Source organism: Arvicola amphibius, chromosome 9, assembly GCF_903992535.2.
Source record: "Arvicola amphibius chromosome 9, mArvAmp1.2, whole genome shotgun sequence".
NCBI classification, from domain to species: domain Eukaryota; kingdom Metazoa; phylum Chordata; class Mammalia; order Rodentia; family Cricetidae; genus Arvicola; species Arvicola amphibius.
Window position 1 is genome coordinate 118,639,800 of NC_052055.2, and position 134,404 is coordinate 118,774,203.

General features: G+C 50.0%; 1 protein-coding gene across 6 annotated transcripts; it reads right to left on the bottom strand.

Annotated features, from left to right (window-relative positions):
* Window positions 1-16,610: 16,610 nt before the first annotated feature.
* On the bottom strand, window positions 16,611-105,705 carry Pde9a (phosphodiesterase 9A). Of its 6 annotated transcripts, none has more exons than XM_038342593.1 (19): window positions 105,588-105,705; window positions 76,077-76,147; window positions 74,092-74,169; window positions 70,082-70,125; window positions 46,028-46,082; window positions 45,154-45,224; window positions 40,011-40,095; window positions 35,623-35,701; window positions 34,229-34,303; window positions 29,910-29,996; window positions 29,047-29,151; window positions 28,772-28,854; window positions 27,363-27,519; window positions 23,810-23,923; window positions 22,357-22,461; window positions 21,570-21,698; window positions 20,360-20,455; window positions 19,299-19,416; window positions 16,611-16,834 (listed from the first exon to the last, which is right to left on the bottom strand). In XM_038342593.1, the coding sequence occupies exons 1-18, from the start codon at window positions 105,654-105,656 to the stop codon at window positions 19,315-19,317; spliced, it is 1,605 nt and encodes a 534-aa protein (XP_038198521.1). In that variant the 5' UTR covers window positions 105,657-105,705; the 3' UTR covers window positions 16,611-16,834; window positions 19,299-19,314. The 6 variants fall into 6 exon arrangements, with proteins under 6 accessions (XP_038198521.1, XP_038198522.1, XP_038198526.1 ...); XM_038342594.2 differs by having other exon boundaries at window positions 16,611-16,837; XM_038342595.2 differs by lacking the exon at window positions 16,611-16,834 and adding an exon at window positions 16,845-17,080.
* Between the last annotated feature and the right edge of the window lie 28,699 nt (window positions 105,706-134,404).

Genomic DNA, 134,404 nt, shown 5'->3' on the forward strand with positions numbered 1-134,404 from the left:
GTCAGGTCAAGGAATACAGCTTTGCTGAGACAGATGTGTTCACTCAGTGCTTCTGTCATTTACCGCCTGTGGGCCAGATAGAGCCCTGCACGACAGTTCTCTCGGGACCATCAAGGCCTGTGGCTTGATACCAGGGACCTTCAGAGGGCCATGTGTCCCTAGATCCAGCTTGTATATTGCTGAGAGGCATCCTGGGTCCCTGGTGTGCCTTGTAAGCTCTGAAAGAGCCACACAGTGATGGGGAGTCCTTGTGTCAAAAATAGATGAGCTTGGGGACCTGGTGACTGTTTCCAGTTCCAGTGGTGCCTTAATGGTGGGTCTGGGTGGATATGGCCAGTGGAAGCAGCATAGTGGTGTGGGTTGGAGGAGGGCGCGCTCCACATCCTACCCAGGATGTGGCTGACTGGCAACTCTCCTGTCTACCCTTTGGCTCTGGCTTTCCTAGCCCTGGGCCAGCACTGGTTCCTGTTTTCTTAAGCGTTACTTCTGAGCCTGTAATTGGTCCCACTTGTAGGGTCCTTAATGCCTCTAGGCTGGGTACATAGCTTTTTTTCTTGGAGGCCCCTGCTGCTAGTCCACATGTCTGCACTTCTAGTTGTTCCAGAAGTTTCTTCCATAGTAGAGTCCCATATTGTATTTAAGAGGGTTTGTGTCTAAACGCCTGTTTCAGGCCAGTCTGGTCTAGGCAGTTCATGTTATTCCAGGCAGTGTTGAGTTGGTGGTTAATGTCAGCCTGGATGTCTTCCCCTCTGGCAGCAGCACCCCACTTCTCTGAGATGCCATGTCCTACCTATGAGGCTCTCCAGGAGTCTCCTGCCCACAGAGTATCTTTTGCTGATAAGACACCTTGAATAAGAATTTGTAAGGGAAAGAGATTAATTGGGCTTGCAGTTCCAGAGGGTTAGGGTCCATGTTGGTGGGGGGAGGGCATGGCAATGGGTGGCTGGGGCAGCAGCTGAGAGCTCACATCTCCATCCACAAGCAGGAGGCAGAGAGCCCACTGGGAATGGGACAAACCTTTTGAAACCTCAAAGCCTGCACCCAGTGACACATCTTCAACAAGACCACATGCCTTAATCCTCCACAAATATTGCTAGGGGGCCAAGTAGTCAAACATGAGCCTAGGGGGCCATTCTCAACGCATTACAGAGAACCTTTCATTTGTCAGAGTAGACCTGGCCTCGTACTGACCGCCCTCCCCACCCCATTAAAATTTATCTTTGTTCCTTATTTTCACTTTTGTTTCTATGTCTTGCTTTGAGAGACATTTCATGTACTCTGCCCCACCTCTTATTGACCAAATACATCTGGTGGTACTAATAGTTCTATTTTCATTATGATGGAAGGTTGTGTGGGCCACAGCCGAAGTGCATTGGAATGTATGGGCTAGAATTTAACTACTTGGATTCACGTATGTGAAGGTGCCCTCAGGAATAGGGCATTTGCCAGCTGCTGAGACCCCCACATTCCCTTGTACTTGCTGCCTACTAACACTGGTGCCCAGACTGACCTCTGCTTACCCCCTGGTACTCGGCTGCCTTTGCTGAAACCTCTGAGATAAACCACTGCTAATGGCTTGAGTGTATGAAAGTATTAATCTAGTCTATCCACAGGCACTGAATTGTAGTGATATCTTATGTTTTAACGAAGCTTCCTGAAGATCACAGTGCTGAGCTAAGCCACTAGAGTCCAGGGAGTGGTGGCACACACCTTTAATCCCAGGACTCAGACAGGCAGTGGGGATCTCTGTTAATTCAAGGCCGCCCTGAGCTAAACAAAATTGATTTTATCTAAAAGACTAGCTCACACAAATGTGATCCCAGAATTTGGGATCTTATGCCTTTAATCCCAGCACTAGAGAGGTGTCGACAGGAGTGATATGTCTGGGCAGAGAGGAATGTAAGGCAGGAGGAGACGAGCTCAATGCGGTCTGGAGTCTGGTGGAGACAGTCTGGAGAGGCAGTCTGAGGACAGGATCGTCGTGTCCCCCCCCCCCCCCCATTGGGCTGAGCATTTAGTGGCTGGCCTCTGTTTCTCTCTTGCATTAACCCTATATCTGACTCTTGAGTTTTATTAAGATCAACTAGAATTCGTGCTACATTGGATGGTTTAAATATGTTAGCTGGTAGGAAAATGCTGTGCGCCTTAAAGTTCCTGCTATTTGGTCAACAGGGAAGAGTTTATATGGCATACTGAGTTATTCATCAATGTCTGCAGGAGGTTGATCCCAGCGCTCCCAAGATCTGCAGATGCCCAAGTCCCTTGTGTTAACTGTCTGCAGTAGAACCTCCATGTGCCATCTCACCTCTCCAGCACCCTGACCTTGCTTCGATGCTCAGTGTGAGAGTTCATCCCTAGATCCTGAAGATTTTTCTCTGATTTTTTTTCTAAGAGGCTTCTGGCTCATTTCTCCTCATCCTCATTTCTCCTTTAAATCCACAGTCCACTCTGATCAGACGCTGTGTGAGCTCTGGGCATCCCATTGAATGGCTTCCGCAGCTCCTGTCTTCTTAGATTACTAGTTCTAGATTCCTCAGGCTTCACTGCCTTGCTTCTGGCCTGTAGGTGTCCTCTCTGCTGTGTCTCCCCTCGGCTCCTCCTGGGCACATCTTACCCTGGAGACAGCCCTCAACATTTGCCCTTTCTTGCAAGCACAGTGCTGAGCTCTGCCACTAGGAGGAGCTAGAGGCACGCCAGGGATGAGGATGGCTCTGGTTTCTAGGCGCTGCCTTTTCTGGGCTTCTGCGCTATGCGTTTGCCTGCTTGTAGGGACATTCAATGATACTTTTGGAATTGAACAGTACCCAGTGGGTGTCTTCCCGGTGACTTCCAGCTTCAGCAGGGGAGGGTTCCAGTGTGGGTCTTGGTTGCCAGTCCTTTCACAGCCCACTGTCCTGCGTGACACGGCCACTTCCAGCAAACAGGTTCCGCTGCATCTCAGATGTAGTGGATGCATCCAGGCCCAGCACTTCTTTGTGCCTGTCACCTGCCCTGTGATGGTGGCTACACTGAGAATACACACATTATCTTTCTACTGGGGACTGGGGACTCCTCCCTGCTGCTTTTGAGACTTTTTCTCCTTCCTTAAATCGTTTGTTTTCTGTGATTTGGTGTGTGTGTGTTCTGTTTAGGGCTTGATTTTTGCTGAGCTATTTTGTGCAGCGTGAGACATCCCCAGCTCCTCCTACCCGCTTCTACAGTCTGACTCCGGTGTGACTGGCTTGGTCTGCTGGCCCCCAGGTCGCTGCTCTCGGCTCCTCTTCAGGCTTCTGTTCTGTTCTGCTTCGGTCTGGGCAGATTTCAGATGACTCATCTTCCCTGTGGCATCTAAGTTGCTGATGCTCTAGGCCAAGGATTTTCTTTATTTCAGTTTTGGCCTAAGCCCTCCATTTCTCTGAGAATAATAATCTTCTGGTTTAAATTCATCCTTGGGCATTGGGGTGTGCATGGGCCTTGCCTGCTCTGTTGTCTGTGGCATTTCTATATGTTTCTGTGCTTGTGTGTGTACATACATGTGTGTATGTTAGAGGTATGTTATGTGCATGTCTGAGGTCAGAGACAAGTCTGTGGGAACTGGTTCTCCTTCCACTATGTGGATCTTAGTGTTTAAACTCAGGTCACCAAGCATGACAGTTAGAGGCTTTCTCCACTGAGCCCTCTATTGGCCCTGACCAGTTTATCCTGTGCTTAGGGGACACCTTTTCCTGGGACAAGAATGCTGCATGTTGGGACCAACCCCGACTGTGTCCTTGCTTACCTGAGCACCATTCTGTTCCTTCTGAGGGTGCTTTGTTCTCCTGCCCTTGTGGATTTAGCTGACCTTCTCAATCATGGGGTAGGACCAAAGTAGAAATGACTCCACTCCTGCTCAGGTATGGCTGCACTGGTCCCTTTTGAATGTCCTTCATGCCCAGAGTATGAGCACAAAGTTCTAGGGAAACCAGAGTGGCCCCCAGGCTGTTGGAAGGTGTGGGGTTGCTATCTTAGGTGCCTGGAAATTGCTCCTTCTCAAAAGTTGCTCAGGTTTTTGTGGTTGGGTTTGGTATTCAGCAATAGACCTGAGAGGATCCCAGCCTGTTTTCTTACCTCCATGTCCCTCTTCCTGCAGGTGCTCTGCCGGTCTAGAAGTTTCTAACCTCGGGGCTCCCTCCTGGGGTATTGCAGTCAGAATTGCTCCCTGGTGTACAGCCTAGAGGACGTGCTTCTGAGGGCCTGGACAAGGCTTGCACTGTTGGTTCTCCTGCAGGAATGCGAAAGGGTCATTCTAGGTCACCTTGTCCCTCCTGGCCAGCCAGGAGATCACCTGTGCTCCTGACTTGGAACTTTCACTCACCCCGGACTGTTTGCTTTGACTTCCTGGGGAACCTCTTTTGCCCTGTTGTTCATGGGGTTGATCCCTTCCCCCCAGCTCATTTGACGGTGACCTTTTAATGAGTTGCTGCCCTTCAACCAATTTTAAATGTTTTTGTTTTGAAAACTGCTAGCACTTAACCCACCAAGCCTCCCAGAGCTGCTTTTAATGCAGATATTTGCGGTCACATTGTCAGCGCTTGCTTGTGGTTCCTCACAATGGCTTTACCACTCAGGGGACCATGCTGGGAACACCTACAAAAGGATGGCGGGTGTGTGTGTGTGTGTGGGGGGGTGGTAACCTGTGAGAGCCTGGGCACATGCTTGTTTCCTGTGCAATGAAAGCCGAGTGGCTCTCAGTGACTCACTGGAAGCTTTATCAGTTTTTGAAGCAGGAAATTACAAGCCCCACATTGCTATTACAATTTTTCTGGTCCCAGTTCCACAGTGAAGAAGTAAAAGCAAAAAAGTAGCCTTGAAGGTTCCTCAGGCCCAGTGCTTGGTGGGGAGAGAGTGGTGCTGGAGGCAGGGAAGCTGGGGAGCCAGAGCAAAGCTCCAGGGGACACTGGGGATGTGCTCCCAGAGAGTCCCCGTGGGTCAGCGTGGGCAAGGACAATGGAGAAGGTTAGGATCTGTTTGCCTCTGGGATTAGCCATTCACTGGCAGCCACAGACCATGGTCATATTCATTTGCTTTCTATTGCTATGATCAAATACCGTGACCAAAGCCAGCCTGGCTGGGGCTATTTAATCTTACAGCTTGTGGTCCATCAGGAAGAAACCCAGCACAGGCACTCCTGGCAGGAACTGAGGCAGAGACCATGGAGGAGTACTGCTTACTGACTTGCTCCCTGTGACTTGCTCAGCCTGCTTTCTTATAGAACCCAGGACCACCTGCCTAGGGGTGGTACCACCCACAGTGATTAATTATTATTAATTATTAATCAAAAATGCCTACAAGCCAATCTAATGGGAGCATTTTCTCAATTGAGGTTCCCTCATCCCAGATGACTCTGGGTTTGTGTCAATTTGAGAAAAATCTCGCCAGTATAATGGTCAGGGCTCCTACCTGTGACACTTGTCCTTGCTTTGAACAGGAACAAAATTAAGAATTTGAAATGCCCCAAAATCTGAAACCACATCTCTGCATGCCATTGGGTTTGGGCACCTTCCAGAAGCCTGAGGCTGCATTTGCTGTTGACCAAAAGCCAGCATCGCAACTATATGCAAAGAGCAGAGCATTTCCTGTGGTCAGGAACATGGCATGGTTACTTCCACTCTGCAGGGGTGTAAGCCAAGGCAGCCAGACAAGGGGGCTGATTCATGGCACAACTGCCAAGGGAGGAAAGCTATTGGCAGGTGGCATGATAAGGTGTCTGACAGCCTAGAGGTCCGTGATAAAACCAACTCTGAAGTCGCTGGATAGAAGATTGAGAGAAAAAGTCAACAGCCCTGCTCTATGAGTAAGAAATAGAAGATGAGGGACTAGAGAGTTGGCTCAGTAGTTAAGAGTTCTTCATACTCGCTGGGTGGTGGTGGCACACAACTTTTGGGAGGCAGGGGCAGGCAGATCTCTGTGAGTTCAAGGCCAGCCTGGTCTACAAGAGCTAGTTCCAGGTCAGGCTCCAAATCTACAGAGAAACTCTATCTCAAAAAAAAGTTCTTCATACTTTTGCAAAGGATCTGAGTTCACTTCCCAGCACCCACATGGTGCCTCACAGCCATCTAACTCCAGTTCCAGGGGACCCAACACCTTCCTCAGACCTCAACAGATACCAGGCACACACATGCTACACATACATGCATGCAAAGCAGAAACACATACACATAAAAAATAGAAGATGAATAGTTTCTAGCACCATCTGTTCCTGTCTTTGATCCTTGCAGACTTGGAGATGTGGGTAGGGCACATGGGGAGTGTAGAAGGTGGGAATGTTCATGCAGCCTTGAATAGTGACTACTCTCGCTTCTCTCTGTATCCACACACTTCATCCTGTGTGTGTCATCCCATGTGCTAGCTGAGGGCCAATCCACCTCTGCTCCCTTCCCATCTGGGCATGTCTTCTGGCTGGGGTCTGTAACATACTTCCTCCAACAAAACCATACCTACTCAGACAAGGCCACACCTCTTAATAGTGCCACTCCTTATGAGCTTATGAGGGCCAGTTACATTCAAACTATCACATGGGGTTTCTTTGTGTAGCCCTGGCTGTCCTGGAATTCACTCTGTAGACCAGGCTGGCCTCAAATTCACAGAGATCTCGTTGCTTCTGAAAGCGTGTACCACCACCACCCAGTGAAATACAGAGTTTCTCTATGTAGCAAAGGCTGGCCTCTTGTCTCAGTCTCCTGAGAGCTGAAATTACAGGCATGAGCTACCAGGCTTATTGTTTGCTCTTTGCATTTTTTTAAACCATCAGAAAATTTCCAATAACATCCTATTCTTCCCTGAATCACTCTAGTTTCCAATATTCAGGCAAAGAGGACCACACAGAACCTTCTCTCTCTTCCTGGGTGTTTTCTACTTGCTGTCTCTCAGGAAGCCAGGCACACTTGTGTGTGTGTGTGTGTGTGTGTGTGTGTGTGTGTGTGTTTCCGGGGTTTGAACCTTGGGCCTTAGCACAGTGAGAAGTATTATGGTATGATGGTGTTGATTGTCAATTTGACAGACTCTAGAATTACCTGAGAGAGTGGCCTCTGGGTTTATCTTGTGTTCATTGATGTGAGAAGGCCCATCTCCCCCCGTCCTGCCCCCCAGGACAGGGGTTTCTCTGTGTAACCCTAGTTGCCCTGGAATTCACTCTGCAGACCAGGCTGGCTTCAAACTCACAGATCGCCTGCCTCTACCTTCCAGTGAGGGATTAAAGATGTGCACCACCACAGTGCCCGGCAGAAAGACCCATCTTTAATTGTAGGCAGTACCGTTCCATTGGCTGGGGATCCTGGACTGTATGGAATGGAGAAAATGAACAGCAGCAGCAGCAGCAGGATTCATTGCTCTCTTCTGACTGCAGGAGTAGTAAGACCAGCTGCTTGAGCTCACAGTGCCTCGACTTCCCCATAGTGATGGACTGTACCCGGAACTGTGAGCCAAAACAGACCCTTCTCCCTCAAGTGGCTTTTGTCAGAGTATCTTACTACAGCAGCAGATAAAGAAACTAAGATACTAGGCAGGTGCTCCTCAACTGAGCTGTGTCCCCAACTTTGGATGGTTTTGTTCAATCTGCGGATTACCCAAAATATACCGGCTTTAACTATAAAACACAAGTTGAGAGCTAGGTGGTAGTGGCACAAACCTTTAATCCCAGCAGTCAGGAGGTAGAGGTATGCAGATCTCTGTGAGTTCGAGGCCAGCCTGGTCTACAAGAGCTAGTTCCAGGACAGGCTTCAACGCTATAGAGAAACCTTGTCTTGGAAAAAAAAAAAAAAAAGGCTTAACGTTTAGCAGAATCTTTCTCATCTGTTCATATTGTAGCCAGTGTGCTATCTGACAAAGATTCTCTTCTTAGCCAAACTCTAGTTAGGTTCTTGAATCTTCTCCTCGACCCCATTGGTGAACTTCCTTTTAAATTACACTTGGCAAGAACTCTAAGTCAGTTTACCAAGAACTCCACACTCTCAGATCTGATCCTTAATTTATTTTCTTTTATTGTGTGTGTGTGTGTGTGTGTCTGTCTGTCTGTCCGTCCGTCCGTCCCTAGGGATGGGTGGCTGATGGCAGGATCTTCTGTAGCTGCTCTCTGATTTACTTATTTATTTTTGTAGCTGAGGCTAGCTTCAAACTCCTGATCCTTTTGCGTCCACACCCAAGTGCTGGGGTTCCAGGTGGGTGCCTCCACACTTAGCCTGATTGCTATTAATTTCTGAGGAATTCCCTGTCCCCTTTGTCCTTGGGAGGTGTCTGGTGACCCTTGCCTGTCCATCAGCAGGAAGCCTGTCAGGTCAACTAGCTAGATCTCCTTCACCGTGTCACCTTGTCCATCCTTTGCTCCAGGGCTGTAAATCCCCACTCTCTCTGCTGGGAGAGGTGAGCCAGTCTCTCCCCAACTACAAAGCTCCATGCCGGGTCCCTGCACCTGCTGAGTAGTTAAGAAGCCAGTCTGCCTTGATGAACTTTGACACCCCCTCCCCACCCTGTCATAACTTTGTCTTTCACACTGTGAGGAGGGAACGCCTGTGTGCTTGCTTGGTGTCTTTGTTTCCTGTGACTCAGCTCTCTGCTGGCTTTGAGAACGATCAGACCGTTCTCATGGCTTGTGTGGGAATGATGTTCTTTGAGGCTCTCTAAGCTCTAAGAGGAGAAAGCAGCCACTTTTGTGCATTTCACTGTAGCTCGACCCTAACGAGCTCTTTCTGTGAGCTCATCTCCTGAAGGGTCCTGGCCATCAGCGGTACAACACATCATTTGGTAAGACCTTGGCAGAAAAGAGATGGTACAGAAAACTGAGCCATCCAGGAGGGTTCATGAGTCTAGTTATGGGGGGAGGTTAGAAAACCCTATATTCCAATGCAAAGGGCACAGGCAGCTGCTTTTCGCTTTAGGTCTGAAAGGCCAAAGAGGAGCTTTACTTAGAGCAGGAGACTGTGCAGTGACCAGGCTGACCAGTGGAAGCTGTGGTCCTCAGCAAAGGTCACAGCCAAGCAAGGACGCAAGGGACCTACCTCAGTGACTACCAGCCAGCCTGGTCTACATAACACACAGACACCCACCCACCCACGGCACCAAACACACCCTTTTCCAGGGGCATGAAATATATACAAAGACAGAGTGTGTCGCCATCCATCAAACCAAGCTGAAGGCATTGAAAAAGGATCAAAATATTACCCACAGCATCAGACACACCCTTTTCCAGCACAGTGAAAGGTGTACCAAGACAGAGTGTGACAATCCATCAAACCAACCTCAATGCCTCAAAACCAGCCTTGAAGGTCCAGGCTGAAATGTTACAGTGTGGTTCTTGTCCACAGTGAAATGTAACCAAGTATCAATAGTACCAATAACCAGAAGACAACAGGAAACCCTTCAAACAATTGGGGCCAAAGTAACCTAGTTTTAAATGATCCAAGATAAGAAAGAGTCTCAAGGGAAATTTAAAGAGACAGTGAACTGAGGGAAAATGAAAATACAATGTATCAAATTCAGCCCTGGGGCACAGCTAAAGCCTGGCTGGGAAGAAGATTTACAATGCTAATGTTGGAAGGGAGACAGCAGGATCCAGTCCCTAACTAGACTTCAACCTCAATAAAAAGAGCCAAATAAACCCAAACAACTCAGAAGGAAGAAGTATAAAAGGTGAAAGTAAAAACAATGCAGAAAGTCGGGGGGGAGGGGAGGCTGGGGGAACAGAACTGGCTCTTTGAAAGATCAGTAAGCTAGCAGGAGAGGAGAACCAACTGCTAATAGTGGGAAGGGAAGAGCGAGCGTCACCAAACTCTGTGGCAGCAAGGGTGTGACCCAGGGACACTGAAAAGCATCCACACACAGAACACTGACAGCTTATGTGAGAGGGGCCAACTGTCGGAACAGCAGACACATCCACCACAAGATACACATTTACTCCATATACTACAACGAAATAGGACCGATGATTAAAACGCACTGTCAACAGAAACACGACTCTTACCTCCTAGGGAAGAGGAGATAGTTTATTCTAGAGCTAAAGGTGAATGGCTGTGGTCCAGGAACACAGACTCAGTTTACCCGAATACTACGCTCTGGCATCATATCAGTTTCATGAAGTTTTTATAGCAACGGAACAAAGAAAGTCATAAACCAAGGCACGTTTAGAACACATTAGTGGAATATCAGGTAGGCAGGTGGGTTTCTGTAAAGCAGGGAACCTCTGCCATCGCCTCAGGTGTGTTGGAGGGTGCTCTCAGCCCTTGAGTGGGTGGAAGGTAGGGGTCTGTTTGTATGTCCCAAAGAGATTTACCCAATAGTCACAAGATAGTACACCACACAGAGAGGCGGCCAATAAATAGCTATCAAGGGGCTAAGATAACCCAGGATAATTTGGCTCTGGACCTGCAACATTCCAGCTCTCCCCAAATCACAGAGTTTCCAATGACTGAATCAGGCCTGTAGAATCTTTACATGGGTGTGCCTTTTTCTGGGGCCCTCAGTCCACAGTACCCCTCCATACCCGCATTTGCCCATTCTTCAGTCTTTGCAATGAAATTTATCCCAGGCACTTGACAGGGAATCGACACCAGTTTGTGCCCTCTCTTGCAGAAAACGAAGTAAGCAGAAGTCCTTCTCAATTACTACAGGAACTAGGAGTACTCTGAGACCAAGTCAGAGAGAGACAATGAAGAGGCAACTGCGGATTAATATCACTTAACGCCCATGTAGAAATCCATAGCAAAGTACTAGCAACTTGGGGTGGAACGGGTTTATTTGGCTTACACTTCCACATCATTGTTCATTGTTCAAAGAAGTCAAGACAAGAACTCAAACTGGGAAGGAACCTAGAGCCAGGAGCTGGTGCAGGGGTCATGGAGCAGTGCTACTTATAGGCTTGTTCTACATGGCTTGGCTCAACTTCTTATAGAAGCTGGAAGCACCCGCCCAGGGTTGGCACCACCCACAGTGAGCTAGGCCCTCCCACATCAATCACTAATTAAAAAAAATGCTCTACAGCCTTGCCTACGGCCTAGCTCTTAAGGAGGCATTTTCTCGATTGAGGCTCCCTCCCCTCTGATGACTCTAGCTTGATTCAGTTTGACAAAAAAACTAGCCAGGCACATCCATACACAGAAAATAAAAACATCTTTTTAAAAAGAGGGTAAAATAGTTAAAAGATTTTTTTTTTTTGAAAAAGAAAGTAACATGGGAGGAACTGAGCTACCTAATTAAAAGAGGCATTGTTCTGCTAGAATAATTAAAGCGGTGTAATGCTGGTAGAAGGGCAGACAGGTCAGCGGAGTAGAGCCAAAAGATCCAGAGGCAGGCCCCACGGATATGTTCCACCAGCTCCTGAGAAAGGCATAAAGGCAATTCCCGGAGGAAGAGCTTGTGTTTTCTTCTCTCCCCCACTCCACACAGGGCTACTCTGTGTAGTCCTGGCTGCCCCAGAACTCTCTCTGTAGACCATGCTGGCCTCGAACTCCGAGATCTGCCTGAAGACATGCTGGGATTAAAGACATGTGCCGCCATTTGGGCTGAAAGATAGCTTTCCAAAGAGCGAGCCAGATTGACTAGACATGAGACACAAGCGGGACCTCGATGTCTGTGTACAAGCCGATTCTAAAGGGTCATAGATGAAACTCTGAAAGCGTGAGACTCTTAGGAAAAAGACAGAAGAAATTCTCAGCCTTAAGGGATAGGCAGGGAGTGTTTAGACTTGATAATGAACATAAGCTTGATGAGAGAAAATGATGAAATTGGACTTGGTCAAAAAAAAAATACTTGCTGTTTGAAAAATACCGCTTAGAAAATCAAAAGGCTGGGGCCACTCTACAGGAAGACTGGGACTGCCCAGCAACGTATGCCATACCCTGGGTTTCATCCCTGTCCTAGTCAGCTTCCTATGGCTCTGATGAAACCAGTGAAAACACCAACTTCCAGGTAACGCTCTGTCACTGAGGGAGGACAGGGCAGGAATCTGGGGGCAGGAGCTGAAGGAGAAGCCATGGAGGAGCGCTGCCTATTGGCTTGTTCCCCATGGCTTGCTCAGCCTGTTAAACAACCCAGGCCCATCTGCCCAGGTGTGGAACTGCCCACGTGAGCGGGCCCTCGCCCTTCAGTCAATCAAGAAAATGCCCCACAGACTTGCCTACAGGTTAATCTAATGAAGGTGTTTTTTGTTTGTTTCTTGTTTTTCCTCAGTTGAGGGTTGTTCTTCTCAAATGATCCTAGTTGTATTGAATTGACAAACTCCAGTCAGTGCCATCCCTAGCACCACACATGTTCACACACTGGATCATATAGTTCATTTATTTTGGCCTTGGAAGGCAGCTCCACCCAGCAGAGCACTAGTAGCACTAAGAGCTTTTTAACAACCAAGGCAGGAGAGGTGGCTCAGCAGTAAAGCACTTACCTATCATAAGCATAATAGGCCTGAGTTTGATTCCCAGACCGCACAGAGAGGCTGGGTATGGAGTCTTGTACTTTTTTTCTTTTCTTTTTTTTTTTGGTGGTGGTGGTGGGGGTTCGAGACAAGGTTGCTCTGTAGCTTTTGGAGCCTGTCCTGGAACTAGCTCTTGTAGACTAGGCTGGTCTTGAACTTACACACATGAAGAAGAAGAGGAAGAAGAGGAGGAGGAACATCAACTTAACAGAAGGTTCATACCTTCCTGGGCATTCCTCCTGGAGAATTCAAGTCATAGCCAAACACACACCTGCTGACTAATTACCCAACCAGCCCAGGTGCCCATTTTACTAGTCACCCACTAGGAACCCTAGTAGCCTGGCCCACCCTGAGGATTCTCAAGAGGCAATGGGGAGGTGTGTAGAGTTGAACTGGTCTGGAAGTTCCAACCTTCTCCTCTCATACTTAGAGATCTTCCCCCTCCCTAAAGTGTCAATGCCTATTGACCTTGGAGAATTACCATGGGAACAAGGAGGCGATCTCAGCCTTCTGGGGTTCCCATTTGCCCAGGCTTTGGGCACAGGAAATTCCACCTCTCATAGATAAGGATTCAAAGGTTGCCAGGTCCTCCCCAAAACTCCTTTGACTTGAGCCCTTAGTTAGGGTTTCTATTGTTGTGAAGAGACCATTACCACAGCAACTCTTATAAAAAAAAAGCATTAAACTGGAGTGTGCTTACAGTTCAGTGTGGTCCATTGTCGTCATGGTGGGAAGCACGGTGGCATGCAGGCAGACACAGTGCTGGAGAGGTAGCTGAGAGTTCTACCTCCGGATCCACAGACAGCAGGACGGGAGACTGAGGAGCTCTAAGGTCTGGCTTGAGCTTCTGAAACTTCAAAGCCCACCCCCTGCAGTGACACACTTCCTCCAACAAGGCCACGCCCACTCCAACAAGGCCACACCTCCAATAATGCCCCTCCCTGTGAGTCCGTGGGGGCCATATTTATTCAGACCTTCACAAGCCCTTATAGGAGCAGTTGGCCTAGAGCTCTCGTGGCCTGTGGGGGTGGCCGGAGTGGGAGGGATGAGATGGTAGGAGAATCAAGGTGAGCTAATTCCTCTGGGTTCTGTTTCTTTATTGTTTTGTAGTAATGTAGGTAATAAACCACTTTTAAAAATGTAATTAAAATATTATTATATCATCCCCCTTCCCTCCTGCCTTTCCTAGGTCTGTTTACCACCCCCCAAATATATGACATCCTCTTTGATTTTTTTTTTTTTTCGAGACAGGGTTTCTCTGTAGCTTTGGAGCCTGTCCTGGAACTAGCTCTTGTAGACCAGGCTGGTCTTGAACTCACAGAGATCCGCCTGCCTCTGCTTCCCGAGTGCTGGGATTAAAGGCGGGCACCACCACCGCCCGGCTGACATCCTCTTTGTTAATCATTATTGTTACATATACATATAAGGAATAAGCATGTAAATACGAACATCTGAGCCTGTTTAGTGTTGCCTGCATGTATATTTCTCAGTCTTGGCCCAGGGGCTCATCCCTGAGGAAGATTAATTCTTCCTTCCCCAGCAGTTGTTAATTGCTTGTAGCTCTTCATTTAGGGATGGACTCTGTGAGCTCCTCGCCCCGTCCACATTGTGTGATGTCAGTTTTTCAGGTCCCGTTTAAGCAGCCATCCTTTGGGTCCTGTTTTGTCTATCTGTCCTCTTTATCTGCCCTCCTGGAACTTTCCATCTTCCCAACAGTGCCTGTAGCTATAGGGGCACACCCTGTTTGTTCTGCAGACATCCCACAGTCCCCTCCCTCTCTCTGTGGCCTTTTAGCAGTCCTTGACAGTTAGACGTGTTTTTTATGAGGACAAATGCAGTTGGACAGAACAGCGTTGACTTCTCGCTTCTTATTTGGGAAGATGCTTTTTGCAGATGCAGCCCTGGCATGTGAGGAGGCTCAGCCAATGACTTGACGTCCTTATAAGCAGAGGGAGGTTTGGACACAGCAACATCCTGAGGGAAGACTTTGCAATGACAGTAGAGAGATTAATGTGACACTGCCACGTATTGGGGGACTCCACAGACTTCTAGGAGGCCCTTAGGAGCTAAAAGATGCTGTAAGGATCCTCTCAATGAAACTTCCCCAGGGAGCAGGCCCTGTAACGGCGGACCCCAGTCCCAAACTTCAGAAGCCTCTGAATAGAGAGAGTTCTTTACTGCTGACTTGAGTCCCCATTGCTGTGGTCATCTGTTCCCACAGTGTAGGACACAAAGAGAGAAGATGAATGCCCCGCAGTGTGAGAGGGGTCAAGTCCAGCCTTATCAGGCTCTTTGTAGAGTAGGTGGCATCTTAGTCACCTTCTGCCCTGAGGCAGAGTTTGCCCAGCTCACAGGTCTGAGCGGTACAGTGGGAGTTAGGGCGGAGCCAAGGATGCTCAGGCTCTTGGAAGCCTGCTGGTGCAGACGGTAGCCTGTCTGCGGGCAGTAGCTGGGTGATACACATTACATCCTGCCTGGCTTCTCCTCAGCTGGCACACTCTGCTCAGAACTCTGTCTCCCCTGCAAGCAGCAGCTTCATCAGATAGAGCTGTCTGTATGTCTGTCTCTAGTGCGTCCTTCCTCCTTAGCGCTGCAGGGCTGGACATCCACTGGTGACAGGGGTCCCCGCACACTAACCTGGGGCTGCAGCCAGCTCCATCTACAGGCTAGTCAGCCGCCATCAGCTGCTGCTCAGCACATCCCCCTTCTGCCTGCTCACTGGCACACCTGGTGCATTCCGGATTTTGTTGTTAAATCATTTTAAAGAGAGAGAGAGAGAGAGAAAAAAAAACCAAACAGAAAGCCTTGAATTCTCATTCCCATAAATCTTCATCAGCTATTGCACAAGGCTTTGCGTTCAGCCTTGCCTTGCTGTTTGTCTCTACTGCCTTCCCCTCCCCCGCAGACCCCGTCCCCTTGTTCCTGAAGGAAGCCCAAGCCACCTTTATTTTTACTTTGTTGGCTACCAGGTCTATAAAATGGCTGAATGCTGGACATCATTCCTCTCTTAGCTTCCCAGAGGGGTGATATGTGCACGCATGCCCATGAGCGTCCATACATGTGCACCCATGTGTATGTCTGATACCTATCTATAGGAACAGTCTCTTCTGCCCCTCAAGATTTGCACTGGGATTTTTTGCTTCTTAAGTGATTGTGTGGGTGATCAATCTCAGATATATTCATTCATTCATTCAGCTGATGTATGGGCTACATAGAAAGTTTGAGGTGAGGAAGACACACACACACACACACTCACAGAGAGAGAGAGAGAGAGAGAGAGAGAGAGAGAGAGAGAGAGAGAGAGAGAGAGAGAGAGAGAGAGAGAGAGAGAGAGAGAAAGAGAGAGAAAGAGAGAGAGAGTCACTGCCCCAAATGAATTATTCAAAATGAGGAGCAATACTCTAGAATTCACCCAGAGGAGTGGCTGCTCCGAGGAAAGCTAATCCCTAACCCAGGATGGAAAGCGCCCCACAGTGGACTACCTCCTCATAGAATGGCTCTCCGAGGGGTCCTCTGTCCCTCCAGGGGAGCAGCCCCAGTGAGATGGCCAGCAGCTTCTCTGTGTTTCTTGTAAACCGAGAATTCCGAGCCCAGTCTGGTCTTCAGAGCAAGTTCCATGTACACAAAGAAACCCTGTCTCAGAAAACCAAATCAAACCAAAAAAGAATTAAAACACTGATAGCAAATGGAGAATTCAGAATCTAGGTGCGCAAGAGGATACACAGGGTGTTGTGGGGCAGTTACCATGACACTGGGATATACACATTGCCTGTCCTCCAAAAATGAAGGACAGGGCATCTCTTCTTTGGGGACAGAGTTCCTTAAACACACTGAGGATTTGAGTGGAAAATCCCAGTTCCCTGTCCCAGTGGTCAGGAGGGCATCTGCCTCCCACATCATCACTAATGCCTGGTCCCCCAGCCCGCCTCATTCCCCAGCTCCTGTATACATCACTGATGACTTCCCTTTGCCACGCGCATGTCCTCAAGTGTTCCCCCACCCTGCTCTGTTCATAAACACAGGACACATGCACGCCCCTGCACTCGGGCACCATTCTCATGTTTAATGTGGAATTTACATGGACCCTTGGGTCATATTACTGCTCAACCACTTGAAGATACATCCCAGGGAAAACCAGAGTCCTTGGAAGCCCGAGTGCAAAACCCAAAGAAAAAGTACAGACCCATTTCTGTATAAGAATATATTATTTAAAAGACAGTTTAAAAATAAAAATTCTGTACAGCATCATGAATTCCTTTTTTTATATCAGTGAACAAAACGGTTCTTAGAAAACATGGTCTGTCGCAGGTCATCCGGGGTCGCCTGGGTGTGACCATCCTTGCGTGGAGGATTCTGTGAGGTTCCCCATCCCTGTCCACTCAGAGGCCATGGTTTGGTTGCTTTAACTAGTCCAGTCTGCTGGAAAAAGAGGAAGATGGCATGTTGTCTCTGTGGGCACTGGAGATGGCACAGTCACAGATCCCAGTGGGAAGTTGAGATGGTAACAGGATGCATGGGACCAGAAAGCAGAAAGACCTGGGCTGGGGAGTGGTGGAGCCAGAACTGCTCTCGCAGAGGATCCAAGTTCGAATCCCAGGATCCACAACCGCCTGTAACTCGAGCTCCAGTGTATCCAGCGCCCTCTTCTGTTCTCTACGGCACCTGCACTCAAGTGCACATACCCACATATATGTACATACCCACACATATATACATAATTAAAAATTTAAAACAAAACTTCTTATGTTAAAGCAGAAGTAGGGCTGGAGAGGTAATGCAGTGATTAAGAGCACCAGCTGCTCTTTCAGAGGACCCAGGTTCAATTTCCAGTATCTACATGGTGATTCATAGCTGTTTATAACTCTAGTTCCAAGTGATCTGATACCTTCTTCTGGCTGCCACAGGCACCAGATATGTTAGTGTTGAATAGACACACAAGTAGGTAAACACACACACACTCTCACACACTCACACACAGTCACACACACATTCACAATCACACATACACACTGTCACATACACTCATACACAGTCACACACACACTCACAGTCATACACACATACACTCTCACACACAGCCACACACATACACTCTCACACACAGCCACACACACTCATACAGTCACACACACACTCACACACACATATACTCTCACACACTCACAGTCACACAATACACTCTTACACACACAGTCACACACACATACACTCTCACACACATAGCCACACACACAGCCACACACAGTCACACACACACTCACGCACACAGTACACACACACACAAACACACAGTCAAAGGCGGTACTAACTGGGGAATGAAAGGGACCAAGCCTGATAGGACAAGTGGATGTGGGGAAAAGGCAGGAATGGATATGCATGAAGACACCAGGATGAAAACCATTACTTTGTATACTAATATGAAAATTTAATATATATAAAAGAATGAGGCTGGGCAGTGGTGGCTCATGCCTTTAATCCCAGCACTCAGGAGGCAGAGACAGGCGGATCTCTGTGAGGTCAAGGCCAGCCTGGTCTACAAGAGCTAGTTCCAGGTCAGGCTCCAAAGCTACAGAAAAACCCTGTCTTGAAAAACCAAAAACAAACAAACAAACAAAAGAATGAGGTTGGGGCTGCAGAGAGGGCTCACTGGCTGCTCTTAGGAACACTGGCTGCTCTTACTGAGGACATGAGTTCAGTCTCTGGTACCCACATAGAGGCTCACAACCATCTGTAGCTCCAGTTCCAGAGCATCTGACATCCTCTTCTGGCTTCCATGGACTCCAGCACACATGTGATCCACATACTCATGCAGGAAAACACACATACACACAAATAAAATAAGAGAGAGAGAGAGACAGACAGACAGAGAGAGAGAGAGAGAGAGAGAGAGAGAGAGAGAGAGAGAGAGAGAGAATGAGGTTGTCAGCCACACAACACATGTAGCCCATAATAGACAATGTCAATGCCATTTTCTTCTCAAGAATGTGACCTGGCTTCAAGGTTCACTGGATGCCTCCTTATGGAACAGCAGTTCACACAACTGCTCAAGTCCCAGCAATGACACTGTGGCCTTGGGCTTACAAACGAGAAGCCTGGGGTTCACAGAGGTGGAGACACAAAGGTTTGACTGAAGGCATGCCTTGGGCGGGCGTCTTTCGTTTCCCCTCAAACTCAGCTTCTCCAGCTCCATGCATAAACCCTCAGCTCACGTGACAGCCACTCGACAGTCACATGCTTAGAGGTTAGCCTGCACCCAAGTCTGTGCTGTAGCTTGTGCTGGCTGAGTGGCTGTGCCGAGCAAAGGGCTGTGTCAGCGGGTGTCAGAGGACACGCTTGTAGTGATGGGAGGTGGGGTAGGGTAGGGGCAAATGCTTTTTAAAAGCTCCTAGCACTCCAGATGCACTTCCCAGAATATCTCATCTCATGAGTGGTGCACATTCTAATAATTAATCCTTTCTATAACCCAAGTGTGAACCTTTCCAAATCAGAGCCCAGATTCTAATTAGGATATGCAGGATTAAGCTGCACGTATTGGAAAGCAGGCTGCGTGCCGTGATTTGACGCTGCCTCCTGTAAGTGTAACAGGCAAATGAAGGTTTGTAAGCGTCTGAGGGTTCGGGCGCTGAGGTGCAATCCCCACAGTGAGGTGAAAGGTGAAAACACCTGACTGTACTGTTTGCGGGGAGGCTGTGGGAGGCAATTAGGATAGACAAAGGCATCAGGGTGGCTATCCCATGACTGAGTTTCTGGTGCTTTATGAGAAGAGGGCAGGGAATCAAACACACACACACACACACACACACACACACACACACACACACACACACTCACGTGCACTTTGCCCTCCCCACATATAGCACTTCAGAGCCCGCGAACTTACCGTACACATTGAGACGTCAGTTTGGAGGAGAATGTCCTTCACTGTTTTTCTTATCTCTGTTCTTCTCTGTGGCGTTTTCCGTGCCCCCAGTTGTCAAGCTGTCTGTCTTCTTCTGTAACTAAGGAAGCAAGGGACAGACAGAGTCAGACCTGGAGGCTGAGGGCCAGCGCAGGCAGCCTCTCTTCTCAGGAGGTGTGGCTGCCGGAAGACACTCAGATGCCTGCCCACACATACATAGGCTTTCCAGATTTTCCAGAGACAGCCTGGGTGCTTGTGACCTGTTCACAACCCACGAAAGCATCCTGGCCAGGAATGGACCAAGCCGGCCACAGCGCACAGCCGAGGGGGCCGAGCTCCTGTTTCAGGCTCAGTGCTGTCACGTCTTTCTCAAGCCTCTTTCTCCAGGGCCAGGATGGCATCTTGGAGAGCCTGGCATTCCCATTAGGCAGTGAAACATAGGATTCCAGACTCAGATCCCCAAGAGCATCGGCTGATGGGATGGCCGTGGTGGCAGAGGTCCCTGCAGCCTTCCCAGCAGAGTCTGGACTAGGAACAACATTTGGTGTGTACAGTTTTCCTCTTAGCCTTTAGATTTACAGAGCTGACATCTTGTGACTTCCCGGCAGGGGGATCAGGACTGCTGGTCTTTGCTTTCAGTCAACCTATATGTTTTCACCATGTGTCTGTGACATAACTGGCACTGGGGGGTGTGCATGGCAGATGTGGCTGAGGGAGATGTGACCAATACCAGACCACACCTAGGCATAAAGGCAGAGGGATGGCTACAGAGCCCTCTGTTACTGGGGAGCTTGGGTGGATGGGTACAGAATAGGAAATGAGGGCCCCAGGGGCATCGGAGGTTGGATGGTGAGGGCACAGTGGCCAAGGAGAGGTTTAGGGTATAAGGAGCGAGGAAACTGTCCTGGGTACATGAATGTCCCTGGGAAGAGACTCCACTGTCCAGAACTCAGCTTCTGGACCCCTTGTCTCATTGAGCTTGGCTCTTGTGCCTGCCCTTTGTCCTGCCTGGCCGCAAGTCCCTGACTCTGAGCTGCCTTTACCTCCTTCATGGCGTCATCCAGCTGCTTCAGCTCCTCATAGTGTTCTCGAGACTCCCAGAGTGGCCGCAGCATGGTCTCCTCGACAATGGGGAAGAGCTGGGGAGCAGAGAGTCCGGGGTCAGTCCACCCTTATTAGACAGCAGAGAACACTGGAGGAGAACACTGTCAGGCCCTTGGGGTACCTGTGAGTCCCGGGGATCTCACTTCCCAGTGGCCTCAAATCAAGGCCTTCAGAGAAACCCAAGGAAATGGAGTGTAAATCCAGTTTCAAGTCCTAGAGACCCTGGCGCAGCCCCATCCGTGTCCCATTTCTGTCTCTGGCACAGATTTCCACTCCTGTCACTCCTCAGAGGACCCCAGAAAGCCTACTAACTTCTCCTGTCCCCACTCCTTTCAGTAAGACAAGGGTAGGTATGGCCTCAGAAGGTCTTAGGCAGGGGACAGATCTGACAAAATTCCTAGTGGTGGTCATAGGAATGAAAAGGATATGGGTGGGAGCTGGAGAGATGGCTCAAAGGTTAAGAGTACAGGCTGCTCTTCTAGAGGTCCTGAGTTCAATTCCCAGCAACCACATGGTGGCTCACAGCCATCTCTAGTGGGATCTAATGCCCTCTTCTGGCACAAAGTTGTAAATGCAGATAGAGCGTTCATATACATAAAATAAATTAAAAAAAAAAGGATATAGGCGGCTCTGAGATACCCAGAGAATGATGGGCAGGAGGTGGGGTGGAGCAAACAGGTTGGCAAGAGAGGAGTGTGTTTGGGACTCAGGGGGTTGGAAGTGGTGGCTTGCGTGGGAGGTGGAGGCGCAGAGTTGGAAGAAGGACTAGGACTTTGTTGTGTGGCTTCCCCAGCCCAAGAGCGCCAACTCCAGGTGCTCCTTTAAGAAGTCTGGAAGGACAGGAAAGCCAACAGCTGGTACAGCTGGCTGGGTGTTAAGGCTGGCAGAGACAGGCAGGGACAAAGTGGGCACAGAGGGCCTGGCAGTCTCACATGGAGCTTTTGAAGAGCACCAGAGGGGGTGGCACTGGACACAGCAGAAGGAATGACTGCTAGGCAACCATCACCATGACAGCGGATGAAGCTGTAAAGGGCTCATGTGTGTGCATGTGTATGCACGTGTATACATATGTATATCCCCGAAATGTGCATGCATGCATGTGTGCACACGTGTGTTCACTGCTGCCGTACCAACAGCACAATCTCTCACCTTGGTCACTGTTTCAAACATTGGGATCAGGACAAACTTGATGAACCCAATTTGGGCTGTTGCTTTGGTCACTTTGTCCCTGTCCATGAACGGGGCCACAGGAAGGCCTTCTGACTTCTCACGGTCGCTCTGCAGGGAACACAGTGACAATGGCATTAAAGGCACAAAGGCTTGTGGACTCGGGTACACAGAGCAGCCTGTTCTTAGAGGAAGGACAGGACATGCTGCCCAGCTGGGATCCTCCTGGTCACACAGAAAAGGAGTACAATGGCGAGGACACAGAGGGCCTGCGGTGAATGGCTACACACAAGCCAAGGCAAGGTGAGCACGCTGGTGTCATAGGGACCAAGTCTAGAGACAGGCTGAGTGTCTCAAGGGCATGACAGGGCAGTTTACAAGGCGCAACTTGACAGCTACTGTCTGCATTAATTTATGCCCATATCTCCCGGTAGCTATCCTATGAACCATCTTGCTTGCCCTCGCCCCTCCACAGGGCCCCCTCTCCCCTTCTTGACCCATGGCCACTTTTCTGGAGTCTGCCTCTAACAGTGGCTCTTGTGAGTGGCAATGGGTGGCAGTTTCACCACAGTGTTCCCTCTCCCCCTCCCCCGGTGGTCATTGTCTCACATCTATCACACAGCCTATGTCGTTTCTGCTGTGGACAGTACTGTGGAGGCTGCTGGGGTGTGGATGGACGTGTCAATCACCCTGGTCTGCTCTTTCCAATGCAGCCCCGCCCACGGAGCTGGAAGGAGTGTTCACGATTTGATGGCTCGGCGTCTCTTACCTGCATGAAATATTCTTCCAGCAAACAATCCACCCACGGCTCTGCCACCTCCATGGGACGGACTTCGTTAGAGATATCGCAGCATTTTATGAGAATCATCTTCAGCTGAAAGAGACGCGACATTGAGGGCCACGGCAGACACAGCACAGCCACTACTGCTGCGGGCTGACTGGATTCGCCATCACAGGTGGGGAAACAGGGCAGGACAGGGGTGGGAAGGGATGCTGGCCCTGGAAGGGTGCCTGCAGCGCTCTGCACTGGGATCCTGGCAGTCTGGATTTCTCAGCTTCCCTGAGGATGGATGGGGACCCATCACACCCACAGAGCATCCGATACTCAAGCTTTTAGGGTGTAAACTGCCAGGTTAAAAACCGAGTGTGCACTCAGGCTGGTTCTCCCATGCTGAAACCGCCTCACTCTGTAGCTCAGGCTGGCCTTTAGAACCCCAGGCTGGCCTTGAACTCCTGCTCTTCCTGCCTCCCAGCTGCTAGGATTACAGGTGTCACCATGCCTGGTTCTCAAAACAAAGTCATGGCAAGGCCAAGACAAGAAGATGCAAATTCAAGGACTGCCTAGGCTACTCTGAGTGCATGGCCTTGCTGGACAACGTAATGAGACTCTTGTCCCCAACTGCCAAGGAAAATCAAGGCTGGGGACGTGGCTGAGGGGTCTACGGTATTTGCCAATCATATATGAAGTCCATTGCCTTGATAAGTAAAAAAAAATTGTGACTGTGTGAAATATAAGAAAAATATATAGAGCCAGGTGGTGGTGGCGCACGCCTCTAATCCCAGCACTCAGGAGGCAGAGGCAGGCGGATCTCCTTGAGTTTGAGGACAGCTTGGTCTACAAGAGCTAGTTCCAGGACAGGCACCAAAGCTTCACAGAGAAACCCTGTCTCAAAAATTAAAGAGAGAGAGAGAGAGAGAGAGAGAGAGACTACAGTGCATCAGTGCATGTCTCCAAAGTGAGGCACAGAGCAATTAACTTAATCTCTGAATGCTGGGATGCTAATTGTTAATTATTTTGTTAATGTATTTTGCTCATTTTGAAGTTAATTTAATTCTGAGATAGGGTCTTACACTATAGCACAGGCTAGCTCAGAATTCATTATAGGTAGCTCAGGTGGGTCTGAAGTGGCTGCAATCCTCCTGCCTCAGCCTCCCCAGTGTTTTGAGTACAGGGATGGACCAGCATGCTGGGTTTGCATTTTGATTTTTAGAAGGGACAGACACCACGTACACTTAGGCCACCTCCTCACCTTAAGGGAGGGGGTTGTCCCTGACCCATGGAGTACTCTTCAGGGCAACCTTGTCTACTGCTGGCCCAGGAGGAGTTGGGATACTGCAATCCAATCACTCCAGCACTCCAAGGCCCAGGAGATACCTGGGTTCCTGGTTTTCCCAACTGAGCTATGGCTCAGCTTTCCAAAGACACAAGAGACACAACCTACCAGCATCAGGTGTTCCTCATTGCTGTAGTCAAAATTCTCCATTTTTTCTTTGAAAGAATCCATAATTTCAGCGTGCCTTGCCATGTCGGTGGCCAAGATCAATGTGATCATGCCCTGATGGTAAGAGGACACGGTGTCACCACATGCCAGGACACTGTGCTCTGAGCTCCTGTGTGGTCATTGCCCACATGCGTGCTCTGTCTGTCCCTGGGCCATGTCCACAGGCTACAGATCACAGCCTGACAGGGTAACAGATGGGTCGTCATGCTGACTTGTAAAACCAAGCAGATTTTAAGTCTCCTAGACTTAGTCACCTAGGTCTGTATTAGCCCTGCTCAGAGCTTGCTGGCGGATATCAGCAGCAGATCCCAAGACAATTTTCCCGTTGTCTCATCTACATGTGACTGCATATAGATTATCTAAGTCAGAACATACTTGGTAACATCCCCACTATCACGTTTATAAGTGAGGATCCAAAGGCTTTAAACTCCAGCTGAGCTATGGTTTGAACATGGCTGATGCCCTCCTAAACACAGCTTGAAATCTGGTCCCTAGACTGACTGTGGTAAGAAGCGGATCCTTAAGAAGTGTTTGGGGCCGGGCGGTGGTGGCGCACGCCTTTAATCCCAGCACTCGGGAGGCAGAGGCAGGCGGATCTCTGTGAGTTCGAGGCCAGCCTGGTCTACAAGAGCTAGTTCCAGGACAGGCTCTAAAAAAGCTGCAGAGAAACCCTGTCTCGAAAAACCAAAAAAAAAGAAAAAAGAAAAAAAAAAAAAAAAAAAAAGAAGTGTTTGGGTTCCACCCTCATGAAGAAATTCATATTCTCCCCCAACTCATCCAGCACTGGGTAAAATCCACAGGAAGTGAATTCTCGTTCTTGCTTCTTAACCTTTTGCCTCCACCCCTCACCAGAAACAGAGCAGATGTGGATGCCAAACTCTTAGACTTCTCAGCCTCAAGAACTATGAGTGATCACGAACCTCTTCCCTTTTAAAACTACCCAGCCTCTGGCATTTTATTACAGTGTCTGAAACTAGACTAAGGCAGTTAACTAAATACTGGTTTGGGAAAACCAGTTTTAGTAGTATAAAAACCATAGCATCCAAAACTATAATCCATATAACCCTCTCTTTCACTTCTCCTTCTGTCCATCATCTAGCTTTCCATGCATCTACGGTATTCTATTTGTCTATATGTTCACCCATCCTTCCATTTGTCATCCACTTACCATCTAACCATCTGCCACCGACCCACCTACCCCACCCACCCTTCCTTCCGTCCCTCATCCAACCATCTGCCACCCACTCCCCCACCCATCCACCCACTCCCCCACCCATCCATCCACCCATCCATCTTTTCATTCACCCACCCATCCACTATCTATCCAGCCATCTGCCACCCATTCATCTACCTACCCAGCCATCCATTATCCACCCACTTATCCCTCCATCCCATAAAACATTTACATAACATCTCTGCACCAGGTGTAGAGCATCACTTTTCCAAGAAAATTAAGATTCCCCAGCCTCAAAGGCCAATATGAAGCAAGCAGTAATATGAAGAATCTCAAATGTATATTTCTTGTGTGTGTGTGAGGGGATGCATCATCTTGCACTTTGAATTATGAACTTTTTTCCTGTAAAGACTGCTATTAACAGAGCACTCAGTGATCCCTCAAGATCTTCAGTGACAAACTGCTTTGTATGTGTGAGTGTGGGTGCACACACGCCATGATTAGTAAACGTGGAGGCAGGGGGACAACCTTGGTTGTTTCCACCCTGTTTGAGGTAGGGTCCCCTGGTGTTCACTGCAGTGGACACCAGATACCAGGCCAGCTGGCCTGTGAGCCTCAAGTGATTCCGCCTCCACCTCTCCTTTCCCTGTAGGTGTGCATTACAATTATAGACACTACTGTGTCTAGCTTTGATGTGGGTTCTGGGGATCTGAGCTCAGGTTGTCTGGTTTATGTGGCAAGTGCTTTACCTATGGAGCCATCTCCTTATTACTTATAAGATATTTCAAAAATTTGGATAAATGATTTTTGTTTCCAGAAGAACTCTTATTTTAGAACTCATAAACTTCTGGAATAGGACAAAATCCCTTGTTATCCCCAGGGTGGCCAGCAGGAAGAAAATCCCGTTTGCACGGGTTTATTGTCTACTCATCCAATTAGATGACTCTTGTTTCTCTTGGGGGTACCGCTTGCTGGAGAAAGTCACACACTAAGGGATGCTCCATCAGGCTCACTGGGTGGCACTGGCCTGTGTGCCCATCTCCCTTCCTAGCATGCCCTTTACCCACTTTAGAAAAGGGTTCATCATAACAGTCTATGGCACACACTTAGAGGGGGGAGCTCCGAACATGAAAGAAAGGGCAGAAGCCTACAGACAGAAGAGAGGGCTGCACCACGAATCAGTGATTCAGTATTGACTGTTGTCAAGCACTCCAGTTAGCTTTGAACTTCTTAGAGGGCAGGCGAGGAAATAATGGTTTATGGGGTGGCTGCTCTTTGAAAAAGCCATGCTTCCAAGTTCTCCAGGAAGGAGGCAGATGAACCCTGCTCCATGCATAAATTTAGCTACGTGGGGAAGGAGGTCAGTGGAGACTCAAAGAGCACGATACCCAGGGATGGCAACACATGACCCTCAGAGACCCTGGGGATTCTCCTGAATGGGAGCAGTCTGGGCGGCCTAGCTGAGCACTGCTTTGGGGATATATAGTCCCTTATAGTTCTGGGGTCTAGAAGGCCAAAATGAAGGTACCATCATGTTCTTCTTCTTCCGAAGGCATGAGAGAAGGCTTTTTCCTGCTCCTTATGGGTTCTGGTTGCTCAGGAATCCCTTGGCTTTGTCTATACCAATATCTGCCTCTATGGTCCCATGCATGGTCTTCATGTCTGTTCCTCTTGAGGCCACCTGTTATTGATTAGGGCCCAATCCACAGCAGCACTTGGAGATCTTCCTTAAGGAGGAATGATGAGACCTCCTTTTCCAAATAAGGTTCTGGGGGTCAGCTACCAGCGAGCCATCACATTTCAGATAGGAGTCACCCCGGGTCCTTCCCGGTAAATGGCACTAGTGGCTCACTCAGTTATGGTTCAGATGGGACCCTGTGCATGGGGAGGGCAGTGTATTAAGTGACTAAAAGTGCTTGTCTCAGGGCAGGGGGTGACTAGGCTCTATGTGGTGGGTGATAGTAGTTCAAGCTCCATGGCAGATACGAGCTCTACCAGGCTGCAAGCAATGCAGGTGCCTTCCAGGCCCCATACTGCCTAGGGCCAGTTACTCCTCTTTCTTTGCTCAGTTTCTTCCCTGACTGCAGGGACATAGGAATCATCTCAAAGGGAGCCTTTAGGGTTATATTAACGACAATGACATGCAGGTGACACCAGGTGTATATGGTAAAGGCCTATCTCCTTGGAGACCACTTTGGGCCCTGGAGGAAGCAGGTCAGCTGAGCTGGTTTCAGGGTTCCTGATGGGTACCTGCTGTAGCCAAGAGCCTCTGAAGAGCAGGGCTCTGCTATGACCCTACAAAGCCCTGGCCCCACACACCTGCCTGATCTGCCTGAAGCCCTCAGGTGGCACACTGGAGAAGATGTTGCACTCGGGCCTCGCCAGGATCTGGAAGGCAATGGCGCAGTGGTGGTTCTCCAGCGGTGAGATGTCGTTGTAGCGCACAGCCAGCTCCGTGCGGGCGTTGATCTGGTATCTAGGATGTGTGGAGAGAGCAGGAGGTTCAGGCACCCTGCCACTGGCATCTGCGTGCCAGGGTGTGCATGGTTCCTGCAGAAGCTGGAAGTGCCTAAGGGTGAGCGACCAGACGCTGTCTGCTCCCACCAGAAACTTGCTTCACTGAACCTCTGGCTCTCCTGTAACTAGATACCCCATGCCTTGAAGTCCAACCCGCGATCTCAGCTCTCTCCCTGCAGTGATGCCTTGAAGACATCAAGTTTCCAAAAACTCAGATTTTCGGTATATGCAAAGACAGGATTTCGGGAAAGAGGTTTGCTCTCTCACCCTACCCCATATGTAATTATGTATGTATGTATGTATGTATGTATGTATGTATGTATGTCATGCATATATAACAAGATCTCATTCTGCAGCCCAGGTGGCCTGGAAACTGGGATCTTTTTGCCTCACTCAGCCTCCAAGAGATGGGGTTATAGGAAAAGCCCCACTGTGCCATTCTAAGGGTTGGATTTTGAGGTTAATGCTAAAACGAACTCTTTGCCAGCCTGATGCTGGCAGCTGTGGTGACCAATAAATATGCAGAAAGGTAACAGAGGACTTGCTGGGACCGCCTCTGAGGAGTCCTCATGGCCACGGACGCCTGGCATCTACTCTGTCTCTGAGGAGTACACATGGCTAGACCTGGGATCCACTCTGCCCTGACAAATCGTGGCCCAAGGGACATCTGATGTCATGCGCAGCCACAAAGGTACAACAGAGAAAAACCTATGTGTCACTGAATTCAGGACCCCACTATGAAGGAGGACTCTGTCGGTTCCGTGGGGTAGCATTCTACTCGAATGGAGACAGGAGGTGCTTAGTGTCCCCAGGCCTGGGCCCATCCTCTTGGTCCCGTTACCTGCGTTCCCCAGCCCTGCCCTCACTCACTCTAGCCCTGCTCCTCTTCATGTGCCTTTGGAAGCATCCTGGAAGACAGTGGGGTGAAGTCCCACCATCCCCCACTTGGGGAGGGGGCAGGCTGCCATGCACCTTCAGAGCCTGGGGCTGATGAAAAGGGACTGTGGCTCCCTGTGTGGGTTGGTAGCCTTGGAGGTACCCTGCTGGGGGAGACCCAGGGATCTGGACAGAGTCCAAAGCTGGGAACTGCATCCTACAGGGTTAGGGGTCTAGGTTAGTAGCTCCATCTGAGAGCTGTTAGGTGAGCTGAGTTTCCCCTAAGAGAAGGGGCACTTTCCAAAGCAGAAAGGAGAAAGAAACCCCAAACGTACGTGTTGTTGTACCCTGGGTGGTCCAGATCATGGCAGATGGCTGCGGTCATCAGGACCAAGATGTCCATCTGGGAAAACTTCTCCTGGATTAGGAGAGAGTCAGGCGTCTGTCCTCCTCATGGGAGGGCAGGAGGGGTGGGGGACAGACTGGGCAGCAGTGACAGGGGCGGAGGACACAGTCCCTGCAGAGGTCATATGCCCCCTGGGCTGGAGGCAGGGAGGACCCAGGTACTCGGCAGGGTGAGGGATGGAGGGCGGGGGCTGGCAGGACCCACCTGGAGGCCACAGAGCCAGACCATGCTGTACATCATCTGCGTCACACAGAAGCAGTGCCGGAAGTTGTGGAAGGGGTTGTTCCTGTAGTTGTCGTGCACACAGAGCTGTGGGGAGGGAAGCGTCAGCTCACCGCCCCTGCTCCTGTAAAGCTCCCAGGCATCGGGTGTCCCCAAGTTCACCATCACAGGACAATGCGGCCCACCACGCTACAACCTGGGGGCAGGGAGGAAAGTATCCCCCCCCCCCCGGTGTCTGCTGAGCCAGCCACACTGGGATGGAGAGCTGGGAGTGGGGCAGGGAGCATTCCACGAGGGACTCTAGGTTCCCAGGCCTACTGGACAGTTAGCAGACTTTTAGTTCTGGATTCATGATATTTTATCCCTTAGAAAAAGATCTGCTACTAAGCACCCATGCCTACCCCTATATACATACAGCCACCAACACCATGAACAAGACAGATACATACACTCTCACAAACACACATCCACACTGCCAGGGACATACACTCCCAATCACACACATTCTCACATGCACACTCCCAGGGACACACACGCACATTTATATATTCATAGACATAACTCCACACACTACTCATATAACCGCCTTAGCCACACACCCCGACACACATGACACCCCCAACTCCACATGCCTCTGCTTTAGTGGGCTGCCTGTGGGTTTCTTCCTGATTGTCGTACTGTTTCCTCACTCCTCTGAGGGCATGGGAGGGGGACAAATGACCTGACAGAACACCCCTAGTCCAGACGCCCTCTCTGCAGAAGCCCACTGCCACCAGGAAAGGCAAAGCAGATCATTCAGGTGTGGCAGGGGAAGTGACAGGTCCGAGTGTGGGTTCATCACTTACCAGCCATCTGCGTAGTGTGATGGGGTTGATGTTGAAGTCCCTGACCAGGCCGAGGTCATGGTACATATGCTCTAAGCAGCTCAGCATCTGTGGGAACAGGGCCAGGGGTGAGAGGTCAGGGGTCAAGGGTCAGGGGGAGCAGGCAGGCCAGCTGACCTTCCTTCCCATATACTGTCCTGAACAGTGCCCATGGGGATGACGGAGAAGGGTGGGACAGGCCAGTTGTAGGATCACCCAGATGGGCGGTGACAGCCTGTAGGCCTCCTGGGAGTGAAGTGACAAGGTGTGTTCCAGTCGCTATAGCAACCTTGTGTAGGGGGACACAGCTGCAAAGGGTGACACCAAAATGATCACAACCCAAGTGGAGAATCGAGGATTCTGAGGAAGCTCAGCCGCCGTACGTGTGGGAAGGGGTGTCACTGAGGGCCACCCCTTCCTTGTTCAAGGCTAGAGGTGGGAAGGGCTTTGATGAGCTGGGCTAGAGATGCTTTCTACTGCCTTGATCTGGAGGGCGGATCTCTTGTCTGGACAAATGTTATTTCTGGAAAGTCTGTCATCTGTGGACACTTGGTGTAGGGCGAGACAGACATGGTGTTGAATTCTGCTGTCTTTTTTTCAGGTCTCTGCAAACATCTCCCAGAGTTTTGACACTAACTAAGCCAACGAGGAATAGAAAAGGAACACGTAACTAAGCCCGGATAGAGTGGCTTTGCTTCTGGGAGAAGCAGGTCTCAGGGAGACAGAGCAGAGTGAGACAGCCCTGTGGACACATGGCATGGCCCCAGCAGGGAGCACTTCCCCTAGGCCACACATCAGTGCCGGCCTGGTCCTGGGTACCAGCGTCCTAGTACCTGCACAGGGCAACAGTTGTTAGTGCTGTAGCCTGTCTGGTTTCCTTTGCATCTGGGCACCAAGTGGCAAATCTATGTGAGGGACTGAATTGTGACCCATCAATAGTATGTAGAGACGCTACCGTGACATCCCCACCAACATGATCATACTGGGGACAGGGTTTTTACAGAGGCAACCAAAATAAATATGGTCATAAGGAGGGGCCCAATTCAATTTGACCATGACTCTGTAGGGACAGATAGGACACAGACACAGGGAGAATTGAGAGAAGATGTCATCTGCGAGCTAAGGAGACAGTGCAGGAATGACCAACCCAAGACACCTTGACCGTGACCTCCGGGCTCCAGGACAATGAGACAATAACACACTGCTGTTTTTGATGCCACCCAGTCTCTGGTGGTTTGTCAGGCCGACTGTCAGAGGAAATGTGTGCACGCCACCAAGCTCTATTCTTTTTTGTTAATTAATATGTATGGTCCCTGGGAATGCGGCAGTTAAGGTGACGTTTTGGGACTATGATAATTAAATTCTGTTGGGAGCAGAGAATTCTATGGTATCACAAGTTCATTTGAGAAACAGAAAACAATCTCTCACTCGGACCTCCCAGGGGACTTAGGCTGTCATGGAGCATCCCGAGAGTATGCTGGCCATACACACATCTTCTTTGAGAAGTCAATGGCTTCGAAGATGCTGGCCCCAGAAAGTACTTCCTGCAGAGTAACAAGGGGTCTGGCCCTGGCTTGAGGACAGCTGACCCCCCAGATGCTGGCTGGTAGCTGCTGTCCATCCAGAGCTACCAGTCCTCCCACCATACGGAATGCCAGCCCTCAGGACCCTCGGGTTACAGTCCCAAACCATTGGGTTTGCCTCAGAGGCCCAGGCGGTGTTCTGAGCAGCACTGGAGGGATGAAATATTTGCTGTGGAACCACAGTTGAGAGATGCTGAGAACTGCCAGACGCCACCATCTGCTACCACTTCTGTGATGGACATGGTGGCTTCGGAGCAGGTGTGATGGTCTGTTCCCTGAGTGGTGGCCCCTGAAGACGGTGATGAGCACTGATCAAGAGGGGATGACTTCCAAGGCAACAGTGGGTGATCCTTCAGTGTGGCAGAGAAGCCACCTCACTGCCTGCAGTCTCTGATGATGCCCCCATGGTACCTGAGGCACCAGAACAACGTACAATCACATCCTGGATTAGGTCTGAGAAGGATTCTGGGTGGACCAGTGGGTAGATGTGGCATTGCCCCCACTGGAAGAGAGAGGTGAGTCGCCACAGGGCCCTGATGCTCCTTGCCATCTCAGGCTCAGGCGGCTGCCCAGGTCCTCCGTGTATGTTCAGTTACACATATATGCTGCTCACAGTTGAATCTGCCCGAGACCGAGGCTCTTGATTTGGGGTGTTTTTTCTGGCTTACTACTTGAAGGCAGCAAGAAACCTCCAGAAGCATCCTGCTAGTCTGTCTGTCTGTCTGAAGCTATGGGCAGTGGAAGATGCCACATGGCTGGGTCCAGCTGTAAGAGCCACTCACCGCGCCCTCCTGCCAGCCAGAGAGCAGCTATGAACATGGTCTACAATGTGAGGGCAGAAGCACCCTTCTATTATGGACGTGTGAGTTCTTCAGCCTTGGGGACAACCTTCGCTCCCACCACAGGGAGCACTGTGCTCGGAGGCTCCATGGAGGGGGTAGCAGCAGCAGAAAAAACAAAAACACAAACCCTCAAGTATTGGATTCTATGCAGCCACTCTCACTAGAGACATTGACTGGCTAAAGCCAACGACTGGGTATTGGGACCATCCTAGAGGGTGAGGCAGAAGCAGGGCTGGCCACCTACCGGTGGGAGGCACCACATTCTGAGCCACCTGCTGTACCTTTCTTTGTCACAGTCTTGCTCCCCAGGCTCTGGAGGCACCACACTGCTGAGTCTCTTCAAAGCCCTATCTTTGTTTCTGGCATCTGTGCTCAGGGAACTGTGACCCCAGGTCTCTGCAGACCTGGGAGGACTGCACATCTAAGACGCTGCCTGAATGTTTGATTTCTGCGTGCCGGCTTCGTACCTAGGAGCTGGAGCGCGGAACCCTTGGTAGCTGCACCTCTGGCGTTTTGTTGATGGGGTGCTCTTCAGGTGAGCTGAGCTAGGTCCTGCTTTTCTGTTTTGTTGTTGTTTGTGTATGTGTAGGGAGGTTGTATATGTGTGGGCAAGTCTGAGGGTATGTGTATGGGCATGCACACACATGAGTGTGGAGGCCAGAGGTTGATATAGTATTTTTGCTTTGTTTTGTTTTTTGAGACAGGGTTTCTCTGTGTAGTCCTGGCTGACCTGGAACTTGCTCTGTAGACCGGGCTGACCACAAACTCAGAGATTCACTTGCCTCTGTCTCTGGAGTGCTGGGATTAAAAGTGCGTGCCACCGCCACCTGGTATCTTTCCTTATTGCTATCCACCTTTTCACCTGAGGCAGGATCTATCACTTGAACACAGAGCTCACTGATTAGACCAGTCTATCTAACCAGCCTGCTTGGGGTATCTCTGCCTCCCTTGTGCTGAGATCACAGGCAGCTGCCATACCCAGGAGACATTTACACGATGCTGCAGATCCGAACCCCAGTCCTCACCGTGCACAGCAAGCTCCTTTAGGCACCGAGCATCTCCCAGCCTAATCTCTGCTTTTCTGGCCAAAGTTCCCCAGCCAAAGGCCTTCTGACGCTGGGCAGGAACATGCTGGGAGAGGTTTATTTGGGAAATATGGGGATTCTCTTGTCTAATGGCACAAAGTTCCATTTGCTACAACTGACCTTGTCAAAGGGAACAGGGAACAGTTTGGCTTATTTCCACAAGTCTGTGCTTTGGAAAACCTAAAGTCCTTAGGTTTTGGTGAGTTGCCCATGAGGAGGGACTTGTTCTTTCTCCGCATTGATATTTCTTAGCGAATGAGAAACTTTGAAGAAATATCTTCCGGTCAAAACCGACTCCTCTCTCTGCAAAACATAGCCACTATCTTGTGTTCAGCTGCCCCGGGCCTCTGCTGGTGACACTTTCCAGTAGGATGCTCTTTGGAGGCCCCTTTCTGCAGAAAACAGCTGTTCCAAGCAGCAGCTCTGCCTCCACACAGCTACATCTTCCCGTGTATCCTGAAGATAAGAGTGTGTTCAGCCTGGGCCTGGGTTCAGCTGGTTGCCCAGGGACGTTTGGCATCATCAAAAGGTCAGGGGTTGCTGGTATTCCTTTTTTAAAGCTTGGGTAAGGCCCCTTGCCTTGGGCTCTGACTTGTGTATCCCTCTGAGCCATTGGGTGTCATTTTGAATTTAAATCTAGAAATTTTAATTCAGGAGTGTTTAACTTAAAAAAAAAAAAAAGACAAGAGAAAGTACACAGGACGAATAGCCTGGGCACAGTCCCCATTCAGGATCTGCCGTCCTGAGCAGCTGTCCCCAGTGACCGGAGTACCTGGGTGTCCCTCACCTACCTCGTTGGGTTCCCAAAGCCAGACATCGAAGGTGGGCTTCCGGAGGGCTTCGATGGTCTCTGGGGAGAGCAGGTACTAGGAAGATGGGAGTGGTATGTTAGCCAGACAGTGGGGCGTCTGTCTGTGAGTGACAAAAGCCAAGCCCACGGCCGCATCAGGCTGAGCATTTTCTCTCTTCTCCACTCCCCCTCACAGATGCTGTGTACAGACTCAGGGCTGTCCTTCCTTGGAAGCTGTCACCGGACTCCCATATTCAGTGGCCTGGGCTACGAGGGGCTCCTAGGACCAGGGTCGATCAGGGGCTCCTAGGAACGGTTGAATAATAGAACTGTTCCCTGTATTTACTGTGATGGTAATCTCATGACTACGTGTGTCAGAACTCACTGTGCGAAGACTCTAAGAAAATGAGCTCCACAACTGTCAATCACATCTCAACAGTGAAAGCTACATAAAGCGAAGAGAAGGGACAATAAACCACTGGGCACATGTTCACCTCCCTGCTGAGCAGCTCTGCTGGGTTTGTCTTGGGTTGGGGGAACCACCCCCCCTCCCCCGGAATCAGCCTCGAGCTAAGCCACACCCTAGCTGATGAAGGCCTGAGGCTGAGGTTGGGTCCACTGAGCACTGAGGTGTAGGGTGAACTGTCGGCATCAAGGATGGTATTCTAGACACAGGCAGCAGGAGGGCCGCCATGGGGTTAGCCTTCTTCATTCTCTTAAGAAGGGACTGGTGTGGAGGCTGGTTCAGTTTGTTCCCAGTCTGGGCCGTGTAATCCCCAGACAGGATTGCAAAAGATATTGGCCACGTTTGTCCATCTGGAAAGGTGCTGGTCTCCTGGATTATACTCAGTGCACAGCTTGGACAGATGTGGAACAAATCACTGACTCGTGGGCTCCAGGGACCTATGGGGACAACCTGTGGGTGGTCGGCCTAACCTCAGCGTAAAAGTGAGAGCCAGGGTTTAACCGGAGTCCGCGTTATTTGGAGGCATCGAAAACAGCTGAATTCCAGGTCATAGCTACTTGACTCTGGGCTTGGCTGCTTTTAAAACTCAGGAAACTTTTGTGAAAAGCTTTCCATAAAAACTGTGTTGTTCAGGGACAGGGGAGCCAGTGGTGCAGATTTTTTTAAGAACCTTGTTAAAGTTCCTTGGTGGGATGTTTGTATGCAGATGTCTTTTATGTCGGCTGTGGGCCGGGGAGGGAGGGAGCTCTGGAATTGCTTCTCTAAACAAATGTCCAAGAGAAAAATATCCTGCCTGACAACCTCCCACCCTTCCTAAGCCCGCGATAGGGATGGGGGGGTGTTGTCACTGTGCAGAGTCATGGGTTCCTGCGTCCTGGGTCTGAGGGACACAGAGCTAGAACTGACCCTGGGCCAGAAACCCATCTCACCTTGGGGTAAGTGGGGACATCACGTCGGGGCGTCAGCTTCTTGTTATCCAAAAAACTGTATTTACAGGGACAGTTGGTCCTGGAGGGGAGAGGAAGAACTAGTTATGGCATGGTACTCTGGCCGGGAAGCCCTCAGGGCAGCAGAGCAAACGGAACACATAGCCCCAACCCCAGGATCTGTAGCCTCAGCCCCGGACCTGTAGCGCTAGTCCTGGAACACACAGACCCAACCACCAGATTTGCCATAGGAGTATCCGGCAGGGCGGCTGGGAGATGCTTGGTTCCCAGCTTGCAAATAGGGGGCACCCTGAAAGCCAGGTGATAATGTGGCCAGAGTTCGCTTTTAGTTTAGTTTATTAATTATACATGTATTTATTAATAATTTATAATGAATAAACTTACCATTTAGAAATAAATTTATTATAATCTATTAGTCTATTATTTAAGAGATATCTATAAAATCTTTTTAAAAGACATAAGTACTCTTTTTCTTTTCCTTTGCTTTTTTTTTTTTTTCTGAGACAGGATCTCATGTAGCCCAGGCTGGCCTCAAACTTGCTATGTAACCAAGGATGACCTTGGACTTCTGGGCCCCCTGCAGGCTAGGACTATAGAGGTGCCTTACCACCTCTGGTTTATGCAGCGCTGGAGATGGAAGCCAGGGCACAGGAGGCAAGCACTCCACCAGCTGAGCCACATCCTACACACAGCAGAACACCTGATCCTCAAAGACTCAGCCAGTGTGGCGGTCCACGCCTGTGACGTCAGCACCCAGGTGATGAGGCTGAAGGGTCTTGTGTGTGCAGCCAGCCTGGGCCACAGGTGGGGATCCCGACTCAGAACAAACAAGAGCCAACAAACACAGCAGAAAAACAAAAGAAACCCTCATGTCCCCGCTTGTCCATTTCTCCCCAAGCTCCACACCCTGAACATTACTCTGAGAACAGCCTGGGGTGTCCTTTCAGAAGGTTCTGAGGCACAGAAACACATGGCTAGACACCTGAGCTTTCCAGACACATGCAGTGTTGGGTTAGGAAAACGGGTGGTATTGTGGGAAAATATATGCCCTGTATGGTTACAATTTAATCTCATTTTTTTCCTAACATTACAAGCAAAGAAAATCACAAAACAGTATTTTTAAGTTTTTTTTCCTTCAAAACTAGTTGAACATACCCAAGAAAACACCAGGGAGGAAGACTTTGCAATGGATTTAAATTGAAGATAGGCCTGGATGTTGTCACTACCAGTGACCCCCCTGCCTCTCTCTGGGTTGTCTGGAGTCTTCCGTGAGCCTGCGATATTTCCAAGCCTGGAATCATAAATCTATTCCTTCTGAAACACAGCCTTTACCTCCCTCCCAACGACACACTTGCCAAGACTACCAGGTTGCCGTGATGGCCGCTGTAGCAAACACAGACGCAGTAAATCTGTGACAGAAGGAACTGACCGAATAGCCCAGTGTAGCCATGCCACCCCTGCCCTGTCCACACGCCAACCCCTCTGATTTCAGATCGGCTCCTCTCTTGGCTGCGTAGGGTGGTACAACGCTCCCTTTCTCCCTGAATCTCGTTTGTATAAACATTCACACATGTGTTCAATTCTGTGTCTTCTGCCCCCACCCCACAAGCATATGGAAGCCCTCACCAGGCACTATCTATGCTGACACTGGAATCCCGCTCCTTCCTGCTGAGGCCTTGGGGGCAGACCAGGATGCTGGGGGCCTGCTGACCCTGATTAGTCAGCCACTTCTCACTCTGGGCCCTGTTGCCACAGGAACCAGCGTCCTCCAGCTGAACAACTGGCATAGCACCTCTTCTTTTCGTCCCATTCGGAGCTCATTTTTGTCTCATTTCCTGGGCTTCCCATCCTCCCATCCCCTGGCGATCAATCAGTTCATGGTCAAGACCATTTGTCTGGGACAAAGGCAGAGATTATAGCCTCCAAACCTCAGGCACTACCCCATCTTTCTGCATGACCCCATTCTGGTCTTGCTTCCTTCTTGTTCCTTCATTGTGCTGTGCGGGAGACCACAGTTGCCGCATTCAACTTACTTCTGCCCTGAATATAGTCCAGCCATGGGAGTTCTTTCTTTGCTGGGAAACAGAGGAAACTGAAGGGGTCTAAGGAGAAGACATCCTGCCCAGGGCGCTGGCAGGCTGTGCGTTCGCCTCCTGCTGACCCCAGGCAGGTTCTGGTGGATTCAGACACGAGGCACGGTGTGTTCACAAGTGGGCTCTTTAGGCTTATGATTGTGGGGCTAGCTGTGATCCCCCCATACCCACTCCACCAACTACCATTCTTTCTGCTCCCCGAGAAAGGCAAGAATATGGCACCTGCATCCCTCAAGGGTACAACATTTCTTCACAATCCAGGTGAGGCTACACTACACAGCCTCATCCGGGGGGGATGGAGGCTTGATTTCTGGGCGTGCATCTGTGCTTAAAATGAACTCCTTCCATCAACAAGACAGAAGGGGAAGTACAAACACCACACTCCCCATTCTGCATCCAGAACACTAAAGCATTGGGTTCAGGAGAAAACTGGTACAGGGCCCTGAGCCACGACTAGGTGTGGACTGGACCACAGCCAGTGCCCCAGATCGGCTTGTGTGTGGAGGTGGAACCTGAGCATGTCGCCCCCTTGTGGACACTAAAGCATCCCACGGACCCATCTCGCTTACAAGGAATGCCCCATCACTGCCTATGGACAGTGCCACTTCTGCAGCTTGCTGGGGCACTGGAGGGCTCCGGCTTACTTCTCTGAGCTCTAAACTGTACCTGTGGGGTACAGAGGCACACTTGTCACTGAGCCAAGCCAAAGACCCACTACAGGCAGACTGCCAACACTGCTAATGGGGGCTGGCACAGAGGCCACTTGCCCCTACTTGGTCCTGGGGAGTCATGCTTCCTGGGGTGATAGCAGGCTGAGTGAGGCCTTGGGTTCAAGGTTGTCAGGTTGGTTTCCAGCCTCACCTGACTATCATCTGTCCCCATTTGACCCTGGGTTCTTCTTAGAGGGACTCTCTTGACCCCTGAAGAGCTACTTCCATAAGAACAATGGGAGTGAACTGTTCACTCAATTTCCTATGGCTGCAAAATGCAAATCAAATGGAACAAGAGCTCCCAAACTCTACACCAGCTGGCCAGTCCATGTGACACTGAGTCGATGTGGTCCCCATAGGATAGCACGGTGTACTTCTTGCTCTCCCTGAGACAACTCCATGGGACCACTGGCTTTCCACGTACCTCCTACCTGCAGCAAGAGCCACACCCACCCTCAGCAGGCAGCCTGGCTTTATTTGAATTCAGGCAGTGGTCTCCAGTGCAGCTTGGGATTCTAAGACAACCGAGATTGCTTGTTCGGGGCTAGTCCTTGCTCAGGGGGTTGCCTTATGGTCATGCACTCTGGATTTTTGTGGATAGTCCTGCTGACCAACCATCCAGCAGGTACATTTTGCTTGGATTATTGATCACTGGTCTCTGCAGACATCACCTTTGATGGGCTGTGTGATCCAAGTTCATGATAATGGGAACACTTGCTGTGCCCCTCTGCCAGAAGGGGCTCCCCATGGGAACTGGGAGACCTGGGGGTGAAAACTAGGGTTCCCTATAAACACCTTTGTCTTCTTATCGTTGTCTTTAAAAATAGATAGCAGCTGGGTGTGGGGGCATGTATCTTTAATCCCAGCACTGGGAGACAGAGGCTGGGGGATAAATCTCTGTTAGTTCAAGGCCAGCCTGGTCTACAGAGTGAGTTCCAAGACAGCCAGAGCTAAACAAACAAACAAAAACAACAGCCACAACAACAACAAACCCAAAACAAAACAACAAAAACCAGACCTCAACTTCTTCAAGTGGGAAATTTACCGCAACACAAGTCTGAAGGAGAGTGAGCTCCTTCTCATGTGTGGCCATTTTCCAGCTTGCGCCTGCCACAAAACCCCATTTTTAAGAAAACATAGGGGGCTGGGAAGATGGCTCAGCAGTTATGTGAGCACTGACTGCTCTTCCAGAGGACCTACCTGGGTTCTATTCCCAGCACCCACATGGCAACTCACGACTGCCTGTAACTCTAGTTCCAGAGGATCCGACACTTTCTTTCAGCCACCATGGGCACCAGTCACGCAAATGGTGCACAGATACACATACAGGTAAACACTCATGCACATAAAGTAAAAATAAACAAAGAGACAAAACCCTTCAAGAGAATGGGATGGAGGAGCACTGGTACAGCAGGCTTCCTCTAGCTCGTGTCAACCACGTTGGAACCAGAACGACCAAGTCACATCAGCTTTTCTGTCTGGGGACACAAAGCCATATTCCATCCCATGCTTTCCGCACGGACCCCTTTCCAGGGCCCAGTGCTGCAGGCTCCGGGCACACACTCACCTGCTGTTTCTGGCGGCCAGCTCCTCCCTCATCTTTTTAATGTCACTCTTGCATTTTTCGATCTCCACCACTTTAAGTCCTTCCACTGGTGACAAAGAGACACAAATGGGGGTCACCAGAGGTAATCACAAGGACCTAGCCAGGCTGGTAGCTGAGGGTCTCAGGACGATGCTGGCTCATGGCAAAGGCTTCCACGCCTTCCCATGCTACTGATATGTGGGGATCCCTCAGCTCCCCACCAGTCAAGAAACAAACAGGCAACGTCAAGGAAGAGCAGGGTGAGTCTCAGTCACATTCTGAGCAGGGGAGGGGGTGTCCCAGTGAACTGGAGAGTGTGCCTGCCAACAAGCTACTAGCTAAGATGTTCCCTCGGAAATGCAGGGAATGCCTGGAAATGCTGCCGAAAGCTGGGTCCTTGAGGAACCAAAAAAATGATATTTTATGACCAACTCTTGGTTTTCTGCCAAAGGACAGTGCCCACCGTGACAATGTACTCTCTTTCTCACTGAGTTGGGTTCCGAATAACTGTTAAAAGCACAGCATGGTCCCTTCTAAAGGAAAAACAGAGATTCAAAGAGTCGGCAGGTTCCTAACAATGCCTCCCACCCAAGAAGAGGAGCCGCAGCTTGGGTACCTGTTTGAAGGCAGCCTGGCATAACTCAGCCTCCTTCTGGGCTTTCTAGAACTTTCCAAGGTAGTAGTTAAGCTGGGATAGGATTCTGTAGGGACACTGCCTCTTCTGCACAAAGGGACACAGTCAGCTCTGGTCCTGGTGACTTGTTTCTGGGCCAAAGAAACTTCTGTCCCTCCCATACAAGGCTGGTAGGAAGCTCTGCAGACCAAAATGAAGGCCTCAGGTGCCAGTGGCTGGGTTAAGGGTGGTGGCAGCCTGGGGACAAGCTGGGGGGGCATGTTTGTTCACCCACTCAGTCACCCTCCTTTGGAGTGAGGTTCTTTACACTTTCCTGTATCGCTGGTACCCAAAGAAGCTGAAGGTCAAGGGTGTTCTTTTCAGGATAGGTGCTCAGGCACCCCTGGGGGTCCTTAGCAATGGATTTAATTTGGCCACGTGGCCTTGTTTAGACCTCCTGGTTACATATTTGCAGACCAAAGGCACGCCTCTAGACCACAAATGCAATACATGCTAAATAAAAAACCACAGCAAGCCTGCCGTTCAAATTGATAGATGCACGAGAGGCAGGACCTTGTGGGAAGTAAGCGGAGCCATGGAGAGGTGACCCACAGCTCTGCTTGCCGTGTGGGTTTGAGACAAAGCTGTCCCATGTGACACAGATCAGCTCAGTTGTGCAATTGTCACCTTGGTGTGTCAGACGTTGGGAGTACAGGTGTGACCTACACCTGGGATTCTGCAGCTCACCGCTGGCCCCATTCCAGTTCCTCCACCACTCCATGGAGAAGGAAGCCTACTTCAGGGTACGGATGCTCCATACGGAGAGGCAATCAAAAACAATGGCGGGAGGCCGCTGTACTCATGGCCTGGCCCAAGTTCCATCCTTTAGGGCCCTCTTGTTCTCTCTTAAGCTTGGCATACAGGTAGGCACAGATACCCCAAGCTAAAGTAGAAGTTGCCAGGGCCCTAGTGACGCAATCAACATGACCTTTTGCCATGCTGCCGTGCAGAGTTATCTTGCTTTGAAACCTTGGAAGTGCATGTGGACTTCAGAAGGGATTTCTGAAAAAATAATGTGTATGCATGTTTTGCATTCATGGGTGTCAATGCACCACCTAAGTGCAGTGCCCCAGGAGGCCAGAGAGGATGCTGGATGCCCCTGTAACTGGAGTTAAAGATAGTTGCCATGTGGGTGGGTGCGGGAAACCAAACCCAGGTCCTCTGGAATTGCAGCTAGTGTTCTTAATCACTGAGCCATCTCTCCAGCTCCAACTTTGGAAGGGTTTTGTGTGGACTTCTGTATCTTGTACCTCCAAATGAAAAGATTTGAGAGTGACTTCCTAAGAGATGGTGGCTCGGAGGAAAACGGGCCATAACAGCAGCTAAGGCAGTTTTCATCTTCTTCTACATTAAGAATGCACAGGATCGGGGCGGGGGTGGGGGGGAGGTTGCTTGTTCTCTCCTGGCTGCAAAACTAAGGCTCTCCACTCAAAGGCAGGGAGCTGAGCGCCACTTTTCAAAGCCTTTTCCTGGGGCTGCTCTGAAGGTTTGCCTCAGGTACACTTCTGGGAGGGGGGGCCGATACAGAAGGGCTGGTTTGGTTCAGTTCAGTATGGAAATTCTGGATTGTTTGAATGCCCCGTGTCCAACTCTGCTCCCAGGGGTTAGCTCTGGCTGTGGCCCACACTGGTGTTTAGGTCTTGGTTCAGGTCCGGGGCATGGGTACAAAGGATAGAGGGAGCAGGGTTGCCCTGTGCCCCTCCCCTCCCCAGTGCACCAGAAAGGAAGTGAATAGCTCCAGGCAGGACAGGAGGCAAGGGCCAAGCTGTTCCATGGTTATGAAATCACCTTTGACCCACCAGTAATCCCAGACGCCTTAAAAGCTAAACATTTACACAGAAAGGGAGAAAAAGCACTGGAAGTCACGGAGGAGAATCATGTATTCGGCTTAAGGTCAAAGGGCAAGCAGGAAATTCCATTCATGACAAGGTCAGTGCAGTGTGGGGGTTTACAGGTGGCCAGGCTAGCTGGATGTCCCTCACCCTGAGACACAGATAATAGCTGATGGTGGCCAGGTGAAGCTGCATGTGTACACATGCCCATGCGTGTGTCTGTCCACGTCTTTACATATTTTTGCATGGTTGTGTCTATATGGAGCAGGGACTCGAGCTGAGCTCCTGGCAGCCTATGCAGTCATACAGGGTCAGGACCATCTGGTTTGGACAATTCCCTACCGTCCTGCTCCGAATGAGGTCTGACCGTAGTCCCCACTCAAACTTTTCATGCTGTCTCCCCTACTTGCATATACCCGACATGTTCTATCTGCATCTTCAGAACGAGGACTTAAGTATCTGAAACTCAAAGTCCCTGGGGATCGGCATGGTGACATTCCTGGCTATATCCATGCTAAAAGGAGAGGTCTCTGGAGACTCTGGAGACTAGAAAGGGGTCAGCTAAGAGGACCAGGAATGAATGAGCCCAGAGCCACCTGGATTTCAGTGGCAGAGAGCCCGTGTATACAAGGCCACTCCTGGGGGTGCAAGAAGGCACGGAGATGCCAGAAGCGAGACCTACAGTTGGGAACCTGGGACAGAAGAGGCATCAGAAGAGGACAGACAAATGGAGGGTGAGGAGGTAACCTGCTGTGTGTGGCAGTCATTAGCCAAATGGTGACAGTGGCTTTATGTATCTGTTGATGTGGCTGGTGCCCTGGCAGCAAGCTCCTTCCATGGTCTGTAGCTAAAGTCCCCCTCACGTTTAGAGAGTCAGTACTCCATACATCTCGGCAGGAGAATAATCTGATCTCCCCTGGCAAATGATGAATGCTCACTGCAGTGGGTTGAACTGTGTCTCACAGAACATGTGACCTATCCTAAATCCCGGACCCTGAGAATGCCACTTCAGACGAGAGATCCCTGGCAGTTATGAGATGGGACCATCCTCGATTCAAACAGAGGTGTTTTAAGAAACAGACGGGGAGATATGGTGGCTGGGAGGAGGGAGCCACATGAAGACAGGGGTAGGCTGCAGCCATGGAGTGATCCCAGCCAGGTAAACACCAACTACCAGAGTCAGCCTAGAACGGACTCTCCCTCAGATCCCAGAGGCGCCAGCTGACACTTTCTGAGCCAGAGTTTCCGGCTCCCAGAAGGCACTGCTGGGATTCAGACCCCCGAGGTGCGGCACTCTGAGGTGTGAACTTGTGAGGTGGCCCCAGGAGTGCACACTCTAGTACTCTGGCTGTGCTTCAGCTCCAGCAGGCTTGGAATCTGGTGCCAGTGGGAGCAATGGCAGCGGGGACCATGGGGATCCAAATGAGGAGATGCCAGAGGGGTGACAGAGGGATTAGGAGTTCCAAGGATAGTGTGTGTGTGTGTGTGTGTGTGTGTGTGTGATTGTCATGCTGCACCACACCCTCAAGCAGTGTGGTGGGCTCCCCAGGACCTCCTCTTCTGTTCAGAGCCGTCAAGACGGCCAGACAGGCGTGCAGGAGGGTGCTGCCTCCCTAAGGAGAAGTGGCGCGGACTCCAGACACTGCTTTTCTTGTCTCATTGCTGAATGAACTGGAGTGGTCACTATCTCTGGTTCCCCATCATCCCAGGCAAGACAAGATAAGTCTTGAGGACTCAAAGATCAGTTGACTTGGGAAAAGTCAGCGTGCTTTGAGAAGGACACACGAGACGATGGGAGCGTGTTTCAGCTTATTCCAGGGAGCTGGGTTTTATGTGATAGAATTTTTTTTCTTGAAGTAAGAAGAGAAGCGATTAAAAGGCAAGATTAAAAAAAAAAAAATAAAAAAAGACATCCACTCAATCTTCCAAACAGAATCTGCCACATATTCTTCGGGGATGCTTGCCTCTTAATGGCTTCCTGTTTGGATTTTGTTTACTCAGCCCAAGTTAATAAATTAGGTGCTCGTGTATTGCCAGGCTGAGCCTGACAGTGACAGAGAGCCTGGCTGTGGAACTGAGGGTGGAATGTGGGATCCGCAGGCCGATAGGGCGGAAGCATTGAGCCTTTCATTGATCCCTTCACGACAGATGAGGGGACTCGAAGCTGTTTCCCTCCCCAAATCTGACTTTTTGGAACCTGAATGGAGACTGGACCTGAGTTTCTTCTTTCCTGTAGCAGTGGCTGAAAACTGAGATGCAGATGTCATATACTTATTCCAAACTCTGCAGAAGCAAGCTGCATAGCGGCGTGAAGAGACATTCCCCTGTCTCATGCAGAGAGGCGCAGGGCTGGAGTCCTGGCAGCGGTTCTGCTGGGCCAGACGGAGGCCATTTGGGGTATTACTCTGTGTTCTGTGTGGCTTTGTACGAGCTATGCTTCATAGAAACGTGTGCTTAGATCTGTCCTGGTCTAGCCTTTGTTAATATCAGAGCGGCACGCCAAGAAAGGATGTGTTTGCCGTCGGTACTAACTCGTTCGTGACTCTAAGCGGCTAATTCTGACGGTGGTTAAAAGTATACACGGAGAGCGGAAAGAAGGAAAAAAAACCACTCCACTCACGTTCCACCCGTTTCTCCAGCACGGCCAGGTGGTTTGCAACTTCTGCTTTCAGCTCGTTGATCTTAAACGCTCTGGAGGGAAAAGTAGGAGAAAAGATAAAACATGACCCAGACTGGCAAAACACCTATGGGTTCCTACCTGAGGTGAGGTCTCCAAGGAGGCTAGAGAGGGGACCAAGACAGCAGGAGATGCATTTTAAAGAATGCATAATGGGAGCTGAAGAGATGGCTCAGCGGTTAAGAGCATTGCCAAAGGTCCTGAGTTCAATTCCCAGCAACCACATGGTGGCTCACAACCATCTGTAATGGGGTCTGGTTCCCTCTTCTGGCCTTCAGGCATACACACAGACAGAATATTGTATACATAATAAATAAATAAATATTTTTTAAAAAGAATGCATAATGTCCCTGGGTCTGGTGTCTTTACTACTCTGTCCTGGGTTCTCTGTGTAGACTTAAAGGTGGGTTGACCCCAAGCCTGTACCCTGCCCTGCCCAACACAGACAGCTACGGGGTACTGCCATGCTCAGAAATCGCTCTGAGAAACTAACAATACTGACATAGAATTTAGTAGGGTATTGATGAATGGAAAGGAAGCCCCGCCTCTCGACCTACACAGCAGCTCAGTGGGAAACACTCATTTGTAAAAGGTTGTTTTGTAGGCGGCTCCAAGTCCTGGAAGAATGGAGTGGTGGGGGTGGACTCACCATCCCCGGAACTCATAATCTTCCAGCAGCCACTGGACACAATTTTGGGGATAAGATGAAGGTTTGCTAGAATGTGCCTGGCTAGGCTGGCTACTGAAGCTATAGAGGCTCACTATGGCTAGGCTCAGCTCCCACAAGCCTGACAAGCACATGCAGGGAATACGGTACCTGGAGAACTGCTCTGCCAGCTGGGCCAGCACACCCTGGATGAGTTCTTCTCTTTCTACAAACCAAAGGAGAGAGACCGATGCAGTGCAGGCTGGGAGGGAGGACGCAGAGGCAGGCAGGTCACTAAGGGTTCTGTCCCTGAGCGAGCTGCAGGTGTTACCTCGAAGGATGCTTAGACTGTCAGTCGCGGGGAGCAGGGCCTCCCTGAAGAAGGTTCCCCCTCTTCTCTGCTGCCTGCTCTTACTGGCTCAGCCTGCTCTTACTTGTCAGTGGCCCAGGCTGATGTTCTCCAGGTACTACCACAGCAAGATAAGGCAGGCGAGCCTAGGGGCTCTAAATATGGGTAGCTTTCTCTCAGGACTCATTTTATGGGGACAATTACTATGACAGAATGGGGTCAATGCCCTGCTGCAGTGAAAACATAGTGTTCTCAGGATGGGCCTGCAGAGAGGAAGCAGGCTGGGTGGAGCAGGCCTGGCCTCTTGTTGCCTGCCCTGTAAAACTGGGTTGGGTGGCCAGTTTTACAAGGTTCAGGTCCCAGACTGACCATAACTTGCCTCTTTCCTATTTCCTGACCAGCCCAAATGCTGAGACTTATGGGAAGGTGCAGATGGCCAGGCCACTGCCCTCTGTAGCGAGTCTGTCTGTGTCCTTGAGAAAAGGGAGACCTTCTTGTCCCAGTTAATCATTCATTCATAACCCCAAACTTAGAGACCTGATAAAGGGATTCATAGATGCTTCTGCAGAGGGGGTATAGCTTAGTGGTTAGAGCATTTGACTGCACAGATGCTTCTACATAGGCCTGGTGCTTAACTTGCCCCAGCAATCAAAACAAAGCAAACCACAACAGCACAGCCAAGAAAATACTCCGGCAATTTACTCCGGCAACGGAACTCAAAAGCTAAGAATGTCCCTGTCTCCACCCAGTGCCTGCTTTCAGGTAAATGGTCGGGAACACACAAAAGATAGGCACCACAGCATCAATTAACACGGAGAGAGTCAGCACAGCCTGTCTGTGTGTGGTGGCGACACGTGTGTTTAGCATACCTATGGATGTCAGAGGATAATTTGTGGGAGTCAGGTCTCTCATTTCATTCTGCGGATTTGAGGACCCAAACTCAGGTTGCCAGGCTTGGTGGCAAGCACCGTTAACTGCGGTGCCGGCTTGTGGGCCTCAGGACTTGTTAAATTAGATATGATGAATCGGTACACACATTCTACTACTGATAATAATTTCAGCTCAGCATGCCTTTTTATCCCAGCATGTGGGAGGGTGGGGTAAGAATTAGGGGGCCAGGTTGGCAGGAAGAACAAGTTCAAGGTCAGCTTTAAACTGCATGTGGAAACCCTGTCTAAAGTGGGAAAAAGAGGAAGGAAAAGACAATCATTTAAAAATGTTCATGTCTCGGGAGCTGGAGAGATGGCTCAGAGGTTAAAAGCACTGACTGCTCTTCCAGAGGTCATGAGTTCAATTCCCAGCAACTACATGGTGGCTCACAGCCATCTATAATGAGATGTGGTGCCCTCTTCTGGCATGCAAGCACACATGGAAGAAATGCTGTATACATAATAAATAAATAAATCTTTAAAAAAATGTTCATGTCTGGGAGACAGAGGCAGGAGGATGACCAGAGAGTACATAATAAGCCAACCAGAGTTATGTAGCAAGATCCTAACTTTAAAAACAAAAACAAGGGGGCTGAAGAGATGGCTCAGCAGCTAAGAGCACTGGCTGCTCTTCCAGAGGGTCCAAGTTCAAGTCCCAGAACCCACATGGCAGCTCACACCTGTCTGATCCAGGGGATCAGCCTCCATCACACAGAAATACACGTAGACAAAACCACCAATGTACATTAAACAAGAAGGAAAAAGAAAGATTTATGAAAAAACAAAAGCCAAGTAGAAAAGTTAGCATCTGTTGTTAGACGTAAAAAAAAAAAATGGTTTTTGAGAGGCTGGAGAAATCTTTCAGAGGTTAAGAATGCTGGCTGCTCTTGCAGAGGACCCAGGTTTGATTCCCAGCACCCACATGGAGGCTTACAGCCAACCATTTATAACTCTAGTCCCAGGGTACCCAATGCCCCTCTGACCTCCATGGGTACCAGGTATGCACACAGTACACAGACATATATGCTCAAGTCAAACCCCCATACACATAAAATAAGTAAATCTAAAAACTTTTCAAACGTCATTTCAAACAGTAACAGAACGATCCTATTTTTCAAACATGTTGGGAGGGAACCTTCAAAAACACCAACCGTTATCTTTTGCTTGTAAGATTCCATTTTCCTATTTTTTTTGCTTCCTCAGAGAATCTCTAATATTTACCATGAACGTATTTTAATTTTCTAATGAGAAAAAAGTCATTTTCCTCCCTCACATCTTGGTCACTTGTACTCAGTCCAAGAAACAGACCTTGTTGGTACCCCAGAAGTCTCTTTGGCCTCCTTGAGTCCCCGTCCCTCCACAGGTCACCTGAGCTCTAAGCAGATGCCAGCTCACAGGCTTCCAGCTTCACAGGAACGCAGGTGTGCAGGGTGTGTCCTCCTGTGTCTAAGGCCTGCAGATAAGCCTGGGTGGCAGCGGCAGTGCCTGTAACACGGACCCGTGATGCCAGGACACCCTTACCAGGCTGATGCCACTGAAAACTCTAAACTTAGCAATTTGGTTCATCAGCAGTGTGAGTACCATTTCAAGCAGCACATGGCTAGGTGACACCGTTGCTGGCACAGGCAGATGGCATGCACGCAGGTCGCTTAAGGAAGTTCTGCAGTTGGTACTGTTATGCCCAAGTTTCTGGTCCCCAAGTGAATTCACGGAGCTGGATTTCCAATGCAAATTACAGGAGGGTTTTTAATTCAAACTCAAGTTTGGACCACACCTCCACCACACCAATGCAGTGGGCAAGGGAAGTGCAGCCCAGAACCCGGGGAAGGGGCAAACTTTTAAAGAGGAAACACCACAATCAGGGGAGTTGGAGTTCTGTCTCTTGGGGTTGGGTGAGGAGCACACAGGATAAGGTAGTTTCTGAACTCATTGGTCAGTTTTTGGGCGGGAAAACTTAACAAAGAGCCATAAATAACTGACAAGGTATCTTCAAGGACAGGATGTCTCCCAAGAACATCTGGACCTCGTTAAATTTTATGGCCCTGCTCCCTACCTTCTTAATTGGCTATTTTTAGGGTATCTGTTCAACTTCTGCTATCGTAGCACATTCCTGGAGCTGAGACCTGCTCCCCCAACAACTCATTATACTTCTTAAGATGAAACCCCTTCTTTAAAAAGGAGTTTCCGAAGTCAGGTCCTTATAGCGCTGGGTGCTCTAGCCCACTGTGTGTTTAGACACATCATGCCATCTCTGTGTGTCTTCAACAACAAGCTGCTTTGACATGCCCTCCTATGGATGCTCAACATGCCTGCTTCATACCACTTCCAGGCATTTCTGCTCCCTTCCTCCCTCTCTTTTGGCAGGATTTTGCCAAGTAGCCCAGGCTGGCCTCTAACTTGGGTTATCTTTATGCTTTAGCCTCCCCCTGCCTATAATATAGTGTTTATCCTCTGCACACAATAAAAAGAAAAACGCCACAAAGAAGAATGACTCAATTTGGATCAACCTCTTAAGCCCTTGATGCTTCACAACCTGTGGGAAATCCTTCTGGTGCTGTATGACCTTACACTCACACCGAGTGTGGATGCTCACTCCAGAGCAGGTTCAGTCACCCCAGCCCAGCTTCCGGTTGTCTGCTTCCCATCTACTCAGGTGTCAGTCCAAATGTTTGCCTTAAACCACTCCCTCCTGGTGACCACCTCCCTGAGGGCACCTCGGAATAGCCTACCTGAGTCACCGTTCTGGCCCCACACCCTGCACACACTGCACAGCCCTATGCCACAGAAACCATTTCACCGTGACCTCTCAGAACTGTGTCTGCTCACTTTAAATCACCCATTAAACCTCCCCCAGAGGAACCTCACAGGGTAATTCTCAATACTCAATAAAGGCATTAACCTACAGCTCTTCTTCTGTCTTTGTCCATGTGTTTCTGGCCTCTCTGCGTGGCCTACAGGCCACCTGCCTATCCCCAGACCTATAAGTAAAGACTTCTTTATTTCAAGCTTGTGTCTCCTAATCACTCAAAGGCCGAACTCTACCTAAGACCCTGAGGAAGTGGGTGGAGCTAACCCATGGCCACCTGGCTTCATATCCTCTAAGAAAAGTCACTTCATGGCATGTCTTCTAAGCCCAACTCAAAGTGTCAGCCACAGTTGAGTGGCTTGTGGGTCTACGGACTGGCCTTCTGAGAGGCCTGTGCCTGCCTGGGAAGAGAAATGGCCTCCACTGGTAGGGCCTCCGGGAGCTTTCAGGTTGGTGCAGTACGGTCTTAGATTAGTTATTGTGAGATCTTTAGAAAAAGTAACAGTTTGGATTAACTCAAGTTGCCGATCTATAAGTATCATATGAATTCAGAAGTCATCAAACAATCAGTATTGTGTGTGTGTGTGAGAGTGTTTGTGTGTGTGTGTGTGTGTGTGGTGTGTGTGTGTTTTAGTTTATGTGTATGTGAGTGCATGTGTGTGTCTATGTGTGTGGTGTGTGTGTGTATGTATGTGAGTGTATGTGTATGTACATGTGAATATGTGTGTGTGTGTGTGTGTGTGTGTGTGTGTGCGCGCACCCACAGGAAAGTCATGCTTCACCTGTGTGGATTAGAGGACAACTTGTTAATTCCCACCTTCTACTACATGGGTCCTGGGATTCAAACTCAGGTGGTCAGGTGGCAGCGAGCGCTCCTACCTGCTGAGCCATCTCTCCCCAACCCAGTAGTCACATCTCTAGTCAATTCATGGGTAAAAGAGGAAGTTTCAAGAAAACAATTTTTAAAAAAATGTCGAATTTCATGAAAACCCAAACACCACACTTCAAAGTTCTGCTGTGGGACATGGCTACAGAAAGGCCGAGAAGGGAGTGGAACCCTGTGTGCTGTAAGAGGGGAAAACCCAACACAGTACCTAGGATCCCATTGTGAGAACTCACAGACGAAGCGAAGCCACAACAGAAGGGAAGCAGGAACAGTAAAGTAGGAAACACGAACAAAGAGAACACAGTGAGATAGAAAACAAACCATACAGGAGAATTAATAAAAGATCTAGCTCTTTAGAAAGGCCAACAAACCAACAGACTTCCAGCAAGAGCAACAGCAAATAAGTAAGCAAATAAACAAATAAAGACAGGCTACCAGCAACAGAGGCTACCAACATCAGGCACAAGAGAGGAGCTGTTACTACAGCCCCTACAGACATGGAGCCCCGTGAGGGGGTCTGCAAATGGCTCACACCTACAAATTTGGCAAACTTGATAAAACAGACCAATTTCTACAAAAACTAAACCACAGGGCTGGAGAGATGGCTCAGCGGTTAAGAGCATTGCCTGCTCTTCCAAAGGCCCTGAGTTCAGTTCCCAGCAACCACATGGTGGCTCACAACCATCTACAATTAGGTCTGGTGCCCTCTTCTGGCCTGCAGTCATACAAGCAATCAGAATACTGCATACATAATAAATAAATAAATATTAAAAAAAGAAAAAAAACTAAACTACAACTCCTCCAGGATGAGGTAATTTGAATAGCTTATAACCATAAAGGAAAGTGGATTTAAAACTTAAAAGCTCTCCCACCCCCCAAGAAATATCCAGTCCCATCCAGCAGAATTAAATCAAGTAGTTGCAAAATTCACACAATTCTAAATCTTTCTTCCTGAAACCAGAAGAGGAAGAAACACTTCTCTATCATCTTAGAGCACTGCCATCAGAATCTGATACCAAATCCCAAAAGCACCAGCAGTGGAGACAGCCATAACCAATGCCTGCCATGAACACAGACACAAACTCAGTAAGAAAACATCTACAATCACATCCATCATTATAGAAAAGAGAACCATATATTAGGGTCCAATGGGATTTGCTCCAGGGATATAAGTTTGGTCTAATGTTTAAAAAATAATCAATGTAGTCTACATTGGAAGAATATAGAAGAAAAATCCCGTGATCTTGTCAATTAAGTCACAGAAACCATCTGACAAAAATCAACACATATTTAAGAAGAAATTCTCAGGAAAACAGAACAGGGGAGACCTGCTTTAAGCTGATTTTTAAAAAAAAAGCATTAACAGGGACTGGAGAGATGGTTCGGCAGTTAAGAGCTGTTCTTCCAAAGAAGGTGGATTTGAGTCCCACAGGGTGGCTCATAACCATCTGTAGCTTTAGTTCCATGGGATCTGATGCCCTCTTCTGGCCTCTGTGGGTACTGCATATAGATGATACACATACATGCATGCAGCTACAACACCCTTACACACAAAATGAAAAAAAGAATTATAAAAATATTAACAAAACTCTTCAGCTACAGGTGTAACAAGGCAGGACAGACTCTCACTGACACAATGCTGGAAGTTCAAGCTAATGCAATAAGGCAAGAATAAGAAAGAGAAAGGACACAGGACCATCATCTTGCTGATGGCAAGACTGTCTATATAGAACAGTCTAAGAATCTACAAATAAACAACCTCTCCCAGAGCTAACAAGTGAATTTAACAAGGTCATAAGATCCACATACAATATTAATCACCATATATAATAATTACATTAAAAATACAATACCATTGCAAATCACTCAAAAAAGTCCCACGACTCAGGTATAAACATAACAATAACATATGCAGAATTTGTATGCTTGAAACTCCAAAATGCTACTGAAAAAATATGTAAATGAATTGTAAGTTAACTCATGTTAATGACTTAGTGAATTTGACGTGGCAAACATGCCAATTCTCCCTAAACTGGTATACAGGCTTAGAGCAGTGTGAAGGTGACGAAGAGGTACCCTGAAGCCACATTCCAGTCAGCCAACACGAAACAGACTCCATGCTTTGGAGTGTGTGTGTGTGTGTGTGTTTTAAGAGAGAAAGAACATGAAGGGTGGTGGGGGATCTGGAAGGAGCTGGTGGAGGGGAAAGAATAAGAACCAGATATATTTTATGGGGGGCTGGATCAGAGAGAGATGGATCAGAGGTTAAGGCTGCTCTTCCAGAGGTCCTGAGTTCAATTCCCAGCAATCACATGGTGGTTCACAACCATCTGTAATGAGATCTGGTGCCCTCTTCTGGCCTGCAGGGATACATGCAGGCAGAACACTGTATACATAATGATTGAATAAATATTTTATGAAAAATTTAAAAAATAAAAAAACAATTATTTTTTTTAAAGATTTATTTATTTATTAAGCATACAATGTACTGCTGGCAAGGAAGGCACCAGATCTCATTATAGATGGTTGTGAGCCATCATGTGGTTGCTGGGAATTGAACTCGGGACCTCTGGAAGAGCAGCTAGTGCTCTTACCTTCTGAGCCATCTCTCCAGCCCATAAAAAAAAATTATTGCAAGTTTAAATAAGTTATTACCCGCCCTCCCCCCAAGAGAAAAGGAAAACTGCAGCTCGGGGGGGAGGGGGTATTTGCTAATGGGGAACCTGACAATGATTTGACACAGTGCGTGTGAAAAGAGGTCAAACCCAGCAGCAGAAAACACTTCAACTCAACCTGAAAACAGACAAGAGGTAGCACGTGACCGACCCTGTGCAGAGGAGTGCGAGCATGGGAACGATCTGGCATTCACAGTCACTAGGAAACACATATCAAAAAGCTTATCCTAAGATCAAAAAGGCTGACCACACCCAGGGCCAGGGAAGAGTAACCCTGGGTCACTCATGGCCATGAAGAGTCTGCGGGAAAGTTTGACAGTAGCTGACCTTCCAGGCACAAGGAGCAAAGTCTATGTTCCCACAATCACCTGTGAGCTAACAAGATGACTGGAAGTGGTCCCAACCTGGAAACAAGCAGATACCCTCAAGGGTGGGTGGATAAACTATCTGTGCTCCTCCAAGGAAGGGAGCACTATGCAGCCAGAAAAAGAACACTTCTCTAGGAACAGCTGGGCCCAAATTACTTGTATGACCGCATCTATTCAACGTTCTAAGTGACAAAATTAGAAATCTGATGACCTCAGATTAGTGACTGGCAGGGGTCAAGGAGGGGTGAGGTCAGAAGGGAAGTGGTTACCCAAGGGCAGGTAGGATGGAGGAAGGGTAGTGTGCACCTGAGCATGCGGGAATCCATAGCCGGCTGGTCACTGTGCCGCAGCTGTGCAAGCTGCCTCTCCGTTTGTTCTCATGAGCATCTGAATCTGAACTCACCTCCAAGCCAGCTCAGAATGGAATAAAAGAAAATAAGGAAGGGCTGGAGAGATGGCTCAGAGAGAAAGAGCACGCGGTGGTCTGGGGTTCGGTTCCCAGCACCCACATGGTAGCTCACCAGTACAGAGGGATCTGATGCTCTCTTGTGGCCTTCTTGGGCATAAGGCACGCGTGTGGCACATAGATATTCACACAGACGATAGTCATACACATAAAGTACACATGAGTAACTTGAAAAAGCGTTAAGGAAGAGCTGACATTTGGGTTTGGGGGATCTCTTGGTTCTCACAGCTTTTTTATGCTTGAATTTGATTCTCAGAAGAAGCAGGACTCAGTGCCCAGATAGATGCTGGTATTCCTGTCTATGTTAAGGCTAAGCCTAAGCCCATCTATAACCCATGCCAGCATCTCTGTGGTTCTTAGAAACAGCTCAGAAACAGTGGCACACCCACTGGGGCCACGGTCAGGCTGTGGCATCCACTATGAACATACAACTCAGCAGAAAGAGCTCACTGGGGCATTCATACAGAGGGCAAAGAACGAATTCTTCTTCAAGAAAAAAAAAAAGGAAAAAAAAATCTTGTGTTACACAGCCAGTCACAGGTCCGTAAACACAGCCCTGGTCTGGAGCGGTGTCCGCCACCACTGGGATCCCTGTATCGGCACTGTTTTCTCCCCGCAACCTGCAGAACTTGAAAGCAAGCCAGGAACACGTGTAGAATCTTCAGGGCAGTGTGTGGCCTGTCGCGCAAGCCACTGCCTTCGCTCCTGTCCCTGTGCTGGCCTTACTGTCCCAGGGTCACTAAGGCTGGCTGACAGCCAAGGTTTTGCCCCAGCACCTCTTGTGGCTTGCCCTTCCCTGGTGTGTGGCATCTTTGGGACAATGAGATGCGTAAGGAGCTCCCATCAGCCTGGGCAGCCCCCGGCCTGGCTGCCACATCTCCCAGGTGCTCTTTTCCATGGTAATTACAGGAGCAGATGAACTGCGGAGATCAAGGGTGTTCACTGAGACGTTCCCACATTTACACACATCATGTTTTGATCACACCCGCCATCCTCTTGTCCCCTCTACCCCAACCCTTCTGTTTCCCCTAATAACCCTTTCTTTTACTGCCCTGTCTTTTGAAAAAAAAAAAAGTGCTGGTTTCTACATGAGAAAAAGCACATATTACTTCTTTTTATCCCCCCAGGGAGCTTAAAACCTCCAGATGTGGGGGCAACATGGTTCAGCTGTCAAGTGTTTGTCACCCCCAACTTGGTAGCAAAGCCAGTGAAATCCACTCCTAGAGATGACACCGATTGCTATTTCCCAGGCTGCACGGCACATACTGACTGAAGAAGTTTAAGCACACACAAGCGCTTTGTTTTGAAGACGCCTTAGTAGCTCTGAGAAAAGTCAGCAGTAGCCAAGAATGCTTGTAAGTCATAGCTTCAGGCAACTGTCATCTCTCTGGGGTCCCTCTGGACCTCAAGCAAAGGCGGTGGTCTGAGGAAGGAATGTTTCTGGCCCACACAGACAGAGCCTGCAGGAGAGCAAGCTGGCATTCCCAAGTCAGTGGTTTTCTAGGGAACCTCCAGGAACTGAGCAGCTAACGCAGAGTACCCACAGGCCCTGTGCATGCAGGAGAGCTGGTGGGAGCACACCAGGGAGGACTCCTAGGTACTGACTACTGCCACAAAGGTAGGTGCCTCGTGTGCTCTAAAGAACAGCTTCCTCCAGGCTGGGGAGGCTTGTGTGCAGTCTCGGCAGGCCACGCGGCTTCTGGTTTGTGGAAGCCTTAGCTCCTGCAGGCTGCTGTGTCTACAGATTTCCTGAGGCAAGAATCCACAGTAGATGCTGGTGAGGGCTGGTGGGAGCTGGAGGAGAGCTGAGTTTCATTTTAGGATAATGTGAGAGGGCCAGCAGGGGTCCTGCTTAGAGGACAACATCTCAGAAGTGTCACACCACTGATGTGGAGCTGAGAAACGCCAGCTCCCGCGTGCTCAGCTAGAGCAGGGTCTGTTCTAGAACAGGGGTCTGGAATAAACCAAACCTCTGTCAATTCTGGGGGAAGCTACTGGGGTGTCAACAGCGACAGGTACATAGGTGCACATGGGATGAGTGCCCCTTACCATGGGGTTTCCCAAAGTAGACAACGGCAGAGTCTGAAGTCTGACTCCAAGCTGGGTTACAGGGGACATTCAAGGAACCTGCCCCTGCCCCGCCCACTTCTTCCAGGAATTGTTTATGTTTCAGATAATTCCTGACCCTGCCAGGACTCCTGTCATTCAGTGGCAGAAAGACACAAGCGGTTGGTTAAAGGGACAGCAGGAAAGTCTGCTGTTCTGTTGCAAGGAGCAATTGCATACTACATGTCGTCCAGGGCCAGCCAGCTGGTGACTCAAAGTCCTTTGTATGCTGAGTGGAAGAGAAACGACAGCTCTGCCGAGTTTCCCATCCCCCAGTGCCTGAGCTGGTTTGGACATGACCCCTCTTCCCGATCCCAGGCTCCTGCATGGAGGTGGAAGGCCCGAGGTGCCAGTATGGGCATCAGCATCTTAGCTCTCTCACCCTGCAGACACAGCACTAAGAGCTGCAGGGGCGCTGGGGTGCTGACATACACATGTAATCCTTATAACTGGGGAGGCTGAGGCAGGAGGATGGAGAATGGGAGGTCAGCCTGGGTTACTACATAGCGAGAGCTTCTCCAAAATAGAAAACAAAAGACACACCACCGAGCCTCTCACCCGGGCGGACAGCAATGGCTCACGACTCCCCTGGGCTTGCCACGCTACCCTACTCAGAGGGAGCCACGGGCCACTGCCTCAACCTGAGGCAGCAGATGGGGTTCTGAGCATTCTCCCAGCTGCACCGGATCAACAGAAACCTCCCCAAACTCTGAAAAACCGAAACCAAAACCAAGCAATACCTAAACAACAATGAAAATGTCTACTCCTTCAGGGGGGTGGCATCATCATTATCGCCACGCCAATGCCACCACCACCACCACCACATTAGGGATAAAATGAGCCCCCTTCCCTAGACTCAAAGAGGCCACTCTCCCAGAGGCCCTGGAGACAAGGGAAGGTACAGTCAGCTCACCTCTCAGAGCGCAACCCCCAACAGAGTACGAATGACACTCCACCCTTGCCCTGGGAAATGAGAGGGACCAGACTCACCTCGGGTACCACTTCTGCTCTCTCCCAGCCCCTGCCGCAGCCCTCCAACCAGTCTTTCTTTAAAACAGTGTGTGGGAACCGTCTAAGGCAGGAAGGGTCACTGGGCACTCATTGTTTATGGGCCCCATAAAACTGACATTCAGAAGTGGGGGGGGGGGGACAAGACACACTTCCTTTATGACCCAGGAGGACAATAAAGTTATATGATTAACAGTGACCTTGCCTGGCGCTTCTTAAAGTCACAGGTTCTCTGGGTCGCCCTGCTAGGAAATCACAAACTCTCTCAACAGTTGAAGGATTGGTATAGGGCGTTTCAGTAATAAGCAAGCAAAAGGCGCCGAACACTCTGATGTCCTGGCGAGCCAAACTGCTGCGTCTGGCAACTGTCTTGGTGGTTCAGCTCCACAGGCGTGGGGTGTGTTCAGAGCTCTGTTCTTGGGGTGGGGTGGGGGTCTGTCATGCTCTGTGTGGTCTGTCTGATTTCTTTTTCTTTCCCTGCCCATTTCCTTAAGAACCTGTGCATAAGGATACATAGCACACAGCATAGACAGTCATAACCGCCTTTGCTACAAGTCTCCAAGCTGCTTGCAGCAGGTCACTGAGGAATAAACATTGATACACGTAGATATTGGATGATGCTGGACAGGCAGGGAAGGGGCCCCAACTGGCAGGGCAGCAAGAGAAAGGAACTGGTTTGAAAGGCTGTGCCCTGCGTGGTTCCAACTACAGCACACCCTGGAAAAGGAAAAACTATGAAGATAGGAAAGAGGGCTGTGGGAGGGAGCTAGGAGCCATGGAAACAGATCTCCCTCCCGCTTCACCTGTGCCCCCACCCCCAACACCCTACTGGCCAGGCTGGTTTTGAATCTCCTGCTAGTCTTAAGGATTCTCCACCCTCAGCTTCCTGAGTAGCTGGGAGTACAGGTGCCGCATTTCTGGAAGCCCAAGAGGTTGAAGGTTTTCCTTATGAGGCTGCGCTGCGGGACACATGGCACTACATGTTTACAAAGCTGAAGAAGAGTGTCCCCCATAGTGAACTGTGGGCTCTAGGGTGTACCGCACGTCCGTCACTGAGGGTGTAGGGAGAGAATGGGTAGCAACGCCATGGTTTTTATTCAGCTTCGCAATCAATATAAAAACACCAAGTCCCTACGTTTAAAATAAGTTGAAGGTGGAAATCGCGATGCTTAGAGAAGCGGCTAAGAGCCATGCTGAAGGGCATGGAGCAGGAATAAAACAGAACGTGGACATCTACCCAGCCAACACGAACAGCAGCAGAAAAGGACAAACCCGAGATCAGCAAAAAGCAAGCACCCTCAAGGCTGTTTAACGGTGATGGGAAAGTTTTTATTGTAAATATGAAGGGGAGAACTGTCAGAGGCCTCTGGAAGGGTCCAGAGCAGGGAAAGAAAGCAGTAGACCAAACATGGCCAGCAAAGGCAGGGTAAGAAAAACTGAGAGGAGCCAGCATGACTCTGAAATGTGTACCAGGGTCTTTTAATTCTGACGGAGTCTGGAGTCAGCATGCACTTTGGAATGCTAATAACCACCGAAGCCATTTGTCCCTTCTGCCAGTGATAAAGGAACTGGCTCCTCAGGTAGAGGGGGCTTCACAAGCTCCTGGGGAATATGGCTTTCGTCTAACTGCCAAAATGTAAAGGGAAATGGAGTTTCCTTTGACCTGACAAAGAGTCAACCCTAGCCTGATCTGTAGTCTACAAAGCGAGTTCCAGGCCAACCAGGGCTACACTGAAACCCTCAGACAGTCAGAAAACCAGGCAGTCAGCAAAGTAATCTTCCCAGTATATATTCTTAAAACTTACTTTATTATTTTGTATGGGTGGGTGTTTTACCTGCATGTATATCTATGCACCCAATGCATGTACGTTCAGAGGCCAGAAGAGGATACCAGCTCCTCTGGGGCTGAAGTTACAGGCGGTTGTGAGCTGCCATGTGGGTGCTGGGAATTGTATCCAAGTCATCTAGAAGAGCAGCCAGCGCTCTTAACCACTGAGTTGTCTCTCCAGCCCCAACTAGACAGGTATTAAGAGGTCAAAATGACTGGGATGCAGGACCTAAAAGTGTATCTCCTAACACATGACTGTCTCCGTGGCAAATCCTAGACTTTTATTATGAAGCGATTACTAAAGAATCAAGAAGTGTTCACAAGATATTGTCAACACACATATGTTCTGATTGGGTGTGCAACCAATTAGAAATCTAAAAATCTCATTTACAGGAAAACCTGGGAACAAAAAATATTTAGGAATAATTTTTTTTTAAAAAAAAAGATATGCAGAATGTCTGTCTTGAAAAAACTTGCGGAGACTGCCCAAGGGGAGGGCTGTCTCATGTACCTGGGTGGGAAACCTCAGTATGGTGGAGACATCATTGTCCCCCAAATCTACCAATCCATATGTTGGAAGTATTCATAATCGATGACACAGATCCTTTCTTACATTTTTTCTTTTTGAAACTGATAATGAAGAAAATATTTCAGTTATCCCAATCAACCCAAAAGGAAAACAAATGGATGAGATTCACTCTGCCTGGTATCAAGAGCCCTTACCATGTAGCTAGCTTGGTACCGATGTTGATGCTAGGAACCAGGGGTGCACATGGGGAAGGAAAGCTTAGGAAAGAAGCAGATGCTTCAGAAGTGTGCTGTGTTGGGGAGGGGGGGAGAGAAATAGAGAGGGAGAGAGAGAGAGAGAGAGAGAGAGAGAGAGAGACTCATGACTGTGGGGGAGGGGCAGGATCTGGCAGTCTTAGGGTAGGAGAGCAATGTGGGAGCACAGATGAGGCAGTATGATGGGGCTTTGGGGGAGGAGAAAAAAACTTTCTTTCAAAGCCCGAGAGGGACTACATTAGAAGAGACAGGTGTCAATCATAGAACGGTGGAGGGCCTGAAGGGAGCAATGTAATCTTAAATTCCCCAGAAACAAGAAAAACTCTTTACTTTTGCAGGTTTTCAAGGGAGTGGCAGGAAATTCCCTACACCGCGATGTAACCTGACCTAGTCACCATGCCGAGGGGCAGGGCCGGCCAGGGGCAGGCACAAGGCAGGACTGTAAACTTATCTTACAGTTACAAGGGAAGAGGGGCCAGGCTTGTTTCTCCCACTAATACCAGATCCACCTGCCTCTGCCTCCTGAATGTTGGGATTAAAGGTGTGGGCTACCACCGCCTGGCTCCCACTAACACCAGAGTGCTCTAACCATTGCCAGCAGGGGCTTGCCAGGTCTTTCTCACAAGGGCTAGGGGTGACGCCACACCTGAGTGTCTTAAAGCAACAAGTCCATGAGCTAACTAATGGTCAGAACAGACAGACGGACAGAGCAAGCACAGATTCTAGGAGGAGATTTGTGCCTCATGGAAGTCTGTCTCCACAAAAGCGCCAGTGAATCCAGAGCAAGGGCTGCCTCTCAGCCAGTCTGGCCGTGACAGCCCAGGTGTGCTGAGGGAGACGGTTGGGCAGTGAGCCCTGTGTAAATCGATTTGAAATGGATCACAGCTTTACAGCAAAAGCTGAGACGAGCCTTTCTGAAAATGCCTCTTGAGAGAAGATGAAGGACATAGCAAAGATAAAAGAAAATATGTTACTCCCGGTGCCATCAAATTCACCACCTCTGCTCCTCTGATGACCTCATTAGGAATATGAAAAGGGTGGTGGCGGTGTGGGGTGGGGGGGTTGGAAAATAGAAGCCAGGATCTGAGAAAGATAGTCACGCGTGACTAACAAGAACCACCCAGGTCACTGTTTCCTACGGCAAGCCACAACAAAGCAACAACACAGGACGGTTTAAAAAGTGGCCAAAATGTTTAGAACACATTTCCCCAAGCAAGCTATTCAAATGGCCAGTCGATATATTAAACGCCTATATATACTGCCAAATAGCCTGAGAAATACAAATGGAGGCTGTACTGAGATGCGAGGGGTCTCATACCCACCAAACTGTGAAAGCTGCAGGCTGATCGTAGGTGTCCTTGTGGTAATCAGCAACTGAGCGGCAGCTCGTGAGTGCAGCGGTCACTTCCTCATGCGCGCACCTCCCTTCTTTGCCTCAGTTTCCCCTCCCTCCAAGGGCTTTCTGAGATCACTTCAAATAATGCCATGGAGCCTAGTTCCATCTCCAGACACATGGGAAGATAACCCATTTATGCGGTACACTTGCTCCCAGGCCGTACCCAGGATGCAACGCCGGCAAACAAGTCCACAGTGAGACTTTCACAGTGATCACAGCAGCTGGGCCCCAAATCAGAAGTGACCTACGAATACTAAAAACCCAGACACAGATACTTGGGTTCAGGTTGAAGACCAAAAAAGCAAAGCAACCAAGTGGCTAGAGAGATCTTACCACTACCAAGGCTCAGACAAACAAAGGGGCGATCCTGCAATGTTCTCCACCAACCTCAGACTCCACACTCCACTGAGTTCCTGTTCCTTCCACTTTATATCCCTCTCTGGGCCCAGCCACATCGCTCCTGTCTCCACCTTCCTAGTGCTGGGATTAAAGGTGAGATCCCAAGTGCTGGGATCACCTTTGTGTGAGCTGTTTCTCTTTTAGAAAGATTCAATCTTATGTAGCCCAGGGCGGCCCTGAACTCACAGAGACCCGTTTGCCTCTGTCTCCCTGCTGGGGTTGAAGGTGTGTGCCACCACTCCCTGGCCTATATGGCTGACTAGTATGACTACTTTGTCTTCTGATCTTCAGGCAAGCTTTACCGATTAAAGCACAGATAATATACCACCATAGTGACCACCATGCCCACCCACAGGGGCCTAGAGCACACGCATGCTCAGAGGCATAGAGGTGGTCAAAGGCCTGTGAATCGGTAACTGTGACACGAAGCCAGAGAGTCCGCACATCGAGGTGGCTGGCACACAGTAGGAGTCTGTACTAGTGGCGCTAGGGAGCTGGCAATGCAATCTGGTGACACAGGTAGAGACGGTGTACTCTTAGGTGTGGGGGAGTTGCCTGGAGGCAGCACCCAGGGAGTTTCCAAGGTTGATGGAGACATCCATCTTGACTGGGTGGTAGCTATCTGTCTAGTCTTCATCTAATTCCTCGAACAGCACCCTCTGAAACTGCGCATTCTGGTTAGATCTGGCTGAGCACTGTGTTCTGCTGGCCCTCAGGATGTCTTGGTACAGAGGGCAGTTGGACCATGTATGGCCCTGAAGCACTGAGCAGTGTTCAGATGCCAGTGCCATTCTCAACCAAAGGAAATCCTGTGGCCAGGGCACACATTCTGGAGGCCTCTGCCCCGTTGCTTGCCACCCACATCTCTGGTAGTGGCATGATGCTGCCCTAGCTGGCTAGGCTGCCCCAAGAAGTGTGAGCCTGCCATTCCAAAAACAGCTATTTTGTATTTCATACACTGCACCCTATTTGTTTTTAAAAATAATGCAGGCATGGATGACTAAGATTCTGCTTATGAAGCTTAAAAGCCTTAATGCTTTGGGCTGAAACTGCACTAAATATAGAAAATATTATTAAGAGGCATTATTACTGCTCACAAACAACACATCTGCGCTCAAATTCTGAGCAGTAACTTGGCTTCCGGGCAAAATCAAGAGCCCACACAACGTGTGTCAGTTTGGCCCTGAGGGAGTGCCCCTGCTCCATTAAAATCCTGCAGTTTTGTTGAGACAAGGTTTTGCCCATTGGACAATGCCCTCGGGGTTACTTAAAATGATAGCTACCATTTATTGAGCCTTGCTAAGTGGCAAGCCCTCACTAAGCATTTTGCATAAATTACACCATTTACCCTCTGAAGAACCCTGCTGAGGTGTCTATTTTAATTCCTATTCCGCACAGGAAATGGAAACTCATCTGCGGGGAGCATGAGGTAGCTTTCCTAAAGCCACTTCACCCAGCTGGCAGATGATACAGCTTCAGACGGGCCATTTATTCTTGGATTCCTATTTGCGAGTCCAAAGCTCTAAGTCTGGGCCCCACAAAAGTGATCCCTTAGGAAGGTTATACAGGAAGTCCTCCAAGGTGTGTGTGGGGGGGGGGGAGGGGGGCGGGCACTGAGGCATATTCATGAGGAAGTGACTGTGGTGGACAGGGGTCCCTTTGGGCAACTGCGCTGGTGACGTCAGACGACTGTCCTCTGTGAGACAGACAGCGGTCTGGGGTGGTGGCTTTCCCATCACTCCTGGGCTTCCCTGAACAGAGGAAGTCCTCAGGCAGGCAGGGGGACAGGGGCTGGAGAAGGGCGCCACTGGCAGGTTTGAGAACAGCCCAGTGAGATACCAGCCCGTTGCACCAACAGTATCTCCTCTGCTTTGCTCTGAACCTTTAGTACTGCTCTCTGGCCCTTCCCCTCTGGTGATCAGCCGTCTAAAAGGACGGACTGGTTTACTCACTGTATCTCAAAACACTTCAGTGCAGCAACCACGCAAAAATACACATGACAATCCATAGCAGTATCGCTCACAATAGATACACCCCTCAGGTTGGGGTCAAAATGTGGCCCATCCACACGAGGCAGTGTCACTCATGCCTAAAAGGAATGGGAGCAGCTTCACGCCACACAGCCTGTGTGGACCCCACGCTAACCGCAGGACATGCTTCCCTAATGTCACAGTGGCATAGGAATAGGCAAATCTATAGATGCGAGGCAGACAAGATGCTGCCAGGGCCTTGGGAAGGGAGGGGAGCGGAAATGGAGATTCCAGGCCCACAGGTGTGGGGCTTCCATCTGGGGTGATGGAAACATTTGGGGATAAACAGTGGCAATGCACAGTGAAATACATGCAGACAAAACCGCTCCGCCACACGCTGAACTCTGGATGAAATAGGATGCAAATTACACCTCCAGCAAACAGGAAAGCCAAGCCGAATGCAAATTCCCGAGGGAGCTCGCTCATCCTCTGTCTCCTAAGACACACTTGCACACTGAACTGGCAGGGTTGCTTCCTTTGGCCCACCATGGACCCAGCAGAATGCTTGGTTTGGCAGTGCCTGGAGTTCCACAGACACTCCTGAAACCTTCTCAGCGGGACCTCCTGGGGCGCTGAGGTCTCTGTGAGTTCAGACACTGGCAGCACGTGGGAGCAGGTGCAGGGGGAAGTCTCATGGACTTGCACATGTGGCAAGGCACACAAGGCCCCTCTGACCTGGTCTCCCCGGGTCTCCAGCAAAGGTCCACTTCGACTCTCCACAACGAAGGGGGCAGGTGTGTGCCGTGGACAGGCTGCCTGCCCCCAGTGGGAATTCTGAGCATGGTCTACTGCTGGCCCCCTGTCACCTGTGCTCTGCCCTCTATCCTTTGCAAACAGTAGTGGCAACAAAGTTGCAGCAAATAAAGTCCTGGACCTCCCCTGTACTCCATCTTGGAGGCAGAACATTCCAGCTGTACAGTGGAGCTGGTGGCACTCCATAGGACTCCAGGTTGGAAGGGTGTGGTTACACAGGCCTGTCCTGGGCTCCAGGGGAATGCTGGGACATGAAGGAGGGCATGCAGAACCCACAAGCACTCTACAGGGCCATTTCTGGTTCAGAATTGAAGGTGCCATTCCCAGGTTCAGTGTGACTCCATGGCTAAAGGTTGCTGTATCCTGAGAAAGTCATAGGCACATAGCTCTTCCAGGGGACACATGGCCACTGCAGAGAAAGCCAGACACATTTTGCTTTGTATCTGGGAGGTGGAAGTGGCAGCCACACTTGGGGGGAACTGCTTTTCATGAGACCACATAGTGGTTCTTCTCTTTGGGTCTATGGATACCTAGCACCCAATGTCTGTTAGCCTGACCAGGAACATCAATGAGGACAGGAAGTTGACCAACAAGGGAGGTGCTGCATCTCTGCGGGGAAGGGACAGACCTGCTTTAGAGCCAGTACCTTCTTCCTGCAGAGTTCACACTGCACTCCCACTGCTCTGAGGGGCAGAGCAGACCCAAACACAGCCCAGATTTCCTCGGGTTACTTCTGCCAAAGAGCAGAGACCTGTCCTTTTGTATTAAGCAGAAGTTTATGCAGGGCCCTGCAGCTGCACCCTGGCTGCTGGCCACCCCCACCCTGCTGGCATTCTCGGGGAAGCCACACTTTCAGGTTGCTCCCTCACTTAATGAGCGCTCACACTCGCGGCATACAGCAGGCTCACACTCGCGGCGTACAGCAGGTTCACACTTGCGGCGTTCAGCAGGCTCACACTTGCGGCGTACAGCAGGCTCACACTCGCGGTGTTCAGCAGGCTGACACTCGCAGTGTACAGCAGGCTCACACTTGCAGTGCACAGCAGGCTCACACTCACGGTATACACCAGGCTCACACTCGCGGCGTACAGCAGGCTCACACTTGCAGTGTACACCAGGCTCACACTCGCGGTATACACCATGCTCGCACTCGTGGCGTACGGCAGGCTCACACTCGCGGCGTACAGCAGGCTCACACTCATGGTATACACCAGGCTCACACTTGCGGCGTACAGCAGGCTCACACTCGTGGCGTACAGCAGGCTCACACTTGCAGTGTACAGCAGGCTCACACTCGTGGCGTACAGCAGGCTCACACTCATGGTATACACCAGGTTCACACTTGCGGTATACAGCAGGCTCACACTCGCGGTATACAGGCATTTTCTGGTTCTGTCTGGTTCTGGCCCTGGAGAGGAGGCATCCTTCAGCTGTGCGTTCAGGCTGCCGTCATGAAGCTGGGATGTACACACATAGGCCTTGGTCCTCTGCAGCACTGTCTATTTCTCCAAGTCATTTGTCATGCTTGTGACCCCAGACGTGGAAAGAACTTTATAGCATTGGCCCAGCTGCTCACACGCACCCTCTACACCGGCCTTCCACAAACCCTCCAGGGAGCTCCACTCTTAAGTCCTCGGGACTCAGTTCTAGCTTGTGTTAATGAGTCAGAACCAACTCCCACCAGTCCTGGTCTGGCTCCAAAGTCACACAGAACTCCATTTTTTTTTTTTTTGAGTCAGTATCAGGACTGGCTTTTTCACACAAACTATTCATAGTTTTACAAACTAAAAGATCCTAGAAATTGAAATTTAAAAATGTTTGTGATGGTAGGAATCGAACCCATTCAATTTATGTGTGCTATGCACTACACTATAACCTCTCACACATGCAAATCCATTTCCGTAGCACTGAGAGGAAACTGATGAAGTTACCAAGCGACATCCAAAAGCTTTTCACCAGCAACTATAACCCCAAGAGGAAGACACCCCAACAAGTGCAGAAATTCAGGCATGAAAGAGACCACGAAACATTAATAATGTAATTCTCCCCCAAATTATTCAGTGTATTCAATGGAATTTCACTAAAATTCTGAGCAGTCTTTTTTTTTTTTTTTTTTTTTTGGTCAGGACAGACTTACTCCAAAAATTATCTAAAAATAAACTCAGTGTCAGTTTTGGAAAACATGAAGAAAGAAGAAAAAAGAGAGAGAGAGGCTTTGCCACCTGTTTCCAAGACTTGCCATCGGTCCACAGTCATTGGTGTATGTTCATGGTCAGGATAGATGTGTGCCAGGATAATGGACCAGGAGGCTGGGTCCAGGTAAAGACTCATACAGGTGTGGCCAGCTGATTTTGCACAAAGGGGCAGCATGGGGCCATTTTTTCATCTCATGGAGCTGGAGCAAATGAATCTCCATACGGAAAAAATTGCCTCAATTTTCTCCTCTACTTGGCATACGACTAAGCGACCCCAGCCTAAGGAGAAAACCAGGAGGAGGAACAGTGTGGTGTGGTGGAGGAGCCATGAGGCCACAATCCCTTCCTAACCCACAGCTATAGCTGATCGTGAGAAAGATACCAGACAGTCAGGCAAGCTGGCTCCTACCTGCAATCCTAGCACTTGAGAAGCTGAGACTGGAGGATTGCCATGAGTTCTAGGCCAGTCTGGTGCTCCATAGTGAGTTCCAGGCTAGTCTGGGCTATAAAGACTCTGCCTCAAACAAACAAAAATAAATAAAAAGGCAAGACACATATGACACATCACACACACACACACACACACACACACACACACACACACACTCTGAGAGGAGAGAGAGACAGACAGACTGACTAATCAGGTAGGGGACACTTAACAGATGATTCACAATCCTGAAATTTACAACCATGAAAGTCTGAGAACCAGGCCTCGGTGCAGTGTGGGACAATGGTTAGATCCTGGCACAGATAAAGGACTAGGGGAAGCCATGCTGAAATCCATACAGAGAACTGGATTTAGTTAGTAATATAAAAATAAAATAGCTTTCTGCTCAGAGGAAGCCGGGAAAGCTTCTTACAATAAAAATATTTATGCTACAAGAAGTTAGACTCATATCTACTGTCAAGAGAACTGTATGACAGTTTATATAAGAAATGCCTCAAACAGAGAACAGGCTGAAGCCACTGGTGCCCCATGACGTCACACCACAAACAAGAAGGAGATCTGGACACACGGCCGCACACATTGCTGGCTCTCTGAGGGCACTTCAAAGTTCACCCTGTCACACCATCTCCCCAAGACCCAAACTGAATTTCACAAAGGCAAGCTGACTTCAGCTCTATCTCATGCATACACAAAGATCAACTCCAAGTCTGCCACGTGGGCTTGGATGCAGCTTGGTGTCAGGATGCTTGCCTAGCATGCACAAGGCCCTGGGTTTCATACTGTACTGCAAACAACAACAACAACAACAACAACAACAAAACAAGCAAGCAAACAAATCCATATGGAGCTCAAGATACAAACTAAAACTATAAAACCCCTAGAAAAAAGTATATCAGCAAACTTCCCAGCCAGGAGGTAAAGCCAGGTGCAGTGAGGTGAGTTCTATAGCTAAATGGATCCTGGTTCAATTCCCAGAACCCACATGGAGGCTCTCACCGTCTGTAACTCCAGTTTCAGGGGGTCTGATGCCCTCTTCTGGCATCTGAGGGCACTGCATGCATACGGTACACATACATACATGCAGGCAAGACAGCCACACACATACACGTTATATAAAAATAAAAATCTAAAAAAGAGAATTAAACTGGACTTTTTCAAAACTGAGCCGCACCGGCAAACATGCATCCATCACTCCCGCTATCCCAGTCATGGATGTTACATGAGCAGCTACTTCAAGCTCCTGATGCCTTGATGTCCCCACCAGACTGTGTGACCTTGAACTGTAAGCTGAAATAAACCCTTTCTCCTGCAAAAGCTTTCATGAGAGTGGTTTATCACATCAGTGGGAACAGACGCTAAGTGTGAACCTTCGGTGCATCCGTCAAGGGCTTCCCAGAGCAATCAGTGCAGGAGCGGCAACTAGGAGTTACCGATGACCAGCGGGGCTGCACAGTAAATATAAAACAGACACTCAAGGACACTCACGATCAGGAATTGTTAGGGGATCCACAAATTAAAACCATGGCCAATTCTTCTTCCACAGCCGTCAGAGTGACTGTAACAGCTCACAGTGCCGAGAGGACAGCCAGCCGGAGTAGGGCACCAGGGAGCCCAAGATGGCACAGCCGCATCAGAGAAGGGGAGTAACAGGCTTTGAAGGAGCCAAACGTACCCTTTACCTCATGACCCCACAGCTTCACTCGAGCCCCACCCCCTAGTCTTTCACGGAAGTTTGACTCATGAAAGAATGACCCAAAAGAAGCCCATTCAGAAATGAATGAGAAGTACAGGGTGCGGATGACCGTTAATGGCTAACAGGCGCCATGGCCGGTTCTCACGACACCAGTGGTTCTCAGAAGCATCGTGTCGAGTCACTTCCTGGGTCATTTTTTTTTCCTGTGTGAAACTCTGGAAAGGGGCTGGGGAGACGGTTTGCTGTGAAGCCTGAGGACCTGCGTCTCATTCCCAGACCCCACATAAAGAGCTGCACACAGTGGCACATGCATGTACTCCAGAGCTGGAGAGGTAGACACAGGAAGATCCCATGGGGTTCACTGGCCGGCCAGCCTAGCCTAGTCAGTACGCAAGACCCAGGAGAATAAGAGATCCTGTCTCAAAGAGCAAGATGGAAGCTCCCAAGGAAGGACACGACAGGAGAGTGATGTCTGGTTTCTATGTGTATGCACACAGTCATGAATAAGAAACACTTACATCCACCCCCCCCCAAATGCTTCACACAAACTCTGGGAAACACATCTACTGGATCATCTCCAAAACTAAGCCAGCTGTCAAGTGACGTGAGAGAATGTTCACAGAAACATCGGTTTCATCGACGGTGACAGCAGCGTACAGCTTCTCCAAATCACATCCAGGTGCACACTTAAACAGGGGCATTTTATTGTGCACAAATCACATACAAACAGAAGTGGTTTTTAAAAATCCAAAAGGAAACAGGTTTCCTACAAAATCCCACGCCTGGCTGAAGCACCTTGGGAATCCTGGTGGGCTGGGGGTCTGGGTGGGCAGCTCATAGAAACAGAGATGAGTGTAGGCATGGGAACTGAGGTAGAACAAGGTGGGATGACACCTAGTATCTAGCATGTTCTCTGGGTCAGGGTGGGAACTCGGGCGGGAGGCACTTGGACAAGAACATGAGATTTCAGATTCTGCAGTGGTAGCAAGCTGCAGAACTGAACACTTAACATGCATTCATTCCATCACAGGGAAAGGCTGGAACCCTTTCTCTCCTCCCCCCCTCTCCATATTATATATAATTTAAAATGCGATAACAGGGCCTTACCAGATAGTTGCTTGACAGCCACAGGTCTCACCTTGTAGGGAGTTCTGCAAGAGAAGAGAAGGCACCATGAGTGGCTGCCAGAGGCGCCGGTGGCTGCCAGTGATAAGCGATCCCTAGGGAGTGTTACAATCCAGCTTGGTGATTTGTTTTCTTTTCCTGCTGCGGCACTGGAGCTAGAACTCCAGGCCCTGCATGTTCCAAGCTCACGCTCTGCATCCTAAGACCCCTTCCCCAAATCTGACTGTTCTGAGTTCTCTCATTCAGGCGCATCTAGTTTTAAAAATCATATCGTTTAACAAGTTCCTTTATAATGTCCTTTATATTTGACTAATGAAGCAAACTTCTGTCATCAATTAACTAAGACCCAAAGATACAGTATCGGGTGGGAAGAAAAGACTCTGACATTCTATGCCTAATTCTATCCCACGCCAGTGCAAACTGGCTCCTTCTCATTTCTGTTGAAGCTCGGTGGACCGTACTGGAGCCACCAACCCTGTCAGAAACACATGCCATTGTTCACCGGCCTGTGTGAAGTCCTGCAGAGGACACTGGCTATTGGGACAGCAGGGAAAGGCTCTCCACGCATGTAAGGACCTCTAGCTAGGGCAGGGGCAGGCTTCTGAGACCAGATGAAACCAGGTGAAGTTGGGCAATGTCCAGGGCTCAGAGCTAACCTCAGGAGAGACTGGTGGGTTGGCTGCTGGTGCTGCTGCTGCTGCTGGTACTGCTGCTGTTGTTTTTAACCCAGCAGCTTGGCAGAAGTTATAACCTGATAGCAAGAGCACTAGAAGGCTCGAGAGACAGCCCTCAGAGGTGCTGCTGGCTGGCTGTGCGCTAGCGACACAGGTAAAGTTCAAACACCTGACCTTGCAGATGAAGTTCGGAAGTCATGTTTCAAGATGAGCCATGAGAGCCCAGAGACCCTTAGACCTGTCTTGCTCATTCACTCGTGCTGTTCTGAGAGCCCACTGTGGTAGGAGCTGGCAGTGAACAAGACCAAAACACTCCTGTCACGGGCAATGATCTCCCACGTTCAAGTGCGGGTTTCTGAAGAGACATTATTCTGTTACAGAGTTACAGTGTCTGTCTTTAGGATGGGCAACCCATTTGTTACCCAGAATGTTTTGGTCTGAATGCAATCAGAGGCCACTGGCCAGAGATGAGGAGAGCCTGGACAGAGGCTGCAAGACACTCGGACCACAGGCAGAACTTCCTGGCTACATTCCACAGCCTCTTGCTTAGCCTTGGCTCCGGGTTTCCAAATCCTCTTAGCTCAGTAAAGCCAGTGACGCGTCTTCTGGGACTGAATAAACCCCTGGCTCCATCTGAACTGAGTTATGGCTTCCTCGCTTCTCTTCCTCGACTCTGTTAATGTAATGTAAATGAAATAACCCCTTCCCTTTAGAGGTGATAAATGGCCTTGGACTTTCACTGTGTGTCTGTTCTGCCTGGCCACTGGTCTTCTAGGACGCTTGGGGAGGCAGCAGCCTGGCGCCAGCTGGGCATCTACAGGGCATGTGTGCCGAGCAGATGGATGGCTGTCCAGCCCTCCTTGCTGGGGCCTGGTTGCTTTACCCAGCAGAAAGCTGCACGTCTCACAACTTGGCTAAAATCGGAAACCAAAGATGTGTTTGTGTTATGTCAGGAATGTGCGGTGTCAGTTCTGGGCTTCTCCGCTCTCCATATGCTACGCCATATGCCCCCTCTCCTCACACCACTTAAGCATCTGTTCCCCTTCCCCAGCAATGAGGAAGGGCAGGGTCCAAGAGGCATCCGTGAGAGCGGGACACCACCAAACCTAGAACATCCCTTGGTCAGAGAGAGGCGCCAGATGGGAAAAGGCCCTCTGAGGGCAAACCTGTAGCTCCAATTTGGCCAGGCTCCAAGATGCCCGTTCTCACTTATTGGTCTTGGGAACAGGCTACTCATTCATCATGGCTTGCCAGCTCCAGAGGAGAGCGGAAGTCGATTGGCTTTCCATCTTGCTGCTGTGATTTGGGGTTTGAAACAGGTGAAGAAAAACACAGCAGGCAAGCACTAAGCCGTGAGAGATGGAGACAGCCGCCCATTTGACCAGGACCAGGATGAAGGTGGCTGCTTAGAAACCTCCTAGTCTTGGGGAGTCATGGAAAACCCATCCAGTGAACAGGAAACAGGGAGGCTCCAAGCGTGTGGATGAGACCAGCAGAGTCCCTTCCACCAGCGGGAGGCAGGGACAGCAGGAGGTGACCATGTCCAAGCTGAACAGCTCTGAGGTTTTCAGAGGTGGGGAAGGTAAAAACATAGATACAAGTGATCAGGCATGCAGCCCCAGGAAGGGCAGGTAAGGGGTAGGCCCGTGCTTGTGGAGGAGTGTGGAGGGGTGGGTCACAGAGACCAGGGAGTCTGTTCTGTACCCTCGGAGAATGGTACCAGCTGGGATCAGAGGACAGAACTTTCTGGTCACAGGCCTATGCCTAGGTTCAGAGTAGTTTCAGAGGTTCCCCTCTGTGGGTGGTTCTCACCCCAGGCCGCACTCCAGAACCCTCTGTAGAGCTTTACAAAGATCAATAAATCATAAAGGAGCCCGTGAGTCAAGCAGATCCCTTTAAAAGATGTTGCTAGTTCCAATGCCCAGCAAGAGCAGAAAGCCACTGTCCAGTTGACCTGGTTCATACTGAGCCACCAGTGTGGGCGAGTGGATGCATGTCTTCATGTCAGCACGGCAAAGCACCAACAGGCATGAGGTCAGGCACCCCCCCCAGAGACCAGGGTGGGGCATCGCCAGACCACACATGTCATGATGCACATGGTGTCTTCAGCAACCACTCGCGACTCTGGCAATCCCTTCCCAGCACACAGGCTCAGGTCAAGATACTGAGTCCATTCTGGGGGAGAAGAGGGAAGAAGGGATGTGGGAGGGGACGTGCAGGAGAACATGGAGGCCCAGGAGACAGCACGGTCACACCTTAATAGGTGCTGTCCACCACGCCTGTGTCTCCTACTTCCCCATCTCCAATGCACCCACACAGGCAACGCACCGATACCCAACTCACCGCATGTAGTCACCCCCAGATCTAGGCCATTTAGTCTAAGCCCACAAATATGTTGTCCATGTCCCTGCCTCTCCCAGCCTTCTCGATACTTCACTGCATCTCCACACCACTGTGACCAGACACAGCACCGGACACCTGTCCAACCTCACGCATCTCCATTGCCCTCTGCATCTGAGAGGTGGTTTCCAGCATTCTACAAAGCAGTGTTCCTTCTGGACACTTGGGCATGTGTGTGTGTGTGCACGTGTATGCATGCATGTGTGTGCGCGTGGGTGGGTGTGAGTGTGCGTGTGGGTGTGTGCATATGTGCATGCGTGTGATGTGGAAGTCAGAGGACCTTCCATCTTCACGCGGGTCCTGGGCTTGAGCTCACGCCATTATACTTTCGTACAAACGCTTTGCCAGCTGGATCATCCCGCCAGCCCCAGAGGTTGCATTTTGAGTTCTGTTTAGCTGAACTGCGCATACGACAAGGAGACGCCTAGGGACTTTCCAGACCACGTGGGAAAGTGGCATCACTGACTCAAAGGATCTGTTTGTCCCATGCCCTCCCTGAGGGTACAGATGACTGGCTCCAGCTATCTACTCGACCTTCTGTGCCTCAGTTTCCTTCCTCATATGCACAGAACGTTCCAGCAAGGGCTTAAATGGGGTGACAAGGTCCCCAGGGAGCCCTAGCCATCCCAGAAGGATCCCTCAGGATTCTTCAGGCTGGGGCTATGCTCCTAGTCTACGTAGTCCAGTTCCTTGTGTCTGCACACGACCGGCCTCCTCCTAGGGCCCCTACTGAGAATGGAGCATGGCTTCCCAAGAAGGCAGGAGTGAACTGAGCCTCCTCCCCCTGCTTCCCATCTGCCTCTTCCCTTCTCTGCTGAAACTTCACACTCTTCAGCAGTAGTAAACAAAACCAAATTGCAAACTCCCGGGCACATGGCATAGAAGCATAAGGCACCTCAGGAAGAGAGGCTTGCTTACCGCTCTGAGTTCGCAGGCATGGTGGGATCAATGGAGACCATGGCGTCATCCGTGGTCAGAAGGGAGATGGTGGTGTTCCTGCAAAAGACTCAAGTCAGTACTGCCCCGGTACACATGTGTACCCGGGCCTCACGTGACAGAGCCCAGGGGAACCAGGCTCGCCTTGAGAACTGGGGACGAGGTGTCCTTGACTAAGGGCAGGCATGGGCAGTGGGTTGTACCCCACCCTCCCTTAGCAAATCATGTTAAAAGGGTAAGTGTATTCTGAGAGCCTGCCAATTTTTAAATAATTTAAAGTGGGAATTGGAGCAAGGCTAATTTATTGAGTTGGGAGATGGAGGAAGCTACGGTGCCCAAAAACTAACATAAATCAAAGACAAGAATCATCGCTTGCTTATCTGGCTGCAATACGCAGGTCCCAATTCTCTCCCACAAAGCGGACTTAAATGGTCAAAACCAGTTTCCTCCGCAGTTTCTCATCCCTGGGGTTTCTGAAGAGCTGTTACCTCTGCCAAGTGAACTAAGCCCTCTGATCCTCAACTGTGATGACTACTACTGTATTTTAATTTGTGTGTATAAGGATGAGTGCACGCTTGCGTGGGTGCCTGAGGCCAGAGGTCAACCTCCACAGCATTCCTCGGGCAGCACTCGCCTTGAATTTTGAGACAAGGTCTCTTAGTGGGACTGGGGCCTGAAATTCAGCTAGCCTACCAGGCTAGTGAACCCCCTCCCCACACCTGCCTGTCCCTGCCTCCTAAGGACTGGGATTACAAGTGTGTGCCACCACACCTGGCTTTTTATGTGAGCGTTAACTCAGATCCTCACACTTGCACAGCAAGGACTTTATCCATGGAGCCAGCTCCCCAGGGGCCTGTGAATTCTTCAGATCAGTACCATGGCATGAGACCCCAGTCTCACAGGGTAGGAAAGCTGCCCGCGTGGTGGCTGCTTTTACCGCACTAGATCATCTGCTGTTGCCTCCAGGACACGGCTTCATCACCACAGTCCCTTTCTTGCTGGTCTGTGAAAAGCTTTGGTCATCCTCCGTCCCTTTCACCTCCACTGACTCTGACCCCAACTTTAAGGTTCTCACCATCCAGTGTCATACCCGTACCCCTCTCCTTTCTCTTGCTTCTTTCTTTAGTTGTGTCTGCAACAGAGAGTCTCACTGTATAGTCCAGGCTGATCTCTAACTCACAATCCTCCTGCCTCAACCTCCCAAATACCAGCATTACAGGCATACGTCATCATGCCTGGCTTTCGGTTGTCTTTTCTAATGGAAAATTAGGTGTTAAAATGAATCACATGTGCCTTAGCCAAAATGCTCAGGGCCAGAGTGCTTGGGATTTTTTTCTTCAGATTTTAGGCTACTTGAATTTATGGGATGTAATACTACAGGGAGCAGACCCATGTGTAAACACAACCCATGTCTTTCACGCTATGTTTTGATTGACATTGCACCAGGTCAAGCACGGCATTCTCCACTTCTGGTGTCAGGTCAGCACTAAAACTGTTTCAGAGTTTGGAGAACTTGGGGTTTGGGGACTAGCGAGGCTCAGCCTGTAATTAGAAAATCCCCATGCTAGTACAGACTGGATTAAGGAAAGAAACTGTGGGGGGATTTGGAGGGAGGGTTCTATAGAATAGACACCGGCTTTTGGCTCATCTCTGAAGCCAGCCGTGTGTCGAACGCTGATGACGGCACCCCTGAGAGCAAGGACATTTATAGCTATTTGAGGCCGGAGCAACTCTGAACACAGCCATCTTCCTTTCTCAACAGGGAGTGAACACGTGAGTGGAGGGAAAGGCCCAGCTCTGAAGAGGGGGCTCTGCTGAGTTCAACCCGGGGGCTGGACACGGCTGCCGAGGAGGTGCAGAGCCGGACTGAGCCTTCTGTGGGGTTTGGCCCACTTGCAGCTTCACCTGCCCTGGTCCACTGTGGGGATAACGCGGTCCTCATCACGGAGCACACAGGGGACACTCACCGAGGCAGGCCGGTGGCGATACAGAACAGGTCCATGATGTCGCTGGAGTTGCAGTACTTGCTGAAGACCACCTGCAAAACACGGAAGGTGGGCTGGGGAGTAGGCTCAGCGAGTCGTGTGCCTACTCTTCAAGCACGAGGACCCGGGTTCGATCCCTAGAACTCATATACGTAGCCAAACGTCATAAGCTTCCGGCACCAACACCAGGGAGGCAGAGACAGGAGCATCCCTAGGGCTCACTGGTTAGCCAGCCTCAAAAAATGAGACTCATGGCTACTGAGGAGTACCGCCTAAGGCTGACCTCTGGTTTCCCACATACATGTGTCCACATGTGCATCTAATACACACAAACACACATGTGCACACATGCATTTAAACAAAAAAAGCACAGATCACAGGCAGTGAGGTAGCAGAGCGGTGGCTGGTTTCCATGGAGATGCTGGGTTCCAGGTACCAGGTACTCCCTTGCCCTTCAGAACCGGTGTTTACTTTTTAAAACCGTGGGCTCTCTGATGTCACGTGGGCATCTCTTCATTTTATCAGCGTGTATGGATTGTGGGAAAGCTTCACTCTTTTGTTAGGTGAAAATAAATCGCTCGCCTGCGTCCCTGTGCCTGCAGTGCCCGCGGCTGCATGTGGCACAAAGGTGAGGATGAAGTCCCAGGGTATCGCAGCACAGCCGGTCTCCAGTCAGTTCACAGAGTTGTCGTGGGAAAGGCAAATTTAAGTTTATTGATTAAAATAAAATGATTGCCTTTTAGCCGTTGGGGAATGAGGATCTGGGGCCGAATGACTAGATCAAAGGGGGCTCAAAATGACAAGAGAGCAGCTGTGGACCGCGAGTGTCAGCAACATATAAACAGTACCCACTGCGCTTCTGCACACCAGCCAGCATCCGGCCCCAGCCCTGCGGGACAGCGAGGGCTGGTCTTGCATCGGCATGGTCTGTACAAGAGCCTGGACGTGAGAAGGTCTCAGCTCTTTTTCACTGATAATCATCCTATTATTATTGCCATCCCTTCTTGTTAATAAAATCTCTTATAACAATATATTAACATATTATATATAATATAATAATAATCCCATAATTAATAGTTCAAACTTTATCATAGTTTTCTTTTTCCCCTTCCTTCCTCTCTTGTCCTAGGCATCCAACCAAGGGCCTTGCACGTCAAAGGGGAATGGTTTGCACTGACCCAGCCCCTTCTGAGACAGTGTCACATTGTGTGGTGCGGAACTGAAACCCCCCATCTCCAGATCTGGACTACTGGGGTCACAGGCACCCCCAGGCCCCACTTTCATACTGCCCTTGGGTACTTCTTCCGGGCTTACTGCAGCAAATGCCCTTCAGTACTCGGCCCGAGTCCCTGTGTGTGGAGGAGGACCCGGGCTGATAATTACTTCTTGAAGCCTGGCAGTTCTTTTTCTTTTCTTTTTTTTTTTTTTTTAGCTGAGTTGCTTCTTACTCTACTTAGAAATGGCAAAATATAGTGAACAGACGACTCTCTCCCATGAACCTGGCCTTTCTGTGACTAAGGCCATCTCCTGCATGCTGCCAGGTCAGCAATGATACAGAAACAGAGCATTTGTTCATGCCTTGACGGTTCCGCTCTGTGTACCAGTACCAGGGGTGACCGAGTTGGCTGTGACCGCATTTTCCAACTGCACTGTCCCCAATGTCTTCAGCTCCCTGCTGAGGGTGCCATTCCAGCTCATCTCTGGTCGTATCCTGATTCCTGCAGTAGCCTACTCCCTGGCTCGATTCCTGCGGGATCCCATCCACACCATGCTTATCTTTGCAGGGTCCCCGTGAGCTCCTGTCACCGGCAGGAGAGATCTGACTCTTTGCTGGGCACATAAGGTTCCAGGGTTTGTCCCCTCCCAGCCTGTGCCTTGGCTAAGTGTCCCCACTGTGGTCTCTGACTCCAGCCCCATGAATGCCCTTCTCCTAGCCCTCCTGTTCTCTCTTCATCCCGCTGTTTACAGCGGCAGGCAGCGTGTTTGGTCTCTACTGTCAGCAGGATGCACTTTTACCCAAGACCAGCCTTGTTTCTCCCATGACTGCTCCTGGCACGAGCCTCTGAGCCATTGGTTTATGATGCAAATTTTCTGGTGTAGCCAACTGGGAGTCACGAGTCAGCCTGGGGTTCTAGCCATTCACCCATCAAGACATTTGGGGTCTTTCTTGTAACTCACGCTGCCTGTTCAGTTTGTTCTTTGAGGTCTCACGCTTGTGTGAGCTGGAGGTAGAAGGAGGGAGGCCGGAAGGCCCTTTCTGTAACAGATGGTGCTGGGAGACTTCTAAAAGGAGAGGCAGGCAAGAGGCTTTTCAAAGTGTGCTGCGTCAGAGACGCAGTGGTCCCTGGGCCATCTCAGGGACACCATGCAGAGGATCCCGGGCAGGAGGAATCCACTCTTTGCTTTTTTTTTTTTTTTAAAGATTTATTTGTTTATTAAGTATACAGTGGTCTGCCTGCCTGCAGGCCAGAAGAGGGAACCAGATCTCATTACAGATGGTTGTGAGCCACCATGTGGTTGCTGGGAACTGAACTCAGGACCTTTGGAAGAGCAGGCAGTGCTCTTAACCTCTGAGCCATATCTCCAGCCCTCCATCCTTTGCTTTAACTAGGCTCAGAGGGGCCCCTGAAGGGTGGGACAGGCTACAAGATGTGGGCTATGGTGCTGTGGGCCAGCTATCCCTCTCCCTCTCCCCTACACAAATGCTAAGGGTGTCATGTTGCTGGGGAGGGGGCTGCTCCAGCCCCCCAGAACCCCTAGAATGATCCTTACATTGCATCCTCTGTGCATCTAAGAGCCACTGACACCAGGCCTCTTAGGGCCCACATGGTGTCCAGTGGGGCTTTCTGCCTTCCGAGTTCTTGCTTCTGGAAGTCGGAGAAAATTCCCTGACTTCTTTTGTTCTTATGTTACACTTAGTTTGTTGTGTTAACACATGCACGCCACAGTTGCCAGTCAAGGCCCTTTGCCTGTTGAGCCATCTCTCTGGGCCTCACCCACTTCTTTGTGACTCAGTTTTCAGTTCTGTGGAATGGGCCCACAAAGGCATCGGCTGTCACCTAGCAATGGCTTGACCCTGAGTGACATTCCTTAAGGTTCTATGGTCAAACTTGTATGATTCTGAAGATGTTCCGAGGCCACAGTGAAGGACCACACCAAACTGCAGACTCAAAGAGTCAAGTCCAGACAGGCCTCCATGCCCACCTCCACCCAGAACTCCTGTTTGCTGAGGAACAGCATGGCGAGGCTGCCAAGCACACCCGGCAGAATTCACCAAAGAGGACAGAGTGAGCCCCGAGACATTTCCCTTGTGCGTCCCGAGCTCCACGAAGAAGCCTTTTCGCTTCTTCCTAAGCATTTAAACAAACTGGTAATTTTTTTAAAACTGAAATGAGGGAGAAAGTCAGGAACGAGAGGGGTGCGTTCACTCATGGAGACGGTGGGACAGAACTAATGGGAGATCACCAACTCCAGTTGGAATGGGACTGATGGATCATGCGACCAAACCCGTCTCTCTGAGTGTGGCCAACAGCGGGGGCTGACTGAGAAGCAAAGGACAATGGCTCTGGGCTCTGATTGTTCTTCATGGACGGGCTCTGTGGGAGCCTTCTCAGCTTGGTCGATCACCTTCCTGGACCTGGGGGGAGTTGGGAGGACCTTGGTCTTAGCATAGAGTGGGGAACCCTGATGGCTCCTTGGCCTTGAGAGGGAGGGAGGGGAGGTATGGGTGGAGGGGAGGGGAGGGAAGGGGGAGAAGGAGGGGAGAGAAAGGGGAGAAGGAGGGGAGGGAGGGGGGAGGAGGAGGGAAGGAGATGGAAATTTTTAAATATAAAAAAAAATAAACCATGAGAAAAGAAAAAAAAAAAATAAAAGTACATGATCAAGGTGAAAAAAAAAAAAAAAAAAACTGAAATGAAACATTTTAAAATAATATCTGGTTTTCCTGCCATCTCCGCCTCCTCCCTAGACTCAGAAAGTTGTATTAAATAGTCTTCCTTTCCATGGCAACAGGGTTATCTCCAGAGGTTCCTCCAGAGCAGTGGGCGACACCGGAGGAGCGAGGGCTACCATCACGGGGTCAAAGCTTTGAAATCCTCTGGGGGCTGGGGGGTAACCTGCTTCGTGGGGTCACAGATGGCCCAGTGAAAAGAAACGCCTTAGGTTCTGGTAGGTCCCGGCGATTTTAAGACGAGAGGTTCGCCTAGATTTATAAGGACCGTTGATGATGTGTGAAAGAAAGAGAAATATTTGGATGCTTGGGCTTCCAAAGATAGGACGGCAAAGAGCTGACATTTTTCAAATCTGAAGGGTAGGGTCTTTAACAGAGACAGTGGCGTTTGAGAGGCTGAGGCAGGAGGATCATGAATTTGAGGTCGACCTGGGCTACACGGTGAGTCTGGGACCTGGGCTATGTAAGACCTGGTCTCAAAAGAAAAGAAAAAAGAAAAAAGGAAAGGTAAATGTTTTATTGATACTCATAGGAGACCTGTTCTTTCCTGGATGGAGACAGAAGAGAAGGGGACTGGGGGGTGAGGGGAAATGGGGGAGTGGAACTGAGAGGGGAGGATGGGGGAGGCTGCGGCTTGGATGTCAAACAAATAGATTAATAAATAATAATAACACTAGAAAAGGTAAGCCTTCCAGTCAATCAAATGGAAGGCCCTGTGGCACCTGACCCTTGCTGCTCCTGTGCAGACAGCTAAGCTGGAGCAAGGGTGCCACCTTTGTTTTGGGATCAAGAACCACCTCCTGATAGCGTTTCTGACAAAGGGCCTAGGGAGGCTGTACAGAACCTTGAAATGAGAAGAAAGATTACATGGGGAGCCTCGGCAGAAAGCACTGTGAACCCACATTCCTCCACTCTGCAGCTCTGCCAGCTTTTCTGAGGCCTCTTTTGAGCTGGCTGCAACATTAGTTGAGCAAAAGCCTTCTGACACAGGGACATCTCATGAGCAGGAAAGTCACGACTCTTTCTTGCTAATTAGTCTCCAGTAGGACAGATGCCAGAGGGTAGGGTGCTGCTGGGATGGCTGGAGTCAGGAAACACCCAGCTTGGACCAACTGTCACTGACTGCAGAGACCGAATGGCTGCCGTGCATTCCCATGAGACCCTCAGGCAGCCTCATGGGGAAGGGCGCGGGGCTGTCTGTCTACATGGTGAACCATTCTATAGGTCCTCTGTCCATTACCCAGAAACAGCAACAGAAAAAAGAAGCTGAAATTTAAACAAGATGCCAAGGCAGGCAGACTCACGGGAGTTTTCAGCCTGCCATCCAGCTTTTGGAGGCAGATCAGGGCTGGGGCTCATAAGCAAGCAAGATTCTCCATTTCACGGGAAATCGCCCCCAAATCTTTGATGTGGCCTGACTAGCAGAGCACTGGGATATTAAAACACTGGCAAGAGACACAAACAAAGAAAGTAGAACGCTTCTCTTCACCGAGTATTGGTTCTTCTCTTTCTCAGCTGGGACCCGGGAATGTCACTGCGCAGCTTCGTCCTGGAGCCCGTCCCCATCCCGTCTCCATGCCGCCCACAGAAAAGAATACAGACACTTGCCAAGAGTTGGCGGAAGCCAAGCACAATTCAAAGAAACAGAGGCACTCAGACGTGTGTGAGCTCCCATGGGCCCAGCCAAGGCTGAGGTTTCATCTCAGGCCACCCGACCATGAGGGTAAACACCCTGGCAACTACTGACCCTGGTTACTTAGTCTGTATTTGAATCAGCATCCTGCTTCGGACCTTGTTAGAAATGGCGCTGGATCTAGGGACTGAACCGTCCATCCTTCACCCTTTCTCTGTACAAGATCCTCTTGTACTCTGTAAGCAAGACTGTAGCCACAGGAGCCTCAGTTTACCATTCTGTAAGTGGGCCAATAAGGCCAGAGCACCACCGGCCTCTCCAGGGGGCAGTGAGCAACAAGCAGAGGAAAGTACTGGAAAGGAACCACCGAAGTGTGGCTGGCTGAATATCAAGTTGAAAGCCATGCCGTGTTGGTCACCATAAGATCGTGGTCCCTATCAGGATGCTGACTCACATCTTCAAGGGTCCCTGACTTGCCCAAATGCAACCAGAGTATCTTCCGGTCACAACCCACACAGCACCAGCTGTATTTTAGCAAGACTGGAGTGCACACCCTGAAGGATTTCCAGGGGTACAGGAAAAATAAAAATGGATGTGGCTCTTTATGTGCCCACGGCTCTCTGGGGGTGGCGGGGGGGCTGCCCTTGACCTGGTAAACTGTCATTTGAGGATGGAGAAAGAGCTGTGTGTGCTGGAGCACCCATGGTTTTGAAGCGCTGTTCTGGTCCAGCTCAGTGATTCTTGGGCTGCATGGCTTCTGTCAGGGGTGTAGGGAGGCAAGGTAGGAGATGGGGAGCAGAGCTCTGGCTAATTGGCAATCAATGGCCTCTGCCACCTTAGCCCTTTTAACCTGCCTTTTTAACCAGTAAGCGCTAGACAGAGATCTGCCCGAAGCTGAGACTTCTCGAACTCAGCCTGGCTTCCGTGGAGGACTGACTGCTCACAGATAGCTGACGGCCACGCAGGCACACGAGGAAGCTTATAGGATGGTATCCCTGGATTTAGGCTCCAGACACCAAGTGAATTCTTGCAGTCTCTATCGCTTTTACCCTTGATATCCAGGTTCTGTTTGTTCCAAAAATGGCTGGCAATGGCAGGCATGATTGTTCCCTCTTCTTGGCAATTAGGAGCCTGTATAGAAGAGTCAGAATCCCACAGGGCGGGGGCTAGGGCACAGCGTCCAGCCTCTGGCCCTGCACACCGAGGAAGCACCGACCCGCTCATCTCTCCTGTCTGAAGTGCTTCCCCGCAGCCTCTGTGCATATTTCAGGCACCTTTCTTGCCGGGGTTACAAGATGCTCCTTTGAACTGTGTCGGGTCCAAAGGAAACTGTAATTTCCCACACCCTGAAAGGCAGTCCGAAAATCCAGCAATGATCTCAACCCATACAGGAGGCTTTCTGGTAGTTAGATAAAAGCCAGCACACATGATGAACTTGTAAAACTCGTTCCCATCTACCCAAAGGAGTCATTTCCCTTACCTCCAGCAAAAGGGACTCTCCAATTAACATCTAACCTGTGGTGCCCATCAGCACACCAAGGTCCATGCTGGTCTCCAGGCTCCCTCAGTCCCTACTGGCAAGTACTTGTTCTACATCTTATGCCCCCACACGGGTCCTCTGGCCCTGCCCTCCCCTCAGCTACTCTCATTATTCTCTGCTCCTGCTTGCCTCACTACACTTTCTCTATCCTCTATTCCCTCCGTCCTCAGCTCTTCCTCCCTCTCTCACAGACAGCCCTGGCCATGTCCAGTCTGCTGGCCATGTCCAGTCTACTTTTTCTCTCTGCCTTGGACTCTTCCAGATGCCCTGGCTGCTGTGTTTTCTCTCTCTCCCTCTCTCCCTCTCTCCCTCTCCCTCTCTCCCTCCCTCTCCCTCTCCCTCTCCCTCTCCCTCTCTCTCTCTCTCTCTCTCTTTTTCTCAAAACCTTCCCCTTAGCCATACCACAGAGCTGTCATGTGGTCATTTTATACAGATTGGCCTTAAGCCAGTGACCACCAGAAACCGTGGGTCTCTAACGCAGGCCCATGAGGTTCTACAGTTACAAAATTCTCCCAGGCTTGGCCAAATACGATAATCAAACAGCAATTGAGGTTTGGGATGAGTTGATAGGCTGGGAAATAAACCAAACCAAACTTAATCTTAGCGGCATCCCAGCAAGCACACCCCCCCCCGGGGGAAATGCAGTGCCTGGGAACTTCCTGTGGTCCAACTCTGCTCCATCAAGACACACCACCCCACAAGGCTGGGAACCAGCATGGCATGAGCTCCCTCTCCACATTTCTGAAAGTCCACATTACCTTTCAAAACCATTCTTTAAAAAAATCCACGTTGGGAAAATCCCACTGAGGAGCAGGCTGTTGTAAAACACCCAGATCTTTGTCTCACACCTACCGTGCTACCCTGACGGTAGAATCTTTCGGTCAATTGCCTTAGCAACAATTTTCACAGAGTCTCTTTGAACTCAGAGTAACAAATCTCCAGTAAGATCTCCCTCGGAGGAATCCTACAGTCTCTGCCCCACCCTTCCCAGCAGTTCCCAGCTACTGTTGAGAAGGAAGAGTCCAGAGTACCGGAACCCTGCAGCGTTCCCTTCCTCCTGCTGTTGGACCCCCACGATCCTCTACCTCAGCCCTCAAGACTCTTGTATCTCAGATGAACCAACAGGAGTCTTTGTTTACTCTCTCTCTCTTTTTTTTTTTTTTTTTTTTTTTTTTTTTTTTTTTTTTTTTTTTTTTGGTTTTTCGAGACAGAGTTTCTCTGTGGCTTTGGAGCCTGTCCTGGAACTAGCTCTTGTAGACCAGGCTGGCCTCGAACTCACAGAGATCCGCCTGCCTCTGCCTCCCGAGTGCTGGGATTAAAGGCGTGCGCCACCACCGCCCGGCCTTTGTTTACTCTCTTAACTTGATGATGGCATCCAGTAAGCATCTGTCCATCTAGCACTAGGAACCTCCTATCTAAGATGAGGGGCAATGGCTCCAAGGAAGCAAAGCAAATACCAAGTGGGAACGACAAAAGGTAAAGGTCGTCCCCCAGTGAGAACAACCCCATGCTTTCTGGGGTGACTATCAGTTGTCACCACCACACCCCCATGCTGCAGAGCGCTGTTCTCCAAGAATGAAATCCGGGCCATTGTAGATACCAGGAACCCTCCAGATGGGGCCTGTTAAGACTCTCTGATAGAAAGGCAGGGGAGAGAAGGTCCTCTGACTGAGAGATCAGCCTGCCCCTCCTGCCCCGGGGCCAGCTGTATACAGAGGTGGAAGGTTAACCGAGGTGGGGACTCCATCAGTGCAGCTAAGGGGAAGCCGTCATATCCACGCTGGGTGAGACTTTCAGTTATGTGGCTGCTTTGGGGTCACCCACACGCCTATAGTAATACCCACCCATGGTATGTGAGTAAGCCCAGCAACTGATTCACGGGCTGGACTTGGAAGGAATCATTCCTTTGCCATCAGTGCCTATCTTAGGGGGAGCGGACATTTGTTTAGGACTTGGGTGGGAATGGGTGGGGTGAGGACAGCAAGGCGTGGGTGTGGTTAGGATGGGGATCCCCTGAAGTGATGGGATGTTATAGTAACTGTGAAAAGAGCCTGCTTGGGAGAGAATATGTGTAGAACAACATCGTTTCAGGAATGATGAGGGCCTGAGTCCACTAGGCGAACCACGCCACTGTTGGTGCTTAGGATGTGTCACTATGGGTGGTGTAAGACACCACGCTGGGGAACTGGGTTCAGGGAATTCTGATCTCATTGTGCTCCCTCTACAGTTTCCTATAACGCCACCATCGTCCTCAAGAATGGGCATGACACTAGGTGTGGGTTCTGAGGTGGTGTGGAGGATGCTGGCTAAGGAGTGGGTCTCCACACAGCCACAGAGGAGAGCAGTTTGATAAGGCGTATGCCCTTGACTTGGAATCCCATTTCCAGGGGTCCCTCGTGGAAAGTACCAGCAACAGACACCATTAGGGTGCAGCCTATGGATTAGCTCATCCGATTGTCACAGCAAACGGGGTCACCTCCCGGGTTCACACCCACCCCACTGCTCGGCACAGCAGCCCACCATCAGTTTCACAGCTGGGGAAGCTCCTCTTGTATAGTTTACTGAGAAAACAGGGAACGAAGCCCTGGGTCTCATAAACAATGAGATGGTTACAGTGAGCATGTTCTCCCCCGACAGAGCTCTGACACAGTCAGCGCCTCTGCAGACCACTTAATGCAAACAGTGGGAACGCCGCGGATGGGGGCTGTGTGAGAACTATCAGGCACAACCGTGGGCGAGAAAGACACATATGCGCGCACACACACACACACACACACACACACACGCATGCACACACGCATGCACACATGCACATACACTATACACACATGAACTCATGCTCACACACACACATACTACACACACAGAAGCAGGCATGCTTGGGCACACACATGCACACTTGCATGAGAACCCAGCAAACCGAGGCCCTGTGGTGTCAACAGCAGTTCTTTGGGTAGGATAATGGATCCTTTATTTCTTCCTGATGTTACACTGCATTTCCCCAGTCTTCTCCAATGAATATGTGGGGCTTTTATAACCACGGAAAAACTTTCCTCACTCCCCAAGCTAAGGTTCGTCTCTGATAAAGGACCAGGTGTGAACAAGCGGCACTGCACACAGAAAAGTATCAAGACAGGAGAAAAGGTCTTCTCTGTTTTGATTTGGAGAGAAAACTCTTTGGCATAAAGCCAAGAACAAAAGAAAAGTAAACAGTTAACCAGAGGATAGAAGTCGAAATTTAAATAGCATATGGCTGGGGTTTGGGGGCTGTTTGAGCAGGAGAAACTCAGAAGGGAAGAGGAGCCTTGCAGAGGCTCTGGGGTAGAAGGCACAGCATGGAGCAGGAACGGCAGCTCCTTCTGGAAGGCAAGCAGAGGCTGAGCAATTTTACAAAGACCACAGTCCTGGAGAGAGCCACATGCCTCATGACCCCAAGGGTGTGTACACCAAAGGGAAGAGAAGATGTCTCTAGCGGATGCTGGATTCAGAAAGGGAACCAGGTGGATCCATGCCCCAGGTGCTCACTAGTACTCTGCAGGGTATCCACGCATGTTCATGTTCCGGAGACTCGCATGTCCCAGGCGACACTCCTAGCAAGTCACAGGTCATAGTGCCCGGCAGTGACCCTGAGGCCGACAGGAACCTGCAGTGGCCACGTGGACCCCCGATTCCGAACACAAGGGCCACACGTGCCCTTCCTTGTTGCCATTAATACTGTACTAAGTGTGTAAAAACACTTGATATTACAGACACGGGGCCTAATGGCATATATCTGCTTTAAATATTAAGGTGGTGTACAAATCTGTGAGAAGAAACAAATCAGTTACGGAGCCTGTGCAAGCTTTGCCTTACACTCCCCAGCCATTAGGGCTGGGAAGAGTGAGGGCCTGGAAGCCAGGGTGATCCTGCGAGCAGAGACATCTGGGACAGAGTATGTGGCTGACTGTGCCCCACCGCAGAAGGCCCAGGACTGCCGGACACACCTTTGCTCTTTGAGCTGTCTATGTCTACAACCGCTCTGCCCAGGTGCTGGCGTTGAACACTGGCCCACGTACAAGTAGGTACAGGGAAATCGAGACCACAAGTTCAGGTCGGCTTGACCGGCGCAGGTTTCTTAGTCCTTCTGAGGCTCTGTTTCACCATTGTGAAATGTGAGGACAGCCCTACATTGGCTACAGACAGGCTGTGATGATTCAACCTGGCAAGTGTGAGCTTTTCATATCAACTGCTTGGCCGAGTGGCAATTGTGATTACAGGATGGGTCATTTAAACCCAGGGGTCTTATCCCTTCAAAGACCATTTCACGGGCAAGAGACACCAGTGACATGCAGTCTCGGTATGCCAGCCAGCATTTCTGGGAGTTTCCATCAATGTGGGACAGACGGAGGCCAACTCCGGAATTCTGTCAACAAAGCTGCGCTTGTTCTGAGTGGCCCACTGACCTCTACTGGCAAGTCACTCTGTCCTAGTGTGTCACAAGGACGGCAGATACTGGAGGACAGAAGGGCTCCTTAATAAGAACCATCATACAGGATAGCAATATCCCAACTGTGGCAGGTGAGAGACCAATGTGCGCTCCCTCCAGGAGGGTTGAGATCTCCTCTAGTTCAGCAAGCAGTCTCTAGATGGGGAGGGCCTTCCCACAGACCTGGATCAGCTCCTCTGAGCAGTCAGCCCATAGGCACATGCACCGGGAACAGGGCCCACGCGCCTCCAACCCCCAGTGAGGACCTCTAGGGCACATTTTGTGTCCCATGGTTTTATGTAGTGTCAACATCACCACCACCATCATTATCAACAGTTACCGGGGCAGAGCCAATTCTCAGGCCAGAGACAGAGCAAGTGGACTTTAGGAGCCTGGTGTCATCATCAGCCCCACAGATATAGGCACAGAATGATGGTCCTGATGCCAACTCAACTGGCATGGCTCGGAGTCCAGGATGCCAGATCGCAGGCTGTGACTAAAGCTGGTTTAGCTGCTCTGCATGGGGAAGAGGGGTCTCCCAGGTCTGTGCCATGTTGTCCCACCCATGATGGACGCACAGTTCTGGTATCCAGTGCTGCATCCTCAAAGTGAGTATCGATTTAGCTCCTTCTTCCAAGGAGAATAAACCAATTCATGGTTCTTTTACTCTGTCCATCATAGACTGATTCATTTTTAAAAGCTTTTGCCAGCTATTAAGCTTTTACATAAGCCTCCGTGGGCTTGTAGGGCTCTGCCCATAACCAAAGCTGCCAGAGCCTTTCAGGCTGGCTGCCGGGTGAGTGGAAACCAGCTGGACCACTTTCCTGAACGGCCAACTCCAGAACAGGGGCACTGCCTTCACATTTTTTGGAGGGGTTAAAAGGTAGAGGGGGCATTCTACTGTCTTTTCAGTGCTTGAGAAACAAGTGTTTAATATGAAAATATCTAATATGAAAAAGAGACCAGGACCAAAACGCATAAAGACATGTTCACCAAAGAAAATATTACAAGCTATCTACATATTGTCTATCCATCCGCCCACCCACTATCTGCCTTAACACCCACCTCTCCATAATCTACTCATCCATCATCCACCTGCCCACCCACATATCATCTATCCCTCTATCAATTACCTACCCTAATACCCACCTATCTGTCCATCCCCATCTTATCTACCTCTCCATGCATCCCCTTATCCATTCATCTGCCTCAGCATCCACTCTATCACCCACCCACCTCCCCACGCGCTGTCTATACGAACACCTGTATCTCCATCCACCACCCATCTTATTATCTATCTCTCACCCACCCACGTAGCCATCACCCAGCCATCCAGTGTATCATCTGTCTAGCCACCCATCCATCACCTAGCCTAACATCTACCTATCTATTCACCCACCCATCAGCCACCTTATATCTATCCATCCACCCATCCATCTCCCTACCCACTCATCCACCTACCCCCACCCATCCACATCTGAATTTCACCCCCAATTTATAAATTTTACATATACATTTGAGCACACTGCTCATTCTGGGCTGTTCTCTTGCTTGGGAGTGCTTAGCAATGACGTCAAGTTCAAGATGGTTACAGCGAACCAGCAGGCAATCATGCTGTTTTGTTTGCTAAAATAAAATCTGTATTAAGTCCTCATTTCCCTTTCTAATGTAGGAGATGTTTGTCTGGTCATTGTGTTTGAAAAAGAATATAAAATAATAACAGAAATTTCCATTTATTACTGTGATCTAGACCTATTACTGAAATTATCTTTAAGAAGAAGGGGGGACTGTGGCTCTAGGGACATGAGCACACACGTGCTGGGGTGCTGCAGCCTTAGCCCCACCACTGCTCAGGCCGCTCCCCACTGGCCTGACTTCCAAGCTCACAGATGACACTCTGTCTCACCTGTCTTTCACGGTACGTTTCTAAATACAGTATGGTCTGCTTCTTAAGACAGACACAATGCAATGAGTGCACAGAAGAAAATTAATGACAGTCCCCTGGTCAGGTCCCAGTATGGAAACAGATGTATCATGGGTGGGGGCAATGGGGGTGCCCTCTTCTTACCATTTACTCAAACACACGGTACTTCTGATCCCAAAAACACCCCTTCAGGCTAGACACGCCTATTTTGCAGACTCTAAGACTCAGAGAGTTAAGTAATGTCCCTGAAGCCCTACAGCAAGGGCTGGGGAAAGAAACAAACGGCAGTCTACAAGACAGAGTGATGTCCTGCAGGGATGGCACTGGGTGACTCCTGCAACGTTGGCTATGAGCTAAGCAAGCCTGCGGTGCACCGTGGGAGCAACGAAGTCCAGAGCTGCCTGCGTCAGGAGCTGATGTTTCGCACACACAGAGTAGCGCCCCATCCTGCCCTGGAAACCCCATCCCTGGAGAAGCTGTGAGATGAGAGATCCAGCAAGGCAATTGTGTGAGCTGGCTTTCCCTTCCTGGACCAAACACCCAGGACAGCCAGCTTACAAAGGGACATACGCTTTGGCTCATGGCTTAGAGGGTCTAGCCTGCAGCTAGCCAGCAGTGAGGCAGCACGTGTGCAGGGCAGACAGGCATATCACTGCTCACCTTACGAACATGACTTGAAAGGGAGAAAGATGAGGGAGCCAGGTTCCCAACATCTCCTTTGAGAGCACACATACCCTAAATACCCCCCATTAGTCTCTACCTCTTAATGACTCCTCTGCCTCCCAAGAGTGTCCCATGCTGGGGACCAGGCCTCCAATGCATGTGCCTTTGAGGACCAGTATCCAAACCACAAGACCCACCAATCCAGCTGATGGAAGATGTAGTTCTGAGGTGGCGTCCCAAGACTTTCTGGCCCTCAGGATGGGAGCAACGCCAGCTCCACCTGCTTCCAAGTTCCTTCCTGAGCCCAGGATGTTGGATTCCCACCTGGCCTAGAGGGAACACTTCACCCTAAAAAGACCCAATTATACTACAAAAGGATCCTAGTATCAGGGTTCCCAGTCCCATGCCCTCAGCTTGGGAGAATGGTCTGATTCTTTTACCCCTCAAGGTATAAATTATGATATCTCAAACACCGAGGAAGACATGGAAGTTGGAAGCACTGGGTAATGCCAACAGGCAGAGGCTGTACCTGCCCCTCTCATGGGATACAGAACTTCCAAAACTCTCACCAGTCATCAGCCTGGCTGGACTCCAGCCCTATTGCTGATGCAAGGCCCCAGGTGGGCATACAGGTTGCTCTTTGAAACTTGTGCTGAAGCCCACCAAGGCCTCCCTGACACAGGTCTTCCTCACACACCCTCTCTCAGATCTAGCATTTAAGGGGCTTTTGATAAATGCCCAGGGGAAAGGATTGAGAGGCATAGCTGCCTAGCCTGACCCGGAGAAGCTCTACCACAGTGTAGAGTAAAATTAAGCAGGGGGACACTAAAGACCCAGGATCATGAGAGGAGATGGGTGACAGTCAATACAAAACCAAAGGTGGCCTGTGAGGGGACAGAAGCTAGGGCAGACAGGTTCGAGAAACAAGCAGAGCTGGGCTAGAGGTGCCTTCCATAGCCTTCTCAGGGTACCTCAGGGTAGCCCTCAGGCTCGGGCGCTTGAATCTGCATGGCTATTACAGGAACCCTTGGATTCACTGGAAGCTGTATGCATCAAGCTAGAGGTTAACATTCACAACCACATGCCAAGACCTGAGCCACACTTCCATCTGCACGGGTGTCCCCCTCCTAATCCTAGCAGCCAACAACATTCCCGCCATGAACAAGTCTCTGCAGATGTACTTTTGAAATGAGGCAGTCCTGGATTACTTGGGGGTTATCTCTAAATGTGATCCCAAGAGTCCTTATACAGAGAGGGAGGCGTGGCTTGACACATGAGAAGATGGTGATGTAAGCAGGAGCTGGCAGGAGCTGGTTTGAAGGTGGGAGGCATGGAGCTATTGCAGAGGGATGCTGGTAGCTTTCACGAGCTGGCAAGGGAGGAAGGCTTTTATAGAGCTTTCAGAGAGAACACAGCCCTGGTGATACCCTGGCTCAGGCCCAGGAGACTGAGAATTTCCGTTGTGTTAAAGCCAGGGGATCATGACCAGGACCACATGGATTAACTTCAAGTCCCGACGCTAAGAAGGTCAGAATCCGTTCGTCAGGTGACAAAGTTCTGAGGATAAACAAAAACAGGACAGTTCTTAAAGACAAATGCCAATAAGGTGGACAGGGAGCCTCCAGAGGCTCAGGAGCCGGAGGTGGCCATTCCCTCTAAGAATGCTAGGAGCCTGGTGGGAATAGGGTGAGAGGCAGGAGGTAGAAAAGCCTGGCTTCTATAGGAGTCCCTCCTTGGGCAGCAGGGCAAGGCCACTCTGGTCCCCCTGAACCTCCTCCAGCTCCCTAGGTTGCCTGCCAGCAGACTCCAGGATCTTTGTGCCTGCTTGGGTCCATGCTGGTCTCAGGCTCCACTTATTTGGGTTTGTTTGTCATGCCTGATATACTCATCTTTTTTGTCAAAGCTCTGGGTCACTTTTTATTTTTTTTAAAGACACTTCTTGTGTCTGAAGCCAATGTCACTGTTATAACTAATGGATCATAGGAGTTAAGAGGAGAGAGAAAAAAGAGAGACCAAATGACTCTTTTTAAAAATTGCTATGCAGAGCTCAGGGCAGAGGAATGTGGAGAATATTTCTGGGGCTCCTCTGATAACAATCTGGTGGCCTTCTCCCATCAGGCAGCCCCTATAATCCTGGCTTCAAGACAGTATCCAAGAATGGGCAGTGTGAAGATAAGGACAGGTGAGGTGAGCTGAGGAACCTGAGGACAGAAAGTGGACGTTCTGACAAGGGTGGAAACTTGCTGTGCAGTTCCCCTCCAACAGACACTCAACGGAGAACTTTGAGACCTCGGGCCATGCTGTGGCTTGCAGCTAAAGGCTTGTTCCTAGCTGACGGAGGCATCGGGAGGTGGCAGGACCTTCAGCAGATGCGGCCTCATCTGTGGAAGGTCACTGGGGGTAGCCCTTGATGGGGACACTGGGACTCCAGCTTCTTCTCTGTCTGCTCTCTAATTCCTGCCCTCCGGGAGGCAAACAGCTCTGTCCTGCCACATGCTCCCCACCATGATGCCCTGCCTCTCCAAAGACTCAAAGTGATGGGACTCAGTGATCTCAATGGAAAAACCTGGAAACGTTCCTCCTTAGAAGCTGATCTCAGGCATTTTGTCACCATGATAGAGGCTGGGGATGACGGGAAGCAATGGATTCTGTCATTACCAACTCCAGTGGGAATGATATAGGAGAGAGATTCCATCCAAGACACAGTGGGAAAGGCTATTAATACAATGAGCCCCCGGAGCAGAGGCAGACAGTCTTTATGATCCCCTTGGGGTTGAGAGAAGGCCAAGCTGCATGGAAGATGGCCAGAGAAGGGGAACCAGGAGGATTCAGGGAAGTGGTGCCTTCGAGGCTCTGAAGAAGGCTGCTGTGTGGCTGGTATGGGAGGCTTGCTGGGAGCTGAGGGCCTCAGACCCCAAACCAGGAACTCCCATGATCAGAGGCACCAGGACATATCTGAGGCAGGCGGAGCTTTCCTCCCAGTGAGGGGCTGGTGATGGTTATGACGGAGTGGGTCCCTCTCATGCAACCCCATGGCCATACAGCTAGTGTTACTCTGTATTTCCGTATAATTTAAACCCTCCTTAAAGTGTTCTACCTACCTGTCCAGCTAAGGACTGTGTCCACACCGGTCCCTCCTTTCCCATTCCACTCACTCACCAGGAGCTATGCTGTCTCTCCTTTTGGACACCAGAGGATGGCCCCCCTTCACTATAGATTTGGCATCTGAATAGATAGTATGCATCTAGGGGGTGGGGGCTCCCTGGAACTTTCTTTCTTTCTTTTTTTTTTTTTTTTTGGTTTTTCGAGACAGGGTTTCCCTGTAGTTTCTAGAGCCTGTCCTGGAACTAGCTCTTGTAGACCAGGCTGGCCTCGAACTCAGAGATCCGCCTGCCTCTGCCTCCCGAGTGCTGGGATTGAAGGCGTGCGCCACCACCGCCCGGCTACCCTGGAACTTTCTTGACCTGTCTTGGCTGCAAAACATTCTAGCTATTTGCATTTTCATTACTGCCAAGAGGATCAAAAGAGGGAGAGGTCCTGCATAGGAAGGCATAGGTCCCAATATGAGGAGAAAGAGACATGGGCAACCTGGGCCACAGGACAGCAGGGAAGCCATCAGACAGGGGACTTAGAGACACCATGAACCTCTCAGACCATCATGACTTTGGTGACCTGTGCCTTTTCCTTCCTCTTTGTCACTTACGATACCAGCCTCTGGAAGATGGAAAGAAATGCTTGTTTCTACTTCTCTAAAGAGACTCTGGGGGCTGAATTGTGTCCCCCCTCAAATCCTTGTGCTCCCAGCACTTTAGACTGATGACCCAGAGACAGGTGACAGAACTAAAACTGTCATGGTGAGAATGTTGGAGAGAGCCAACGCAACTGGTAAGTACCCTTATCTGAGGCAAACAGGACACAGACGCACACATAACGCAGGATGCCCATGTAAGGACACAGGACATACTGCCTACAAGCCAAGGAAAGAGGCCTCAGGAGGAACCAGCCCCGAGACACTATGACCTTGGGCTTTCAAACTCCAGGACTCAGTTTCTATGCTGAAGCCCCCTGTTGGAGACACACTATCATGGCAACACACTCTGACTAAGTAAGTATAGGGATAATGGGCTCCGGAGGCTAAAGACAATCTAGGCCAATCCATGTGCTTCCTGGAGGCTGATTTACAGTCCTGCTGGGCCAGTACTGCGTGTTCCCCTCTACAGTCTGTGAGATTCTGTGAGATGGGTAGGTTCTCGGGAAACCAGCCTGTGGTCCCTCACCGCCCCCATTCGAGGAGAGGTCAGCTCTGTGGGCCTTGTGTGCCACTGGGGTTCCTGGTGGGAAAATGGCCCTCGGAGTGGTTAGCACATTTATGGGAACCAAAGCAGCACTGTCTCTCCCCCCTCCCTCTCTCCCTCCACTTTGGGAAGACATAGCCTAGACATCAGAGCCTGAGGACCCTGTGGAAGCTATCTGCATGTCACTGGGACCATATGCACCACCCAGGACTGGGAACTCTTTCTCATAAGATCCACACTGCCATCCCTCAGTAGAAAGTAGAGCCCATGGTGGTGTGCGATGGCTCGCGGGGAGCCCGTGGTAGTGTGCGAAGGCTTGTGGGGAGCCCATGGTGGCACGTGACGGCTCGTGGCTGTTGGAGAATTCTCACCACTTGCCAAGAGAACGGCTTTCTCAAAAGTGAGCTGAAACAATCCAGCAGACATCACTGGGTCTGCTTGGTGCCCAGCTCGGACAGCTGTGGGGTTGGAAACGCGTGAGAACCACATCCAAGGGCGGGGTGACGTAGCCAGTATGGCACCTGGTGCCTGGTTATTGCAGCATGGGGTGTGCCTATTTCCACCCACAGGGCTGCCTAGGGAAGGGCCCTGGAGTAGGGTCATGGCTGGAGAAAGCACCCAGGACAGGGGGCCCTGGGGTGGGGTAGAAGTGGGGTGTGGGCCGAGTGCATGGACCTGGGAAGGGCCTGGCAAGGAAAGCCAGCTGCTGGGTCTGGCTTCACTCAGACAATTGGTCCATGCCCGTTCCGGGTTTGCTGCTGTGACTCAATGCTTGCCCAGGGAGGGTTTCTACTCACTGGCACACTGTCCCCTGCAGGTATGCCCCGGTGCCATGCTGATGTCATTATCGCTGACATGTCCACCCACATCACATGGCTGTGCTGAGCCCAAAGATGTCCCTGAGGAGGCGCTAACCCAGCTCCTGCAGAGAGCTTGTATCACTCACTTAGAGCCATGGACCCACCATGCTTGCTTCCGCGAAGCCTGACACTCAGAGAGGAAGTGTGTATGTGTATAGTGTATGTACATGTACATGTGTGTGTGAGGGATTTGTATGTGGATATATATAATGTGGACCTGCATATATGTGTGTAAATGTGTATATGTATGTGTGTGTATGTAATGTGTGATTTGTGTGAGGTATTATTTTGTATGAGGCATTAAGATGAGGTCTGTATTCATGTCATATGTAGCATATATAATGTATATGACATGTGTATTGTGTAGTGTATGAATGTGTATGAGACCTATGTGTGTGCACAATATGTGGTGGGAAGGTATATATGGTATATGTTCATAGTATGTGATGTATATATGTGAAAAGGTGCATTTATGTGATGTCTGTAGTATACATGCTATGTGGTGGTGCATGTATGAGGTATGAAGGTGTAATATGTTCATGTGATGTGTGGTGCATGTGGTGTACCATGTGTGAGTGCACTTATACAGTGAGGGGCTGGCCTCTGCTCCCCATGCTGTGACTGTCATCCATACTGAGCCTCTGCCCACCATGTCCACCCACTCCCACGTGCCTGTGCTGCACCCCCATACACTGTTGTAGTGGTCTGAATGAGAAACATCCCCCATAGGCTCATGTATGTGAACACTTGGTCCTTGGTGGGTGGTGCTGTTTGGGGGAGTTATGGAACCTTTAGGAGGTGGAGCCTTGCTGGGGGAAGTGTATCACTGGGGTGGGCTTTGAGGTTTTGTGGCTGGGCCCCATTTCCTGTTCTCTCTCTGCTTCCTGTGTGTGGATGAATTGTGCTCTCTCTGTTCCAAGCCAGCCTCAAGGCTTCCCCAGTATGATGGACTGTGTCCCCTCTGAAACCGTGAGCTAAGACAAGCAGCCTTCTTCTCTAAGTTGCTTTTGGTCACGGTGTCTGTTACAGCATCTGAGAAGCAACCGATCCACCGGGGCTGCCTCTGGGGGCTCCTCCCAGCACCCGAGTCCCTGGACCACTCCATCTGTGCCCTCACTGTGATAGCACAGACATCACCTCCCACACTGGCTTCGTGGGGCTCAGCCTAGACACAGGGGCCCAGGCGAGAACTTGTCCCATAGACTCTGTGATGGTTCAAATAAGATGTCATGAAATAGTCTTGGGTGTTTGAACACTGGGTTCCCAGTTAGTGGAGCCGTGTAGGGAGACTTAGGGGTATGGCCTTGCTGGAGGAAGGGTGTCAATAGTGTCTTTTAGAGCTTATGGTCCCGCACTATACTAGCTTGTCTCTCTCTCTCCTTCATGCTCGCAGTTCAAGGTGTGAGCTCTTAGTGTCTACTTCCTGCTACCATGCCTGCGGCTTGCCGTCACGCATCTCCTCCGTAATGGACTCTAGTTCTCTGGAGCTCTAAGTCTATAAACCCTTCTTGGTATGAGCTGCCTTGGTGCTCTATCACAGCATGAGAAAGTCGTCAATACAGACGCCCAACGGCAGTGTGGTCATTGGCTGTCACCACAGTCACCGGCTCTGAGCTGCGGCTTTCCTGTCAGTTAGCAACGGTGACACCCTCGGCTCTCACAGCAGTATCGGATATGTCCAAGCACACACCATCACTGACTTAAGCCTTTAATCACAGTTTAAGCTTAACTCAGCTCTGCAGGATCTGCACGACACTGCTCCAGGCAGCAGGCTGGGCTGGGTCCTGAAAGCCAGCCTTGCCGGCCACGGACTCATTAGGACTGAGAGTTCCAGGTAGAGCCATGCTCAAGTTGCCTAGGCAGTAATGCCAAAGGCCACCTCTTAGGCTGGATGTGAGGCTAGAGAAGTCTGAAAAGACTCATGGGAGGGAGTTTGGTCACATCAATGACCTCTTTACCAAAAAAAAAAAAAAAAAAGTAAATAAACAAATAAATAAAACTCAGCCATATGCAACTGGCCACCTGACTACACACAGACCCAGGTGGCTATGCTTGGACACTTCTTCTAATGACTTCTAGATTGTTAGTTCTTGGAGGAGCCAGTAGCCTGTCCACAAGCCAGAGTCCTGGGCTAAAGAGCCGTCCCAACCTCCACCACTCCACAGGGGGACTCTTGCTTCCCCAAGCCTTCCACTTAGCCCTTTTCACTTCCAGGCTGGCTTTGCCTTTAGAGCCGCCACTCATCCCTGGGCAATGCTTTCAGCCTGCCACACAAAGAAATGAACTTGAAGCTCACAGTCAGCGACATGAAGTCTGTGTGTTTTGTTCCACCCACGCCTATTGCTGAGCGGTCCTCCCTTGAGAGACCCGTATGGTGACATGGCCACCAACTGAGCAGAGGAGGGTGGACTGGTGGCTAAGCCAGGACAGGTGTTACTGAACCAAAAGTTCCTGGCAGGGGCAGCAATGATCCTTCATTCCCCAAGTGAGCCTGGACACATGGCCTGTTATGGGAGCGAAAGGGATACTGGGGGCCACTCAACAACCCAGAGAGGATGGGGGTTGCGTTCAACCAGGCACAGAGACCAGATAGCTTTAAATGTATGGCATAGATTAGCAAACAATAAACAAAAACAGGGACACTTAGTCACACATTCCGAGAGCCAGCCATGAGGACACTCAACACAAACAAGCACATTTAATCTCCCCAAAGCACAGGCAGATGGTCCTTTCTTGCCCATTTCCTTACTGATGGAGATCCTAAGATGCAGAGAGGGCAAATAGTGTCCAGCAAAGCCACACAGCAAAAAAGGTAAAGGAATATCTCCATCTGGGCCTCTACTATGACGTCAGAGGGCCAGGGGATGGTCTGTGTGTCATCAAAGCCTCATCTGTTCTCCCTTCAGACACACTGCAGGACCTTCTCCATATGTAGGTCCCAGACTGGCCCCGTACACTAGGAAACAAACACGGAGCTGACAAGAGGATGAAGAACACCAGGCAGGGTCCCTGACTGTCTGCGCTGATGGGGATAATGACACACTGTGGTCTAGTCATTCAGCTAGTCCTAAAGAGGAAGGCAGTCTCGACTCCCACCATAACACGGCAGGACACTGTGCCAAGTGAAAGAAGCCAGGAAAAGGACAGGTACTGCAGGATTCACTTGGATGAGACCCAACTATGGCTAAATTCATGGAGACTGGATGGGGAGAGAGAGGGGGAGAGGGAGGGAAGGAAGGAGGGAGGGAGGGAGGGAGGGAGGGAGGGAGGGAGCCAGGGCCCAGGGAGGGTGGAGAATCCAGGTTTAACAGAGACCAAGCTTCCTTTCTGCTAGAGAAAGTACTAGTGGTGAACGGAAGTGCTGGCTACTTGGCACTATGAGCTAACTTAGGGCTGCTGAGCGTGCATTTAACAATGTTACATATAGTTTATCGCAATTTTAAAAATCACACAGTCCGTCTAAGGGGGCAAAAAAATAAAGCTACAGGGAGTTTCTGTCTGGGACAAATGTTCCTACTGTGAGACTGGAGAGAGAGAGAGGTGTGCAGGGTGAGGTGGAGGGGCGACACCCTACTGCATACTCCCTGTGCCAACGTAAGCACCAGCTGCCTGGGCATGCAGACGCACATTGACAAGGCAGGAGGCATGATGCTGTGGGTCATCAGGGATCATAGTCCCATCTCAGGTCCAAGTATCAGTCAAGTCACAGGTTGTGCTTTCTGTGAATGGAATTACCAGGCTGCATATGGACTCCTGTGAGGCTGGAGTCCTGTGCTCTGCTCAGGGCAGGTCTTGAAATGAGGCAATACACAGCAGTCTGTCTGGACAAGGACCCTGCAAGGTGCTTCCCTGGTGACTCAGTCAGTTCTCCTTATCAAAGACATGTTGTGCCCCCGCCCCCTGCGTGGATCAGGGGTGTGGCTTGCTGGGTTATTGGCAGCCTGGCGATTGGGTGGGAGGGGGCTTTTTGTGGCGCGAGAGGCCGTGGGGCATGCCTGGCACTCAGGCAGTAAGCCGTATGAGCAGTGTCCAGCCCGGACGCCCCGAGGTGCTCCCATTGCTGGCACGGAGACTGTACCGCATCATCTCTCATTTGCATGTCGGTCCCACTGAGCCTCCAGGACTCCATGCCCTTCCCGTGCTCTTGACTAGAGCATTTTCGAGGCCAAATGGGCCTCACTCACAATGTGCTCTGGGGAGGTCTCTGGCCCCTTGGCTCTGGGCATAAGTTGGTCCCAACAGGTATGGCTTCTGTAAGTCAGAGATGGAAGAAAGGGGGTCTTTGGTTCTGTCGGTCCATTCACGGCAGCTTTGGGTCAGACTCATTGGATCTGGAAGAATTACAAGGTGGTACCTGCCACAGCTTCTTCTGGGTCCTCAAGATTGTCGGGTCTGGGGGCTGTGAAAGGTACTGAGACTTAAGGCCACCCAGGCCTGAGGAGCAGCTGGGCATCAACAAGTTTCCCTGGTGCCCACCTGCCCCCTGAAGTCACCAGTCTCTGCACGGTCCCTCTGTGGGAACGTCACCACCTTCCCACTGAAGTGACTTTCACATCTGTCCTGTTAGTTTTTACCATCCACCTGGTACAACCAAGAGTCACCTGGGGGGCTGGAGAGATGGCTCAGTGGTTAAGAGCACCGGCTGCTTTTCCAGAGGTCCTGAGTTCAATTCCCAGCAACCATTTGGTGGCTCACAACCATCTGTAATGAGATCTGGTGCCCTCTTCTGGCATGTGGGCATACATGCAGGCAGAATGTTGTATACATAATAAATAAATTAAAAAAAAAAAAAAAAGAGTTCCACGACAGCCAGGGCTACACAAAGAAACCCTCTCTCAAAAACTAACTAAATAAATAAATAAAAATCTTAAAAAAAAAAGAGTCACCTGGGAAGAGGGAGTCTCAAGGGACAGCCCAGACTATATCGGCCTGTAGTCACAGCTATGGGGAGTGACCTTGATTGTTGATTGACGTGGGAGGGCGCAGCCCACCGTGGGCAGTGACACCCTGGGCAGATGGGCCTGGACCATCTAAGAAAGTGGGCAGAGCTGTGTGTGATGGTGGGTGCTTTTAATCCCAGCACTCAGAAAGCAGAACATGAGCCAGGGGAGGTAGACCAGTAAGCCGCACTTATCGCTGGCTTTCTGCTTCGGTTCCTGCCGTGACTTCCCTCAGGGATGGACTCTGACCTAAAGTATAAACCGCATGAATCCTTTCCTCCCCAAGTTGCTTTTGGTTGTGGTGCTCATTACAGCAACAGAAAATAAAGTAGGTCACCATCTTCCAGGACAGAATCAACGCCGCGGGGACCAGGGACACTGCCCTAAAGCCACCAAGAGCAGAGCAGTCTCCTTGCACCTCTGGGCAACACCAGTGTTTCCAAAGGACTGCAGGCCATTAGCAGTCACTTCGTGACAGCGTCAGGCTGGGTTTAAGCCTATAGCATCCCTTCCAGGTCAAAGGTCACTGGGAATGCCTGGCTTCCAGGAACCTCAGATCAAAGCTGGGCACAGGAGGAGGGGCCAGGGCCTGCTCTCTGATTTCACAGTGACCTCCCGAGGTCCTCCTAGGGTACTCCTACTGTAGTGTCTCATCAGGCCCTTAACACTGGTTTGCTTGTTGCAAAAGAAACTGAAAGCTGAGGTGATTTTATTTATCTTTATAACCAGCTCTGGTCCTGGCAGAGACCCAGGGACCATCTCAGGCCAGTGGTCAGAATGGACATAGAACTGGCCATTCAAATGGCCCCTGCTCCCCATTCCTTCCTCCCTAGCTCCACACTGAGCCCCTGGAGGATGAGGACACCCCTCTTCTTCTAGCTCACTGCACTCAGGGTACCATGCCCATATTTGTTTAAAGAGTCTACGTTATAAACATATCAGAGGAAGGCAAATGGAGTGTTCTAGAACTGCTGAAGGCAGCCAAGGGGAACCGCTGAACCTGGTTTGATGAGGGAGAGACAGTGGAGCCAGGACCCACAGGACTGAGCCAGTTCGTCCCGGCCGTAAGAATCACGGAGATATGAGTGGGAGGAGACCATACAGTGGCAGAATAGCCACTGTGTGCCTGGATGGGCAGGCCCATCTCTCCAAAGTGAAAGGGCAAGACTATTCTAAGGGAGGATAAGGCAGTCGAACCAGGGGACACTATAGGTGGCACCACGCCCATCACAGGACAAGGCAGGTGCATTCTTTAAACAATAGAAGGTGGAACCACAGAAGAGGCGGAGGCACAGGCTAGGAAAGAAGGCTTAGTTCTTGAGGGCCTTGGACAGCTGTAAAAGGCATAGGTAGGGTAGAGGATACCAGAGAAGCAGAGAGCATGGAGTCACAGTTCCAATGACCAACCCAGTAGGGCATGTAAGGCTGAGGACTCTCAGTGCAGAGGAGCTGCACCAAAGAGGACATCTTCAGTGTGGAGACAGTAGATGGGAGGCTGGCAGGTGCACAGAGGCACAACAGAACAGGCTGGGTGGAACCCAGGAGTGTGCTGAGAAGCCCCAAGCAGAATTGGGTACCTTGAGCTCTGGGTTCCAGCAGGACCAAGGCCAGGCAGCCATATTCAGAGACAAACCATTTAGACAGGGACACTGACCAGCGTCCTCGTGCTGCTGCATCCAGTGGCTTTTCTCATTTAAAGCTCAGCAAAGCTCAAGTGGCTGTTTCCATAGTAAGACCCAGGTTCCAGCTGCGGAGATGGGCTGGGACAAAGCCACAGGCAGCTTAGAGTGGCTGAGGAGGGGCGCTTACCACACCAGGGCCAGGCTCTAACAAAGGCTCCCAGGCTTCCCCCTTACCCAGCTACTGGCTTTTCAACCAACCCATGGCTGGTTGGGCTGAGGCTCTGAAGGCCTCTGCTTTCCTTACAGGTCTGCAAACCCAGGCAGGGGCCCTCTGGCTCTCTGCTGCGAACTGCTTTATGCTTGACATCCCTAAGTGGGTAAGTTCAGAGCTTTCCTCCCCCTGTAGATTAGATAAGGGACCAAGTACTGAGGTCTGGGGACACGGCTCCCTCCTCCCAGTATGGAAGCTGAGAAAGGGCATAGGAGAGTCCTCAGAGCAAGGATGGAGGGGGCCTAGTTTCTAGAGAGCAGATCCAGCTCCCAACTCCCTGCTTCTTTAATGGCCTACTTGAGGGCCTCCTGGACCCCATCTGTGCACCCTGGCAAGCCGAGGAACCAAGGGACAGGAATGTAGAGACGTGGCTGGACAGGCACCACTGCCCCTTGGCCATTGTGAAAATTCTAACTCAGTATGTTCTAAAGGCTTCTAGGTCTGCAGGAGGGGAGCCTTCCCTCCCGTCACAGAGAAAGGAAGCCAATTCATGAGGCTTCACCAACAGCACAGACTCCACCATGTCCCTCTGTCACATCTCGGCCAGCTGAAAATAACTTAGGGTACCTACCATTTATGAGCTTCCCATCCCTAGCCAGAGGGGCTGTGATTGCTCACACAGGTTAACACAGTACCCTGAGTGTCTCAGTCATGCTGGACCCTAGTCTCTAGTAGCCAACTTTAGGGCATGTGTGGCTCACTGGGTACCTGATCTGCCTCATCTGTCTACACCTACAACAGCAAGCCCACTCTTACCCCACTTAAGAGCTGAGAAAACAGACACAGGTTGAAGCTACTAACCAAAGTAGAGATGGGAAGTGGAGGTCCTGAGGAGTGGGACACACTGGGTCCAGCCCAGGGGCCCTACAGATTTTGTATAGGGTTTGGGCGGACAAGCCCCCCCCCCGGCCCTCTTATCTTCTACATGAAATGGCCCAGAGATAGAAGCCAGAATCCCCCAAATTCTCATTGCCATTCCCACTAAAGAAAGCTGTGTACTGTGTGCACCCAGAATTGTCTCCATACACAAAAAGCAGCACCGAGCAGTGGCCAAACTACTTCACTAGTTCCTTTGAGTCCCACCCTGGTACAATCAAGAGGGCCTGAACTTTGTTGGGCAGGTAATACCAGAAAAAGCCAGTATTAGCAATGTGGTCCCCTCCCATGTCTGCCTGAAGCTGAGGTGGCTAGGAGTTGGTAGCAAGATGGACAAAGGGCTGAGAAAATGCAGGAGTCACGGGCAAGCCCCTCACCAAGACTGATGCCTTGGCAGAAAGCGACATATGCCTTACCTTATCCACAGGGCCCAACCCTTTCCCTGGGGGTGTACTAGTGGTTTATTCCTTGGCCTCCCATGAAGAAGAGATGGAGTGGGTAAATGAAAGCCAGAAATGATTGCATGCTGGGAACTTTCAGATATGCCCGGTGCCTAGTAAGAGGAAACGCTCTGGGCTGGTATACAAGGTCTCTGCAGTGTGGATGGGTGCAGGGTTGCAGGGCACGGAGCCTGAGATGTGAACATGCACACCAGGAAACCCAGAGACCTAGTTCTCACCAGGCTAAAGGTTCACCTCAACACCTAGTGCCGATGACAGGGTGCCCAGGGTCAGTGAGAGGCTGACCACAGTGGCAGGGTGGAGGCTCTCTTGCTCTACCAGCCTCTACTCCGTGGTGTGAAGACAAGAATGTTTATGAGCAGACAAAGACCAAGAATGATGCCTCTTGTGTTTTGCCATGGTCCAGGCACTGTTTATACCTCTCATTTACTTCTCATTACGGTCTATAAAGCAGATATAATGATCCCTTCACAGACGAGGATGCCAGCCAGAGGAGCCCAGAGTGGCAGAGCCAGCACTCAACATAAAGTCTTGCCTCCACCCAAAGCCATGACCTTCTAGCCTAGTGCAGGAGCCTGCCCCGACCCACCCCAGGGTTGGCCTGTAGGTGGCCTTTCTAAGAGGTCACTCAACTTCAGGTACATCCACTGGGAAAGCCCACCTTACCCACAGTCTCAGACCAGCCTACCAGACCCAGGACTTACTCGGGTTCTCCTAAATCGTTCTTCTACTTTCCACTGGTTGCCAAGCAGCTATTTGAGGACCTTTGGGGGAGATTTTAGAAAGGACCTGCCACTTTTGGTGACACCTCATCTTTCCTCTTTAAAGGGATAAAAGAGGGCCAGCAATGTGGCATAATAACAGTGTCTGCCTTGCATGCATGAAGCCCACAGTTTCATCCCTTGCACCAAAATTTAAAAAAACAAAACAAAAGCAGATCTTTAATAAATTCTCATTTGGTGGGCTAGGGGAAAATGCATGGGTACAGATATGTGCTTTATATACACATTGTATACACATGCATGCACACATCTGGCATGTGTGTTGATGCCTTCACATGCATACGTGCACGTGTTTGTGTGCTCAAACGGGCTGAGGCAGGAAGACATGCAGTGAAGTCCTTCCTTCCTCTGGGAGGAAGAGGAGGCTGTTACACCTCAGTAGCTGTGCTCCAGGAGTCAGGAGCTGGGATCTGGTCCTGCATCTGAACCTGCACCTGCCCATGATGCTCAAGTAAGGGGCTGACCACTGTCGCTGGAAGGTACTTCCCAGCCCCTCCCAAGCCACCAAGCCTGAGGAGGACGGTACTTCCCATTTTTCCAGGATCAGTCCGAGAGTGGAGGGTGGGTTTCTCTTACTGATGAAGCCAACCAGACAAGAGGACACACCTTGAGAACGGAGGCCCATGCCCATCAGGCATCCCTCCTTGGCTTCCTTTGCTGGGTCTAAAGCAAGCTGCCCGGCTTCTCTGAGATGTCCAGCGGAGGTCCGGGAGCAATTTCCCCACAACGGGCTTTTCCATAAACACTCACTTTAGAGGGAGCCAATGAGACCCTCCCCCACTACACCCCCCCCCCCCCCGCCGCCAGCTTACCCATTGTCCCTTTGTCAATGTCAACTGAAGTCAAGAACACTAAGTGTCTAGAGAAGGGTCTTTAGAAGGCGAGGGACCGCGAACAAAAGGGGTCCGTGGCGAACCCCTCTCCTACGTGGCTCAAGTTGGTTGGGAAGGCAGTGTACAGCAGAGCCGAAAGCGGGTCCCTCAGTCCCCACGAGGTCACAGGACGCAGCGGCAGGTTCCGCCCCCCTCCCACGACTGTCGCCGTCCACCCGGGACCTGCTCCACGGGTCTGCACCCCTGGCTGCCGCGCCTCCCGGGGCCCTGCGCGCACGGCGGGCCGCCAGGATCAGCTCCGTCCGTGGGCTCGGCGCCTGCAGTGAGGACACCTGCGCTTACTGGGGCTCACAGAGGCCGCAGAGGAGGGGCGGGGTACCTTCTGGATGCGTCCATCGATGTCCAGGTAGATGGCCTTGGGCCGGTAGCTTGAGGAGCCGGCCCCCATCGCGCCCCGCAGCAGCACTTGGACTTTTTCACCTTACTTTCTCTCCGCGGCCACCGCGCCGGGAGGGCGGGGGCGGGGGGAGGGGCGGGGGAGGGACGGGGGCGGCCAACCAACCAGAGCCGGCAGCTCGCGGCCTCCGCACGCCCCTCCTCCCACGGCGCTGGCCCGCCCCGCCCTTCCATTCCCTCTCCTCCCTTCCCTTCCCTTCTCCAACCCCTCCCCTTCTCCATCCTCCTCCTTTCTCACCAGGGCTCCTCCCTCCTACCTTCCCCCCCCCACCCTGCCCCTAGTCTCCTTTCCCCCTCTCCTACTCCCTTTCTTCTCCTCCCCCTCTCTTTCCTGCCTCCTCCCTCCCAGCCTTCCCCCCCATTATTCCTGTCCCCCCTCCTCTTTCTCCCTCCCACCTTCTTCTGTTCCCTCTGCCCACCTTCCTCTATCCCTTTCTCACCCTTTTCTTTCTTCCCCAACCCTACCTCCCTTCTCTTTCCTTCCCCTTCTCCCCTTCCCTCCTCCTCATCTCTGCCTCACCTAGCTTCCCTTCCTCCTTACTCACCCGTGGCTTCTCACTCCCCCACCTCTCTTCCCTCCCTCTCTTTCATCTCTAACCCTCCCCTTTCCTCCTCTTCTCTCTTCACTCATTCCTGTCGCTTCCTTTCCCTCTCCCTCATCTCCCCCTTCAGTCCTCCCCACCTTCTGTTCCTATTCACCCCACCCTGTCTCCTCTCCTCTCACCTCTGCTCTCAGCCCTTCCCGTCCCCTTCCCCATCTTCTCTTGCTCCTCCCCTTCCCCCTTCCCTTCTTCTCCTTCCCTGCGTTAAGGCAAGTCCCTCATCCCTTATATTCCTGTCACCACGACAGCCTGTTTCTAAGTGTCTTCCTCATATGCGTCCACTGTGCCCTTTAGCTTGATCAGAGATCACCCCTACATACTCGGCCACTCGGTCACCAACAGTCCTTGGGCCGAGAGCTGTGACCGTGACCCACAGTGCTGGGAAACCAGCCTCCCTACCCTGCAGCAAAGGCCACCCTCACTTAATTTGAATAGGAAGTGGAGAAAGTTCCTTCCCCCTGTTGGCTGTGCATTCCTGGAAGGGCAGGGAAGGCTGCTTCCCTGGCACCTGGAGCTGAAGCGGGAGCCTAATTTCTGCTCTTTAAGCTGAGGGAAGATTGCCCAGTCCACTATCTGTTGGGTGCGGCACTTCCCTTAACCCCCCACCCCCACCCACAGAGTTTTGCTATTTTCCATAGGGGTTGAGGGCCCATGGTAAGCCCGGGGACGGGGGATTTCAGATCTCTTTCCCCTCTGGATACAATTCTCAGGGGCTTTCCCTGTGGGAACAGCTGGAGGAGTTTGTTGCTCTTGGAAGCCACTGTCAAACCGCTGGAGAAGGCCCTTATTGTTTGTCTTAAGTGGATCTCCAGCCCCAGCGTCTGTCTGCTGGTGTCTGGGTTGTGCTTGCTGAGAATGCCTGGGGCTCCCTGTCCTGTGGGCCTAAGAGGAGCCAGCCAAATCAACCAGCCAGATGAACGACCTCTTCTTTCCCTTACTTGGCATCTTCTGGTTTCTACCTGGTGGACAGCCATTGGAGTCCAGACCAGGAATGAAGTCAAGGGCTTCCAAAAGCAGCACACGTTAGAGCCACAGTTACCCTCACTCCCCCTCAGCTATTAGCACTGAGAGAGCCCCAGAAGCCGCGACTCCTAGCCCAGAGGGTGGAGGAGAGCCAGAAAGCTTGCTGTGTATATTCCAGTAACTGTCATGAGATAAAGGAAGTAGTCACCTTCCACCTACAGACTGTCCAGCCCCCACATCACCTCGATAGTTCCAATCCACCCAGACTGTCTGGCAGCCTCTGCCCACTCCCCTGGTGCAATTCAGAGCCCCTAGACAGAGCCTGACACCTTGAGAATTACCGGTGACAAGTATGAAGGTGATGGCACGCAGGGCTTTAAGGTGGGGGCTGACACCACTGGGTGGTTACAGCTAGTCACTCGATTTGCTGATTTGCAGTAAGGATCAGAAAAATCAGCTGGTGTTTGTTGTCAAATGAGCCAACATTATTTGAACTGATGGTGGCCTGCTGTTAGGGCCACTGTGTGCTATCGTGCAGCCTGGCATGGCGAACTAACTCCCCATACGGCAGATAGCTTTCTTGTCCCCCAAACCTTGCTATCAGCTGGCCTAGTCTCCTGGAACGAGTTCCTTCAAGACCAGCTGTTTGTCCCCAGTGCAGCTAACCTGTATCCTGGAGGGGGTGGCTCTGCATGTCCGCTTCTGTGAGTGTTGGGCACCAGGCACACAGGCCTTTCCAAGGCCTGGCTGGCTCTGTAGTCAGAATAACAATCACATCTAATCTTATTTTGCATTGTGCGGCTTTCCTCTCAGGAGACACACCAGACCTCTGAACAGACACTTAATCACTGAGGCAGTAACTGTTACCCTAAGGGGAACAATGCCCCCCTCCCCTGTTCCCTTTGGAGCTATGGTCTGTCCTTTGCCAACAACTTCTGCGGTATTGAGAACTGTTTCAGGCACTGGGGGTACAAGGTATGGGAGTGAGCAAAATTACTCAAATCCAAGGGAAGGGCCGGCATTTCAGAGAGTGAGACGAGAGGCAGGTGGATAAATATGAACATGGAGTGTTGAGTAATACCTACTGCCAAGGAGATAAGTCAGCAGGGGACAGGGATAAAATGTGGGGCACGGGAGCTGGGCTTAAAGGGTCACTTTGTGAGCTGGTGATCTGAGTGACAAACCTTCCAGCCAGCCGTGGCCTCATTCCAAGATCTTGCTTAGGAGGCCAGGAGGGCTGGAATGGCGGGCACAGCAGTGGTTCAAGAGACAGACTCAAGTGGTTCAGACAGGCGCAAGAGGCAGCCCTGGGAGTCACACAGGTGGCTTCAGGCTGCTGTGTGTCTATCAGGAGCAGCCTCATGGGAAGTTGTGCAGAGGTCTACGCTGGCTTTTGAGTGGACAGTGAAGGCTGTCAAGCAGGGTCACACAGTCAGAGGTCAGTCAGGAGGCAGTGACATCATCTTCGCAAAGCATGACAGACATTTGGACCATGGTAAGGGAGTAGGGCTCTACAGAGAAACGGGGTCGGTAGAAGATTCTGTATACTACATCTGCTATACCTATATAGTATATAGTTGAGATATATGTGTGCATACATATACCTCAACATATGATGTGCCTGATAAGCCTATCATTAATTGAAAGTATTTTAAGTTAAACATGCCTGTCATTTACCAAACATTTGAGATTTCCCCCTTGAAGCTCTTGGGGTCCTGTGGTTACAATTTCTGCCTAGCTTTGAAGGGGGTGGCAGAGACAGAGACTGACTCATGCAGCCTGTCATCAGCACAGGGAAAGATGTGAAGGACATGTGGCTCTGTTACCGTAGTAAAGGAAAATGCTCCAGTTCAAATCTCAGCTAAGCTCAGGACCATTGCTCCCTACAGCAAGTATTGGCTCAAGCGATTGGCAGGGGGTTGGAGACCCAGGAGGGCCAGTGCTGGTGTCTGTTTCTAGTCTAAATCTGAAGCTTGAACGCCCAGAGAGCTGCTGGCTGGCGTGCATCCCAAGTTCAAGGGCAGACCAATGCCTGGCTTAAGCAGGCATGGAGAACAAAATCCTTCTGTCCCCAGTTCTCTGTTCCATGAAGTCACTTGATGGGTCAGATGAAGCCAACAGCATAGAGGTGGACAGTCATCAAATTTAACCTCACCCAGAACCCCCTGTGAGACATCCAGGATAAGACATTGTGCTCTAGCAGACTCACCCATAGAATTGACCCTCATGGGGTAAGAAACGATTTGCGTCCATGTCCGACGTCTCCATGACAACTGGCTTCATGGGTGGTCATTATTTCTCCTTTCTGCTATCCTTTCTCTTTGTTTTGCCTTCACCAGAGCTCAGGCCTAGGCATCCTTTGGTTAAGGTAAGGGCCGGCCTCCTTTTCACAGACCATAGCAGCCTGGGGCCTCCTAGTGGCCTGACTTGCACCTGTGCATGCAGCCCATGTGAGTCCCTTAGAATCGAAACAAAAACAGAAGAAATTATCTGTCCCTGCTGGGTGGCCTGAGGATCCTGGACCAGGTGGAAGCCAGGACCTGCCCACCTGTCTCTTGGGTTGGCCTTGACTGTTTTAGTTAGGGTTAACGTTGCTGTGAGGAAACACCATGACCAAGAACATCACGGGAGGAAAGGGCTTATTTGTTTACACTTCCGTATCAAAGGCATCAGCAAAGGAAGTCATGAACTCACACAGGGCAGGAACCCGGAGCAACAGCTGACACAGAGGCATGACGGAATGTTATTTGCTGGCTTGCTCTTCATGATTTGCTCAGTCTGCTTTCTCAAAGCACCCAAGACCACCAGCCCATGGGTGGCATCCCCCACAATGGACTTGGCCCTCCCCCAGCAGTCATTAATTAAGAAGATGCCTCACAGGCTTGCCTATAGCCCAATCATAGCACAGCATCTTCTCAACGGAGGTCCCAGCCTCTCAGATGACTCCAGCTTGGGTCAAGTGGAAAACTATCAGGGACAGTGACTGAACTAGGTCAGCAGGGGTGTTAAATAGAGGAACTCTCTCAGGTGTGCGGGATCCTGAGTGTAAGTCAGCCTCGAGGAAGGTTGAGGAAATGGGAGCCTGGAGTCAGGGTGTGGCTGACCTCCTTCCCAAGCCCTCGTAGAAGTTGTCATTTCTTCCTAGTGGCTTCTGATGTCCTTCAGCAGAGTTCACTCTGTCACCGTCGAAATGATCCATTGGACCTTTTTCATATTAAGGCTTCAAACAGCAGCTAAAGAGGGAGAAGCCAAGAAGGGTCGGGGAGGAGGTGTCCGGCCTCTGGTTTCCTTGCTCACCCAGTCCTTGTCTTCAGCAAGAAGCAAAGCCAAAGCGAGGCAAGGCAGTGGGCTTTACAGTGACAGTTTCACAGTGACGGCATCATTTTTGAAGTTGGGGGGCTGGGAAGGAAGGCTTGAGCATTTAGGAGAGATCTACAGAGCTTCCCCAGTGTGCATGAGCCAGCTGCATTTTGTCAGGGCCAGAGGTTCCTAATGGAGAACGAGGGGAGGGGGGCCAATAAAAAACTTTCAAAACACTAAGGCAGACAGCGCCCAAAGAATGACACACAATTGCTGTTTAGGTCCACACACCCAGGCACACACCTGCATGCACACAGAGGGCACTAGAGAAGGGTGTGCCCTTTGACCTGGTTTGCCTTAAACAGTGATGCTGTTCGGAAAGACCTGTGTAAACCCTGGGCTTGATTTACACACTCAGTGACTGCTCTTTATGGCCTCCAGCACCATAAATCATGGCCAGCCATAAACACTTCAGAAAAGACAACGTCCCTCCCACGCCAGAAGGTGGGCCTGCCTCAGTTGCTCCCTGTGGGTCTCTGATATCTTGGGCTCTTGTCTATGCAACTTGGATTCCCTGAGTTTGAGGTCAGCCTGGTAGTCTACAGAGCGAGTTCTAGGGCAGCCAGGGCTACACAGAGAAACCCTGTCTTGAAAAAACAAAAACAAAAACAAACAAACAAACAAAAAACAAACTAACTAAATCCAAAAATTAAAAAAAAAGAAAATTGAGATTTGTAAGTGAATGTGTACTTTTTACACTTTGTATATGCGTAAGAGCGTATTCAGTGTGTATGTGGCACATGTATGTGTTTGTAGGTAGTCATGTATGTGGAGATGTGTGTGAGTGTGGAAGCCAGAGAGCCACATCACGTCTTCCTTAGCTGCTCTCCATCTTATTGTGGACAGGTCTCTATTAAGCCAGAGTTCACTGAGCTGGGCCAACCAGCCAGTGAGCCTCCCGGGATCCTCTGGTCTCTACTCCCTAGTGGTAGAATACAGGCACCTAGCACCATGCCCGGCTTTCACTTGGGTACTGGATATCAGACTCAGGAATTCATGCTTTGGTGGCAGACACTTTACCAACTGGATTGTGCCCACAATTCTGCTTTTTATACTTTTCTTCTGTGGGTTCTGTATGAAGACACACTTTATTTATTTATTTATTTATTTATTTATTTATTTGGTATTTCAGGACAGGGTTTCTTTGTATAACAGTCCTGGCTGTCCTGGAACTTGCTGGGTAGACCAGGCTGACCTCGAACTCACAGAGATCTGCCTGCCTCTGCCTCCTAAGGCTGAGATTAAAGGTATGAGCCACTACCACCTAGCATGACACACTTAACTTAAAGTTTTTTTTTTTTGCCAAATAACCCTCAGAACTGATTAAACGTATCATCATCTTATGATCATATGATATCAGGTACCTTTTGACACACTTTCAGCAAAATTAAATGCACTCTGCGCCCCCTTTTCAACCCTGCCAGAGAAAGACAGAGACTGGCCTTGTTCTTGGGGCCTCTGGTGTTTTTCTAGTGAATTAATACACATTGCTATGCATTCTGCCTTAAGGCCCCTGTGTTGTTGATTTCACTCACATGGTGGCTTTTGAACTGTTAGATATTTTTCAAGCACCTCTGAGCATCATTGTCTGTTAACTTTACATTCTATGCATAAAGTGGCGGTGCGTATTTGAGCCAGCAAACCACCCATCCCGAAGCCCTTCTGGCTTTCCCGTCAGCTTGAAAAGGCAGTGCCCTTTAGAGAAGGAAATTGAAAAAGAAAAGAAAGAAGTGACCCACATTTCCAACGCACTTGGCTAATGAATCTGGCAGCTCAGCAGAAGCAGTGTCAAGGGCGATAATTACGCTGAGTGCTCGGGATAAACGGGATTGCCTGTGGGACGCGGCAGGCTATATCGGGCCAGCCATTCATCCAGCCCAACCAAGTCCACCAGGCTTTTAAAGACCCAGCGGAGGTGAACCGGCTTGCAGAGGGAAGACAAAATGTTTGAGTTTAGAAGAGTTAAGGATCTCCTTTTTAAAAAATATTTCAGAATCGCTGTTTAGTGCAGTGGGGGTGCTGTAACAAAATCAAGTTAAGGCCTTGGCGTTCACCTTGGAAGTGGCTGATGGGAGCGAGCAGGACCAGGTTGATGCAGAGAAGCCTAGTGCCCCCTGGAGGTCAAGATGAGTATTCCATCCTTTCACAGCTTTGTGGAGCCGTGATGCTCATGGACAGCCTTAGTCAGACACTTGATCTGTGTGTCTGAGGGGGTGGGACGGGACCAGGTTAGGGATTCCTTCCTCTGGACCTTCTTCCCTTGCTCACTGGTCCTCAAGCAACACATCCCCAGGGTTCTGCCTTTTGCTGTGGTCTGCCCTGCCTCCCTGTGACCTGACTTCCCATCGCTTCCTATGGCAACTCCCTTGACCTCCATCCCGTGGTCCTTCTAGCCTCCTGCCTATCTCCTATGCCCCACTCTCACATCTTGACTTTAGACATCATTTTGTTTTAGCAGATTGTCCTTTTCTCCCCTATTGCTTCATTCTCTACTCTCCATTAAAACACCACCCAGGAATGGGGGCGGCAGCAGTGATCTTAGAGTGTTAACCCTAGACAAAAAACTAAGGGCAACAAGAGAAATGGCCTTTTTCCCCTGGGAAAAGCCCCCCAACTGGTTACCCCCAATACCAAGTGGTCATCCCCTACTGATATTATGCACATACAGATAATATTATATGGACTGAGCAGGCTACATTTATATATTTAGGAGTGTATGTGTGTAGTGTGTGTGTGTGTGTGTATGTGTGTGTGTGAGTAACAACATCTAAAGAAAAAGAAGCCATGAATTTTAGAGAAAGCAAGGAGTACATGGGAGGAGTTGACTGAAGGAAAGAAAGAGTGGAAATAATGTAATTATATTATGATTTCAAATAATTAAAAATGTATTTTTAAAAGTACTCTTGACATAATCAGGCATTCCCAGTTCTCTGGGGTGGGGTAAGGCATCCTTTCCAGGTCTCCAGGATCCTGCCCGTCCTGGTCCTCAGCCCTCATTTGTCAGTGAGAAAGACAAGTGGTCCAGGATGTTCTGAGTGATGGGGAAGAGAGATGCTAGATCCCTCTGCCCAGGGCCTGAGACCAGGCCACTGGCTCCACTAGAGAGTGATTGACAGCTATCCTGGAGGCACCTCAGGGCCTTTAGCAGCAGGCAACCCTGACTCTCTCTGGCATAGCCTATGATGGGCTGCTCCCTAGACACGACAGCCATTAGGCTACCATCCTGTGTGGGCCTCCGGCTGGTCCTGAAAGATGTGACATTGGATGCTCCATTCCGAGCATCCTCAGCATCCTACTTTTGAAGATGATTCTGTGTGTAGCTTAAATCCAGGTATGTGTCAAGGCAAACTCAGGATTCAGAAGAAACCCCAGGCAGCCATCACAATGGGACCAGCAGGCAAGCGATCTCATTTACAAAAGTAGGTTGGAATCCTCATTCCCTCCAACAGCAATGCTGCCAATGCTTCCTGCCGTTCCAGTTTAACCATGACATCGTCAAGAGGAAGGCAAGCCTCCTTTGTCTGGCTGACTTCTGCGCTGCCAGAATGTGTCAAAATATCATTTATCCTAGTTTTAGGGGCAACAGGTTGTGTGTGTTTTAGTGTGGGAAACTCTTAACCATGTGTCTTAGACATGAGCAATTCATTTCTAATCCTGTCCAAGGGTTCTGAAGGCATCCTGATGGGGTCCCTGGCCCTCCCAGGGTCCCCAGGAGTTTGTGAGAAACATAAGGCAGAACCTCTGACCCCTTCCAGTCGGAGCTGCCTGTTAACTTCATCCCTCACTTCCCACAAAACAAGCAAAGAGGCCAAATAGTTGCCTGCCAAGGATGGGAGGAAGGACTGTATCTCACAAGCTATAGGATGATAGAAGATACAGATTATAATTACAACTCTCTGCTCTCTCTCGCCCTCTCTCTCTCTCTCTCTCTCTCTCTCTCTCTCTCTCTCTCTCTCTCTCTCTCTCTCTCTCTCCTGCTAGTAGCTCATGCAAATCATTAGGGAGCGAGAATCACACAGAGCAGGGGCCACCAGGGCCTACACAGCAAGGCCCCTGAGCAGACAGACTCTCTGTGGACCATTCTCACTGGGTGTCTTCCACTGATCCTAAGTGCAACCCGAAGAACTGTCTCCCTCCTCTGCTGACCTTTCACCCAGAAGCCATATCACCTGTGGAACTCTCATTTGGGCCCCTCCCTTCCTCTGATCCCAGTGAAGAGAACTCTGAATTGTGCTACAAAGTAATAGGGCCAACTTGAAGGTGGATGATAGGGCCTGCAGGGCCTACGCCTGCCCCATCCAGACAACCGCAAATGTTGGCAGAGAGGGCCAGGCGCTAGACGAGAATCAGGGACAGGACCCAGCCAGGCAAAGACCCAGGGCTGGCAGGCAGGCAAGACAGATGAGCAAGGAGCAGGCAGGGCCACTTCCTCTACTAGCACTGTTACCAAATAGGGTTCTAGAGACCCCCAGTAAGCCACAGTCCAAAAATATTAAATGGAGATTTCCAGAAATACACAATTTACAAATTCATGAAGTTTAGAATAACTTTGATTATGACACATTGTTATGATTATTTTATTTTATTATTACTTGTAGGTTTGAATTTCTTCCTGCTCCTAATTAATCTTTGTTGTGGGTGAGTATGCATAGGGGAAAAATGGTAAATTTAAAGTTGGTACTATTTTATGATCCCTGGCATGTGAGTCTTGGGCAATATCCTCCAGGGCTGAGAGCATGTTCATTTACCCCAGGCTGATATACACAATGTGACAGGCATTGTCTCTAACAGCAGCGTGCAAGGAATTCTGCCACTAAAATACGACAGACAGAGGACAGCTTTTGAGCTCATTTTGTATTGGCCAGCTTCTCCTGGGCATGGGGCCAGTGTGACCCAGTGAGACTCCATTAGGGAAAGCTGATTTCCTGCTGCTAGTGGTGCTAATTACATATAGGTTCTTGGTTAGGGTGGCATCCCATGTCCACCTCTCCATGTCGGTGCTGAGATCCCATCTGGCTTAAACCTGTGCAGGTCTTGTGTGTGCTGCTGGAGTCTCTGTGAGTTCATATGTGCCCCAGTCCTGTTATGTCTGGAAGACACTCTTTGCTTGGAGTCTTCCATCCTCCCTGATGCTTACAATCTTTCCACCTCCTCTTCTGCATAGAACCCCGAGCCTTGATGGCATGGGTTAGATGAAGACATCCCATGTAGGACTGGGAGCTACAAAGTCTCTCATTCTCTGTACGTTGCCTCTCTGTTAACTCTCATCTACTGCAAGAAGCTTCTCTGACAAGGGCCGAGCATAGCACTATGCCTCTAGGGGTCATTTTATTGCTATATCCCTTTAGCAGAATAATAGGAATAGGTGTTCTGCCCATGACCAATCTAGTCTCAGGTTTTTGGCCATTTTGGGAGTGTTAGGTATGGGTTCTATCTCATGGAGTGGGCCTTAAGCTTCATTTTTAAAAACAGGGGTTGGGTCATGTGTTCTCCCATATTTTTTGTTTTCAGGAAACCACAATTAGTCCCAGTTACTGAGGACACTCAGAGCAAATATGGAGGCCACTTTTGCTATTTTATAGTGTTTGACTTTGGAAAGTTGTGTTCCTATATTAATTTTGTATGCTAATTATCATGTTAAATTTTCAATATGAAACAGAGGAAAATATCTATTACCCCTTGAGTTAATTCACTATAACTTCTGCACAAGTGGAAGAAACCGCTCAATATCTTTCCACAGTACTCTGAAGAGACTTGGGCTTTACACTCAATACAGTCAATTTTGTTAAATTTGGTTTTTTTCTGTTCCAAATTACAATATGTTAAAAATGTCCCACAAATGTTTGGCATGTGGAGTGTCCTTCAGGACTAACAAATGCTCCCAAAAGTCCAAGGAATTTCTAAGCATAAGTAACTCATTGTATAATTTAGTTAGCTGACATCCCCCAACTCCTCAAAGAACAAATTAGTAAAGTATGATTAGTTCCTCAGACTAAAAGAAAAGTGGTTGGTTACTCCCACAACATTGGCACCACCTTCGCACCTGTATTTCTTGTAGGCCGATCATTGTTGTTGCTGGGTGATACTGATGATAATCTTTCTCCACTATCATGAAGAGTACCTTCTAGCACCGTGAACACTGCTCAGTAGGGGTGAAGCTTCCAGTTCAGCTTGGCTTCTCCACGTTTGATGACGTAAGCAAGTGTAGCCTTCAGCAACAGGTTCTTATCATCAAGTTGCTGAGAGCAACCAACAGACTCAGCAACAGCCTGTGTTGCTTCAAGGTGTGTGGGAGGTGATCCTGGGGACCTGTGTGGCCAATGGCTAACCAAGACATAACCCGTTTCTGGCACTGGAGTTTTACTTGGTGATGTAAGATCTTTTGTTGGGGCACTCTCTCCCCTATTATGCAGACACTTCATTTAGATTCCATTCTATGCTTATATTTTAGGAAGCTTCTATAGTAGTAGGCTTCCATATGATTTCTTGTTTGTTTTTCAAAACAGGGATTCTCTGTGTAGCTTTGAAGCCTATCCTGCAACTCACTCCGTAGACCAGGCTGGCCTCAAACTCACAGAGATCTGCCTGCCTCTGCCTCCCGAGTGCTGGGATTAAAGGTGTGTGCCACCATCGCCCAGCTTCCATATGATGTCTTAAGCAGCCTTTAGTGCTAGTTTTCCCTCCCCATTGTCCCTCCTTTACCCTTCTCTCCTGTCTCCCTTTCTGTTTAATCCCTGTGTTATATCCCCCTCCCCTTATCTCTCTATAATTCTATATCCTATTTCCTCTTTCTTGGGAGAGCCTGTCCTCACCACTGTCCCCTACTGAGTATACGACCTCTGTAGTTATTTGGACTGTAGCACACAGATCGAAAGCTTAAAGACTGTAAGAGAAAACATACAATATTTATCTTTTGGGGTCTGGGTTACCTCACTCAGGATGATTTGATTTTTAGATCCACTCATTTAGCAACAATTTTCTTAATTTCCTTTTTTAACAGATGGCTGATATTTCATTGTGCAAATGTGCCATGTTTTCTTTAGCGTTTGTCAGTTGAGGGACATCTAGGCTGTTTCCGATTTCTGGCTGTTATGAATAGAGCAGCTATGAACACGGATGAGCAAGCGTCTCTGTAGTAGGATGTAGAGTCCTTTGGGTAGGTGCCCAAGAATGGTACAACCGGTTCTTGAGGTAGATCTATTCCCAACTTCCATCGTGGCTGTACAAGTTTGCACTCCCACCAGCAGTGAATAAATGTTCCCCTTACTCTACATCCTTGCCAGCATGAGCCGTCATTTGTTTTATTCATGTTGGCCATTGTGACTGGGGTATGAAGTCTCCAAGTAGCTTTAATTTTCATTTCCACGAAGGATGACTAAGGATGCTGAACAGTTCTTTAAGTGTTTCTCAGCCATTTGTGTTTCATCTTATGAGAACGCTCTATCTAGCTCTGTACCCCACTTTTAATTGGGTTGTTTTCTTGATGTCTAGTTTTTAAAAAGTTCTTTATATGTTATAGATAACAACTCTCTATCAGGTGTATAATTGGTAAAAATCTTTTCCCGTTCTATAGGTCGCCACTCTGCCCGAAGGTGATCCTTGCCATACACAAGCTTTTCAGCTTCATGAGGTACCATTTATTAATTGTTGGTCTTAGTGTCTGTGCTATAGGTATTCTGCTCAGAAAGTCTCTCTGGCATAAATATTTTAGACAGTGGGATACTGGCATCGGGAGAAGAGTCTTTGAAAGGATGGCTATCAATGGAGGCAGTGAGTCATGGCAGGAAAGGCCAGAGGCAGCCAGAGTTGGGCCAGGTGATGGGGGACAGGAACAGAAAGCAGCCAAAAGGCAGGTAGAATCGTGTTCACAGCACTGGGGATTTTGTTCTAGATGTGACAAGAACCACAGGGGAGTGGGACTCTTGGAAGTGACCTGAGCTGATATGCCACAGAGGACATGTGCACAGAAGGCCCATGGAGAGGGTGCCTGGGCAGCAGTCTTAGGAACAAGGTTGGGGCAGGCTCTGAATCCATTGCTTACCTGCTGAGTGGCATTAAATAGAAGGCTCCACAACCCTAAGCCTCAGTATTCTTGTCTGTACAATGGGACCATAGAGTCTCTGAAGGTCTTGAAAGGTCCATGAAGGCTGCTCACAGTGATGGGTCTATGCAGGCCCTGTCCTTCCTGCCTGGTGCAGTCCTGGGATACTGTTTCCCACAAAAGCACTCAGTCACTGTAGCCATGGTGTATGCAGTTTCCCCTTGGAGCATAGGTTTAAAGATTGTTGAAGAGACTCCTTTAGAGCAAGCGAATGACAAGAAAACTGGCCCTAGACCCGGAGATCTCAGTCACCACCCCACAGCCTGCTCAAGACTTTTCCACATGCTGGCACCCGCATCCTGAGGGGCCGACATGCTGGCACCAGCATCCTCTGGGGCCGCAGGATGACTTTGATCTTTACTGAGTATCTCCAGAGGCATGGGGCATCCTCCTTAACCAAGTCTGCCTCCAATTAGGCAGGAAGCAGGCTGATGACCAGCAGCCAGTGGAGGCTGGGAAGCCGTGTGTGCAACAGCCAGTTTCCCAAGGCTGTCTCCCTGGAGACCCATGGTGCTTGTATAGGAGTTGCTCCAGGAAGTTCAGTGATGTGTAGGCCCCATTGTCACTGAAATAGAAATCTCCAGTCCTTCTCAAAACCCATGGCAGGAGCAACTGTGATGGCCAGCAGGTAACCATTTAAATGGCCACCTGAGGGTACAGAGCAAGGACACAGACCTGGCATGTTCAGCCGCTGCTTGCAGCGAAGTGTGATGCTTTGAAAGAAAATAGGTTGGAACCATTCCTCTGGGAGGATCCCCGGCATGCTTCAGCTGATTCAATGATGTTTCTGTGAGCTCCACATTTCTTTTTTTTTTCTAAGTCAGAGGACCAGCCGAACTCTGCTTCATCTGAGGTGTGGTTGAATACCACCAACAGCAACCAACACCCCAACTTTATAAACACATGCACAGGCAACCTTACCTTTAAAAAGGCCAGGGGTGAACTGACTTTAGATGCAGCAGGACCCAAGGGCACACTGTGTCTGTCTGTCTGTCTGTCTGTCTGTCTGTACCTTCCTCTCCACCCTGTGGGCTTCCCCATGTGGCCGGTGTCACAGTCCACTGGTTAACTGTCCAGCCGCACATCTGGCTGGTTGAGTCACGCAACAGAGAAGAAGGACTTTCTGAAAATCTAAGAGGAATGTCCTAGGGAGTGACTAGGTACAGTGGGCCACATTTTAATGTCATAGCCATGAGTCACAGGTTGCTTTGTTAATTATATTTTTAAATAGAATTTTTATGCTGGAGCTATTTTAGACTTATAGAAAAAGTGGCTAAAGCCAGAACACACAGTTCCCAGATGTCCCAGAGCAATTCTCTCAACTGCTAACATCTTAGAATAGTAGGGTACATTTGTTAAACTAATGAGCCAACATCGATACATTAGCGCTAACGAGAGCCCATGTTTTATTCAGGCTCCTTGGGTTTGCCTTGCCCTGCTTTTGGGTCCCGAGATCCAGTGTGGTACTTTTCATGTCCCCTCTCAGCTGTGGCAGCTTCTCAGCCTCTCCCTGTGTTTGATGACCTTGACATCTCTAAGGAGGCCCAGTCAACCCTTTGCAGACATCCCTTAATTGGGATCTGCCTGATGCCTTTCTCCTGAGCAGTCTGGGGTTACAAGGCTAGGGACAAGATGAAGCACGGGTCCCTCATGTTGTGTCAAAGGCGAGGCTGAGCATCAGGGTCATTATTCTTGGCCCTGACCTTGATCTGCTGGCTGGAGGAATGTTTGTCAAGCTTCTCCCTGCAGACTTTTTTTTTTTGTCCTTGGAAAGGAATGACTACGCACAGACCACGCCCCACCCCTGAGTACATTGTGCCTGCAGAAAGCTCTGATTCTTCTGCACGAGGAGCTGGCTTCTCTTCCCCTGTGTGTCTCTTCAGCCTCTGATTATATCATCGTGGTTTTATGCTCCTTCCCTATCTGAGAAATGTCATATCTCATCAAAATTCTCAGGCTGAGCAGAGCTCAGAGCTGTTCTGGGAAGGAGGCACTGCCCCAGAGACGACACTAAAATTCCATCCGTGAGCCTGCTCGGCACTAGTGAGAACTGAGCAGAATGTCTTTTGGTGAGGGCTGATTGGTAGATGACCCCTGTGTCTTCCTTACTTTCTCATTGCCATGACAGAACGCTGGCTCTGAAGCTACTTCAGTGAGAAAGCGTTTGTTCTAGTTCAAGGCTTGGGGTACAGTCCGTCACAGTGGGTCACGGGGGCAGCATCACAATGGCAGCACAGTCCTGCCTGTGCGGAGGGGGACTGCTCGCTCTGGGTGCATCAGGAAACGGAGAGAGATGAGTACTGGGGTTCAGTTGGCTGTCTGCATTTCCTCTTTTTATTTAGTTTGGGACCTCAGCTCACGGATGCTGCCACTCGTATCCAGGTACGTTTTACATGCTTAGTCCGTTATAATCCTCTCTGCAAATGCCCTAAAGTGTGGCTCGCTGACACCCTTGGTATTCCTTAATCTAATCACATTAACAATCAAAATCAGCTACTAGAGCAACTGGAATAACACACACGCTGGGCATGGTGGCACAGATCTTTAATCCCAGCCCTTGGGAGGCAGAGGCAGGCAGATCTCTGTGAGTTCGAGGCCAGCCTGGTCTACAGAGTGAGAGTCAGGACAGCCAGGGCTACACAGAGAAACACTGCCCCCAAACAAACAAACAAACAACAAATACTAATGAAAACCAAACTCACAACAGGGCAGTTGTATATATGAGCTCACAGTGATTGTGACAGTATGCACAAGAGCTGTCTAAGATTAAGGCAGACCAAATCCCAGCAAGGATTTGGGCACAAAGAGACGATACGGCCCTAGCTGAAGAGCTTCTAGCAACTGAGAGCTGATAGGAAAGTCAGTTTTCCTTAAAGGCATGACCGCTGGTAGGCTGGCCCACTCCAAGGCAGGCTCCACACCAAAGAGCATTTGGGCAGCACAAATTGGACTCAATGGGGTTAAAAACTGAAAAGGACATGAAGTTGGGTGAGTACTGAGGTTGCAGTGGGTCTGGGAGGAGTTCGGGGCTGAATATGATCAAAATATATTGTATAAAATTCTCAAAGAACTAATGAAAACATTTCAAAACTCCTCTGTATATTACTAAGTGACACATTTCTATGTTCCTCCCTTTCTCTGTTTATCCTGGCTAATAATAAAACTGAGCAGCCTGGAAGACAGGGTTGATGCAGGTCTGGTGTGTCCCTCGGGATCCCGAGGTGTGAGTACTGTGCTGAGAGGGGAGAGCAGGCATCCTCAGTACAGGGGCAGAGGCTAGAAGGGAACTGAACCAAGGAATGGAAAGGAAGCCAGTGTTGGAGTAGATAAAGCTCCTGTAGTTGTCAGCTATCATGAATGTGGGTGCTGGTAACTGAACCCACACCCTTTATGTGAGCAGTAAGTACTGTTAACCACTGAGCAAGTCTCCGTTTACATTATGGTGCCCAACTTTTGGGGCATGACTTTATGAAAACGTCATTTGCCTGAGGCTTTTAACCACCAGCCCAGGCCAGAGCTGGGATTGGAATTCCAGCTCTAGGAACTGGAACCCAAACCTAGCCTCCTGGGTTCTGGAGAAGCATTAGCACTCCCAGCTCCCAAAGGAATGCACAGTCTCCATTTACATCAGATTGACTGACAATTGATAACTTCACACTCAGGGGGACCCTGCAGGTAAAGGAAGTGTACCCTCAAAGAGACGAGAATGAAAACCCAGTTCAGATGGACCTTGTCAACCTGGATCTAATGCCAACCAGTTCATTGTCAGCGTATTTAAGACACAGTCGATTTGAGAAAAGGTTTCCAGGCAACAGCCATTCCAGTTCCAAGCACACAATAAAGCTTAAGGTATGACTCCATAGAAACTCCTTTACATGTGACCATGGGGGGGGGGTTCTATAGATAAAAGGCCTAGAATCTACTGTGGCCTCGGACCGATAGTAAAGAGGTCAGCAGGCCACAATGTACAAGTGACATCTCCCCTAAGAATGGGTGACAGTATAGGGAGGGAAGAATCTGGGATAATCATTCCGAGGGGTTTGGGGGAGGTCTGCATCTATAGCAAAAGGTAGATGAGGTCTCCCTCCACAGCTAGCCAAAAGGTCAGCAGGTCATCAGCAAAACCCACTTCCATCCTTCTGGGTGGGAAAGCAGATAGTTTATCCCCTCCATTGATAAGAGACCCCCATGTGTGTAACATTCCTGGTTTCCCTAGTGACCTGTGGGCACAAGGTCATTTGTGTCCCCAATATCACACTTTTCTAGGGCATGATGTGAGTGTGGGAACATGGAAGCCCTGTGCATTGATCAGCGCTTTTCCCCACCCTCTCCAGCTGTTCCCATTTCTTCGTGTAAGAACACTTGTAATCTCGCAGCTGCTTCCATCCTGCTGTACTGGGAGTCTCTTTGAGAGCAGCCTACAAGGAGAGGAATGAATTGGTGTAGTTAGGTACATGGAAGAAATTCACACAACCTGTGCTCCAGATGAATGCAGCAGCCCGTTCTGTTTTTCAGGCTGGCTTGAGCTCTGGCCTCCTGCTCACTTCCCAGCTTTAATGAGGAAAGGACAAAGCCACAAGAACTGGCATCAGAGAGGAAGCACAAAGCTCTTCGGGGAAACAGGCCAGGCTTGCTTAGAAAAGCTCCTTAACTTTAGAGTCGAGGTGTTTGAGCGGCGAGACCAATGCGCTACACAGTGGTACCTGGCAGAGCAGCTGGCGCGGCAGAGCAGGGAAACTGCCTTGCTTGGGGCCGATGGAGGAGCTGTCACTTTGGAGTACCTCACTGGGTATTTGAGTGCTTTTAAACAGCTCCCCAACCTGCCTGAGGGTCTGCAGTTTCAGTACATAGCTGTTAAAGCTACTTAGGAAGCAGAAACTGTGCTGTTCTTAAACAAGCTCAATGACATCAGTGCATGCTCCAGGCATTCTGCTTTTAAACATCAGGGTGCACGCTTCAAGGCGCGCTGCATCCTGTTTTAACTGACGGGCAGGTGAGAAGCATGGCTGCAACCACACAGCACCTCTGCCTCCAGCATGTGAAATGTCCACTCCACCCTGTCCGTTACTTTTGCAGAGGAGATGACACGCTGTCCTAGTTTGCTCTCTGATGCTGTGATCAACGCCACAGCCAAAAACAACCTGGCTTCCACTTCCATGTAACAGTCTGTCATCCGGAGACACCAGAGCAGGAGCTGAAGCAGAGACTGTGGAGGAATGCTGCTTACAGCATTGCTCTCTATGGTTTGCTCAGCCTGATTTCTTATTGTACCTCATGACCGCCTGCCTAGGGGTGGCACCACCCACAGTGGGCTGTGTCCTCTTCACAGGCCAATCTAGTGGAGGTATTTTCTCAATCTTCCTCTTCTAAGATGATCTTTTTACCCAGGGGTTCCCAGATCCACTGTGTTGACCCCTGGTGGCCACACCCACTCTGAGCAGCCCAGATCTCCTGCTTGTGCCTTTATCACACCCTTGCCTAGCACACCTCAATGGTTTTAGTTTGAGCTTTGTGTCCTGTGAGAACCTTGACTGAGGATCTATCAAGACCTCGCCAGGAAACACATACTTGGCATGGACTGGCGTGGCTGTCATTTATAGGAGCAGGGCAGGAGGATCTCCTTGCTAGAGCAATGGGACATGAGTAAACATGGGTGCAGTGGCATCTCAATGACTAAGATCATTACCAGTGTCAGCGTGGAAGGAGGAGAGGGAAGGGTGAAGCCCTGGGGAGATGCTGGCGTTGCTATGGCAATGGTTGTGACTGAGGAGAGTTTACACACACGGGAGAAGGAAAAATGAAACCCACTGGTCACGCACCTCAGGAGGGAAGAGGCAGCTTAGCCACCAGGAAGGTGTGGCTAAGCCAAGGTTGGGGGACCAGATGGTGATGATGGAGCGCCGTTGGGACATGCGGTGGGATCAGGGATATGCCAGTTGTCACAGCTGTCACTCCTGGGTGGAGTGCTGCTGCTTATTCTCCAGTGCACAGGACAGACAGACAGACACACACACACATGGAGAACTGACCAACTCAGATGTCAACAGTCCTGAGGTCAGGGCAGTAATGAGGGAGAGTGGAACCCCAGGGCATGACACAGAGACCTTTGAACGTGAGTGAATTGCTCTGATTTCCCTGCCCTGTGCCAGGGTCCCAGGGCTCTGGCCATCAGGCAGTTAAGCAGTATATTGCTTTTTGTACCAAGCCTGACAGAATCAACTGAGGGAGGGTTGGGTGAAGGGCTTACTTATTGTGTGAGGGCACAGTAGGGCAGGGGACCTCATATCCCCGTGACAAGGGAGAAGAAAGAAAGAGATGGAGCAAGTGAGAGAACACCTCTGGTAGCTGGCCCTCTCCCTTCCACTCCTATTCCGTGAGGCACCTTAGCTAGTTTTCCCTGGAAAAGCTCTCACACCCATCGCTGCCCCTCAGTCTCACAGGTGGTTCTAAGTTCAGCCAGGAAGACAGCGAAGAGAAGCTGCATGTCTGCCTGCTGCGGTCCCATCTCTGTGGGAGATGGTTTGTCTTGAGCGTGGTCGGTTATGAAAAATTCCTGGAAGGAAACTGTGTCTGCCGAGGCTGACCGACTAAAATTTCACTAAAATTGACTGTGGAGAGGTTTGAATGCTGCGGGCCCAAGATCCTAATTATGATTTATTGTGGGCTGGCTCTCTTTAGCCCACGGAACAGCCATTTCTTGGCTCTGCTGTGTCAGACCTACCAAGCTGGTGAGTAGATGAAAACCTTTTAGAAAGTTTTAGAAACCCAAATTTTTCTTTTTTCCAGTGTTCTCTCAACCACTTTAAATGATTTGGTAAAAGAACACTTCAAATATACAGGGCGGAGTTGAGCCTCTGTGGAAATGGGTGGGTTCTAGGCCTAGCACCATAAAAACAAAACAGACAAAACTCAAGACACAAACAGAAAATAAATTACCTACCTCTTTTTCCTCCTGCCCCATTAGGTCAGCACAGCCATGCCCAGGTGTCAACAGAGGGTCTTAGGTGCAGGCCACAGGACATCTGGTTAGTGGGCCTTGGGGACACAGGGAAGGGCTTGTTAAGAGCCTCTGCCACGGTGACCACCCACAGTTAGAGTTTAGGTTGGAGATGAATTCAGATTTTGCAAGTCCTGGGATGCTGGCAGCCTCTCCCATCTTCCTTGGCGCGGGGACTTCTGGAAAAGACTTTCCACCTTGGCATCTTAGAACAGCGTTAACATGTCACTGTGGCCCGAGGCTTTGAGGGCTGCAAAGACAGGTGCAGCTGCCCATTGGACCCCATATGGGGCTTGGTGGGCCCCACAGCAAGCTGTGGTAGCTGGGCCCCTGAAGGAGGGAAGCAGAAGGTTTTAAGTAAGAGCGTGGGCAGTGCTGTAATCTGAATAGCTTTCACCTTTAAGCCGAGCCCCTGCTGAATCCCTTAAAAGCGGCATAACCGTCTCCTTTCTGAGTTTATAAATTGGTTCCAGATGGCAGGATGAAAAGGCGGGGCAGTGGCATATTGTAGATGAGGCAGGTCCTGCCCCTGGGTGTCTGGGGAAACCCCCGGACCACAGAGAAAGTCAAACTTCCATCTGGACTCAGCTCTCCCAGGGGTCACTGCCACTCTGTGAGAAGCAAACAGCCCACGCCAGCAGGTTGAATTGGAGCCTCCTGTGTCCATCTGGCCATTTGGAGAAAGGGTCTTGGAAGAGGTGGGTAACTTAGTATCTTAGTTTCATTTCTGCTGCTGTGCTAAATGCCACTTACGGGAGAAAGGTTTGCTTCAGCTCACAGTTCCAGGTGCAGGTCCATTCTTGTGGGGAAGTAAAGGGGACAGGAACTTGAACCTGCTGGTCATGTGACATCCACACTCCGGAGCAGACTGAAGAGCGTGCTCACTTTCTCTGCTCTTATACAGCCCAGGACCCAAACTCAGGGAATGGTGTATCCTAGTTAGGGTTTCTATTGCTGTGAGGAGACACCATGACCACGGCAACTCTTATTTGTTTGTTGTTGTTTTTTTTTTTGGGGGGGGGGGGAGGTTCCGAGACATGGTTTCTCTGTGGCTTTGGAACCTGTCCTGGAACTAGCTCTTGTAGACTAGGCTGGCCTTGAACTCACAGAGATCCGCCTGCTTCTGCCTCCCAAGTGCTGGGACTAAAGGCATGCACCACCACCGCCCGCATGGGAACTCTTATAAAGGAAAACATTTAACTGAGGTGGTAGCTTCCAGTTTCAGAGATTTAGTCCATTATCATTATGGCAGGAGCATGGTGCATGCAGGCAGACATGGTGCTGGAGAAGTAGATGAGAGTCGTACATTTTGCAAGCAACAGGAAATAAACTATCTCACCTGGTGTGGCTTGAGCATATAATAGTCCTCAAAGCCCACCACAGGAACACACTTCTTCCAACAAGATGACACCTACTCCAACAAAGCCACACCTCCTAGTAGTGCCACTCTCTTTTGGGTCCATTTTCTTTCAAACCAACACATGGTGCCTACCCCTTTCAGGGTAGTTTCCCCACATAAATTCAGGCAATCCCCTTATCCAACCCCCGACATGCCCACAGGCCAGTCTGATCTAGACAACTTCATTGAGACAGCCTTCCCAGGTGATTCAAGGCTGTGGGTCAAATTGACAGTTTAAAACTGAGGGATGTTGGGGTGAGAATATGTCATCCTTGAATAAGAACTAAATCCACTGACAAGAGTCCCTAAAGAGAGAAGACTTAAAGTCAAAAGGCGGAGGGTGTGAAAATGTTAAGATTCATTCCCTGGAGCCGGGCGGTGGTGGCGCACGCCTTTAATCCCAGCACTTGGGAGGCAGAGGCAGGCGGATCTCTGTGAGTTTAAGGCCAGCCTAGTCTACAGAGTGAGTTCCAGGACACCCAGAGCTACACAGTGAAACCCTGTCTCGAAAAACAAAACAAAACAAAACACAGCAAAAAGATCCATTCCCTGGGGGAGACATAAACAACATCTCCTCCTCCTAAGGTCCGAACTTCACCCCAGGAAAGCAAGAGACCAAAAAAGGGCTCTGTCCCATTGATTCTTTAGAAAAAAATATTACTATTATTATTGCTCCTAGTAGTAGTAGTATCAAGACAGAGTCTCATGTAGCTCATATTGCCTTGACCTTGCCATGTAGCCTGAAGTTGACCTTGAACTTTGACCCGCCAGTCTCCATCTCATGAGTGCTGGGATTATAGAAGCATACAATCCTTGGTTTAAGCAGCCCTGGGGGCTAGCCCAGGGTTTCATGTATGTTAGTCAACTCGAGCTAGGTCACACCCCTGGCCCTATCCTGTCTTTTTTTTTTTTTTTTTGGTTTTTCGAGACAAGGTTTCCCTGTAGTTTCTAGAGCCTATCCTGGAACTAGCTCTTGTAGACCAGGCTGGCCTCGAACTCAGAGATCCGCCTGCCTCTGCCTCCTGAGTGCTGGGATTAAAGGCGTGCGCCACCACCTCCCAGTTTATCCTGTCTTTTCTTATGAAAGCCCTAATCCCTTATAAGAGCTTCACTCTTAGGACCCCATTTAACCTTTGTTACTTTCTCTCTTCAAACACAGTCACTGTAGGGCTATATGTTTGTTTTGGGGGGCACGGTTAGTTTAGAAACTTCTGCCACTAAAGCCATGGCAGTCTCTTGGCTGTACTGCTCTGTCCCTTACCTCATTGTAGACTTGTAGGGGATGTAAATCCCTGAGCCAGGTTTCTGCAGAGTCTGAGGAACTTATTGTTGTATAAACTTGGGTCCTTAGACCCAAGCAAGTACCATGTTGGAGAACCCTTTCCTGAGGAAAAGAGCATCTATATGTTCATCACTGCATGGGAATGCTCACCTCTTCATGGACATGCTAGCCACTGCATAGGCATGCTCACCTCTTCATGGATATATTAACCACTGCATGAACATGCTCATCACTGCATGGATGTAAAGAAGACAACCAGGTAAGTAGCAGAAGATATGGATCATGGCACACAACTCACTGTGTGTCTATTCTATGAAAACTTTGCCTTCTAACTTTATGATACAGCTTGAATGCAAACTGTCTCTCCTAGGCTCTGAACACTCAGTGCCCAACTTACCGTACTGGGGAGTTGAGAGGCTGGAACCTTTGGAAAGTGGAACCTTGCTGGAGGAAGTTACTAAGGGTGGGTCCTGGGGGTTTGACCCAGCCCTACTTCCTGTTGCACCCTCTGCTTCCTGACTGCAGGCAGATTAACATGACTGACCAGTTGTCTTTTGCCGCTATGCCTTCCCCATCATGAGTGCCTGTATCTTTTCAGACCATGAGCCATGATAACTTGGCCTCCCCTTCTCAAGCTGCATCTTGTAGGATAATTTGGTTATAGCAATGAGGAAGCTATTACACTTGATGACTATGGAACACAGCCATTTTACTGCATTGTTTGGGGGCAAAAGAGTAAGTTCTCCTGGAGAATAAATGAAGTTATTTGAAGGATTAAAAAAAAAAAAAGTTCAGCTGGGCAGTGGCGACTCACACCTTTAATCCCAGCACTCGGGAGGCAGAGGCAGCCTGGTCTACAGATCAAGTTCCGGGACAGCAAGGACTATGCAGCAAAACCCTGTCTTGAAAAACAACAGCAACAAAAATTCAGGATTTTTAGTTCAAGCACAGATGTTTTTAGGGTTGTTCTCTAGACCTGGGTGACAGGGTCTAGGACAAGCATCCTTAGACTAGTTCTTCCAGCAGGCTCTGCCCACAGGTTTCTGCCCAGGAACTTTAAAACCACTCAGGATATGGGGCATGGTGAAGTCTTTAATCCAAGTACTTGACAGTGGAGGCAGGTGGATCTCTACAAAGCTAAGGCTAGCCCAGCCTATATAGTGAGTTCTAGGTTAGCCAGGAGTGCATAGTGAGATTCCGTCTGAAAATATACAGATGCCTGGGTCGGTCCTTGACCAAAAGAATCAGACTCTGGGGGTGGAGGGACCTGAACTGTCAAGAGCATTTGTGTGGCATGGAGGAAATCACATCTCGGCTGCAAAACCAGCATCCAACTGATGGCAAGATTTTGTGGCTGGGGTGGGGGGTGAGGCTTCTGCTAAGGAGTGGGACCTTCCAGAAATGGGCCGCCAGACCCCTCAGCTAAGGAGCGACACATTCGTTTTCCTCCTGATTAGGAGAATCTGGCCTCCTGGTGACCCTGATACAGATTTCCGTGGAGAGAGTCATAAGACTGAGGAACGCTAACTGGGTCGATCCCATTTCTATAGCATCTCAAGGCAGACACCTTCTCTCTGGCTCCTCCTCCATATTAGTCATTATCCCGCCATCCCTAAATTAGCCTGTGCACAGCCATATGCATGTCAGGGAAGCAGTGACTGACGGCTTGTCCCAAAATGGAAATGCGGATGACAGATGTTGCTCGTAAAATAGCCCAGGGATTATTATTTTTAAGACCTCACGTGAGAAGCTCAGTCTGGGCAGGAAAAGAAGCCAAGTGGCCTTGACCCAGGCAAGCTGCTGCGGGAAGGCTCAGCCGACCTGAGGGGCGGGACAACTCGCTGCAGGTATAGCAGTCTAGACACCGCTGCCCCCACACGGGTCTGTGAGGCCCTGGAATCCTGTGCCGGCTCCATACACCCCAGGGATTGCCACAGCACCCAGCAGGATGCAAGGCACAATCAAAACTCAACTGCCAGGTTTTTCAGGAGAGGTGAGGCAAGCCAGCCTTATCTCATTGAGGCTGATGAGAGGCACGAGCCTTACCTACTGAGAGGCCCCTCCCGTCCCTCCTGGAGATGGGGGTGAGAAGTAGAGAGCAGCCAGGATGGTGGCAGGCTGGCCTCTTCTGAGCTCAGGCACCGGCAGTTAGAAAAAGGGCACGAAAGGAAGCCGTGTCTTCAAGGGAAGAGGTGTGTCGCCATGACTGTCTTGAAAGTAAGATCTCCATGCCAAGCCTTTTCCAAGGAAGGAAGCAAACATGTCAAGGCCCCTTGGAGTCCCTCATCTGTCAGCAATGCTCGGAATGCCACACGTGGTGGGTAGTGTGTTGAGAACAAGGCTATGCAGCCTTGGCTTGCCTCCCTGGTGGAGGAGACCATCCAGCACAGAGGCAGACTCAGGGGTGAAAAGTTCCAGCTCCATGATACATGAGGGGCTGGAGACATGGCTCAGTGGTTAAGGGCACTGGCTGCTCTCCCAGAGGACCCAGCACCCACATGGCACTTCACAACTGTCTGTAACTCCTGTTCCAGGGAATCTGACACCTTCATACCAAATGCACATAAAATAAAGTTAGATAAATAATTTTTTTAAAAAAAGATGGTACCTGAGAAACTCCAAGACTCAGAGGAGGTTCACAGACCCTGCCTGAGGGAGGGAGCAGCCACACTGGGCCATCTCTGTCCAGAAGAGTCAGGGCAAGGGCAGCCTTCTGCCGTCTGATAGTGGAATCACAGTCGGCCAAGCGGTTGACTTTACAGAGTAAGGGAAAGCCCCCGGGTAGAAAGTGAGGAGGACCCAACAGGTTTATCAAAAAGGCTGTATGGTCCTGGTTCATGGCGAGGCAGCCTTAAACATACGCCCTCAACAGCAGCACTCAGGGTCTCGCTGACTCCAAGGGTTGTGTGACAAGAACAAGTGGGTTTGTCTTGGCACCTGTCAGTTGTAGTGTGAGCTGGCTGAGGATGGAGAGCCATGTTCGATATCAGCTAGTCACCTCTTCTAATTCAGCAGTTCATGGCAAGTCTCCGTTAAAAGCTGGCCCTGGCCAGAAGAACCTCATTCCCCCAGCACACGCATGCTCTTCCCGGTGACGGTAGAGATGCTTGTCAATGTCTGAAGTTTAATGGTAGGTGTTGCTCTTATTTTTAGCCTTGAGTTGTGATCATTAGGCTATGAATACAAAAGGAGATGTTTTAAATGTGGGTTGTGCTCCTGTTCTTCCAGATGGAGCCGGCCGCTGGGTGGCAGGTGTTTACACTTATTCCAGAAATCTGTTCTGTCTGTTTCCCTTTGCCAGAGGCTGCCTTACAATCTTTCCTGGGCTGGGATGAATGTCAAGTTCTTCATTTGCAACACGCAGAACATGAAACTGCACCAGAGAAAAAGGTTATTTGACGCAAGCATCTCAGCGGTGCACAACACCGGTGTTCACCTCCACTCAGTCGCTCCGCTCAGTAACCTGTGGCTTAAACCACTCTGGTGACTGGGTTAAGACTTTTCATGGGGGCTGGGCAGGGTAGACCACATCTTTAATCCAGAACAGCCGCACAAAGAGACCCTGTCTCAAAACAAAACAAAGAAACAAAAGTAGCTTCCTCATGGCCACCTCCTCCCAGCTCGCCTCACTGAGGCAACAGCTCTAATCTGAGCATTGCCCTAAGAGAACAACTGTGTGCTCCATTAGGTCACAGGTACTGTTCAAGAGCTCCATCTTAGTAGGCCTCATGAATAGATTTTCCATTTCAGAACTGTGCATGAAGAAGGTGACTGGGGAGGCTCGTTTATGTACACCCCCTGAATTCTCGCCTAGATCCTGTCTGCGAATAAGGCTTCAGCATTTTACACACAATGTAATAGCATTAGATATTTAAATGCCTTGCACCCTGGACACACCACAATGAGAAGGGAGAGGCTCTTCATCAAGAGTGTTTTCAAGCTGGGCAGTGGTGGTGCACACTTTCAGTTCCAGCACTCAGGAGGCAGAGGCAGGCGGATTTCTGAGTTTAAGGCCAGCATGATCTACAGAGTGAGTTCCAGGATAGCCAGAGCAACACAGAGAAACTCTGTCTCAAAAAGCCAAAAAGAAAAAGGTTTTTTAAATATGGCCGGAACCCACTCTGGGGAGCCACTAAAGTTGTTCGGTATTGTTTGCAAAAGTTTTCCAGGAGGTAACGTTTTTGGAAAATATCCAAGATTGTACCAAGATGCGCTGGGAAAGTTATGTGCCGTGAGGGAATCATTAGAGCTGCGCTGAACTGAGACACCCACAGGCATTCTTGTGTGTGGGAAGCTGTCAAGGGCAGTTTTCCCTGAGTCTGAGACTCCCTCCTCCAGATGAGGAGACTGATGATGGTCCTGTGGCCGGTCCGAAAACTAGGGTAAAACCAGAGCTAGCCACGCTGCGTGTCAATATCCTGCTCCTGCCCACGAAGGGGGCGTGTCACCGGCATGGAGTGACTGAGGAAGTACTGTGTGCACTAGTCTGGGTTACCGGTTAGCCATGCGGTTGGGGGTGTCTTCAGGAGCCCTCACGAGTGAGATTAGGACCCCAACAAAGGGGGCTCAAGAGGGATCGCTCACCCCTTCTATTATGACGTTGCAGTAAGAAGGTACTATCGCAGTCTCCCTCAGACTGGCAGTGGGACTAAATGAGCTGCCTTTCCTCACGGATCTCCTGCCGCAAAGGTCCCAGGGGTTCTGCTTCATATCCTGTGTTCTGGGCTAGCTTAATGAGCAGTCACCTTCTCCAGTGTCAGTAGTCACCATGGTAGTAGGAGACAGGCGTGGCTGTAGTCCTGTTCATTTCCCCAAGGATTCCTGTCACTTGCCCCGTGTTAGTTAGTTAATCTGGACTCTCAACTTGCCTGGATTGTGAGTCACTGCAGAAATATACCTCTGTGTGTATCTTTAAGGGGGTTTCCAAATGTTTAACTGTGAAGGAAATGCCCACCCTACGTCAGGGGCCACCAGGCCACAGGCTGGAATACCAGCTTCATCCCTCTCTGCTTTCTAACTGTAGACAATGTGAGCATCCTCAGGATCCTGCCATCATGCCGTCATTACCACGACAGGTTTGTAAGTCTTTCCTTCTTGACATTGCTTTGGCTAGAGTAAGGAGAAAAGCAACTGGAATGCACTTTCTCTCAGAATGCCAGTCAGCGAGGAGGGGTCTGGGACAAAAAGGCTGCAGGAAGACAACTACTGTCTACCTCATAAGACCACGAATGTGTCATCTGGGGGTCCCAGAACAACTGACTATTTGTCACCCAGGGATGGAGGGTAGGCATCCCACAGAGAGATATGTGGTCAGGGTAGGAAATACTTGTACCTGCTCAGACCCCTGGAATCCCTACATGCATAACACATACACAGATACACACACACACACACAAACACACATACATGGAGACATACAGACAGAGAGACAAAGACGCCCACAGACACACACAGAAACACATACACAGGTACGACACTAAGCTTTCATTTTTTGGAACTTATTTTGCCTAGACTTTTTTTTTTTTGTCATATAGCCCAGGCTGTCCTTGAATTCATTTTGTAGCCCAGAATAACCTTGAACTTCTCTGACCCTCTGTCTACCTCCAGAACGCTGAGATTATAGGTATGTACCACCTTGTTTAAGGGGGGTTGTGGGTCAAACCCAGGGCCTCATGGATGCTAGGCAAGCACTCTGCCAGCTAGGCTACATCCACTGCTCTGTTCTGACTAGATTTTATGGGCCTGTGCCTGGAGGGCTGGCTTTGGTCCCTGCTGTGGACAATCCGAAGCTCACTGGAGAAAAGCCCACTGAGAACCTTTGGCTCAGGGCCAGGGGCCAGGGGATGTGGATAAATGGCTCTTTTTCCCTGGCCTGGGCTCCCTGGCTCCCTGTGTCTGCCTGCAGTCCCACCCTGCAGGGACTGTCTGCAGAATGGAGCGGGAGCCACAGGCCAGCACATTTCCCTGTAAATGCAGCGTGGGTCTCAGCCGCTATTTTCAGATTCCAGTGATCTCAGCCGCTGCTGGATGAAAAGA

Coding starts and splice junctions, on each gene's coding strand:
- Pde9a (XM_038342593.1), bottom strand. CDS start 105,656: ATGGGGGCCGGCTCCTCAAGCTACCGGCCCAAGGCCATCTACCTGGAC. Junction 29,152..29,909: donor TCACACTACGCAGATGGCTG/GTAAGTGATGAA, acceptor CCCTCCCCACAG/CTCTGTGTGCACGACAACTA. Junction 22,462..23,809: donor ATGAGGAACACCTGATGCTG/GTAGGTTGTGTC, acceptor CGTCTCTTTCAG/CTGAAGATGATTCTCATAAA.